At 35.3% G+C, this 135,569-nt stretch overlaps 3 protein-coding genes and 1 non-coding gene across 4 annotated transcripts; all 4 read right to left on the bottom strand.

The window, feature by feature from the left end:
- Positions 1-326: 326 nt before the first annotated feature.
- Positions 327-10,291, bottom strand: LOC128986682 (ras-related protein Rab-38-like). Its single transcript, XM_054407169.1, has 7 exons — positions 10,136-10,291; positions 9,609-9,641; positions 4,610-4,706; positions 3,309-3,365; positions 3,124-3,184; positions 1,500-1,680; positions 327-552 (listed from the first exon to the last, which is right to left on the bottom strand). Exons 1-7 carry the CDS (start codon positions 10,251-10,253, stop codon positions 413-415), a joined length of 687 nt encoding a protein of 228 aa, XP_054263144.1. The 5' UTR covers positions 10,254-10,291; the 3' UTR covers positions 327-412.
- A 4,058-nt stretch (positions 10,292-14,349) lies between these two features.
- LOC128987489 (actin-histidine N-methyltransferase-like) lies at positions 14,350-75,852 on the bottom strand. Its single transcript, XM_054408357.1, has 12 exons — positions 75,568-75,852; positions 74,211-74,315; positions 72,840-73,061; positions 68,617-68,814; positions 67,650-67,714; positions 65,880-65,938; positions 20,567-20,681; positions 19,356-19,430; positions 17,826-17,935; positions 17,051-17,193; positions 16,146-16,294; positions 14,350-14,900 (listed from the first exon to the last, which is right to left on the bottom strand). Exons 1-12 carry the CDS (start codon positions 75,719-75,721, stop codon positions 14,775-14,777), a joined length of 1,521 nt encoding a protein of 506 aa, XP_054264332.1. The 5' UTR covers positions 75,722-75,852; the 3' UTR covers positions 14,350-14,774.
- Trnaf-gaa (transfer RNA phenylalanine (anticodon GAA)) lies at positions 44,078-44,150 on the bottom strand. The gene has a single exon. It is a non-coding gene; the product is annotated as a tRNA-Phe (tRNA).
- Positions 75,853-122,829: 46,977 nt separating the features above from the next.
- LOC128988167 (LHFPL tetraspan subfamily member 6 protein-like) lies at positions 122,830-134,837 on the bottom strand. Its single transcript, XM_054409402.1, has 6 exons — positions 134,792-134,837; positions 127,505-127,610; positions 125,948-126,063; positions 125,278-125,444; positions 123,293-123,391; positions 122,830-123,026 (listed from the first exon to the last, which is right to left on the bottom strand). The coding sequence occupies exons 2-6, from the start codon at positions 127,601-127,603 to the stop codon at positions 122,905-122,907; spliced, it is 603 nt and encodes a 200-aa protein (XP_054265377.1). The 5' UTR covers positions 127,604-127,610; positions 134,792-134,837; the 3' UTR covers positions 122,830-122,904.
- Positions 134,838-135,569: the final 732 nt, after the last annotated feature.

Consider the following 135,569-nt stretch of genomic DNA (forward strand, 5'->3'; position numbering starts at 1 on the left):
TCATTAACGTAAACGATTAAATTAACACATCAGATTATAATTTTATTAATGTTATTATTGAACTATGGCGTTCTGGCGTTCACGGAAGTGTTGCTAATAAGATTGTAAATGGGTCGAGTGGGATCAGCCGATAACCCTGCAGGTTACTTTGGGCTGCCTCAAGTTAGGGTGGCGAGGACTATAAGCGGCGTGCCACGTTTTTAAAGGTGTACTCGCCAACTGCAGTGCTATTGAACGGCCCCTCGTACTTTTCAATCATTAACATGTAATATTTCTAAACTAATTCATACAGAATATGGATACAGATGTAAAAAATCATAAAAAAATAGTATTTGGTGGGTTCTTATAAAAAAAGTTATGACTAGAAGTGTATGTAGCCAGGGTGTTGAAATGTTGAACTGCATAACCCCAGTCAGTGGCAACAGCCTTGCTTTCTGATGTAGATCTTTTTATCAAAAATTGTTTTCTGATTTAAAATAATATTTTCCTTGTAGATTGGATCAGGCACTTTAGTCTGCAGCGCTCGAGTGATCAGGAAATCAAATGCTTTCCCTGAAAACACAAAGTACAGTATTACTTTTTACTAATAAATGTATTCAATAATTGTTAATGATGAGACTCACTTTAAACATAATCCTCTATCACAATTAAAGTAGGTATGTAAACAGTGTTGGAATAAAAGCAAATTCTTTGTAACACATTAATTGTACAACAATGCTTAATTCAATGTCAGAATTTTTAGTTTGTTCTACAACGTAAAACTTTATGTTTGGAGGATAAATGATAGGAAACCCTATTTTTATCCACATAAACTCCCCACAAGACCCCGTTCCCATAGTCTAATCATGCTGGTTACTTGTTTGAATAACTGTATGTTTACACTTTTGTACTAAACCTCATCAATATCAATTCATATTTACTTAAGTTGTCGCACCAAGGGCATATATGAATTTGAATGGATGGTACTTTTGGCTTCTGGGAACATCAAAACTAAAAAGAAAACCGGGCCCAGATCTTACCATGTGACCTATGGTAATAGCTCTCCCTATTTGGGAAATTCGCTAAAAGTATATTTAAAATAAAAATTGTATTATGTTCTATTTCAAATGTATTCATAGCTATTCTGTTAATACACTTTACAATGTATGGAGTATATACGACTGATTGATACAGTACAGATTCGCAGCTCCAGACTTGATCATTGAAATGGAAGCTGCGAAAATGAAATCCTAATACCCCTCATTTTCAACTTGTCACGAGATACATACATATGAGACCCTATGATCAAGGTGAGCTTGTCCCATATCAGCCTCAAACCTCAGTCGAATACTGTACCAGTCTATATTACATCCCTTGTTTGATCACAATTTTTCATTATTCTAGGTTGACTTGTCTTAGGCTTTCATAGCCAGTGCCATCAGAATCCATAGCGGTTTTCGGCTGATTGTCAATCTCGGAAGGACAGTGCCGAAAACCACCATGGATTCCAACAACTTTACCTATGTTGAAGTTCTCCTTGGCGGACGTGGGGAACCATCCATCGATATTGTACTCTCGACACATCCTTGTGATGAGGTCTATAGGTACACTGCTGGTCACATCACATTTGTTAGCCATCAACACCACAGGCACAGCAGTCCCGTCTGCTAGAGTCACTTTCTCTCTCAGGTCATGTAACCACTGTGTAAAAAACCACTGAGTTGAGTAAGAAATAAAAGCTACGATACTGAGTCACAAATATAAAAAACACTGTGTCACAAATAAAACCACTGAGTCACAACCACAAGAAGAAAGTGATGAATTGGAAGATTCGTAGATAACATAAATATGAATTTATACATATAATCACAGAATAAAGCCAACCCTAGATAAAATCACTAGTAACTTTGATTCAACTGAAGGAAACTCAATTGACAATTGACAGTTCCTTTCAGAGAGTACGGCAAAACTTTGTTCCATACATTGAGCCCACATTGTGATCCAAAATAATTATTAAGGAAATTCTGACAGATAGATTCTTAAGTTTGTTTTAGCGAATTTCCCTATAGGGAAGTAGCTATTACCGTTGGTCTCATGGTAAGACCTGGGCCTGGGACCAATTTACTTTTCATTTTGATGTCCCCAGAGACCAAAAACACTATTCGTTCAAACTTTTATATATGTATACAGAGTGTCCGACGTAAGGTGTCTCGAATTGATTACGGAAAAACGGCTTAACGTACAAGGATGAAATAAAATTATTACCTGCTAAATTTACCCCAAGGAATAACGTAAACATATTTCCGATACAGGGTGTGCCGAAAACTGAGGGTCAGTTCGAATCTTGGAATTTTCAAATTTAAAAATATGTGATGTTATAAATCATTTTCAAGGTATTTAATAGATAAACATTTTGGCGAAAACAGATATTAATTATCTTTTTCGGTTTCAAAATGGCAGCAGTTTATTTGGAAAAAACAATATGTTTTTAATACTCTGTGTTTCCTATACCAAATTCACTTAGCCCTTATCCGGTTGAATTTTCTTACTCGTTATGAAATTAGCTTTACTGTGATATTCTACAAGTAACGGGGTTCTTTTTTAATAATAAAAATTCCAAAAAATTAATTTTTGAACATTTGCAAATGCTTATTGCCCTGTAGCAGCAAACCTAGGTACTTGTTAATTATAATGTTATTTAAATATATTTAATTGAAAAACCAATCGGGAAAATGGAAATTCACTTAGTCTGCAAGTTTGCGGGGGTATTATTAACCTATAACATTACAATAATAGTTTTCAAGTGTTTTCAGGGGCTTTCTCCTGCAAAGCCACTAGTACATTTTATATGACAATCAAATACTTAACAGACAGATATATATTTAATGGAATTTTTATTTATATTTTCACTGAAATCTTTTTAAAGTTAGATCTGTCAATGGAAATTGAGACCAACAAGCTTGTTTGTTATGTTACCTAACAGTATAACTTTAGTTATTGTATTTACTAAATGATCAAAAAGCTGAACAGATTGTAAATAAAATTATAATACATACTACGATAGACCAACTTAGCTGTTTTTTCTATGTGAACTACTCAAATACAGTATGGTAAATAAAGGCTATTCAATGTAAAGTTGTATACCTTTGTAACAGATTGTATTGTAGCACTTCTTGTGAGGTCAAACACCACAACGGCCCCAACTCTGTGAACATAGTGTTCAAGGTTACTCCACTAGATTAAGTTATAAAATTATTATTTTTATCCAAATCAATGATCTGATGAAACTACTATCAGTTATCACAATTGGGTATCGAGTAGCTACTTACGCGGATTTGTAGTAGACTCTTGTCATATAGCCGAATCTTTCATGACCGGCTATATCCCTAGAAAATATTGACATTTAAGTTACAGGTATAAAGTTGATTATTGGACTGATAAATAATTGTTTTACAAAAAAATGTTTATGGTACAGTATTATACCATGTTCAGCTTTTCTCAGGTGTTATAGAGGCTTGTAAAGGTGATGTTTCACATAAAATACCTAAGGAAAACAATTCAACCTGATACATTTTGCTGGGGACACCTTGGACCTTCATAGAAGGCCAAGAAGCCATATATCTTATGAATCCTTGTACTCTTTATTAGTCATAAAATAATCTTGGCTTTTCATCCTCATCCTATGAAAACACCTACATACTCTACCAACAGCAACAACACTGGTTCTAAAAGGGTGTGTATTTTTATCTGAAAAGAACAAAAAGCACCTGAAGAAATAGAACAGATTTAATGCTGTATGTACTAGAAATGATACAAGCCAGTTTTACATTTTAGTGGGACAATCATGCCAGAAATATAAAGAACGTGCTTTGGCTGCAATAGGTCTATATACACCGAGCCATTTTTGTAGACATTTTCATTATTAAATATGAACCACACACACTCTCCTCTACTATACTCGTTCACACAGCCGTGGCACCTGACGGATTAGGACACCCCATGGCAACCCTTGGGGCCTCCTAATCCCTCAGGTGCCACGGCTGTGTGAACGCACTATAAACCCTCTCCCTCAAGCAAGGATGGTGGTTGGATAGCAGTTGGGGTTAGGTTAGTCAACATGGCTCTACACAGCTGTGTTGTTCCATAACCCCCCGGAATTAAGTAGGGTGTCCCCATCTATGTTAAATTGATAAAACTACCTATTTTTAATATTGTTTATATAAAGAAAACTGTAGTTGTATCAAGAAAGAAATTAATTTCTCAGTTATTCTTTGTTCAAACTAAGCTTATATAAGACATCGTTGAAATTTTCATAACATTTCCAAAATATTATTCATCTTGCAACCTTTTTGTTAAATAAACGGTTTTTGTGAAATTTGCCTTCAAATATATAAATTAATTATATTTTGCACAAAGGTATAGAGTAATCAGAAAAATACAATTTTTTGAAGAATTTTACTCTAAGGAATAACAACGCCACATAAAGTTAGACTGAGTAAAACCACACAAATTGTGGGCGTATGTGAACATTTCTATCATGTAATAACTTATAAAAATGTATTCAGTGTCATAAGGAAATAAAAATTGATGAAAAATGTTAAACGTTTTTGTGTGCATTAATTTTACTTACCAAAGTTGTACATTAATTCTTGTTTCGCCATTCCAAAGGACAGTCTTCAAAGTAAAATCTGCACCTATAGTAATTTTATAGTTTGAAGAAAATCTTCCTGCAACAAAATGTTCCAAAAATAACAATGTTATGAAGGAAAAATAATTTGACAATACGGTATGTTGGTTTTGAACTTTTAATACAGGGTGTCCCAAAAAACTGAACAGCTTTGTTGCAGTGTACATATTTTAATAACAGGCTTATAAAAAATTGTATAAATAATGTAAAGTAACACATTTGTTTTTAAGTTTTACTGAAAAGGTTTAATTAAAAAATTTTAACATGGCCCTGTAACTTGGCCTGTTAACTTACTGGACACCCTGAATACAGTTGAACCTCTATAAGACGAATTTCAAGGGGTACGGGAAATATTCGTACAATAGAGGTATTCTTAATAAAGAGGGTCGTTTTATCGAGGTTTAATGCTGCTGTTATTCTTCTTATAGAGGTTTCTCCTTGCTCCAAGGTTTTTCCAAACAATGATTGAGGAAGGAGGAGGGATGGGTGGGGGTTTCATGTTGGGACAAGCTTCTGTTTGTTTTGAAAACTACGTACTATGGAGGTTAAGATTATGATAAATTCGTCTTATAGAGGTCACGTTCGTCTTGTAGAGGTTTTGTGCTAAGAATATTCGTTGTATAGAGGTTAATCAGTCCTAGCCCATGTCACAAACAAATTCGTCTTATGGAGGTTTTTAACTTAATTACTACGTTGTATAGAGGTGTTTTTAGCATTGACCTATATGAAAGTGTCAAGGGGATTAAAAAAAATTCGTCTTATCGAGGAATTCGTTTTAACGAGGTTCGTACAAACGAGGTTCAACTGTATCCCTTATATCAGTGCGGATACTATGCAATTCCTAGTTATAAGGCTTATTATGCAAAACCACACTTTGTAAGCAGATCAAGTGACCAGTCAACCTAACTGGTCGGGGCGAGTTTTTGTAAAGCTTACGTTTTTCTGTGGTCCAGAGCAAGATCACAACCACATCATGTGTTACCACGGTTACCACAGACACCTTGGTTCTCACAATGTGTGCTATAGATACCACAAGTAATCCCGTCCTATTATAAATTTTGAAGATTTATTCATCTGAGTTTCATTAAAAGGCCTCTTTGGCCGCCTATACATCAAACATTGAAATTGCTGTGTCATGGACCTTAATAAATATTACAATTTAGTAATGGGAATACTCAACTATTATTTATATTTCAAAATGTCAGTTACAAATATAAACTGCTTCGTCACGGCAGTATTTTTTACACCGCGACCTTTGGTCTAGATAGAGGTCAAAAAGGGTTTTATGAATCAATTTTAAGTTGTTTGGCACCATAATAATTCCTATCGCCAAGATTTGGAAATCAGTTTTATTTTGAGTCAAAAGTAAATATTTGTTAACATATTGTTTCTAATTCCCTAGCAATTCAAAACAGTTCTAGTGGACGTGGACTATTCAATAAATATTGATTTGTGCAGTTACATCACTGTGTACATTGATCTATATTTGGTCAGGTTGTTCTCTAGTGATAGATAAGAGAACCACTGTTATAGTTCTGAGTCGGATACAGGGAAATCACGATTATAATTGACTATTAGACATTACCTAATTGTGGTAGAATGTGTCATTGCATGGCTTATATGAGGGAGAAGTTTTCCAACACGAAGAGTTTTCCTCGACTGTGAGTCATATTTTTTCTAGGAAGGTTCAAGGAGTGAATCGACATTTCCATAAGGAAGAAATCCATTGGTAATGAGCGGTATTGCAAGATCTCCATGAAAGAAAGCATTGTGTTCTGACCACTACGTAGACCGAGCCACTTTATTATATTATCATAGCAATTAATAATTAAAGATAATGTCTTGAAATGCAGCTACATTCAGAGTGCATGCACCAGCACCATTTCAGAGTGGATTTTCAAGATAGGCCAATCTGCCAGCCAAATTATTTCACTCATTCTCTAAAGTAACTGTGTACAAATAAAAATATTACTCGATACTGAAAAACTCTCCAAGGTCCACTAAAACTGTTTAACTACCAGCACTTATTTTTCAACAATACACTAAAATTATAGGCTTAACTAAAAGGATTAACAACTGTGGAATATAAGCCTAATTAAAACTATTGTACGGAAATGTCGTTCCAAGCCGCTATAAAACAGCAGTCAGCTCATATTACCAATGTTTATAACGTATTAGATATTTCGTAAAATAGACGGTTTCATAAGAAATAAACTTTACGATTGTTTTACAAAATATTCTATTTGATTAGTCTGTCTGTTATTATTGTTAGGAACTGTAAAATGTAAACAATGTAGCTTTCTCTTACTATTTCCATGAAAAATCAAGAAAATAAACGTTTATAAGTTTATTATGATTACTTTTGAAACTAAATGAGTGAATTAAGTTTTTGTTTGGGGGAAATTCCTTCCGAGGAATTTGTCATATAGAAACAGTTACTGGAAGTTTCACAGAGATCAGTGTTAGACGGTTCGGTAAACTAAAACACAGGACACACAAGTTAAGATTTTATGAAGAATTGTATGGGTCCAATTATTGGTACTTCATATAATTATTAGGAGAAAACAGTGTCACAAACCCGACATCAAAAGGTCCATCCTAGCCAAAACGGCGGCGGTTTAAAATTTTGATCTTGAACTTATCGAACAAAGCTAACTAAGTCTGCTTAAACTTCCACGATTTAGGCTTGGATGGACCTAAAATTTGTTGTATTAGAGACCAATAATTCGATATACTACTCGCCTTTTCTGATTTCGTTGCGTCTGCAATGGTTTAAAAATAAAATCACGGACTTTTTGAAGGATTCCGGATAAGTAAATTGTAATTTTGCGTCTAAACGATTTCTCAAAGTTTCCGGAACTTGTACACTCAGCACAGCACCCCTGAGAGTGGGAATGATCCGCTACAGAGGTCGATATATCGTTGGGTTGATGATTCACGCGGACGGAATTTACCGATCCACGCAGTCAGGTCCAAACTAAAGAGTCCACCTCAACTCTGCATTGAATGCAGTGCCGAATCGTAACCGATCATCATTGAATCGACCAATGCAATGAATGATCACTCAATGCAGTGCATTTGGGTCGGAATTACACGCACAATTGAGAAAAAAAGTCATGCAAAATCTCAACATTTGTTGTAATACATTTTAACCTGTGTTGTAGCAGTAATTTTTCCATTGTCGAATAAAACACTTTGGTCGCTTGATTAAAATTTAGATTTTAGATTTTTTTTAGTAATTTGAGTTTATATATTTACTCTTATGCAATGATTAAAAAAAATCACGATATTAATTCAAATTAATTTAATTTTTATCGTACGACCTTCGGGGAGTTTTCTTCAATTGGTATGCTAGATTTTATTTCACTGTCTGAGTACGAAAACATATTTTTTTGTTTGAAACTCGTCTAGTCAAGTGTTGGTATGTTTAAAACCATAAAATATTTTTGCTAAATTAAAGTTTTACGTTATCATGTACCTACGTTGTTAGTAATTATAATATATTCAAAATAACGAATTGATGTTGCTGAAATAATAAGCATAGAGTTTTAATATTTCACGGACCAAATAAAAAAAACTGATGAGAAACGATCACGTAACCCTGTAACAAATTCGTTAATCCTAAGTATACCATATTAGTCATAAAACAGTAGACTAATGTTGATAATTGCCATAACAATAGTTAAAGTGCAATAAGCAAAAGGCATAAACAGGAATTTCTAAGACTAAGTTATAACTTGAAATCCACTCCTGATTTATTTTCCAAACCTTCATCTAAATTATTTGAACAAATTTCTTCATAAACGTAAAAACTTTAACATTACAAAATAACATTGTGACACATGTCACTACTGTTGTAAGCATTGGGACAAACAATAAGCCTCTGTACAAACAAACCTAATCTGGGACAGGCGTTATCTGAGATTTGAACCTCGGCGAGAGTAAACTTTTTGTTTGTTGACGTGAATAAGCTCTGGGTCGACCCGGTCGCATTCAGTCTGTTGCACATGCTCAATCGTAGCAATGAGAGAAATTAGGTAAACAGGCTAAATAAACTAGATAAACTGGATGAACTGGATACACAAGCGACTCATACATTAACTAATAGAGAAATGTAGAGAACGTTTCAAAGTATACAGTGAAATTTCTGTCGTTCCAAAAGTTTGTTGGTACAAATTTAACTATTTACACGGGTTTCATTGTGTTTAAACTGACAATTCTTGTTTTAAGTTTGACAATTTATTTTTTTACAAAATGACTATTCGGAGCCTGTATAAATGTTTTGTTAAGTCAAGTATTTACTGGACCTCACCGTTGAAAAATGAGCTTAAAGTACCGAGTCGAGAAATTAAAATCCGCTCATAAAATCTATATTGTTGACATAACACTTTCCTGTTATACATTTTATAATTCAATTGTTATGATAATTATGTTTCTAAATTTTTGTTAGCAAAATATTGATTGAAATTTTATACAAAATAGTGTATTTATACGTTTTTTAAAAGGCTTGTTCCAACCCTGGACTAGAATATTGGATTAAATAAACACAATTCCGAAACATATTTTGATAGGGTACATGACATAGGTAAGGTTTTATTTAATACGATAAATACATACTTGTAAATCAACATATTTAAACAATCGTTATTAAATTACTTCTTGTTTAACGCATCCGTAAACATTTTACCGGCATCACAGACGTGCCGGTACACACTATAACATATATCCCAGTACAGTACGGGTTTTCTTTTTCTGTTATTGTAAATGCGAATTGAGAAATAATCAGTTTTAGTACGTTTCTAACACATACATAGACTTGGTTTACTATACAATATTGATAACATTAAACAAGCTTGTTGAACAATACTTAATTTAGTTAATTACAATATAATGTTTATTCTGAACAATAAAGGCAAAATAAAATAATTTTTATAGTACTTACCATCAACATATCTGCGGACTATAGCTGTTTTACCTGAAATAAACCTTAGTGAATATATTATCGTATATACCGTATAGAATTTAAACTCGTTATACAATGTAGGTCAATTGTACTTTTTCCTGGATTATTTGTCATGCACGTCACTTTTGTTTAGTGACATATATAATATAACTCGAGATAAACTATAAATAAAGAAGTTAATCGCATTACCTACCACAGTAAAATATAGAGTACATCACGTAAATCTTAGTGATTGCAGATACTTAATATTTGCTTCATTATTGGTAGTTTCAGAAACACTGGCGAATGGTTAGTGTCCTAATCATAGAGGTTTTTACTGCTATCCAACATTTTAACAACACAAACCATTTATGCTGTCATTAACTGTTATTACGTCGCAGTAATAAATAAAAATATTTAACAATTTATATTCATAGTGTTACTACACAATCATAATCAGTGATAGTAAAAGCTAAAAAACAACCTTTGACACCAATCTAGATAACACAAACAAAGTATTCACTCACCAACACCAAAATCTCCAATTATCAGAAATTTCAGCTGTTCATCTCTCAAATGTGTCCGTCCATTCGGTAGTTCATCTCTTCTTATCTCTCTGTCACTTCTGTTCCTATTTAAATCCATTCTGTAATTAAATCACACGTGCATTTCAATAACACTGATTCAACTGAGCGCGAAATGCGCGCGGTGCGACTGTACGACAGCTGATCATGACTTTGATCAGCTGATTCCGTGACTACTAGCGCTTGACCGTTGTAGTAGTAATAGTCAAAACTAAGACAAATTGTAGTTGTTATAGAACAATATATTTGCACTTCAACTATTTTAAGTAACATTTTAGTTTGTCATTTTTAGTTTATTCTAGGAAGTTGAATTACTTGATTGACATTTTACGATAAATAAGAAGTAAAATTGTAGTTGATCAAACAATGGTTTGCAGACTAAGTTTAAATTAAATTCTGAACTGCAGTAATTTGTGCATAGTTTAAAACTAATGTTTGGGATGGTTTTTTATTAGTTGTATCTTTGACTATTAATACGTATCCAATAGTCAATTGTTGTATATAGGCCAAAAACTACCAAGTTTGGTTTGGGACGTTTGTTAAATGTTTAAGTTTATATACATAGAATTGTATATCTTTAAAATACCGATATTTTATAATTTTTGATATTTTTTTAATAATTTTTACCCATAAACATAACTTTATGTTTATAATAATGATTTTATATTCTAAAATCATGCCAAGTTTTTTGACATTAAATAAATAAAATATTAGATTAAGTAGCATTCACGATATTTCAAGAATTTTGAAAGCTCACATTTTAATGCTTCACAAGTAAACTACCTACTGTATTGTTTTCAGCACAGTGCCTGCAAAGCTTATTCTTGTACATAATTCTTAATACGCGAAAACAATTAAGAGACAATTTTATGACACGATGAAGTTTTAAGTGTACTTCTTTTCAGTATTAAGGCCTTTCTTTAAATCTGACAAAAATCTTAAAAAAAAGATCCAAGGGTCAATATTGTCTTGCATGTAAACCTGGATTAAGAATCCCAAGTGCTTGAGGCTCGATTTTACAAGTCACTATTCAGCAAATAAAAAAACAGTCTTGTAGGCGAGTACAGCATACAACTCCCCTATTGCCCAATTCCTCCTACATCATCATGAATAATCCTAATTGTTGCTCATGCACAAGAAACTGTAAGTTCCTGTGGATAGTTTTACGATCTAGTAAGCTCAAAATCCAGGAAGTGGTGTGTTAGGTTTCCGGTAGTGTCAACTTTTCCAATAGCAGCTATCAAGCAAGTACAATGTACTTCTCATATGCCATTTACAAAAATTGGGCGGTTTTAGGGGAAGAAATTTATCCCCTCCACTTGATCCCATTTTTAAAACAATAGCTCAACAGCTGATGTTTGCCAAAACGTCATTCAACTGCAACATATACATTAAGTAAAATAGTAGTGCAGGAACTTCCTCTCGAACCGCCTAAATTTTGTGAACGGACTATAGTTTCTGACCTGCGTGTAAAAAGGTTGGCTAGTAGCTTCTAAACTCGCTTATGAAATAATTCTGGCTAACAGATCAGCTGATTTGAGTAAGTAATAAGTAATAATATCGTACAAACAATATTCATCTTTGCCTCAAACTATGTGTTCTAAAAATTAACGCTTGCACTGATTCGATTTAATCAGTTCAACACACGTGAAGTTGGAAAAAACATGTCTGAGAGGTTAAAAATAATTCCAAACTTCTTAAAATTTGCTCCTGCATCCTGCATCAGGGTAATATTTTTAAATTTCTGGAGAGCCTTAGTCCAGTACGTTTATTTATAGTCTTCTTTTTTTCAGAGCCCAATACTTGATAATCTTTTCCGCTCTTACAATAATCTCAGAGTAGGCCTAAATTTTATGTATCAATAGATGTTTTAAATTATTAATAATCACACCTCAGTAAAGAAGAACTTCATTGGTTACGATATTGCGAACGACACAACGTTGATGTCTACAGGTAGCTGAGCTACCAGGGCTTTGACCCACAGCTGACCACGAGTATATGCTCACCAAGGAGTAGGGACTCGAGAAGAAGTGGTGCAAGTCGCCACAGTCATATATCCTGAATGCCTGCCTACAGTGGCAGCGATAAAAACCCGCAGGCCCCCCTCTCCCAATAATCTTTAAAAACATTATCACAGGTATTTCCACCTTAACTTGCATCTTTGCTTGGCAACAGCATCTCCCATGGCACCGAGGTGTCATCATCGTTTTCCATTATTCCGGCAAAATCATGAATACCGTACTTCTGTTGTCGTCTTTGTACACAATTCACTTAATTGTGATATCACGGACAAAATAAAATTCAGGAATGACAAAATACAGGATTTAATTTAACACCAAAATAAGCTTGTGTTCTTTACAAATCCAAACAACAAACTAAACTTGTTTACATTATTGAAACAATTAAAACACATGACTAATAAATTAAAATAACTTATAAATCAAAATCAGTCTTATTGAAATCAATTAAAATCGGTATCTCAGCAGATGTTATTTTAAATATATATTGACGTTTTAACCAGTTACTTACTGGTTATATCACGTCACTTCCCGCAGTCATGGAAACAAAAGCTAGGGCATTATCAGATAACAACATCATCGTCTCCTGCGTTCGCAGCCCAATCCCTAATATCTGCCCGCAAACACGGAAACATTACCTTTTTCCCCAAATGCAGTCAAATTCTATGGACGATGATGAAGTTTATATCTCCCGCGGAAAAAAGAAACGTCACCATCTTCCATGACACTAACACTCGTAGGTTGGATTCCAAGTACTGTACTACTTGAGAGCCAGTGGGTTAGCAATACATCTATTTCGCGGAGGAATGCAGTGACGAGCACATGTAAATCGGTGTCAATAGCTAAGCTATCACAGTAGTCGGTTATTATAAGTATCACATCGATGTAAGATATGATAGGCGTAGTTAAAATTTGAATTTTTAAAATTATCAATTTGTGTTATGTGGTAAAAAAAAATTAGCTAGTTTGTTAAGAACTGTATACTGTAAATATTGTGTTTTATGAGTATGTCTTTTAAAATCCACATATAAGAGTATTCCATTCAGCTTCAATAATTAAGTTTGAGTAGAATCATATATCACTACATTTACATTATGTTCACAAACAGAAGCTTTTTAACATGAATCGCCAATCGGTAACTACAGGCGTGGACAAACAACCTTTTGACCAAAGGGTTGTGTCCCTGCATTGTTCACCAGTCCTTTATTCCTACTCTCATCCTTGGGTTAAAATACGCACATAGTGGCGTCCCCATCTTAAATAATTGATAATTGATATTACTGCCACTTGACTGAGTTCACACTAAATGGGAGTAGGAAATTCAATAGCAACAAATGATTTTCTTAACAATACAAATACACTTAAAACAATGTGATATATAGCATACTTGACTTAGTACAGGCCCAACCCTTTACCCCAGTGTTTCCTGTCCACAACTATAGTTGTTTTTTGAGAGTCAGTCAGTTGTACACAAATAAGTCCAAAGGTATAATTATTCACAAGTAAGACAAGTGTTTCTTTAATGCGGCCTTACACTTTATTAGGGTTAGGCAATTACTGAAGACACTTTGCAATAAAATATTTATTTACAGAATAGGTAAAGATAATTAATTTAAAAACAAACTTGTAAAGTCAGAGAGAAAATATTGCAAAAGCATAAAATAACTTTGTTTCTTTAAAACGGAAAAATAATAGTTTTACAGTATTGATAAAGAATTGTTACGAAATTGTGCACAAATATATTCTTAACTGCAGATTGACTTATAAAAAAACAATTTATTGTCCTAATGTCATGATAACAAAGGGTATGGTACCAAATATTACAACAATAAAAATAACAAAGCAAACAAAATAAGAATAAATTAAATTAAAACAACACCAACATAGTAATGATAATTAAAGCTAAAATAAATTTTAAACCTTAAACTTAAGTAGTGCAAAAGAAAAAATGTATATAGTAATCTTAATGGTAAAGAAATAATTTTTCTTGACTTTAAACGTAGAATTTAAAAATGTTGCCTGAAAGTAATCAATTTTTTTTTTCAAAATTAAAAGAACAGAATATTGTTTGTATAAAATGAGCTATATAAATAGGTGGTACAGAATAGACTAGAATTCAGTTTGATCTGTAAGTTTTAAAAGACTAACAAAAATATCTTTTAAGTTGATAAATACAAAAAATTGAATTTACAAAATGTAATTTTATAAATCAGTTGATATAGGGCTACAAATTAGTTCTAAAGAATCTTGTTATTCAGTTGATACTTATGATCAGCCTTTTATTGATGAATAAAATCACAAAATAAGTAAGCCTATGTAATTAAAAAAATTTCAGTTGAAATAATTATCGATTTCCTTGTCTAAGTTAGCTACAGTATATAGAACCATCATCAAACTGATCAAAATTCAACAAAGGGAAATATTTAACTAGTTGAAGTAGATAAAGCTAGTGTTCGTGGTTTTCATCCAGGTAAGAAAACTTTACACGATAACAGATTGTAAAATAAAAAAAATTTCCAAAGCTTAAAAATGCATTCAAAGATGTCTAAATTCTGAGCAATGACTTAAGGCTTGTCTCTTTGTTGTATATACTCCATTGCGGATTGTAAAATTTTCTTTTCAGCGATTCGTAGTTGAATTGAGAGCTTTCGACATTCTGTCATTTTCTCTTCCAGTATCTTCAAATCATCCTGCAACAAAAACTCACTTTAATATCATTATGGTTTAAATACTATAATTTATACTTGAAGTATAAGAGAAAATATAATTGTGACAGCACGATTTGGAAGAAGTTTCTCTAAGGTTTATCAAGCAGAGTGTAGAAAGAAGGTGGTTAAAATGGTTTCTAGGAAAATAAAATTTTCTAGGATTCTAGAAATAGAGAAGATTCGTACCCCGTACCAATGTAAATTTGTACATTCATAACTATCCCAGTAGCAACGTAATATTCAGAACTTTGGACACTGAGCAAGGAATCAGAAAAATCGTTTGATAGTAGAATACAGAGAAAAATATTTTGACCAGTTCAAGGTAACAGAGGTTGAAATACAAAAGAATATAAATCTAAGAGAAATATATAAACACCCAGACATATGGGTACTTCCCAAAAGTAAAAGGCTCGGGTGTGCAGGCTATGCGTGGTGGAGAGAAGATACGACTTCCTCTGGAACAAAATTTGATGTCCTTACAGCCTGATAAAAGTTCCCATCGGGAAGAAACTGCAGTAGCCTATATAGACTACAAAGGATAACTTTAGCAGTATAAGGTATTTAAACCAATATTTATCAAACAATTGAGGTATGTTAATTGGCAAAGCTATAAACCTCTTAAGATTTTGATGGCTACGGAGGTGAGATAAGGTTAGTGATGGTAGGGTATTCAATTGAAAGTGGTATGTGGTACCATGTACTACTGTGGGAATTAGCCCCCAGTTTCACTTCAAGGATTTCACATCGACAAAGTTGCTGTTTTACTATAAAATCATTGGATTTTAAATGCATTTTTCACATTGGTTTTAAGCAAGTTATGTTTTTGTCTGCAGCTCTTGACAAAAATTGTACACTATGTTGAGTCTTCATTCACCATCATCGACGAAAGTTAGTGAATGTCTGAGATCGTGCTGAATATGGTGTGAAAATACGAGTGTGCGTGAAAATATTCAATTTTTTAAAACACTATTTCATAGTTTTCCAGGGCGATCCACAATATTCTACGGTGTTTTTTACTTTCAAAATAAAATATGAAAATGAGTTATAGTATAGGCCTTACTTGCTCTATAATGTTTTAACATAGAGAATGAATATTTTACATATTTGTAGCATACCAATAAAACAGAGCAAACTATTTCTATAACCACTATTGTACATTGTATTTTTACCTGGGCAAAGCCGGGTTTTGCTGCTAGTCTATTTAAATTTTGAGTCTATTGATCTTACCTCAAGAGTAGTTGGGTAGAGACTCTGCAGCAGTTTGATCCTAGCCAATAGGAAGTTCCAAGCCTTAGCTTCTACCTGGGTATCCAATGCACAGTCCGGGTAGGTCAGATCCAACACTCTCTCACTGTCCACCCACTGGTCCAAGTGTTCTGGGGATCACAAAAATGACAAATTAACACTTTAGTACATATAGATAACCTCTACCAGATGCGGCTAGTGATCAGAGGTGGTGGGATGACTGTGTATAGTTTAACATGAAAATTAAACTCTGGGGCTATCACAAAAATACTACATGACTTTAATTTAAATTAACACACTCCTTCATACTTTATGTACTAACCTCACTCCTAACTCTGTTGCATTTAAAACCTTTTTTATTCTAAAGGAACAAGTTGATGACAACAAATTTATGGCCTTGTTTCTGCCAATATACAATGTCCTAAGCAGTGCTAGATTTAGCGCACATGGGCACTAGGCCGAATTAAGCCTGAGCGGCCCCGTCCCTTAGGTGGAACTTTCCTGCAATCACATTGAAATGGTGAACATTACCGCAATCAAAGGTACATTATCAGCACCATATTATAGCATACCATAGGCATGGCAAATTAAAATTTTTTAAATAACAATGTCAAAAAATAAATTTTGCTGTACCAAATCCTGCAACCCCCTTTTAATGCGGCCTTCGGTCATCGCCTGGTGATAAATCCGGCACTGGTCTTGCGTTAAAAATTAGAAACCTTATATAATCTACAATCCAAAACAAATGGGATTGTTTAGTTGTAGTCCAGCAGAAATACAGACGGTCCTAATTTTGTTTTTGTGAGTAAAGTTTACATTTGTATGAGTAAACCTTCCATAAGCATTCTCTAAAGCTCAAAGTACAACTCCTAGCTTTGTTTACTGACCCTGGTTCATGCTGAAGACTCTGAGGAAAGCCAGCAGTTGACCTTCCACCGGCTGAGCTCCCCGGAGTAGTACAAAGTCAGCAGCTGTGGGCAGTCCTAGCCTACCTAGCACCTTGGCTCTCTGGGCTGACAAGGGGTCAGACCTGCAGGGGAGAAGCAAATAAGTAACAACAGTTGTGAACCTAACAGTACATTTTTAAGACAAAAAAATAAACTGTTAGGCTCGAAACTGTGAATGTTTAGCCGAAAAATAGCATCATTGCCATTACAAAAGGCAAATTTATTAGTATACAAGAGGCTAAAAATGATAAATATTGATGCTGGGCAAGTTTTGATTGAAATACTTATATGGCTTTATAATATACTGAGATCACCTAAGTCTTTTGTCAGGACCCTTAATGCCCAATGATAAAGGCCAGATGGGTTTAGTTTCAATCAAAAAAAAAAAAAAAAAAAAAAAAAAAAAAAACCCACTTTATCAGGATCAAACTGGCAAATATAAATCAAGGTTATGATCCCATAACTTTAAATGATGGCTTGGATTCACCAGAAAACTCTAAATATCAGTGTCAACATTGGAATCATTTTTGAATCAACCAGTTGCTCTGAATCAAAAACACCCTCTTAAGAGGCTATTTACATGTTATTTCAACAATTATGTGTGACAAATTCAATTCAGCTAAAAGGTTTAAGTTATTTTTCTTTAGCTGCTAGAAATCTTGTACGAGATAGCAAATAGATAATGAACACAAGTTTATTATTTTAAATTATTTACTTAGCAACACCCAGTCTGATACGGAAACTGTCGTGGATGTTGTCTGGATACACAAAGCCGTTGTGGACGAGAAGGTCTGCATTGCTACGAGCTCCGTAGAAGATAAACACCTGAACAATAAAAAATAATGGCTCATAGGGATATTAAAAGTGTATTTTTGTACAAGTCTTGATGGCTTTTATTAAAAAGATACTAAATATTTAAACATTTTTGTAAAGCATTTAATGAACTGGAATCTCCAAGGGACAAATAAACAGTATTCTTTGCCTTAGAGACAATTAAAGTTTGCCCTTACTTGATAGGTTACCTACGGTTTAAAGTGGGCTCCAAGTCACTCCACTAATTATCACAAAGCTAAGAGCTATTGTCATTTGACAGGATTTGAAACCAGACTTCTAGAGCAGAACTATTTCATTCCAACCACTACATAAAACATTTTTTGACACACCAAAGCATAATGAAATTATACAGTCAATCAGTTATATTTTATTAGTCTAATTGTGAATGGTTGTATTAATCTTTTAAAAGGTTAGTTAATATTACATTAGATGTAGATTAAAGTCTTGGTAAAATAAATACACAACTGACCATAGAAGTAACAGAACTGAAAAACATTGCAATCAAAACCATGAATATAATAGTTTTGAATTGAGGTAAACAAATAATTGAATTGAAGGTTTATTTTACCATTTCAGCCCAACGAGACGTCAAGGTTGAAGTTACTTCAGCTGTTTGTTTTAATTATTGACTACAAGTACAACATTAGATCCAAAAAGTCAAGTTCCGTGTCCCTCTAAATCAAAGTCGTAAGAAGCGTTATGGTTAGTCAAAGTACTCGGAAGGGTTTGGATACGAGAAATAAATATACACACATGGAGACTACACAAAAACATCTTACGCTATTTTTCATGTTGGTTCCTTCTATTTATTTATATATCATATCTAAAACCTTATGAAGACAATATCTTATCTTTAAGTTACAATATCACTTTTTTGACCTGACTATCAGTGGCGGATCCAAGAGGGGGCGAGCTGGGCGACCCCCCTTCCCCTCCGTCTTATATAAATTTTTTTACTGCTTGTTATGTCAACATTTTGCCTTAATTGGCAAAGACGATGGTGATGTTCCGTTACCGGGGGGATTATTCCGGGTTTTGCTGTGACCGCATCAGACAATGACAATGTCTAAACGGCCGCTGGAAATGATCAGAACTGTGCCACGATCATGGAAGACGATGATGACGTTTCCGCGAACGTGTGGGAGACAATGACGATGTGAAGGGGGGGGCTTTACCTCTAATCTCGCCCTCCCTCTTTCTATAGCTGCATTCGCCACTGCTGACGATGTATATAAGAATACCATAATTTTTTGTAGTGATACTACTCAGTATTACTGAATAGTTTGCCTAAAGCACGGATAAAATGAACCTTTAGTTTTCATCTAGAGTGTATTTCATCATGAAAAATATTAATTAGAAACAAAAATTATTGTTTCCGCAATAACAGTAGAGAGGTGAACAGTTAATTTACCTGCTCTCCTGCATTGAAATCTCTCCAGGCCAGACACTCACTGCGATCAGATCCTAAGCTGTAGTCTGTGGAGATCTGATATAGGAAAAGAGAATGCATCAACAGATTAGACTCAGACTTTACAAAAGGGTGAGTAGCTTTACCTCTGCTTCTCATGAGAGTGAGAACGCTAAAGGAAAGAACGAGGTGGTAAATCTAATTAAAACTGTTAAACTACTTCACAATTTCTTCTTTGTTTGATTCAATCAGCTGTCTGGTAGGGTAATAGTAGTTTACGTAACGATTGCGTATAGATAGTCTTTAAGACAAGAGTAGAACATTTTTACGGGAGTTGCGTACACTACTTTACCTACAACAGTTTAAACAAAAATTAATTATTAAAAATCACTATTAATGACTTGTAAGAGAGATTATGTTTTTATTATGTTTTTTGACTTATTGTCCCTACCACTCATTCATTGTTTAATCAATTAAATTGGTCTTAACAGCTGATTAGTTGACGTTCGAAGCATTACAATATTCATATTACTTCTTTTCTCTCAATCCTTGAACCTCATTGGTCTGTTACTAGTTTGTAAAGTGAAACAATAATGCTGTTAAGTATGTAAACAATGCTGTTAAAGTGTTAAGTGAATCTTTTCAGTTCTAAGAACTGAACTGAAGAAGCTAGTTTAAAACACGATCGTTAGGTAAACTTAATAACAACAGTGGAACATCAATAACAAGACCTAACAACACCCAGGACAACAACAACCTTGTTGGGACTTGTTGGGCAACAAGTCACCCAGGATAACAGAAGAGGGGGGGGTAATTTTTAAATCCCCTTGAATTTATTTTACCCCTAATCACGTGTTACTGCAAACCTCGATAAGAACCTTGATAACTAGTCATATTTAAAATCCCTATTAGAGTCTAGTTATCGAGGTTCTATGGTATTCAAATGTAACGGAGCAAATGTAAAAATTACAATAAAAATTTTGTTGTTGCCAAGACTAATCAATATTTACTTGTAAGCCCATGTGTAAAATCATTCCAAGTAATTTTGGATTTTCTATATCTCTTGTACATTTAGGAGAGTAAGTTGTGACCTCAGAGACTGTGTGACTATATTTTACCAGATAGGCCTAATGATATGAAAAACATATCTAAAAAACATTTACCCAATTTAATAAATAACGTAATATTGAAGAACTGGTGGATTTGACTCATACCTTTCCATTGGAGTGGTTGGCCATGTCCCATAGAGGGATGAGAGCGTTGACCATGGATGAACCATCAGCTGAAGGGATGAAGTTCTGTCTGGTCATGACAGTAGATACAGCCCATCTGTAAACAAAAATGGTCAAAATAGAGAACAGACAAGTACTCTTTATGCAGATGGCTTCCATAGGAAGCATACAGCTGCTTCATTGCGGGGGGATACACGATCAAATTGATTTATGATGGGTTAGCCTCTGGATCAAGCTATAGCAATATTAAAATGGTTTAGAATACCTGTTGCATCGATTGATCCTGTTGTGTTATAAATAACGGCAGCTGTTTTGTGATTTTAAGAGCACATCTTCAGGTTAAACGTTAAACAATATTTCTCATTTATGTATGAGGTCATCAGCATTAACATAAACTCTTCTTGGACACTACAGACTTGGAACTCTTCTTGCATTACAGACTAATCATCAACCGGTAATGCACCTCATATTCGGACTACTTGGCCAAGTTGTTTGTGTTTTCGTGTCCTAGAAGAGTTTATATTAATGCTGACGACTTCATACATCAATGAGAAATAGTGTGTAACGATTAACCTGAAGATGTGCTCTTAGCAGCACGAAATAGCTGGACACAACAGGATCAATTGACGCAACAGGTATTCTAAACCTTTTTAAAATTGTTTTAGACAAAAAAGAAAGCTCATTGCTGAGATTTGGATCCACCCGTGTCGTCTTCCTTTATACTGTTAGGTACCATATGCAAGGGAGCGGTAATAAAATGCCAAAATTATCAATGACTTCATCAGTTTAAGTTGTGAAGCCTCGGTAGGCATACCTCTAAACTTCTGCAGACCTATTATTGAGTTCAGGGACATGTGTGACATGATTTTAAACATTCAAACATCTATCTTTAAGAACATCAAGTGTCTTACGTAAGTCGCACAAGGGATTGACATACAGTTCATTATCTCCCAGGGAATGCACCAGGTTCAAATGTGCAATGTGCAATATAGGGCACTTATCTTAGTTCAGTTTGTGCCCATAGATCAATGACCATTTATAGATTTCCTCCAGGTCTGCATTGAGCTTTTTCAAAGCTTTTTTCAAAGGCTTTTGTAAGTAGGTCAGGCTCAAATGAGAGTGCAGCTAAGAATCATCTGCAGACCTGTGTGCTGTAGAATTTTCAACAACAGCTGGGAAAATAAGCAGCGAAAAGTGTGTAAAAAACTTGCCCCAAGCAACTGCCCTGGGGAATCCCTTGAGATTTAGGAGGTTCAGTTATCTCACATCCAGTCTAACTTGGAGTTGGTTGATAGGCTAAAATCCCATCCATGTGATTAATTTTTTTCTAAAACCATATTAATCCATTTTTGTAACCATTGAGTCAAAGCTTTAGAACCATAATAATTGTGCACTATTTGGCTCTTCTTAGCTTTGATCATTTCACCAAATAGATTTCAAGATTTGTTGAAATAGTACCAAGTGTCCTGATTACTCCTAAAGCCTGACTGAAGGTCATGCAGCAACTTATCACTATCCATAAACGGAGGTATCTGGTGAATGACTTCTAAAATGTTTGGTATTGATGATGGAAGACATGCACTGGCCAAAAATCTTCTAACAGTAAGTTTAATTTATGTAGCAATTTTGGTATGACAACACTTTTCTTCCACTATTTTTTCAAATAGGAATGTTTCCTTTGCAAGACACATTATTGTTCCAATAGTAAAGAGAATCACTAATTGTTTCAAGTCAATTGACATTCCATCGCTGCCAACATCTTGAGATATTAATGTATCATAAGAACATTTCATAAATAGAAATGTTTTGTCGTCAAACCACAGACATTACAACCAAGAATGTTTGTATTCCTCTTTAGCTTGAAAAGGTAAGGATGCCCTTGATGAGGTATTTGCAATATACAAAAGTTAGCCAGGTTTGTAGATCACATCTAGATCGTTCCTTTCAGTGGCGGTTCCAGGATTTCATTTAGGGGGGGGGGGGTGACCACCGAGGGTCTGGGGGTATGGTATATCCTATAAAAAATTTGGAATTTAAAGCCTAAAAACATATTTTTATACGTATTTGAGCTCTACAATATGCTCTACCTAATAAAAGTAAGTGCTAGTAAAAAGTATGCAAGTATTATTTATGTTAGCTAATAAAATATAAAATATTTCGGGGAGGGGATATATCCCTCCCATCCCCCTCCCTGGGATCGCCACTGGTTCCTTTGTACTTTAACAACATAGGTTGCAATTTAATTTCACCATCATGAGCGGTTCGGAAGGAAGATGAAGAGATACAGGAATACAGCAACATAGCTAAACATACAATACTATATCAAAATCACCAATATTGGAGAGGAACAATTTTAACAACTTGCCGTAGACAATTTTAAGACGGCAACCACAACACTGAGAAATGCGAGTTGAAAATTGAAATGCAGAAGAAAGCAGAGAGTGACAAGTTAATTCACAGTTCCAACGGAGAGAGTGTTCAGCCGCGAGGCGAGGGTCACCTTGAACTTGGACTTGGCAGCCTCGAGAGGGAAAGTGGCCCAGAGATCTGCCAAGGCCAATGTCACCGCCACAGCCTACAACTGATAACAATGTTACGGATACTGACACTAGCGTTCTACCTCCAACATTGGCGTTTGAACAGCTTGTCATTGTCAGTCAAGGATTTACAACCAAACCTTCCGAGAAAGTAACAAAAATTGCAAAGGCGTTTTTTCAAGACGCAATTAACACAGTAGTATATTTCGTACTTAGTGCACACAGGCTACCTTCTTGTCTAATAGCCTGAAAAAAGATTTTAAAGAAACATGATTGCCTATTAATATATAAAGCCCAAAGTACCCATGAAAATTTTGAGAAATCTACTAGTCACGCCCCCATAAACCACATACTTAAAAAGTTGGTCATAACAAGAAACCTTGCGCAAAACTATCCATTATTTCATAAATCGCCCTTTAAGGTTGTAATTCCTTTCTAAAGGGAACTTTCCATATACATAATGTTATTTGTATGCTATTCTTTCAGTTCATTACCTTAAAAATTAGGTGTGATTATTTGTTTGTATTAGGCTGCAACCACACGGGCGTTTTTCACGCACAAACGCAGCGTGAAAACACGCATGGCGAATGCCATACATGATGTGTTTTCCCGCAGTAGCGAGCGCCTCTTTGTTTCAATGCTACTGTAATTTTCGCGTGTTTTCACACTGCGTTTGTGCGTGAAAAAAAAACGCCCTTGTGGCCGCACCCTTAATGATATCGATTACGGTGAACAGGAGATCATCTATAAAGTTGTTCAATTATGGATTAATGGTATCTTTGTGTGTATAAGTTACACACACTTGTCTTGACCAAAGCTTTCAATCTATTACTATGCAATGAGGTTTGTTTCGACCAAGATTTTGGGCGAACAAACAGCATTGACCACGATGCTACAGCGTGTCAGACGATTGTCTTTGGCGATCATAACTTTCAAGAAATGTAATCCCATAGCAGCCGATTTGAAGATAACTCATGGAAATCAAGCTTGAAACTAAAAAGTACGTTTGGTATAGAGCTTTACTTGTGATTCGGATAGAAAATGGTCAAGAGATCTTTAAAACCACAAAGAATCCACTGAATCCATTGAACTTCACTATGAACGCGGTGCGTAACTTGTCTGTTGTACGTAAAGGTCTTCCGCGTTACTTCTGAGCTTCTTTAATCCAATCTCACGCACGCGCGCACACACACACAAACACATCCTCATCTGGGTCTCCGAGAGCAGAAAGTGACACACATCTGGTCATGTTTTCCCTTTCCTCTAGTAATAGATTCTCGGCGCTGAGCAAGCATTCCAATCTCGCTCGGAATATGCGTAACAGGGGAAAATATGGCAAAAAGTAATCCATATTTGGCACCCGTTTGACGATCCTTCCTAGTATTTGGCGAGGATTAGATGTCGGGAGATTTCGTCGAGGCCCTATGTTCCACCTAGGAACTCACGGAAATAAGTCAAGTCAGATGTCGGGCATAAATAGGTTATTGGATATGAAAGAAACTATCTTCCTTTCCATACTTAACATAATGCGGTAAACTATTGGACCCTCACGTGTTTAGCAGACTCCAGTTATGGAGAAGTATTAGGACAACGATCATTGAATGGCATGTTATGTACGTCATATGAAAAAAAAACTAGCATACTTCCTCTCATGCATTTTCTCTTCAAGGAAAACACCAGTGTTAACAATTTTAGCATCTATATTATTAAAAGAATGTTTTGGATTTTTGTGCGCAGCAAATCGGCCACTAAATATTTATTTTCATAATCATATTGGGTATCAACTTAAAGCTCTTATCCTCTAGATGTACATTTTGCGAGTTTGGACGATATCTCGTAAACGTAATTTCAGAAGTTGTCATTTTTTGTTAATTTATTATCAAAGGTGTCATCAAATAAACTCCAAGAATGAATGTTTCAGATTTTGAGGAAATGCAATTCAAGTGATTTTTCTTATATCAGTGAATTTCTCACATATGGGAGAGGTAAATCTGGTACCTAATTGGTATCATTAACACTTCAACTCGCATGTCTAATCACTATAAGCAACATCATACATGCACAACGGCCTGTAATTAAAATTGTACAATGTTATCACATGTTTTATAGTACAATTGACAATGTAATTGATTTAAACCAACCATTTAACTAAATAACAATCTATTTGTAAACTATTAACCAAGAGTAAATCGCAAGCTGTAAACATTTACCCTAAAATGGTGGAAAAGGTTTAGTTGAACATCAACAAACCAAAACTAACACACTTTACAAAAAAAGCTAGAATAACAATCGCTACCCAATTTGCAATAAATGACCTCAAATGAGAAAGGGAATATAATGAGAAGCTGGTTTATAATATCTAAAGTGATAATCACTAGCATTGTTCAGTAAGATCACAAGGTGGATCGAAAATCAACAAAAACATTTTACTTATTTGAAATTGCTACGGTAATTAATTCTCTCGCAGTCACAACTCCTCAGCAATTCCACAGACAAATCACCTGTTTCCCTCTTATTAGCCGTAACCAGGAGGTATGCGGCGATGGTTAGCGAGGCGAGGTAGATGGACATCACTTTCGCTGCATCGCTCATCGTTCAACGTTCAACGCTCATCGCTCGTCGCTCATTGTCCGGAAACATGGAAAGCGCCAGTGGCCAATGGTCAAGACTGGAGTAATGGTATTCCGCCTCTAGTTTATAACAGGTCCCCTACACAAATATATAGAACCTCGATAAAAAGATCGAGGTTTGCAATAACATGTGAATAACGGTAAAATAACATCTATGGGATTTGAAAATAAAACTTGTTACCAATAGTGACTTGTTATCGAGGCTCTATTACTCTATGGCATTCGGTGGAAGTTTTCTAACAGGGAGACGACAGTCCTACTCGTCCGAGAGGCCTATCATTTCTGAAATGGAATTAAAATTGTTTATTTACACAGGCAAAGTTAGGGCCGCATGGCCCTTTCTTACACTTAACCTGTACTTTAATATTATATAAATATTTTAACAAAATCAGTTTACAATAAAACAAAACCGAAATCATAGATATGCAGAAACTTTTTTTCGGATGAATAAATTTATAAGGTATGTAAAACTAAACGGTATCAGCAATCTGACACAGGCCTACATCTTTATTATGGGAAATGTTACTTATAATGAAAAATCGCGGAAAATGAATGGGCTGTAACAAACTTAAATAAAACCTGGTGACACGTTTATATAATCTCATCTCGTACATACATTTTAAACAATAATCGCGAGCATAATCACCACCATCTTAGTGGCTTAATGGATTATTTTAGCAGTAGTCTAATGTGAATCCCACTTTACGTTTACAATTTACATTGCTATGAATCGCCGCAGTCAATGATGGCCACTCGATAATTATTATTCTATCAACCATAATATTTCTCTTACAAATTTCTTTTCCTACATATACTTATGTTTATTTATATTTTTTGACGTTAACATTGCTGATTTGATTGCTTAAAAATGCAAGCCACTGAAAAAAATTAACTTAATCCTAATAGTAGTGTAATGCGAAGAAAAAATTTCATAGATGAAAATGTGCTTAAAAAAGCTAAATTCAAGTCAATAAGCCAGTGGATATTATGGACCACGAATATAAACGAAAGACAACGTTTATTCAACTTTAAAAATAATGCATTATAATTACGTGTACAATAAACTAAATGAGGCATAAGATTCTAAAGACAATGGCAAATTTTATTACAAGGGACTGGGACTGCAGTTCAAGTTTACCACATCAGCAAATAACAATACCAAAATACAACAATAACAATAAACAAAACCACTCACGGCCCCAATTCAATCACTTTAACCTCCAACTTCAAATTTAAACACTTTACAACTCCGTGACCCTCTCTAACTATTCCACTACTTCCCACTGACCAAACGCCCGCTTATCATTTCCTACTATTCTGAATAAGAGAGAGACAGTCGAAACGAAAGTAAAACGTCCAATTATAATTGCGCAAGGCACCTCCGATGGTCCATGGGTATCGGTTTCTCTGCAGCTGGGGGGAGTACGGGAGAGAGTGGACGTACCATCGTCAGTCAGTGTCGGGACGTCAAGAAGTGCGAGTGTGAACAAGTCTCCTGGAAGACTGCAGCCTAGGAGTCGAGGTAAGAATTGTTACTGTCGTTTAGTTGAATAAGTTATTTAGTAGGATTTGAGTAATTTGAATTGTCATAGCCTATAACATTTGTGATAGCTAATAATTTTTAATATTATGTATGGATAGGAAAAAGGCATTTCCTTCACAGAAGTCAAAGTCATATCCAACACCAAATTTAAAAAGATAAACCTTCCTCGTTAACATATTATATTATTTAGGTTTCAAATGTGACAGGTATTAGATCAATACATTTTTGGGGTAATACCTAGCCTATATGTTTTAATGTTTACTTTAATTATCACAGTGTGCATTTTACTACTGTACTGTGCACCTCCGACAAAGCTGTACACTTTATACTAAGATAATCATAGGACCAATAACAAAAGCCGAATAATAATTTAAGTAGACAATAACATGTTAAAACAGACATTTTATTTGAGCTTTACTTAAATTTTAGTACTATATTGAACGGTAAATATTTTAATTTAAGAAAATGGCAGTTTGATTTTGTTTAATTGTCTGTGTTTAAAATAATATTGTATTATGTAACGAAATGTTAGCTCAGGTTCATAGTGATTAATAATACTACAGTAAATGGGTTTACACTCTTAAAAATATTTGTGAAATAATTACATTAAAACTTTAGCAAACCTTATATTTTAATTGCATTGGCTACCTATGACGTTACACGTCATAGACTATCCTTCGGCATTTAACATATTTTTTGTTACTGTTTAGGGATAAGATGATTCTGGGAATCACTTACTCACGTTGAAATAAAAATATCAATAATGCTAAATTCATATACTTTTATTAAAAAACTTTATTAAAAACTCACTCTTCGTGTGATAAAAAATATTTTGTAAAAATTAGGTATATCAAGAATTACTTTAATTTTTGTTTATCTTACTCTAAATGTTAAGTAGGCCTATACCGCCTAGTTTCTCAATACAGTATTTGGATAATATGTGAGATCGTTTACATCATATACCCATGTAATAAATATTTTTGGGGTTTTGTTTACACACAACAAATACATAATGAGGTGCAAATAAATATGCTGTAGTAAATACAAGTTTCTAATACTTTTTGCTGTGCACTTCTACGTGATATTTTAAAATGTATGCAAGGTTTATTATTATCAATTAAAGAACCGTTAAGTGTTATCGCTGTAATATTTGGTAGCGTTCCTACCAAAGTATAACTCCCAAGTTTCGTTAAGTTGTGTACTTACTTACTTACTAGTTAAGAAAGATGAATAAACTTTAGGACATCAGAAAACGTAATAGACCAAGTACAAAAATACTTCGTTCAGGAAACATTCTAGGCATCGCTGAAAAATCCACATTCATTTTCAGTAAAAGGTACAATATTTTACTTACAGGAAAATAAAGTATATGAAACTGTTGTGTCTTTTCAATGTTAAATTTTCTCAACTGTTGTCCAATGTCCATCCGCACAACACAGCCGCAAACCGGACCTCAAATGCTCGATCGGGTTAAAAATAACAGCTGTTTAAATTTAAACCCTGTACTGTATGTATACATTTTCTTCTTAAACTCAAAAATCCATTTGTTCATTTCCAAAAGCTGTTTTCTCCCTAATATTTGACACACTCCCGTCTTCCCCACGTGGAGTGACAAGGTCGCACAGCGCATGCGTAGTTCCTGGTCAGTAGTGGAAAGGGGGAGGGGGAGTGGCCAGGGACGCGGAGCATCCTCCATGACAACTGTCGGCACATTTACATTGATAAACAGGGCACCGTCCGCGCCAGCCTCTATCGGCGAGAAAATTGCTAAAGAATACCTAAAATCTAAAATGTCGAGATGTAGCTACCTATTTAGTCTATTATTTAGATATTTTTTATAGTTGGAAACACCGGAAACACGTATAGGCCTATGGCATGACATACTTCGCAAAAGTATGGAAACAAATTTACTTTTATGAATTCAACACATGTCAATGGCATTTCTTCACTCATTGCTCGACTGACGTACTTTTTTGTGAGTTTACTGAATAGGATGGATGGCGAGGGTAGGAAGGAGTGTATTGCCAACTGTTAAGATCAGAGATTTCTCTAACTGCGGTCATTTATCCAGCTGGGTACAGTTTTGAACCAACAAAAGCTAATTTTCTCAGTATATAAACTGAAATCAAAATCGTAAGGAATCAATTCATGCGTGTACACGTATTTATTTGTGTGAATCTCACAGACAATGCAAATTTGTTAGTTACATCTTGCATATATATCCCCCAAGTTAAGCATTTAAGACGCGTTTTAAAGAAAGAGGATGTCAATTGCAATACCTACAAAACCATTAACATTGAAGTTTAACACATTGAATAATAATCCAATAAAAAACTATGAGGCCACTTTCGGAGCATTGACCAAGCGTGAAACCGCAATAGAAGTAACGAACCAACCAACCAACACTACTAGGCTAGATAAACTATCCGTAAAAATAACTCTATTCTACCATAAATTATATCGTGCGTAATATTTTCAACATCCTTCAGTCGTTAAAATGTACATATTATACAGTTTCACCAATGTTTAACTCAGACCTCTAAACTTAACCTATGATCTCGATTTCACACTGAATGTTTCACTATTACTACCTACCACAAATGACAAAATACCCCCGCCGCAGCAAACCTGCCGACTAAGCGAATTTCCATTTGTCTGAATTGATTTTCAGTTAAATATATTTTAATAACATTAGGTTTAACGAGTACCTAGGTTTGCTGCTACAAGGAAACTAATAAAGTGTGTTTTTGAGTAAAATATTGATAGCTTAGTACAAAATAAATAAATTTGCCAAGTTTGATCAAAATATATCCATAAACAAGCAAACTACAACATTTGACAATATTCTCCATAAGAATAACATGTAAATTTAAAAATTTAAAACTTTTTAAATTTTCTCCGTTACTAATAATCGAACAAAAATACTTTTATATACTAAATTATTTGTTTTTTTAAGCTCTTTAAAAAGGTCTAAAGAGAAATCGGGAAATTTTGTGTTTTGAGGGTCAAAAGTGAGAAAAACCAATTTTTACCCCATAAAACCCCCCGTAAAGCCCCGTTCCCATGGTCCGATCGTGCTGGTTCGCGAACTCATTCAAGTTTATCCTGCTTTACACCTTTAAACCAAATTTCATCAAAATCGGACAAAAATTACTCAAGTTATCGCGTTCACGGACGTATATATATATATAAGTCTATATATATATATATATATATATGTATATATATATATATATATATAAAAAAATTTGAACGAATGGTGTTTTTGGCCTCTGGGGACATCGAAATGAAAAAGTAAATCGGTCCCGGGTCTAGGTCTTACCGTGCCACCTACGGTAATAGCTACTTCCCTATAGGGAAATTCGCTAAAAGTGGAAGAGTGCAAGTGAGCGGAAAGTGAAGCTCAATTCAATTAAGACAAACATGCAAACGCAAAAGAAAGTGACCGAAACAGAATTACGTAAACCACAGCCGGAAACCGTGACTGAAACCACTGACAGTCAAATATTTGACTCCAGATGAACCGTGCCGCTCTGTGAAACAAGCGATAGCGATGTTGACGTGAGATATGGATGTTTCAAGAGAGACTGAGATTTACAACATTGTCATCGTTCAAACAATAAGCTTCACCAACTACGGAAGTTACTGTTTGCGATCAAAATCGTCCAATCCATCACGGGTTTGCTTGCTGAAACCTCCCCTGTGGCGAAACTTTTTATCAATCATTGTTTACTAGAGAAATTACGAGAAATTGTAAATCCAATAAAATTGTATATTTTGGCCGTGCATCAAAGTTCATAATATTGCACCACGTCATACCATAATAGTCCAGGAGCTGAGGGGGGTTGAGCATGCATGAAAGTAGTACGCAATGTTATTGCTGATTATTGTAATATGGACTGTGGTGATCAAAATTATGTATGTCGCCTATTTCAAAAGTGGTCGATAAGGTGGGGGGGAGGGGGCAAACATGGCGGTTTGCGCTATGCGTTAAAACGCTGATAGTTCGAAAACGATAAAAGATAGAACATCGGTTAAAACGTCGTTGTAATCCTAAAAATATGGACAACAATAATGGTCATTGGGTCCGAGGTCGTATCTCTATAAATAAACAAGTTATTGTATAAAATATGTAAAAATGGACTTTTCGTGTAGATTTTTTACCGAAAGTAGAATTAATTTGTGAGTGTCGCAAAGAAGTAATATCAAATATCTTTGCTGATAGTTGTAATATGGACTGTGGTGATACAAAATACGCATGTCGCCTACTTTTCAGGCGGTCGAGAACTTGGGGGGAGGGGGGCAAAGAAGGCGGAACGCGCTATACATCGAAATGACTGTAGCTCGAGAACGGTACGAGATAGGACATCGGTTAAAACGTAGTTTTAATCCAAAAAGTATTACCAATAGAAAAGGTCATTGGGTAAAAAGTCGTATCTTAACTAATAAAAAAGTTATAACAATAATAAGTTTAACAAAATCTACATCGTACAGCTATTTTTTTTCGAAAATCGTATGGATTGTTGATAAATAATAGTGTAATTACTTAATTACTCGGCTAAATATTAACTAGATGCATTTTCTTATAAGAAAAAAATATATTATTACGAATACATTTGGTTCAAAATGTAAAACACGGCCTCCAAACTACATATAATACTTGGGGTTTCGCCGCAATCAAATGCATAATACAGACTACCACTACAAATCTAATTTTAATTATTATAATGTTGTAGGTTATTACAATATGATTATGTAACAGATTCTTATTTAATACAGTTATATGAAATAAAAACCTTAACTACAAAAGTAAATACCTTATAATAAAAAATACGGCAAATCTCTTCATTCTATCCATAACAATTACACTGGTTGTTCATATTATTTGTTGAATTTAAATAGGTACCTTTTTAATTTCTCTTAGCACCTGTAATACAAATAAAAAATTGTAAATATTTTCTTTGATACAAATGTATATACATCTATATATAATTAATGCATGAGAGCGGTCAAGAAATTAAAGTTTATGGTGTTTATATTTACAATGGAATTAAACTACTATATATTATATTTCATATTTAATTATTATCTTATTTGTTTGATTATTTATTTATCATTATTTCATTTATATACTCAGTGTATAATGAAATACAAAATACAAGCAATCATTATTTTAAAAACAGCAGCAATTATAACGCAACCTAACGGACGAACCCCAAGGCGTTTGGAGGCCGTGTTTTACATTTTAAACCATATGTATTCGTAATAATATATTTTTTTCTTATAAGAAAATGCATCTAGTTAATATTTAGCCGAGTAATTAAGTAATTACACTATTATTTATCAACAATCCATACGATTTTCGAAAAAAATAGCTGTACGATGTAGATTTTGTTAAACTTATTATTGTTATAACTTTTTTATTAGTTAAGATACGACTTTTTACCCAATGACCTTTTCTATTGGTAATATTTTTTGGATTAAAACTACGTTTTAACCGATGTCCTATCTCGTACCGTTCTCGAGCTACAGTCATTTCGATGTATAGCGCGTTCCGCCATCTTTGCCCCCCTCCCCCCAAGTTCTCGACCGCCTGAAAAGTAGGCGACATGCGTATTTTGTATCACCACAGTCCATATTACAACTATCAGCAAAGATATTTGATATTACTTCTTTGCGACACTCACAAATTAATTCTACTTTCGGTAAAAAATCTACACGAAAAGTCCATTTTTACATATTTTATACAATAACTTGTTTATTTATAGAGATACGACCTCGGACCCAATGACCATTATTGTTGTCCATATTTTTAGGATTACAACGACGTTTTAACCAATGTTCTATCTTTTACCGTTTTCGAACTATCAGCGTTTTAACGCATAGCGCAAACCGCCATGTTTGCCCCCTCCCCCCCACCTTATCGACCACTTTTGAAATAGGCGACATACGTAATTTTGATCACCACAGTCCATATTACAATAATCAGCAATAACATTGCGTACTACTTTCATGCATGCTCAACCCCCCTCAGCTCCTGGACTATAACATAAAATATCGTAACTGTCGAATTGTAGGTTTTATCAAAAGAATTCAGTTACGATCAGAAGATTTGAAATGTCGCGGTTATGCGTTTCCACACTTAGCAGTTTCCTCAGTATTTTGTAAACAAACGCAATTTAAAGAAAGAATTGTTGTGATTGCAATCCTATGGAAGAGTTTGCTTTGACACCAAAGTGGTTTTGGTTTTCAACGTAATAGTAAACAATGGCGAGAGAACCGACAACATCGACGACGACGACCATGATTTACGTCGATGAAGCACAAATAGATTCACTTAATAACTACTATTAACTTCCCATACTATTGAAAAATTTGAAGCAGATTTTGACCAGGTAATTTGGTCTATACTGATTGACGTTCACTTGTATTCGGTTACTTAATGCTACTTTTTAAAGTTATTCTAGAAGGGAAGCAATCGTTTGTTTAAGAAGTGGTTGAAGTACAAGATATGAACATGTAACGTAAAAATAATTTTCTATTGACTCGTGTACAAGACAGAATATGTCGCAAAATTGTTGTCTAAAGTTGTTCAATAAAGATGGGACATATTTAAGGGGGTGAAATAAATAATTATTGATCCGGAACCTTTCTTCACTTGATTTTCCAGCTTTTGTACTTACTTTAGTCGATAAACAACGGATAAAAAAGCAAACTCCTAGAGCTGACTGCCACCTACTGTTTTGATTCTACCAATGAAATAACACAGTCTTAAGTTCCAGTCCTGCTGTTCAACGAATGTTCCAAGACAGGTGTTCAATTAAATTACCAGAAGTTCCATAATTTCTAAAACGATACCGCTTTCTGACTCTAACCTCATAATTACCACGCAGCACCCCAAAACCCTTCCTTTACCCAACTCTTAAATCACCCAATAAGCGTCGTTTGCGAGGCTACAAACCGTGAACCCGCTAATAGAATAACGACCCTACGATAAGACCTGTTAATACAGCGGTAAACCAAGATAATATCGCTTTCCTCCCAGTACCCGAGGAGAAGGCAATTAATTAAGTTGCATCACAGCTGACACCGGCAACTACCGACCCGTGTCACTTCTACTGCTGTTTCCAAACTGCTAGACAAGCGAGATGTATGGCCCTCTGTTCGTATCTGCATCCCGGTCGTTGAATGGAACCGACATGTGCAAAGGTAGATTTTAACTTAATCGTAATTTTCAACGGCTATAATTTTAATATTCTACAGTTATACCCTGTAGAGAGTACCTATTGCGGGTTATGTCTTCGGACTTTGGATGGTAAAGACTCGACAATGAATAGTTATTACTGTAAATATTTTCGGGCGAGGATCGTGGGCCCGGTCACAAGTAATTGAGTTACCATCTATACATTGAAATAATGACTTTACAATGTATTTAGCTAAAGTGGTAGACGATTTTAGGATTTCAAGAGAAACTGAGGTCACCCCCTTGTCTACGTTCCTGTAAACCCCTAAACCAAAATCTTGTATTTGGCATAAAAACAATTGACACCAATGATAATTTTATTGTTTCAATCCAAAGGTTGGTGCTGAATTTCATGGGAGAAATTGACGAATGCCTTTGAGGGAAAGAGTATTCCTAGATTCCAATACAGGCAAGGTACTCCTGTTCTGAAAGCCTTGCTCTTTTTTGTTTTCCAGATAAGTTACGATAAACCACCTGACTACGGTATCATCACATAGCCAAAGACTTTGGTGTTTTAAGGGATTTAACACCGGGCGTTTAAAACAGAGAGGTTTTAGATTAGATTAGATTTGTACAACCCCGACACATCAGGGTACGTGTTTTGGCGAAGATGAGTTTACGATGAATGTTGATATCTTGTTGGTATATGTAACATCAGCGTTATTACTCTGGTTATTACTGACTAAGATTAGCTGGTTACGTATGCCAGGAAATTTCAACGATCAAGCTGGCCCAGTTTCGAACCATTCATTAAAAATATTTTTATTTTACTCAGGATCGGACCAGCAACCTTCTGATTGCCAGGCGAGCACTAAAACCACTCAGCTACCTATGGTTTCACCTTAACCCATTACATGAACAGTACAACACCTCTTCACCTCTTTCTAGAGTCAACAATCAACTTTTTGCCAAACACCCAGGATGGAGTGGGGCGGATCCCCGGCTGGGTGTTTTCCGGCGATTAGCTGAAGAAGAGTAATCCGCTGACCTATAGAGCGGCGATGAGCTTTCTACTGCAGACGCTGACTTGACAGCTTTCCCTCCAGATTGCATGATAATTGTCGCTCATCTCACAGATGTCATAGATAACATGGCTCATCCATCAACAAATCAGGATAGACACGGCGATAGGCCTACGGTATCTGCTTGCTAGCTGTTCCGTGGAACAGTCGACATACTTGTGTACTATGTAACAGGCCAGGAGTATACCGTTTCCAAAGAGCTCCTACTGAATGTTACTAGTTGTATACTCATACTACGCCACAAGTCATACGAGAAAGTAGCCTAATGAACTCTTGTCATAAACACATCCCATCGTTCAAATAAGGTTGAGTCATCCAAACAAAATGAGTGATAACAAATAATTATTGTAATTTTAGCTACGCATTTAGATTTCGCCGTGTACGATCCTTGTTTGTTTATGTCGTTTGTGTAGTTGTTTAGTATTGGTAGTCAGAATCAAGTAAAGAGGTAACTCGGCATCAATTGATTTAGGAAACCCACCTAGATTTGATAGCTGTTGCATTAACCACCACCTTTAATTGAGACGCAAGCATGAGTGATGAGTGCAATACATAATTGTTTCTTGCTATGGCATATAAGGTATAAGGGCCATTCACAATTTGTCATCACGTTTAACAGCCACTATTGAAATTAAATTTGTATCGCGTAGGCGTAGGCCTAATCTTCATGCGTGGGTTTTTGGCATCCACATTGGCAACAACCTCGTCAGATATTCACCAATCAGCATTCCTCAGGTTCAGCACGATCGCTGAGGACGACACTTCGCAACGAAGACGAAACATGGCAGTGAGCATCGACCAGCGACGCTGAATAATCTATGGATTGTAAGAGCACAGCTTTACGTATAGTAATCATGTTGTTTAAGCCACAACTAAATCTGTTGTTTCATCTGAACAAGAACGTTAGCGCATCAAATTTCCACGCGTAATTTCACTACAATCAATTAAAACTATCACCATATCCGATCCGGCGCGGCGGTGCGGAGCGTGTTCAATTTGGAGGTAAACAACACCGCCGAATCAACAAACGTGACGCGGTGGAGAGGTTAGGTTAGGGAAAGTGGCGGCAAGGTCGGGAGAAATGCGATAATGGCGGCTCCGGTGACATTGGCGGGAACTATCGCGGGATATCCGCGACTCCTATCTACTTCAACAGCTCATTACGGCTTTCTTCGTCAAGTGCTAAAACAAGGTTAATTGAAGTTGCGTTCCAGGCGTGCCGAGGAATCGAGGTTGATTTGACTTTGAGATCAATGAGTTTCTAAACTAGACACAGAATACATCACGCGGTAACCTACCATATTCTACTGAAGGGGTTATGTAAGACAAATTAGTCGAGAAAATATAATATACGACATACTAGTTCCTTCTCCTTGTCAGGGATGGGTAGAGGTAGGCCCGGGTATGCCTGCGACAGGACCAACGTTTCTGATTTCTAGGAAGGCCAGATTAAATAGTTGCGCTAATACACGCACCTTGGTCTATTGGACAAAAGTTCATATATATAGAAAGAGTGTCGTCCGAAAAGGTTCCATAAGGAAAATGGCTGGTAGGCTAAGTCCGAAGTCCATCAAGTTAATATCCCACCACAAAACGACAGGGGCACCAACCAGGGGGAAGATCAACCACGAGAAAAGGAATTATCTTTTTTTTAATGTTCCAAATGGGACATAGCTCCTTATGTAGGGATTACAAACTCAGACGGCCAAGCAAGTTGGGTTATGTCCTTAAATTTTAGCCTAAACTGCTAAATTAGGCTTTCAAAGCACTTTGTCCAGTGCGTATTCAATGACTAGTTATAGTGGCCAAAGTTAACAGTGCGTCTCTTTCAGTCACCTATCCCGTCATTATTGATTGCAAAAGCTCATATTTCTCCAACAAAATGTCTCAACTTTATCTTTAGATATCTTTAAAAATATTCAATGAGCAGAATATCCTGTTTACATTCACTTCCAAATGTTACAATATGATTTCACTATTACAAGCGGACGAGAGTAAGAAGAGACGAGTTGAAAGTCAAGGGTCATTGGCGGAATAGGCAAAAGCAGTACCTCCATATCGAGAGGTGTATTGCCTTTCACATGAGGCGGCATTGGGCGGCATGCAGGTTGCAACTATTCTGTACTTTCACCGTAGATAAATGTATTCACCGATACAGACCTCAGTTCCCGCGATATTACGCGATCGCGGTAACACGAATATATGCGATATCATCTTGTAATCGTCCAAGTCATGCGGGTCACCTTCCGGGCCAACCGGGAAAATATGCAATTGGTCCACGGGTTGTCGATAGAGAGGGCCCAGGGGCCAATTTAAATTACCAAAACGATCCAAAAATGAATTTGTACATAGTTTGTACTTTGTTCACTAACTGAAGATTAACCGGATTACTTCTCACAAATTATCTACAAGAGGTTAAGTTTTAGCAGTGACTATTGGATATTGAAGTAGACTTCCCATCTATATGGACCAGCTGCAGCCATTTTTATTTAAAAAGAACGTAGCTGTGTGAGCCAGTCATAGAATGTGCTAGTGACTAAAACTCTATTTTATACCTTATTTTTTGTTGGTGACCAGGTTGATGGGTCACAGTTACTATAACTCATCATAATTCATACCCTAAATTTGACTTGTGTATTTGACAGATTTAGATCAGCTCAATCTGTAGGTGGCTCATATCAACTATGACGATTTTGATAAAAAATCTGGCAACAAGTTTAACATGGGGATGGAATGTCTAAAGGTTTTAAGTCACCCCTGTCTGCACAAGTAAACCACGAGTCGTCAATATGACGAACAGTTTGGATTTTAATTCCATAAATTCATAATTAATTTATAACTTGTAGATAAAAGTATAGTTTTTAGTTCATGATTACGATACCTAAGTATTTCGGAATGATACAAACTATATTTCTTTATTAGGTTGTACCAAATCTCACTACATTTTCCCATTCTACGTACATTTGTTTTATGTTTATAAACATTAACCCGTTCTCTATTGCGTACGAATATGCAGATTGAAAATATAAAAACAATATGTAATATAATGAAAGTGACTCCATAGACAGCTATGTTCACTTATCACAATATAAATACAACGTAAGCACGAAAAAAGGAAAATAGCAATATAATAATCCTATATACAAGATTAAAATGATTTGGCACAATATGTTCTAATGAGAAAGGGATTTTACAGTACAGTATCCGAAAACATTACCTCCACAAATATAACTAACTTAACAATCAATTTGGGATTGGATATAACAAATAAACGTGGGAACCAATTTACTCATTAGGCAGTTAATAAATTAAATGGTCAATTAATAAGACTCCCAGAGTCCCAGACTCCTGTCCTCACAGCGTTATTGCATTATATCATGGGAAATAATTTGGGCGATTAAAGTTTTGGTGGTTCATTTGAATTGCATTACGTAAGTTTTTTATTGAGTTTTATTCCCGGTAGCTTTGCCCTTTCTTCGAATGGAATAAGATGCCACAAAATAGAATAGGGTAGTTCTTTGGAGCTACTGCAGAACAGTTATAGCATCAACACTGATTAGGTACTTTCTATATTCAATGGTTTCTTCGGAGTGTAGACATGGACGAGTAGCCTACCTACATAACATACGGATTCAATATTCTTAAACGGCTGTTAAAAGTGTAAAAGTGTGAAGCATTTGAGGAACGTTAACAGATAAAATTACCTTGCATTTTTTTATCAAGGAAACAAATTATTATTCCTTCACAAAGCCCACACTTCAGAATTTTGAAAACATGGAAGGCAAAGCCCCTAAGTCATTATCGAAACGGAAACGTGTATGTAATAATTCTGGGTGCGTATAAGCCATCTTTGTAGCTTAAGCTAATTTGTTCCAAAGTTATTTGCGTCATTGCGTGATGAAATGGTCATATTTTTATGATAATGCCGATAGTTGTATTAAAGTTGTTCACGTTAATAATGTTTACTATGATGATTAAAACCATAAACCCTATAGAGCCAATAGAACAAGCGCACGCACTTTGAGATATTTCATTTGTACAACCTCAGAGTAATAATACATAATGCCAAAACAACTAATAACGACTAATCTCAATGTTGTGTAAGTATTATTATGAATTATTACTCTGAGGTACAACGCAGAAAGAAAAGTTTTTCGAGACTACTGTCATCCTTCCTTGGCAACCATTTGAGCTCTGTGGCAACCCAAGTATGAAATATTCAACATCCTAGCATTATCCTAGGAAAGACCGTCATACAGGAATCTTTCAATATAGGACGACTTAATAACAGCTTTTCCCACAAACCGTTAAGCCTTGCAGATCTCCTCACTTGCATTACATAAGAACCCATCGTGACATGTCATTGGGTGGATCACTGTTCAATGTTCTGTTCTAGTGGTTTGATCCTCTTTAGAATCCAAAAGTAAACGTCAATAGAGTTGGAAAGTCCACAATTTTCCTTTGTATTCTAAGTTGGGGTAGTTTAGTTGTTCAATGTTCAATGTTGTTGATGGTTCTCTGGTTCGTTGTTTTGTGATACGGATTGTGGAATGAACAATCATTAGAGTACAAAAAGAAGCGGTCGTAGGACCATGGACTTTTTACTTAGTTTATCCTAAAATCTTTTGGAGTATTAGACCTTCTGAACTGTTCTCGAGGTCTTGTCTTAGCCTAAGACGATCTGGTAGATTCTTCAAGTTGGTTTGGTCGCAAAACTCAAGCAAGGAACAGAATAAACTGAGGTTGACATTTTTCTTCAGTGACGGGGGATATTGACAATTCCTTCCTTTCATACCACAATGAATCCAAATATGATTTGTTCCTGGTTCTATAATGTAAGGAAGACTTCAAAACTTCGGAGTCTTAGAATATGACTAAAGAATCTGACTCCCTTGTTCAAACTTAATATACAAAATTATGACATATCTAAGTAGTATGTAAAAGGCAGGGAAGGTTGAGCTAGTAGAAGTTTTCTCAAACATCTTCAGATAAGAATTATGCCTCTGATTATGTAGACATTGATCTTATTGCTGGAAGTCTTAGAATACCAGTGTGAAGTCGAAAGTAAACATCTTCCCATCTATGGATAATCGAAAGGAAAACGATCGAAGAAACCATCAGACTCGCTGATGCTGACAGAAATGGCTCACGCACACACACACACTCAGGACCAGATTCACACACCACACGCACACACGAGTCCCACGACAGGCTCCACCCACAGGGAAAGTTTTATTGGTGAAAACAACCGGAATGGACCAATTTATAGTTCCTCCCATAAAATTTATCTCGCCTTGTTTCTAGTTTGCGACTAACCTTGCATCCAAAGTGGTCCATCGGAAGACTTCCATTTGCGACGGTTTGACTCGTCTTTGTTTCGTCGTGTTTCACGTTTGAAAGGCCAGGTATTTTAGAAAATAATTTATAGTAAATCACCGGCCCAAAATAATGAGATATGACCTAGAGGAGAAGTTGTTTGCACAGTTGCAATTCCATTTCCAGTTAAAACTTAAAAAAAGTAGGCCTAGGCCTAATTAATTAAAACAAGAAAAACTCTGACCTTGGCCAAAATTTTGAAAAATCACAGTGGAATTATAAAGTTACTATTAACGTGACCATTTGGTTTGGACGAGTCGTGCGCAATTAATCGTAGGATTTTCCGCAGATGCACTGCACAATTAGGTAATTACAATTAGTTTATCTATAGCTATCAATTCAATTCAATCTACTATTAGTCTTCAATAAGAATAGTCATTTTTCTGTTGTGTCAGTCTATGCCAGTGGCATTTATTAAAGTTTTTTGTAAGGGAACGGTCCAAACCCCGGTCTCGTTACTATCTACGTCGACCTATTGTTAGAAAGCATCATTAACTGATAACCAAATGACAAATAATAGCATCTGGGTGGAATCGAACCAGCGACCTTCAGACTCGGCTACAAAGACATGACTTGTAAAGGTATCTAGTATCCAAGCTAAATAACAACTTCATCTGTAAGTTTTAATAGGGTTACCTCTGACAAAATATTCTGAACATCGGTTTAGCATTTGCCTTACAACTCGTCAAATCATGTTATCACGGTCTCGTGATTTTCATGATCCACAGAAAGATTCGTCAAAATCTCGACACACAGTGCCTAAGGTCCTCATAAACATTTCACTAAAAAAAGTGAATATCGACGCCTATTTTAAGCTGGATATGAATTTCTATGAGTGCAGATTGGAGTGAGACGTTCTGTATATGAAAAGAAATATGCTATTGACCCTATCCTGAGACTAGCTGTACAGCTTTTTCACTGACTACATAAAATGTGTTTTTAGCCAAGACCATTTATTAAATCCCATTGATTAAGGACAGATGGCTCCGTTGCAAACACTCAAAATATCTGACTATTCCCACTTAGGAACGAATTGGCATGCCTCTTGGTTGTTATGACATAATGCCTCCTTTGCAGCTCTTATCCAAGGAATTGGAGGTATTTCATATGGTTTGTCAAATTCTGGGATGTGCGTAACTTGCTGCACGTTGTCCTACGAGTTTCGACTCTGGGACAACCCGACAACCTCGCTCGGTTTCACTTTCATCTCTCATTAGTCCCACACCGGAGTGACCGGCTGGCCTGCTGTTGCTGTTGCTTTCCCTCACTTTCACAGATCACAGGTTCCGTTGTTGTCGATGGAACACATTCGGACGTCACTGCGATCAAAAGGAACAAGGACAACTCATTGCTAGGATACAGCCAAACTGGTGAATTTTGAAAGAGAGTCGGCGTGTGATGCGGGTACCAGCAGAAAACGTCTGTTAGAGAAGCGATAACAAGGTGGTACCTTCCTAGTCAGTCCTTAGAGAAACAGAAAAATTATATTCTCGGATTTGGGAGGAACGGAGCACCTGAAAAGAGCCCGAAATTTTAATCTTCGAAAAGGTTTACTAATCCTATGCCTGAAAAAAGTCCGGGTCTCCACAGGTAACATGTTGAGGAGGACACTGACTCATGGGACTCAGGAAATGTCTTCATCGGCGTCCAGCATGAAGCAGGCATGTATGTACTGTGGAGATTAAATATGTCTTTACCACCAGAGTAAACCACCAAATTTCTTTAAAGTTTACCATAAACTCGAGGTTCAAAACTTAGCATATTGTAGGAAGATTTAATTACAGTATATATACTAAATTAATTGTTTTTTTAAGCTCTTTAAAAGGTCTAAAGAGAAATTGGGAAATTTTGTGTTTTGAGGGTCAAAAGTGAGAAAAACCAATTTTTACCCCATAAAACCCCCCGTAAAGCCCCGTTCCCATGGTCCGATCATGCTGGTTCGCGAACTCATTCAAGTTTATCCCGCTTTACACCTTTAAACCAAATTTCATCAAAATCGGACAAAAATTACTCAAGTTATCGCGTTCACGGACGTATATATATATCTATATATACATATATAAAAATTTGAACGAATGGTGTTTTTGGCCTCTGGGGACATCAAAATGAAAAAGTAAATTGGTCTCGGGTCTATGTCTTACCGTGCCACCTACGGTAATAGCTACTTCCCTATAGGGAAATTCGCTAAAAAACATCTGATCTTAGTCAGCAAAAAGCTATACAATGCTCCATACTCCATTCTACACAATATTATGGACCAAAATTAGAATAAAAGGTAAAAAATCCGTTTCGTACCCACAACCCAATTTTTTTCCAATTACACTTCTATAACGTATTAAATCTTTTATAGTTAATAAATAATGAAAAATAAAATATTTAGAGAAAGCTTTTGATCACACATTCACACGCAATATCAATTTGGAGGAAACCCACAAAATAGTAGAATAACTACTGCAAATTTTAAGCCGTTCGAGAAGTTTAATTGGTTAGGTTAGGTAGATGACACTGTTATAACCTAAACTAACCCAACCAAACTTCTATAACAGCTTAACATTAGTTTTTTGACTAATAAATTGAACTCAAATTAATCGGTATCTCATTGTTGGTCATTGTTGAACTGTTTTCTCTCCCAGACAGATAAGACCGACAACAATACCGTCGTAAATACCTGGAAATGATTCCAATTGTCTGACTGTCTGTGATTCTATTAAACAAAGTACTGTACTCTGTAATTGAAAAACTACGTTTTGTACACTTTAATGTTAATATTAATAAGTTATGGAGTTGTGGCCACGTAATAGATTTTGACCGAATAAAATAATAATTAGGGCAACTTATTTTTAAAAGACAAAAATGAATATACAACAACTATGAAAATAACGTATTGGGTATTGAACTTAAAATTGCATTTGCAATAAACATATTATTCTGGTTGAAATGTAAATTGCATCAAGTAATTACCCTAATAGGCTATATTCCGCTAGGTTGTACATGATGAAATTTTTTACAGCACGGAAGAAATGGAGTCGAAAAATATTAAAATTTTTCGCCCAATTTAAAATTAAATGAATTTTAGTGATCAAATTTGTGTGGAATGGTATCTGCATCTACTTGGACAAAGTTAAATGTAACAAAATGTTTCTGCCGAAACCCGGGATCGAACCAGGGACCTTTAGATCTTCAGTCTAACGCTCTCCCAACTGAGCTATTTCGGCACATGTTAAAAGTTACACCACAGATCGGTCAGTACAAACAGGAAACTATTTACACGTAAAGTGCAATTATATTGAGCTCGGTAAAATAAAATGTCCACATCCTTAAAACCTTAAATATGGTCCATCAATTTACATTGACGAAAAAACAGTAACGTTCTCAATTTTGTTGTACATCGTAAAAAAACATGCATGTACAGTATGTGTACACTACTAGTTGCAACAGTATAAGGCATAATGTACAGTTTTAGCATTACCATAATAAATATGTAACGTAACAATCCAACAAAGCTCACTTTTGCATCCATACAAGGTATAAATCTATGTACTTGATACAATAAGGAGGTTCTATGTTACATCCCTTTTTCAGCTGTCATACTAAAAAGATTTTCACTATTAGGGTGTAATTTTAAACCTTATGACCCAGCGCACCTGCGAATGGTAACTTACTATTTCCTTAGAGGCCTCGCCCCCCTTGTGTTTCAATTATTTCCAGAGTTCACTTTCAAAGATCTAGTGTTAATGAAAACCTTCATTATAGCAGGTTTACCTATATAGGAATTGCAATATTGCTGATCCGTCAGTTGAATGTTTAACCACAGTCTGATGAACAAGAGACAAACGAACCAGTTTACGGAAATTGATTTTAAATAGTCTACTACAGTACTGTATATTATTAATTGCAACCTGATTGATGTAGGTAAACCACGCTTTAGTCTTAATGGTGTAGATCAAAATATTTGAAATCTAAAAGGGTATTTCCTTGGAACTAATTTTTCAACCCTATCAAAATGCCCAATTCTCGCACGGGTCCCCTCGTATTATTCTTAAAACCACACTACTCACTATAATCTGATGGAAAAAGTGATGTAAAGACTTATTTAACAATCACCAATATACATTTTAATGGCGAAAAAATATAGGCGGCCAAACGTGTTCAAACCAAAGACCACAGAATTGTTCAAACCTGCTGAATTCAGATTCAGTGCATACTCGACCCTTTTGACCTGCTAGGAAACATTGTGCCAACTACGTTATCGGAAATCGGAAAATGCAAACGCCGGTTTCAAATTCGCTTTTCAAAAAAGGAAAACAGAAATATCGAGCGAAAGTGAGGATCGAACCACTCTCTCTTCAATATATCGGATCCAGGCCAGGAGATTACAGATGACGCGGTCATAATTACTGGGGTGGTAAATCCTGAGCATAGCTTGCGAAACATCAGGATTGGGGCTTCACCGGATTTGTGAAAGATCCAAAATAGTCTTCGGCAGAGTCGAATTGGAAGAGTACAGTTACTTGTGAAATGTGCAAGAGATTGTGCTATTACCGTAGGAGAGTAACTAAACGATTATAAAACGTTAGAGCTTTAACGATTTCTGGTCAAACCTCCGAAGGGATTGAAGTGAGTAGGCAATTGGTTTGATTAGACTTTTTAGCACCACTTTAAGCGCCACGACTAAATTTGGGCATAGCGTTCTCGACTTCTCATACGTTTGCTCAGTTACAATATTTTACCGACTTATTGCCGTATGTAAACAAACACGGCACAAATAAGACTTTCAAATTTATTTTTTTACCTAAAAAGGCCAAATAACAAAAGATCAATAAAATCGCCTTGTTCTCCTATGTCTAGATAGCGCACGATTCCGCGCTAGTTTAAATAAAGATACCAAGCCTTTGATACAAATTCCCCATAGAAGTAAATTATTTACTTCGATGAAATTTCCCTGTAGTTTATCATTCTTATGGATCAGTTGAAAACCTATTTGAAAGTTACTCACTGCTAAAAATCGCACCACATTACCCTTGTAGTACTCTTTAACCAAATTATATTTATATAGGAAATGGATGTAAATGGATAAGTAAAAATCCAATCGGACAGACATTCTTAGTCTGCAAGTTTGCTGCGACGGGGATATTTTATATTTTTTTCAAGCCATTTCACTTATTTAATAACCATTTTAACCAAATAAAACAATCTAGCAATAAGCAATAGATTTTCCTCTGGGTTTATTAATAAAAAATAAAGCTCGTACCGTAAAATATACACTAAAAATAAAGCAGAAACATTAATCGATATTGACGCACTGAACATTGACATAGAGGGAGTATGTCTGTGACGTTACCAACACGAAACGCATAAAACTTGTTTCACAGTAGAATAAAAATATTACTTGCACTAATTAAAGTCAACCATTTAATTGAAGAAATTGTTTAATTTAAAAATACAATAGAATTCCTCTTATCCGGACTGGCTGACTGGCTTCGGCCCCGAGCAGTCCAGGTGGGCGGGTTTCCGGATAAACCGTTGCCCGGTTAAAAGGGAGTCTTAGTAAGATTGCTAAACAAATTCCATTCCAACCACTTAACTGTTACAACCCCGACAAAGTTCCGTGTATTGTTCTGGAATTATATCATCACTCGATCAAGGAAGCGTACAACAATGAACGAAACAATTCGGAAGTGGAGGCGAGTACTGCTTCAATCAATTAGTGCACGTAGTGACCGTCGAGTCTGGTAGATAGCACCACTAGTGACGCGCCGTCGCTTCGTTTGAAAGTGGTTACGTATTGAAATGTGTTCGTTAATTAAGTCGCTCTCCGTGACAAACTGTTGCATCCTTGGTTTACCGACGTGTGGTTTACTTTCGGTAGGAAACGGTTTCCGTGAGTTAAGAACGTGGAAAGTTACGTCAATAGTTGGTTTGCCACAGAGAAATGCGTGAATAAAATGTGTGCGTCGGCAAAATAAAAATTAGTAGGTAGACCTACGCTTTCCTCTATTTCACAAGAAAAAAATCTAAAGTTAGAATTTTTGACAATTTTTAGGCGTTCTCTAAATCGGGAGATCATGAAAATGTTGCTTGGATACTGCCATATAATTTAATAACCTTATCACGTGAATGTAATTCTTTTACTAAACTCAGCTTCAAAATGGGATAGCTTAAAACATAATTAAACTGTGTAGTGTCTTAACAACACATAATCATTGCTAATGCATTACTAGTGTTTGTAGTGGCTTTAACTTATTTTCATAAGCTTATCCTTAAGTTCAAGCAATGTAAATAAAAATAAAATGTTGCTGCTGGTAGTAAATAAAAAACAATATTTTATCTTTATCTCTAAATTACCTAAAACATAATTATGGTAATCACAAGGGATATGCACTTTTAATACGACAACAATTATTTATGTTATCAAGACAAACTCATCACCGCTGACTAAATCTGCAAGAAGCGCCATTTAAATAATCGTCCTCTTCCTGCCTTTATGACGCGCGGTGACTGGGGTCAGAGGTCGCGCCGGAAGCGCTTCTGGACACCGGAAGTCAGTAGCTGGCGAAAGTAACAACTAATATTTCACAGCTGATTCCGGCGACAATCTCGTGATCACCGGAAGTCCCAATGCTATCGGTTGCGCGCGTCTTCTCCGATTTACTTCAATATACGACTATTTCGATACGATTACGTGGCTGAAATAAACTCTAAAAGGCACTGTCAAGTCAATACACACAGTTACTGAACGTTTGACATTGACTTTGGATACTACCGTGGACTTGGTTTAAGCATAGATTAAACATACTCACGTGGTAGATTTGTCATCCTTATCGATCAGCTGAAGAGAATTAATTTTAGTAGTTCTGTCCGGTGCCTAGGATAGTGTTTTTACAATTTTCTTGTTATTTCAGTTATTTAAATCCTTGTTTAACCAGAACAATGACATTATAAAATTAATCCTAAAATAATAGGAATAAGATTACTTCTTCTTCGACATTAAAGATCAGTGTCATTAACATGAACTAGACAAACTAGAAAAATAGCTTCATATTTACAATAGAATGAGAAGTCTGACACTGAACTGTGTTGTTATGGTTTACATGGCATCCCTACGTAACATAGACCAGCTGTAACCATTTTTGGGAACATTGTTACTGAGCTTCTCAATACTATCCACAAATTCCATTTTCTTCTTAAGAGTTTTGTTACTGAGATGGTTGATTTGAAAAGATGGGTTTACCAAAAGTTGTCCTTTCCTGGTTTGGTTACAATAAGCCGGCTTTACACTATGTAGCAAAACCTAAACCTGCTATATAACTTTTGCTATATATATAAAAAATTGTTATATAACTTTTGCTATATAACATTGCTATATAACTTTTGCTGTACAAACAAAGACAATTTTAGTGATTCTGGTGCTCGTGCTATATAGCACTGGCACAACCTCATTCGCATTCCGTATCAAAATGTCGCGCTGAAAAGATATTTTTCGTGGCAGCTATCACGGTGATCTTAGGAAGTCAGAGAGGCGTAAGCGAAGGTTTTAGCAAGTTTTAGGTTCGACCGCTTCTTGCTTCGAGAAATAAGTACAGTGTAGCAGATTTATTACGGGACCTTAATGATGACGATCTATAATTAAAATGCAAAATAAGGCAATGGTAGGTTCAAAAACGTTTTACGTATAACGACAACGCCGGTTGTCCACGGAACAGTTCAATTAAGTTTATAATTGCATCCCCAATCCTAAGCACTGTCACTTTCCGGGTTGAGTAGTATTTGCGCCGAGTAGTATTTGCGCCGCGTAGCACCAGCGCCGCGCCAGCTAATTAAATGAGGGTTAGCAGTTTTGACAGGTTAACAATGGCGGAACCAATCAACTGCACTAATAGGGTTATTGAGAACTTATGTTCCTACCACATTTTACTTTCAGCGTAAAGTGGTTGCACGCAGTCACCTCGTGACCCATGCTAATGGTTACACATAATTTTAAATCTAATAACTGCAAATTGATGCCACCAAAAATATCGTTCACTGGTTGACAACAATACACAGTACACTCCGCCGTTTCAGTATAAGGGCTACCTAAAACCAATTAATTACCAATAACTCAACAGAGAGGAAATTACGAAAAAAAATTTGTTTGTTACTGTACCAGGTTTGGTTGTAATACATCGCGCTTCGTGAACCCTGGGAGTTGAGACAGGCCTTATATCAATTTAAGTTCATCTTAAGTCTAGAAATACAAGTACATATTAAGTTTACAAATTAACTCTCTAAAAAGTGCAGTGGCAATACCACAAAGATACCTCACTTTAGGCGTTTTTCCCCATAAGAATAACATGGGGATCATTTTTCAGCCACTAATTCCAAAAATCCTGATATTTGCCTACATATCCCTACATATAATCCTCATATACTATATTCAAAATCAAGCTAAAAAAGCTAATTCTTTAATTTATTTACCAATTAAATGTAAAGTAGGTATAACATAGTAATATGACCTCACTTTAGGCACTTTTTCTCCATAAGAATAACATGGATGAGTTGTTTTTAGCCATTTTCTAAAGACCCTGCTTTCGGCCTATACAAGCCCATATAAATGTTCAATACTATTGTACAACTCAATAAACATTACAAATCCCCATGCATTCCCACGAATATTAAAAAAAATCATTAACTTGACGGTGCGAGGTTTGTACGTGAACTCGGGCGCGCTCCCGGCTTATGCTTATCGCTTCTCGTGCGATTTTGATTAAATTTGGCATGAATGTGTAAGGTTGAATCACCTTGATTAAGTTTACGAACCACCAATATCGGAATGAAGCCTGTTGTTATTTACCTACACATATAGGTCCAATATAAATAAATTAACGATACTTACGTATTCTGTACCAAAATGTCAAATTCGCAAAAAAAAATGGATGTTTTTAGCGAATTCCCTATAGGGAAGTAGCTATTACCGTAGGTGGCACCGCACCGTAAGACCTAGGTCCGTGACCAATTTACTTTTTCATTTTGTATAGATTTATATACGTCCGTGAACGCGATAACATTAGTAATTTTAGTTTGCTTGTTTATGGATATATTTTGATCAAACTTGGCAAATTTAATTATTTTATACTAAGCTATTCATATTTTACTAAAACTCCACTTTAATAGTTTCCTTGTAGCAGCTAACCTAGGTACTCGTTAAACCTAATTTTATTTATATACATTCAATTAAAAATCAATTCAGACAAATGGAAATTCACTTAGTCGGCAGGTTAGCTGCGGCGGGGGTATTGTCTGTTTAGTTTAGCTAAGTGTTATCATACAATGAAACTGTGTACCTGATACTGTACCATACGGTTTTTTGTGAAATAACTTGTCACCCGTTTTGATTAACCAATGTTTTCGATGTAGGTGTCCTTGTACATCTTATGATATAGCAGAGGGACGAATGGTAGTTAAAAGTGTTATTTTGGGCTTGCCTCACCCTCAAGTTATTGATTTATTTACATGGTTACCTTTTTTAGAACCTGTAATTATGACAAACCTTTTTATAATGGGGTTTTATGTATGAACCCGCGATCCTTCACTTCGATGTATAACCTCTAGATAGCAAATAAAAGACGAAACCATATGGGTCTAAACTATATAACGTTTTTAATAATTAATAATTAATATTTTTAACGGTTTTTTAAGTAGTAAAAAGCCTTTTTAGTCCCTAAGGAGTACAAGTAAACTTTTGTGAACAGTTGTAAATGTCGATTGTAAGCAATTGCATGGTTCGAACATGGCCCCCACAAGGGTGGGGCTGGCGCAACTCTGGTCACAGGGCCCGGGCCCTCAGGGGGCCCGGGCCTACCCATTTTTCCCTTTTTTTCTTTTTTACCCATTGAAGATCACTTTACAGCAGATCATAAATTGAAGATAAAAAATAATATATATATATATATATTACAAAAAACTAAGTTAAATAATTTAAAATGTATTAATTCTTGATTCTAAGGAAGTTCATATTTAAATACTATATGTGCGTAGGTGCGTATGTACTATACAACAGCAACAGCCAGCTCGGGCCCCAGTGGCCTGCCCCACAAACTCCCTCTACCCCTTCCTCCCGCCAGGTGCCTAGCCACTCCTACCTCATTCCCCCCATAATAAACAAAGTTTGGTTTTATAATTGAACTGATAGTTTCAAGAATGAATTCTTATAGTTATAAGTTAAAATAAAATTTGTAAAGCATTGAAAAATTGACATGTACTATGTCACCATTAAGTATGTACCATTAAGGTGACCAGACGTCCCGTTTTAGGTCCATCCCGACAAATCCTCTCGGGACGCTTATTTGTCCCGTTTTATCAACATTTGGTTCCGGTTGCACTTTTATGTATGGAATATTTCAATTAATAATTGCAATCTAGGTTATATTTGACACAAACTTAAAAATTCTTTACTTTTGGAGTTTTAAAAATATGAAAGATTGTAGGCCTAATAATTTTGACATAAGTTTTCTTCCCAATTCGCTCGGTATAATACTGTACTAAAGCATGGATTGGATAGCATCGGCATCGACAGCATCGGTCACTCTCGGCATTACTCGTGCACATTCGTTTTTCTCCGTGACTACTCGGCAGCTCAGGCATCCACTCCCAAAAAATGTAGTAGGTATTGTTAAAATTCTTGATGAAAATTGTCACTGAATAAAATATGATTTCATTGGTGTAAGCTATTAAACTCAATTTATGTAAGTTTTGTTCCTACTCCATATTACAAAGTACAATTATGGCAGTTAAGATAGCCAAACCCTTTTACAGGGAAATAAAAAGGACAAAATATTAATAGGCATGGAGCTTTTGTGTATTGATATAATAGTTTTAATTGCTGAATTCCTGTAATTTTAAGTCTTATAAAACTCATTGAAAAACTCTTTTCTTCCTTAAAAAAGGCTGCAAAAGTGCCATTTACCACTCACAAATTTAATCCTAGATTGCATTAAAAACTGCCTAAAATACATGACATTTTCAAAATTTTCCCGGGGGAGAACCCCCGGACCCCCCCCCCCTACGCTGGGGGGTATTCCATACCCCCCCACCCCCCGGTTGGTAGGGGGGCCCGAGCCAGATCCTGGTAACAGGGCCCACAGTTAAATGTGGGGGCCATGGGTTCGAAATTATTTATCGATTCATTTATTCGGTTAGAGGTTTCAGAAAGGTTTTATTGTAGCTTATTGCTGCATTCTTATTAATTGTGCGACATATCGATGATAATGTACAGTAGGTCAATTAATTGTAGTAGACGAAATGATTGAACATTGAGCCCTTCTTTGTGGATTCTACGATGTTCATTCTGCTAAATTCTACTCGAAACTGACAATGACAACACCATTGAGTGACCAAAGGTAACATAAGGGAGTGGGTTACTCCGAAAGGTATGGGGATATATACCCCTAGCAAATCCCCCTAATACCAATATGCGGAGCTGTTTGCATTCCACATAGCACCGCAGACTATCCTGGTGCAACTATTTTCTAAAAACTTCGTAGGAAAACAAAAGTCCCCCTTTCTCCTAAATTAGTAATGTGATAAGTAGAAATTGTCTACTGGTTATAATAATTATAGTTCAGGAAAAATATCTATACTAACTCAATACTGCATGTGGTGGTATACAAGTGTTTGATCATTTTTATGTGCAATAGTGCATACTAGTACAAGTTAATTAGGAGTATGGAAAACGACACTATTTACAAGCAACTCAGTCAAGTAATGTGTAAGTAATTATGACCCTCGTCACTTCTGCATCATTGAACTAATCAAACTCCGCGGCGCTGGAAGCACGATTTAATCCGCGGCGCAAATGCTACTCGGCGCAACTGCTACTACACGCACTTTCCGTTTCCAGTCCCTCCATTGTAAACAAAGATCGCTGAGCAAAAACTTCCGCACCCAGGAGGCTACAACTGTGAACTGATGACACTAAATGCTAAATATAGCAGATGCTAGACAAAAAATATATGTATAGGCCTAACAATAACATTGCTACATATAGCTATGTATAGTTTGATCTTTACCGACTCCCGATGGATAGCACAATTTTTATTTTTGCTATATTAGGATCTGCTACATTATAGCAGTGTTAAACCCGGCTTTACAAATACAAGGTTGACTATTCCACAATAATCAGTGACTTAATTGAGAACAGCAAACTCTGTTGATAGCTTAATTCAACTAAGTTTGGATTTATTATAAAACTTCCATTTCAACACGAGAATACAATGTATATTGCTGTTGCTGTCAATATTTAAGTACCAATTGTACAGAGGTTGTATTGTGTAGTATGTATGTGAATGTGTGTACACCGACATACCGAGTTACTCCCACAACGAAAAAGTGTAGTTTTTTAATAAGCACTGCAAAGCAATCAAGATCATGTAATAAGTCCTACTTCATTGGCAAAATTTTCCAGGAAAACCCACAGAAACATAAAATGTATATATAAATAACTTATGACCGAAAAAAAAAACATTTTTAACTATTATTTAGAAATAATCTTATACAACTATTTTATAGAAACGATTCTCTTGACAGTGCACAGTTTTAAGTCCATTTCAGATTGATTAGAGCGTTAAATGTATTTTATAAAAAAATATATTGAATGGCTTTTATTTGCTAAATGTAGGTCTATTATCTGTTCGACTCATAGTATTTTAATGTAATTTTCCCTGCCACGTTTTAGTTACCAATCAGCAAACAGCGTACAGTTTTGAACATGTTTTATATAAGTTTCATGGCGTAACACTAGCATACGCTACACAATAAGAAGGATGAGTGGTAAAAAAATCTTGTAAACAATTAATAATACAAGCAATTTACAGGATAATTAATGTCTCTTGTGTCTACACTTTCTTCGACTTTCATCCCTGTGTTGGAAAGGAGTATGACTACGTTGCGATAGAAGTGTACACGTATGTGATTGACAATTATGACAAACAGGTAGTTCTGTTTCCAAAAAGCTTTGCAACCGCTCGAAGAAAACGTCGAAACTCTCAATGTTGTCATGACGACCACCTTCAATCCACAAGGGTTCTACGGCAGTTCTACAATTATAGTAGAGTTCAAAACCATGTGAAATATTCACTATTTGGTCTTCCTTCCCGTGAATCAGAAGGGTTGGGGCTGAGACGCGGGCAATCTTGTCAATGTTCCTAAACTGGTCCCATCTTTTAACTTTCAATTTGGGAAAAGGAACGCCGATGGCGGAAGTGAACCCCGATTGAACCACAACGCCACGGACGTTCATCCGTGATGCTAAGTCGAGAGTCGGAGCACAACCTAGACTTTGTCCGTAGAGAACAATATCTTTGAGACACAGTCCATAGTGATGAGTTAAATATAATGCAGCTGCTTCAATATCGGCGTATACTTGTCTTTCGGATGGACGACCTGAACTACAACCATACCCAGAGTAATCGTAGGAGAAGACGTTGCAATTGAACGTTCTAGCGAGATAAACACAGTGAAACGTCACACTTCCTAAATCACACGAGTTGCCGTGAGAGTACAAAATGGTAGTTTTCGCACCACTACTGGGACAGTTAACACAAGCAATATTACTGTGATATTTCGTCTTCACAAAACAAAAGTCTAATTCTTTATTGATGCGACTTGTGTTAAAATATTCTGAAGGTTTTTCAAAAATACACTGATATTTGGACAATTCATCATTGTAGACTAAGCGATAAGTAGGAGAAGGTGGAGTAAATGCAAAGTAGTTAATTATGTTTTCTGTACAAGGAGGAATACACAACATTTTCTGTGGTAAACTAAACACTTTTTGTAGTTGACTTATAATGGAAGACATGACTGTTGGAAAATGTTGTTCAGGTTTTGTGTGAAGTATAAAATGTATATTTTGATGTTAATTTAATGATTTCATAGAAATGTTTGGTTATGAATAACAGAATACATGTGGTATTTCAAACACATGTTAAAACTACAGTGAAGTTGAAAACTACTTAGATATTTATATTGATATTATTAATATATGTATATAATTATTTTAAAATCATAAGGCATACAGTAGTAAGCAGTTTAAATACAACAACTAATAATACACTTATAAAATTTGCATACTACTGTTGTACTCAAATATAGTGGAAAATGTCAGATCTCAGGCATAAAAGTTTTAATTTATCCAGAATAAAAATATATTATCAAACTTATTTTTGAAGTGAGTTTCATTCAAGTATAGGTCGACAAAACAAAATACTTTTTTCCGTAAAACTACAGTATAGTAAAACCATGCGCTAGAAGGCATATTTTTTATTCCATCCCAGTTATCATTGAGCCAGTGCATTATTGTTATATTATCTTGCTAGGAGGAAGGAAAGCAGTACTGGATTGGACGGATAATAACTGTAGTCATCTGTGAAATACTATACTTTGGACTCGTAACTTTCCCTGATCCTGAAACAATCTCTTTGTTCAATACTCTTGTAAAATATTGACAGACTAGCTTATAATTGATTGCCAGCAGGAAGACAAATTAATTTAAAAGATTTTTCCTTTTGTGGTTCAAAATGTATCCACAATTTTTGGATATGTTATTAGTTTTACGTTTTTTGAAGATCCACAAATTTAGGTCAGGAATTGTGCAGAGAGAGGTTTTGTCCTAAGTGTTATAATTCTCCTGCTGGCCTACTAGAGGTAATTTGAAATCGAATTAGGTTGTTAGTCAATCAAAATTATTAAAAAATTGCCTAAAGGAGTATCACTTGGAATATACACCAATCATAAGGGTAAAGGGGAGGCCTCAGATAATAGGCACCACATTTTTGGAAAAATATTTTTAAGTAAACAAATTACATAAATTGTAATCATAATTAATTAGATTGTAGGCCTACTATTGATTAATTTTGTAGATAGTTCAAAAATAAGGTAAAACTAGTAAAATATGGTCAACTAAACGACAAATGTACTATTCATATCTTACCTACGCTGTAATACATCAATTACATCATAAATAATAAATTTGTTTAAAAACCTAGTAGGCTATATTTAGTTTTCCTGAATATGCATGTATATATTTATTTATTGTTTGTTGCTAGCCTAGGTCTAGCTGCCATGACACAAGGCCACACTAAAAGGTTTTTTTAGTGTGGCCTTGCATGACATCAAAGGCGTTTTTAAAGTTTTTCTATGAAAATTGTCAAACTCAAGTTTTTTTTTTACTAGCTCGTAGCCTATTGTTAAAAGCACAATCAAAAAATAGCCCCCCAAAACAAGTAATTGCTATCTGATTTATGATATTTTCAGTAAACTTGCTAAAACAACTTTCAAATTCACTTTCACAATTTTTTCCACCACTATAATTTTAATTTTTAATCAAAAATAAAAAGCCTTAGAGTCCAAAAACCATTTTAACTCAATACTTTGATGCTACTTACTTAGTACTCAATACTATAGAGATTGATGATGGCCCAAAGCTTGGCGAGACACATTAACACAATAGACCATAACATCTCATACATCTCACACTGTTTTACGATGCCCATAACACACGGAGTGAACTTTCTTTTCCCTAAAGTGTCCTGGGAAAGGACATTCACTGTCAACGTCAAGTGATAAAACCAGGAGCGACTTCAAGCTTTACGGCCGAGCTTCTAATGGCCACTTTTACTTTTAACAGGTTTCTTGTGCACTATAGATTTGACTTTGGATACTGCATGTAAAATTCTTAAGCTATTGTAAAATCTGCAGCTTGTTTGAGTTTCTAATCCAGTAACCTTTTTGTTTTTATAGAAGTTTTTCTCATTTGAGGATATACAGTGAGTGAGAGATTTAATCTTTAGCAATTAATTGATGGTGGTAAAAATACACCATAAACTTGGATGGCAAACCAAAAGTTTAAAAGAACATTCTGTATACTTCTTACATTACATTGAACAAAATGCAGTAACCGTAAGCATTAGGCTATCAGTTTGGCAGCTTCAGTCTCCTCTAGGGTATAACATATTTCTATGTAAAGCTCCTCTTCATCCACTTGCTGTTTGATGTTTTTCTTTAGGCATTGGGTTATCTTTTGTGATATATTGACATTGACGAGTTCCCAATCCTCTTTTCATCGATTTATCATTTTTAGGCCAAAATTTACCCACACTTCCTTAATTCATCTCTTTTACAATACCAAACTAGTGTAATACCGTATGAACTACTATGAAGATAAGTTAAAGGCATATTTAAGGTGTATAGTTTAATTCAAGAATTGCTTACTATACTAAACATGTACTTTCATCATGAGTTTAAAATTCCTAAGAGGGTTTCTTTACATTTTCCAGATGAGACTGATGGTTGCAGCATGTGTGCTGATGATGATATTGGTGCTATCTACTGTCCATGCTGAGGAAAATGCTGAGGATACTCCTGACAAAGAACAGGTAAACTTATATGTAGCTATCACACATATACTTAATAAACATCCTGCAACAATAGCTTTTGAAAGAATCTTCTGATTGTTTGTAAATTAAACAACGATTCCAAGAAATATAAAATCATAAGGTCATCAATCATCACACCGGCCTACCCCTCTTGGAATCTTTGCTTGGAAGCAGAAAGCCACAACAGGAATGCAGAGAAGACGCCATTCATTTGTCAAGCTAGACTGCTAATTGCGCTGTTGTACGCCAATCAGGCCTTTCACTGCAGCACTGACCAACGGCGCAAAGTTATACAACTACAACCTCTTCACCTCTTACATCATTGCTGTTTGGAATACATCGTACAACCCTACAACTAGGAACTGGTGTCTTTAATGTGTCACAAATATTTTTCACATTCAAAATCATTGTGATTCAAAAATTGAATGAGCATTGATTTTGTAAAAAGTTAGTCAAAGCTACAAGATTTTTTGAGTTTTTTTGTGATATTGAGCCTTTTAGTGACTGTATTGTATGACAGCAACATTATATGATAGCACATATTTTGAGCTAAGTATAAACATGAATTAGTATGTAAGGAACCGATTAAGATGATCTGTGTAGTTACAAATCACTGATTAAGATCAGCTGTTTCATTAGCCAATTAGTGATGAAAGACAGCTGAGTCCAGTTTTAAACCAACAAAAAACTAATGAGTTTTCTCAGGCACAACCAGTGACCTTCTGATTATTAGTTGAGCATCATTATTCAGCCATTGATTATACAGTATTTGTTGTATACGTGTATGCTCAATGATTCAACTACTAAAGCTAATTGGATTCATGTAAAATGACATATCTTTCTCACATTGATCATGAGGAAAAAACAAGTTACTGAAATAAAAAGCACTACAAAAAATCCTTAAGAGAGCTACATTCAGAAATCATAGAGATTGCAGTTGGATAAGCACAGGGTCTTGATGTACCAGAGGTGCTGATACAAAATGTGAGTTTAATTACAATGAACCTCTGCAATAGTCAACCTTCAAGTGTATGTCAGGTCAGCAACGTTGACTGCAAAGATTCCCTTCTACACTCAATTTGCACTCCTATTCAGTTTTGAAAAATGCACCTAGGTGTGTGCCCCAGTCTAAAATGAAAATGATAGTTTTTAAGAGCACCCTTCAGAAAGTACAGAAAGTAGCCTCTGTTTGGTCACTTTGCAAGAAGAAGAAAGGATAGCACACCAATCTTGTATGGATTTGTGCTGTGCAGGAAGTCAATCTGCATCTAGCCTTAGTGGTGTGAAGGTCGAGTTATCACTTATTTTGATTCTGAGCGTAAGTTAGCCACCATACCAAATTTTTGTCTAATTTCCACTCATACATTTTAAACACAATTCAAATCCAAATCAAATTCTCAAATCCTTTTTTAGTACGTTTCTATTTCAAATGTACTCTTGACAATTAGTTTTAAGTTTATGAATATACATATTTTTTGTAGCTGTTTGTTTGAATTTATTGGATCTTTCAATTTAAACAGGTTTTACCCATGTTAAATAGTTTTAAGTCAGTGTATATAAAGACATTTTGTTACTGTTTAAGAAGTAGGAAAGTTAGCATTTTGCATTTGCACAATCATGAGTTCTACTACTGACTCAGATAATGGAAGAAGAAGACAATAGTAAAATAACAAATACTGCAGACAAGCCTTTTCATACTCTTATGCAGCTAATTGTTTGAGGTAGAATATGATCTCGTAAAACGTAAATAAAAAAATATATTTATAAGATAATACTTCGTGTGCAGAGGACAGAAAAAACTCAAACAAGATTGAACATCGATTTATCCTGAACAAAGCTCCACCACCGAGTACCATTTATTAGCTACTGTAAAGAAATAACTAAGCGTTATTAAGCTCTACAATAGAACCAGTGCTATTAGCCACAGTGACAACAGATTGGCCAGATGAAAGGAATGTGAAAGCTGTCACAAGTGAGATGAGACGATGATACTGTGCGACACGAGACATTTACGTAATCTCATGGTTGGGCAACTAATCACCGAGCAATCCTGCGTGTTGGATAATGCTCGCTTCATGTCCACCGTTTAGCGTTTGTAATGCTGAGTGTGTCTGTGGTATCCCTGTGTGGGGCAAGACTAACGTAACTTTGTGAGAAAAATAGTGAATTTGTAACTTCTTGATTAGTGTTAAATGTGATGGAGCTGTTATACAGACAATATCTAATATATCAAACACTACTAGATATATAACTTGTACTTGTACTGTTATTATTTCCAAACTATAAAGCTGTTAGAATGGCTATCAATTTGTACCTTCAAACACCATTTGGACTCTAAATTGTCTCGTTCTATTTATGTTTACTGTCTTATAGTTAATTATTATATAAAAATACCGTAATCAAGTAAAGTATTTTAGTATAGTAGGCGTACAGTAGGGTAGTATTGGAAGATAAAATTGATTATAAATGGATAAATTGGTTCATTAAAAATATGCGCCCAATATTAATTTCTTCTAGCTTGTGAACTAGGTTTCATACCCTATTTATCAGACAAACAGCGCATATTTACCATGTATATTTGCATGTTTTGGCTAGTATCCACCATTGTCAAAATATTGCAGTTGTAGGACACTACAACTAGACACATTTTAACCAAGAACCCAAATTAATTGCAAACAAATATCAAATAAGGAATTATATATATGAAGTTAGGAATTGAATATCTAACCAAGTTTAATATGTAGGCCTAACTTACAGCAGTATTGGAAAATATGGTTGTTTATAAATTGATTCGTTCATTTAAAATTTGTAAACTCTAACACTTTTTAACGAAACTTGCATGAATAGTTTAGTATCAAAATGATGGTTGGCATTTTGTTTGGCAAGTTAATTAATTTTTTAAATTAATTAAAAATATAAAATTTACAAAACCAAAACATCAAGTTACATATATTGTGAAATTATAAATAATTTTGTTTAGGTTAATTTACTATTTTGAATAAATATAACAGACTTCTTTGGGGGAATGAAAATAAATTAGATTTATTAACTAATACAAAGATTAGTAAAAATTATATTTTGTATTTACAGGAGGATGAGGAGTATGAGGACATTGCAGTGGCAGAATCCCAAGACATTGGCCACGCTCGTCTACACCCAAACAGCGACAATGATCCTGTGGACCGGCCACGGGCTCGTCCTAGAGGGCGAAAACGAAGGCGACGCCTGAGGAAGCGACCAAGATCAACCACACCTTCCTTCATCGAGGAATACAATCCAGAGGGGACAGTGAAGGAAGAAGAGGCTTCTCCAACTGAGGAAGAGGTTGTCTACCAGCGAAGAAGGCCTTCTAAGAGAAGAAGACGACCCATCAGGAGAAAACCAGAGTTTGACGGCGAAAATCCAGAACTTACAGTTCCAAGAGAAAGGCCACCTGAAGAACCTTACCGAGAACCTTACAAAGAAGAAGGTGAATACCAACCGAGAAATCCGCCGAGGAGAAGAAGGAAAGGTGGACGGAAAAGAATGAGAGTATCAACAGAACCGACTGATTCTGTGGATGAAGTAGCTACAACCCAGCCATCTGAGGTTGTGGTGCAGTCGAACAACTTCTCATCTGAGCCACCAGGTCCAAGCGAGTTTTCATCTGAGCTTGTACAAGAAATGACACCGTCGTCAGTATTTAACTCAGCATTCACGCCCAAAGAAATTACTGAAATAAACCATAAGTTGGCACCTTTCACAGAGTTCCCCCACCCAGAGGAGGAAACATCAATCAGTGTTGATTTGACTTCACATAATATTGAAGAAAATCACATTATCAATCCTTCCACTACAACAAAGGACTATGCCTGGATAAATAGATTTAATCCAAAAGGACCGACGAGAACGACTACAGAAGAAACCACTACTCCGATAGCAACAACAGTAAAATTTGGTCTGAAAGAGGAAAAGCAAAAGAGAAAAGTTGAGTCGACAAGTGAACCCAAACAAAATATAAAAAATATAGAAAAAATAATAGAGAACAGGAATAACTTATTCTCAAAAACAAGAAGGTTACCTACAACATCAGCTGTGATTCGAAGAAGACTGCGGCCTAGAAAGTTCAAAAATTCAACAACCACACAGGATTCTACCATTGACAACACCATACCGACGATAAACCCTACACAAGCAAACAATGCTGATAAACCATGTGAAGGTGACAAGTGTGAACCTAACCTAACTTCTCTATTAACCAATATAGTACCAAGCGCTCTTCTACCATCTGGCTTCCCAACTATGCCTGAAATTCTATCAACAGCTGAGCTTATTCAAAAGATCTCCCAAACTCCTGGTAAAGGACAAGAAGGTTTAAAGGAAGCACCAGAGTTTTCTGATTCAGATAGTGTTAACCAAACCGATGACAATCTTATAGTAATAACGCCATCAAATCTAGTGAGGTCACCTGAGTTTAGCGAAAATGGACTACCAGATACTACAGAAAGCAAACAAACAGCTGATGCTATTGAAAGTAGTGAGACAAAAGAAGATTTGCAGACATATATCTCTACCTTATCAAATACAGAAGCCAAATCAGAAGAATTTACAACTGCATTTCAAACAGAAGCAACTTCGACAACCACAACTACTACTACAACAGAAGCTACAACTTTGTCTTCCTCAACAGAAACACTGCTCCCGTCTACTGCAAGCAGCTTGGAGATGACAACAGAATCAGAAAATTTAAAATTAGATGGAGTTAATGTAACGAATATCAACGACGAGATATTAGAGCTGATCATGGATGAAATGGGTAAAGCTAGAGTGAAAAGAATTTTAGAATTGAGAAACATGACACTAAGTGAACTAATAGCTCACAGAGAAAGAGGAGCTGGACATTTTTCAGCTTTTGTTCATCTAAATAAGAACTCCACAGGAGAACGAAGTTTGAAAAATCCAACAGATTCCGATTTTATCTCAGGGGAAACTGATTTTTCAACACAGGAAACAAATGATGAAGAAAAGACGGAAACAATGATTGTAGAAAAAGCTAAGTATCTAATGAGTGAATTACGTGAAATAAAGTCCAGTCGAAAGGAAAGCAATAAATCGGGGAAAATGTTAAAAGTAGAGGGGACTGTAATACCTGTTTCCATACTCCAACCAACTCATACATCGATTCAATTCCCAGATGACGGTATTCTTGGTGCATTCCCTAAGTACATGCGTGATATTACAGGTAAGAAAAATACAGCAAGTCAACCGATCGAAAAAGTACCTATATTTAGAGAGTCAATCAACACACCGCGAGAACTAACTGAAATCGACAAAAGAGAGCCGAGAGTTTTTGAAAGTATGCCAAAATTCAACTCGGAAACATCAAACAAAGACGATTTAGAGATGTCACCATACCCAGACTGGAGGATCGCAGTTAGTAAATCAAAAGAAAAAAGCAAAGGGTTCCCAGGAATAAGTGAGGAAATTCTCCTGGTTGCCAAATCCTCACCAAAACCAACCGATTTAGAAGATGTAATTCTGTTGGACGAGGGCGAGGAAGTTCATCACCTCAGAAATCACATTCTAGGAGGAAAACATAATGTAGAGAGCGGAGATATAACAGATGAGGACTACCCAGAGACGAAAAAAGTTCCTCAAAGTGTGAAATCCGCCATCGCTGCTAGCGGAGCGCTTCTCGGCTTGGCAATATTTGGGTTCCTCGCAGTCCTGGTGTCTTGTAAGATCCGACAGAGGCGAGCTAGGCTACGCGCCAGACAAGATATCCTGTGTGAACATCTGGCAGAAGACCTCCGCGGCAGTCAGCGTAGTTTGACCCCTGTTCTGCGCAAGTCTCCGTTCAACCACACCATCCAGTCAAACACTGCATCCAACAGACACTACTACTTGTGGAGGACACTGAGGAAAACGTTTCAGTACGAGTAGTCAAACACCTTACATGACTGAGACAATTGACTAATGATAGAAGTAGACATTCCATTTATCAAGTTGAACCTGTAGCCAGTTTTAGTTTTAAAATGAACTTATTTGAATGAAACCTCCTACAGAGTGTGGAGATGTCAATAACTGATGTCTATGTAAATTTTTAACTAAGGCAAACTGAAAGTACAACTTATTACAACTAGTTTATAGATGGGATGCCTACTTCAGTACCTAAAGGTCTATACTGTGACTGACCCTGGCTCCTTGCCTTATGAACACATTGATGAAAAAGGGAAAAGGTATTTTTAATTCAAAAACATAAAAGTTAATTTTTTGTAGTGTAAATGGTAAATATCCCCAGCTTAATTTGTTACAAAATTACCTGGTCTAAAATGTTTTCATGAGTAATTTCAAAAAAAGAAAATTTGTTGGCTGGAATATAATGATGAGTAATCTTATATTAATAAGCTATGGTGGCCAGCTATTTATTGTAGCTTGTCATTTTAGTTTTGCACCCTTTAAATACGATTTTGATACAGTTTTAGGCTACAGTACGAGAGAACACAATTTTATTTATTAATTAGAGTAAAAGTTATTTGGGCTATAATGCTGTTTTGCTAACATATATGATTGCAGAGATTAACTATAGATGGTTTCATATTTCGGGGACAATTTCAACTAATTTAGTGACAAGTGTAAGTCTAAATCTGGTTAAAAAAACCATGTTACCTTCAATAATTTAATATTTTTATTTTTCATAAAAAAATATTGTCTCCATACTGGAATAATAACATTTTTAGAACTAATTGCATTATTAAACGACACCAAAATATTTTTGGAATAAAATTACCCTCGAACCTAGATGTATGGATTTGAAAATGACCCTTGAACCAAGATGTATAGATTTAAAAATTACCCTAGACCCTAGATGTATAGATTTAAAAATTGATCCTCCAACAGTCTGATCTGTTAAGTGCAATACTTAAGATAAGCTTTAGTTTTAAGTTATCGTAACTGAATCCTACACAAGATGTTTATTTCCAAAAATTAAAGAATAAGAATCATTTCACACTATTGGGCTCTTACTATTTCGCATAATTTTTTTGAACAAGACTTTGTTACATGTATGATAAATGGATATGAAGCATTTAAATGACTTGAAATCTGCCAAATGTTAAACATAAGCACTCTGTATTCTATCTTATTTATTCTATTATATATTTCCTTTAAATGTAACTAGTATAAGAAATGTAAATTTGTATTATTGTTGAATTTTTTGTATTAAAATAAGTTTTGTTAAAATTGTTTGTTTTTCTTACCATACATTTCATGTTTTAAAGAACCCTAACAAAAACCTAAATACTTAGCAAAAATTAGTGAGTTTTTGTATATGCATTTTGTCACTTAGACCGAAAGTTCGACCCATGCTCAAGCTAAACAACAATATAGATTTTTAAAAAAATTGGAGGTTATGTGATAAAACATATCTTGTCTTACTGCTCAATGTATTAAGCTAAATACTTCACAAAATTAAAGGTTAGTTTGGAGGAAAAGATATGTGGCCTTTTTTGGGTGTTGATAGTCAAGATTTCTCTTAAGCCTGTCTACGAGGTTTTTTTTTTTTAAATCTTTAAACAAAAAACTGTTGGTAATTTAAAAGTTTTTTCATAAACTTACTAAAAAATTGAATACCACATCATCTTAGCAAGAATAACTCTTTGGAATTTCACTTTAAGCTTAGTAATTTTTCAATAAGTGCAAAATGAGTTGGCAACTATAAAACATCAAACATTAATAAGCCTTAAAAATTCTTATATTCATTAAACGCAGGTATCTGCAAGTTTACACGTCTTATTAACCTATTTTAAATTTTCGTTGTAAGCAAAAAAATTGGTCAACAGCAGCTGATATCCTCAATATCAGCTGATTATCTTTCGTTCTCACTCAGTGGTGTAGAGGGACAGGAATGCGGGGCGGGGGGGGGGGGGGGGGGAAGAGTTCCCACTCTGGTTTTTCCAAAACTCCAATAAATTTGTCGACCCATGTTTTACCCAAGAGATGGTGAGATTTCCTATAATGGAAGAATTACGACTACACCAAAGTTCACACTAAAGGCAGGTCAGCCATGAAGTATTCGATGAGTGCCGAATATTTATCTACTGGCAAACTATTTTTGTAGGTATCTGCCAATTTCTGAGTAGAGGTGCTTAAGCAGTCTGTTCTTAGCGGTTATAGTGAGTATTTTCATAAACTACAAGCACTGACGAGTAGACAAACACCCATTTACACTAGTCTTGAATAGACTTGCTCTGCAAAAGATGGGAATCTCCCTGATGTCACTTTAGAAAAGCAATTGAGAGCTAACTGTGGATTTACAGCAGTAGAACAGAAAAAAATAATTTGAATACTAGGTATATTAAAACCCCTGTTATAGAATTGTTGTTTCTTTAACAACAGATGTCCAAATTACGAGAGCAGGCCTAATTGTTAATTATGAGATAAAGAAGATGTATTTTTGTGCAGGAATTATGCTTGATTTTGATCAAAATCTATTGTAAATGATCATTGACCCTCTAAAGTAAAATAAAAATATAGAACATTATGTGCTCAACTTACCGATACTGCTCGTAGGTGAAAACCTCCCTCAATATTTCACTGGCAGGGTCTGACATGTTCTGAAAACCATCATTAGCCCTTCATTAATTGGGGAATTTCCTTAGAGTCCAAACTAACAAACATATGGTTTCAAGTTAATCATTTCATCAAGGAATTAAGTCAAAATAAAACAAACCTTATGTTCGGTCTGCTGACTGAACCCCATTACGTTTAGCTAAACGTGCTAAATTATATATTTCAGTCTTTCCAAACCTTGTTTGCATACCACCATTGATTTTTGTGCAGTAAAGAAGACATCGCACATATATGGACCAACTATAGCAATTTTCTTTATTAAAAAAGTACATTGTTAAAAGAGCCACTCATAGCCTTTGATCCTATTTTTTTTCCTATATGTCTAGGATCCTATTTTCTTTCTTAGTTTTAAGTGAATTTCCCATAAAGGGAATAAGCTATTACCGTAGGTCTCATGGTAAGACCTATACACGGGATCAATTTACTTTTTCCTTATGATGATTTTACGTTTATTGGGAAAATTAGAATTTTCTCATTTTTTACCCTAGAAAAAAGAACTTCCCAATTATTTATCTTCAAGCCTTTTTGAAGAGCTTAAAAAACAAAATATTTTGAATCTTGGGGAATGTTTGTACGGTTATTAGCTATAGGGAAAGCTCAATACAATTTTAATTTAATTTACACACACAAAAATTTAATTTAAAATTTCAATGTTATTCTAATGGGGAATAAAGGAATACATTGTAGTTTGCTTGTTTACAGATATATTTTGATCAATTTTATTTATTTTATACTTAGCTATCTGTATATCGCTAAAAACTAACTGTATTACCCTCCCTGTAGCAGCAAACCTAGGTACTTGTTACAACTAACTAATGTTATTTCAATAGATTTGTAAAAATCAAATCAGTCCAATGGAAATTTGCTTAGTCTGCATGTTTGCTGCGGCCGGGTATTTGTGACTGTGATAGTTGACAAAACATGAAGATGCTATAGTTTTCAATAAGTTGACTTTTCCGTTTGGCTTGGTTAAAAAAAGCTTGTGGATTTGATAAAAAGTTACATCAGCACACTCTGTCGCTGGTTAAATTCAACTGTGTGTTCAGTTTTCTTCAAATACCGATTAGCAGTCAAAAGTACAACTTAGTCACGTTGATCCAACTAAGGGTGGAATATCTTTATTATTTAATATTTTGCAAACCGACTAACTGAGTTTCCACCTATGAGCTTCCACCTTTCCCTGGAATACTGTCAACAATTGATGAATTCCTAAATAAATCACCCAATGGGGACGCCAAAAAAAAGTAAAAAGCGACTGTAAAAAGTAACCGATAAGCTGACGCACCAGCACAAAGCACAAAACATCCTGATGTATAATACTTAAACATCACCAAGTTTCACACTGTGTACAGTACCACAGGTTGTGAAACACTGCTTTATGTTTTGTTTTGGTAAAAGTATAACTGAGGGGTTGAGAGGCCAAGGGAGATATGTGACTTTTTAAAAAATGTTGTCATGGTAACGGGTTTTGTTAAAAAAGGGTGGAATTTCAACAAATAATTCATTTATATCCCTTGGCCTCCAAACTAAACACCTAAGAGTTGGAAGCCAAGGGGTATAAGTGAATTTATTTTTATTTTTATTTTATTTTTTATGACTCTGAAAAAAATACAATGACATTTTTTAAAAAGTCACTTATCTCCCTTGGCCTCTCAACCCCTCAACTAAGAGTAAACATTTTCAATGACAACACACCTGAAACAGTCTGTAGAAGTATGCATATTGCCGGGCAATGTTTCTACACTGTTTTAAAGCACCCTCTGAAACATACGTGAACAATATTAGTTGTCCCAGAGCTTCATCATATCAACGTTACAAGAATTTCCCATTTTTGATATTCATTATTTTGTTAGATGTGAAACAAAAGATAACAAAATAGAAGAGAAAGAGAAATTATTTTAACTTGACTAGACTTTTAGGGCTTAACCCTTTGCGGTCGAATGGCGAGTATAGGTCGCCGCCCACCATTTTCCCGACTACTCAAAAATGGCGACCTATAATAATAATAAAAAAAGGTTTTTTTTTGCAGTTGAATATGCGAGTATAGGTCGCCGGTCGCCATTTTGCCGACTGATCTTATGGAAAACTATACTCGGAGAAAAATTCTACCTCAAAGGGTTAATAATCAAGATACTTTGCAGAGGGTGACTATTGAATAGTATAAAGTATAAAGTATATATTTATCTTATGTAAAAATTCATTATTGTAAGCATCAAAATCAAAGACTAACAAATTGTTACAGACTCAAACAAGAATGATAGCGCATCATGCATTGGTTGTATGGAATAGAGTTTTGGGGCAAAAGTAAAAAAGCAAAAAGCTATATTCAAAGTTAAAAAAGACCAACATCTTACAATTTTCTTGTCCTATACAACAATCTTGATCTATTTAAAAAACTGAATCCACTAACTATACCATGTACATTTTACAAACCATGCTTTTCATTTTTTAAATCTTAATTTCTAGTTGAATGAATACCATCATGAATACTTAGTATCGACAAAACCTCCCAATTCACGGACTTGCTTAATTTGTAAATCTGCCACATTACTAAGTAAGACAAATAAAATATGCAAGAAAATTGCAAAAATCAAATAAATTAAACAATTTATAAAGGAAGTCAATTAAAACCTCTCCGAACGGAGGCAGTATTTCTCAATACCTAGAGTAGGGGATCCCTTGAGCTCCTGAAGTTCTTGAGCAGTGAAGTACAGGACCGTAGTGTAAGCGGACGGTAACATGTTCAAGTACGGGGCCCAAAACGAAGGCCCTTCACTGCTGAATCTTTCCAAGAGAAGAAATAATGCAAGAGCGACATTAGGCATGTGCTTAAGCATTGTTTCATTTGCGAGTAAATATCCTGGAAATAAAAAAGCATTACATTTTGTTTGTCAATTTTCTAGGTTACTGAAATCAAATTTTTTGACCTTACATTTGTCCGTCTGCATGGGCTTCTTTTAATGGATAAAGCAAAGCAAGAAATGTGCCGCTACAGTACCAGATTGAATTGCACTAATTAATTTTAGGTGGCGTTATTGGGATTAGGTCAGCAATCTAAAAACCCATTTGTTTTGGGAACAAATAAATTTAATGCTGTAATTTTTTAAATGTTAAAAAATGCTGTAAAAATTTTGTAATTTGTAAACTCTTTCTATACACTTGACATAGTCCCTCAGGGGACAAAAAAGTGTGTGCACAATGTATTTTCTACATGTTCTATGGCCTACACATACTTTTAAGGTAAGCTAGCTGCTATCCTCATTTTTCTCTTTCCCATTCTAGTAACACTGCTATCCTCACAAAAAAGCCAAGACTTTAAATTACTAGGCAAAGTTAGAATTTCACTTTATCTGATGGGTACTCTTATAGTATTTTCAACTAAAGGCTGTTTGAGTTGGGAAAAGAGATGTCTTTGCATAAAGGAATATATTTTTGTATTTCTTAATCCTGAGTGAGCCCACTTATGTAGGCCAGCTATCCTAAAAAAAGTCTTTATAGTTTACAGGTAAACCTTTCTGCTTGGCTTGATTATGTACAGGTTGGTATTGGCCTATAGCCATGTTTACACAAGACCAGTAAAGCAAGCAGGTTACTTGCCTCTAATGCATTTCAAGTTACGTGAGGCAAGTTGCCTGCACGCCAACTGGCCACAAGTAATCATGGCTTAAGACATAAATCAGCAATTGGCATCAGTACAATCTGTTGAAGGCTCAATTGAAATATATTTGTTTTCATTGTAAATTCAACTGTATATAGAAATGGAAAGTCTCAATCCATCCAAATTGTAAAAGGTCTATGGTTCTTGAACAATGGCATGCTGACTTGAAATATGTTTCCATAGAAACCATTTATTTTATTCATTCAATGACAGTAAAAGAAGGCAAGATGAAATTTTTCCTCGTCAAAATTATTTTGAGGAAGAATACAGATTCAAGAAAGTTAAGTATATTTGCGCCACATTCCAGAAGGTAAAAAGAAGAGCAGTTCTGGAAAATGAAAAATCAGAGAAAAATTGGCAGAATTTATTCCGTTCTTGCCACTATTGCTACGTAAGAACTATCAGAGTATCATTACAGTAAGTAACCAAGTAGCAACTCCTGAGGAAAATGGTAGGTTATAGAACTACACGTACGGTAGGCCTAATGTTGTATTACTTCAGTAAAACAAAAAGGATCCACAAAGTTAAAAGGATTGTTTAGAGTAGTACCAAAGGATTTTCATGGAAAAATGTTTGAGAAACATGATGAAAGAAGGAGATGAATTCAACTATGGATGAGGAGATCGCATTTCTGAGAAACTTAAAGAGGATTAAACTGAAGAGTTCTGCAACAACACTGTGAGCTGATTGTAGACAAGTGGGGCTGAAAACAAGCACAAGTCCTGAAGAACATTACAAAAGTATAAGTTACAACCAACTTTTTAGTATTAAGTATGCTCTGTATCTAGTATTAAGTATCTTTTGTACCTAGTGTTAGAACTGTATGTATCTTGTAATAAAGTATCCGTGCGCTTTCCTACTTCAGCGTACACGGAGCGTCCCCTGGGTGGCGGATAGGGGGAAGGTCGGTGGATCTGCTTGTCAGTCCTCCCGGCTAGGTCCGATGGACCCGCTGACCAGAAGTAGGTGAGGTCCTCCATTCATATTGGGGGTTGAGGCGATGGGCTAACCACCCTCCCTTGTAAAAAAACTCTGGTTATGTACCACCTAGGGAATGCCTCGGACAGAATGGATAACATTGGACAACGACCTTATAGCTGTGTCATAAGAACTTGAGATTTGAAGCTGGAACGTTTGCTCACTGGCAACGATACTGTGGACATTGTTAGGAGGGAGCTAGAAAAGTACAAAATGGATGTAGTAGCCCTGCAAGAAATTAGGTGGCCAAAGGAATCATTAATGCAGGAGACTTTACCTTATAGTGGTAGATATGATGGTAAACATCAAGCAGGAGTGGGATTTGCCATCAATAGAAGTATCGTAGATACTCTAGTCAAATTTGTCTTGTGGTTGAAAGACTGTGTTATGTAAGATTAAAAGGATAATTTAAAAACCTATCTGTGATAAGATTTATGATGAGAAAGATGATTTTAATAATCAATTAGAACAGTTAGTTAGTCAAACTCCTAACTATAATGTAAAAAATAGGAGATGCTAACGCCAAAGTTGGCTGCGAATATATGGAAGGACTATTGCGGAAAGAGAGTTTGCATGGTACAGCTCGTGACATAAAAGCTGGCACTTGGCCGATCGCTACAAGTACCTATTTAAAAAACATGTCCTGTAATGCGGGTTGCATCAACTGTCCTCGCGACCCATATGAAGGCCCTCAAGTACATAATGCAAGGGGTGTCAACCCCGTGAGGCAGCGGAAATGTTTGCAGTCCGGTCTTTTCCCTACCTCCACCCTCCTCCCGCCTACACTGCCCGCGCTAGGCCAAGTGCCAGCTTAGATGTCACGAGCTGTAACTGTAACGACAATGAAACTAGGCCACAAATTTTACAATTAATTTCAAGCACCTTATTCTCTAGGAAAAATTAAAAACATCTATAAAGAAACATGGGTATCACCAGATGGAAAGACTAAAAATCAAATGGATCACATTTTGATTGATAAAAGACACAGAAGTATTAATAGACATATAAGAGATTAAGAGGAATGTGCTTCAGACAATTTTCTATTGCTTACAAAAATAAGGCAAAAAAGCTATGCGAAGAAAAAAGAAAAATTAACAAAGTGGAAAATAAATTAGGCCTAGATGTTAGCAAACTAAAAAAAAAGATTTTGTACAAAATTTGAAATTGAAATTAAGATATAGATATGAGTAATTAATATAAGAAAAAAAACCATGTCCCAAAATGTTGATTATTATTGGGATAAACCGAAAGATATTTTAGTGGATGTCTTAAAAAAACTTAAAACTTTTAGTTCACACGTTCGGTACCGACATGTTAAAAAATTCCTTCACCGCAGACACAGAACTAGTGACGCGTGGTCTGAACTCACTGGAGCGACGTCAACTATCATTGACACCAACATTCATACACTTTATGGCTAGTTACAAATATTCGGTTTATTATCGACTTAGTTGTTAGTTGTAGGTCTAATGGGATAGCCCAAGGCCACGCTAAAAAAAACAGGCCATAATGCTGGTCAAGCATGACGTCACAATAGAAGACGGCAATGACGTAGGTATTTATTTATTTATTTTCCAAGGAGAGATTAAAACAAGCAGCTGATCACAAACGGCAAACATTACGTCACTGTCGTCTTCTATCATGACATCATGCTTGATGAGCATTACGGCCTGTTTTTTTTAGTGTGGCCTTCGATAGCCCCTAATATGCTGTTGCTGTGGTTTCCATATGGGTGATTTTTTTTCAGCACAACTGACAGCATTTTTTTTACATAAATCTGTACATGTCTCAATTTGTTTCTTAACCTAGTTGCCTTCAAGTGAGTTGGTGTGTGTTTATCATAATTTATTTGTAATGAACAGTAGCCTATCTCCTTTTTTATTCATTCTTAACTTATTTATTTTTTCACTCCTCTACATTTTAGTGCGACGTTTTCCACATTACTTCAGGTCTATAGAGGGTCACAGCATTATCACTCAAATAAAATCAATTGGTGATAGGCCTTCTCCATATTAGAAAACCTCTCAATCACAATCTACTAGCATTAGGAGTAAGCTGATCTAGTGGTCGCTGGTCTGGTTCAAATACTGCCAATCACCAATGGATTTTATTTAAGTGATATGTCGCAACCTCTAAGCCTAGCCTAAGGTAATGTAAAAACAATCCAGGGCTGAAGCCTGGTTTAATAATAAGACAAGTTCCCCCAAACAAACTCAAAGGACAATGCAACTACTACTGCAGCAACCTACCTAGTTTCGAGGCTTGTACAGACTCTGCAGTTATCATCAGTTTCCGAGGTACAGCAACAATAACTTCCCCCTCTGATACATCTCGCAGTGCGACCAACCCGAGACCGTGGCCAGGAAACTCAGTGATGCCAACACCTTGAACTTCAGCATCGTGGTTTTCCAACCAAGTCAAAAGACCTTCCTGGTTCTGGACTGTGCGATTAGGTAAAGGGAGTTTCAGCTCTGGAGAGAAATCACACAAGTATATTATAAATTTTATCATCTCTACTCAACATAGTGTTATAGTCTGTTCACAACATTTAGGCGGTTTGAGGTATATATTGCAGCTGATTGGCGTTTTGGCAAACCTCAGCTGTTAAAAAAACTCTTGTTTTAAAGGAAGTGATCAATTGGAGGGGATAGATTTCTTCCCCTAAAACCGCCTACATTTTGTGAACCCAGTACAGTATCAGATCTCTAAATAACATGATTAACATTCTCTGGGTCAAATAAAACAGCGGGCTGAATGAAGAAAATGTAGTTATATGGGGCAGATAAGTGGTTAACGTAGTATTCACCTGGTAGTAGTTACCTAGTGTTCAGGTTTTCAGGTAGTTCTCTGGAAAAAGTCAGTGAATTTTTAATTATTTTAAGCTAAGCCCAGCTGTGCTTTATAATTGGGCTTAAATATTAATAGGTCCTGACAATAGATGCAGCTGATTATACACAATTGTAACTTACATCATCACACTCTATTCTAAACTCATTCTGCATTCATATTTAGCTTCAGATTTAAACCATTTAGTAATATTATACTCCGTTCACAAAATTTTGGCGGTTTTAGCGGAAGAAATAAATTCCTTCAACGTCTTGATCCTACCATTAAAACATAGCTCAACAGCTGAGATTTGTCAAAACGTAAATCAGCTGCAACATACATTAAGCGGAACAAAATATTGGGGAGCTTGTAACCTTCAAACTGCCTATTGTGAACACAGTAGCCTATAGCACATCTATATACTGTTTCCCATTGTTGAAATCCTCAATACTACCAAATAAATGGTTTTTGAACATGTTTTGGCTATCTCATCTAAAGACATAGATTTCCAAGAATAGTGTGGAACTGACTCACTGTATTTTGTTGTTAGCGACAGCAGTTTTGTATAACGTAAATATGAGATTAATTAAAGGGTTAATGTAGGCAGGTACCTTTATTATTGGTACAAGTTATTCTGTAGATTTCTTTGTAAAATTAGTTTTCAGTTAACATAAAAAAATGCCTTAAGTTCTATTAGTGTCCAGCAAGACACTGATCAGAAGTTTTAAAATAAGCTTAAAAAGAACAGGCCTACTGTCATTCACAAAAACAAAATAGTCTATAGGCTTACTTACCACTTTCTATTGTATTGATTTTATTTAAAATCTTTTCAATTTCTAAATGAACTTCCAAATCTTTGGCAATGTTTGTTGCTGTGGTTGGTTGAACTGTAGTTGACACTGAAACACATTTAACAAATTTAAAACAGCAACATTTATTTTTTTACAAACTAAAATGTGTAAGCTCGGGCTACGATACACAGGAAAGGACTTGGAGAGGACAAGAAAAGGAAAAGGGCAGGCTGCAACAGGAAACGACTCGAGGCAAAACAACTCGCCATGCCAAGATACGCGCAGATTTTTGTGAATCCTCAAAAGATCACTCAACTGACAGATTTTGTTGTGTAATTTGTTTTGCCGCATGTTCTGTCCTTTCCCTCTGGGCTACACCAAGCCAAAACATAGCTTATGTAGGTAGTAAATTTCAAAACTAGCCTACATGTTAAGAATTGTCTGACGATGTACGTTTGGCCATTAAGTTATTCGCCATAAAACGCCAGCCTGGGGCTATCAAAATGAATTGTAAGTAGGGCTAAGTATTTGTTTTTTCACATAAGTTAGGCCTTAGCCTGTGTTAAGAATAAAGAATATTTATTTGCCATTAAATAACAGAACGTTACAATAGGCATTGTCACTGCAAAAATACATCACAGTCAGTCTATAATACAATCAATCTTAGCGTCTTAAAATTCTTCTACAGTGTAGAAAATTCTTGAACAGTGTGTTGTGGTTTTGGAACATCCAACCTCAACAATAATTGGTTGGTTCCTCATATAAATGTGCTAATTATTTTCGATTGTTATGTCATTTATTTGGCCATACGAGACATGTAAATTAATTGGCTTTAGTTCTTGCAATAAAGGGCGGGTTATATAGCCCATAGAGGATACGCGTCCGGTAACCGGACGTGGATAAGGCGTACGGCAATGACGTCATGGGGTTGCGGGAGCCTGGAACGCCTTTATTACAACAATACCATCACCAGCTATCGGTGGTCGTAGTGTAGTGGATAAGGTGCTCGGCAGATATGCAAGAGGTCCAGGGTTCGAGTCCCATTGGTGACATTAACTTTTTGTCGAAGATTTTGCATTGAATACCATTTATTCTTAACTGTACATCTTTAATTAGAATTTTTGGCATTTATAATTTTTTAATAGAGAAAGAATTTAACCTTAATACGATTTTTTCATTATCAGCAAGTTTGGTTGGTTAGGTTAGGTTATGACAGTAATTGCCGGACGTCTAATCCACGTCTGGTTACCGGACGTGTATCCTCTGCCTATATAGCCACCAACCTGCCTTGATATGCCAATAGGCCACTAATAAGTTCTGAAGGAGCTTAGGCCTAATGTTGACAGCAAATTAAACTTACCTTTCAGGAGTTTGTCTACTAACTGATTAACTTCATTCCTTTTTTGAGGGGAAAGTTTAAAATTAATTTTCTTTTTATCCTGTCCTTGAATTTCCTTAACTGGGTTATGTACTGAAACCTTAGAACTAAGTTTGTTCTGATGTTTTTTACCCATTTCAGATTTTAAGTATGATTCCTGATTTATAGAAATGTGTTACTGAAAAACAATACAAGATTTTTACTAGGTTATTAGATTATTAAACAATAGTAAGAGCAATTAAATAAATGTTTACTCCTGACATATTTACTAACAGCAAAACATAACCTTAAAAGGTAAAATCAACAAAATGTAATAATCAGCTGTGTTGTCAGGCAATGTGAATGTTTATGTTGAAAATATCAAATCACAAATAAACTGCACTTAGAGCGTCGATTATATACACACACGCGTGAATGTATAGTCATAGTCAATGGCTATGATTTGGACATACTCAAGTAGAATAGAATAGATTTATTGGTCATTCAGTAATTACACTATAGTTACAATAGACTTCGTCAAGTTAAAATCAATAATATTTACCCTATTCATATAAATAGCACATAAAAACACAGCTTATCTTTTGTCATTCTAACTTAACAAAGTCATTATTCCATTTCTTGAAAACAAAATACCTACTTTAAGTGACGTCCTTGTCCTTGACATTCCTTTCCAGTCACTTGCAAATGCCATTGAATACTCCTTCTAATATTTCTCCAGGAATCACTTTAGTTTCTTGGAAATTCAAGAAAATCTCTAGGGCAACTTCGAAAAACCTTATATATCAAGTAGCTTATAAGGAAAACCCCCAAAGAAAGCAAATAGCCAACGTAAAGCTTCCAACAACGAAAGCATTCTGGCAAACTTCTTTGGACTTTGAGTTATTGCGACTCACACTCTTTCAACATTTGCTGGTGTACAAAGAATTTTGCGGCACCCACAGATTATTTTTATGGTTTAAGCTGTTATAAGTAATTTTACCCAGTTCCATATAGTTTTCCAATCTGGAACAGTGCCATATTGACCAAGTATGGAATGTGGTCCAAACAATCTCTGGGTGTTTGCACAAGAATCACTATTTTAAAAATAGGTTCCTACATCAAAATCCCAGTTTGTTACAAGCCTCAGGCATAATGTTTACTAAAATGGCATAGTTTGATTATTGTTATAAGCACAGCTGTTCATTCATTGTTGCTTTACTTATAATGTGAGAAACAGACAGTATTTGCTTTTTGGAAATGCAGCATCGCTTTGTCATTTGCATTATTTGTTGCAAGTGAAGCCGCACGAACATATAAACGAGGCCCCTAACAGTTCAAGAACAAAAGCCAGGTTCACTAAAATTATATTCCTCTATACCTAACATTCCGAAGAGATCATATTAAAAACTTTATGTAATTGATAAGATTGAGGCAACTGACATCCGTATGTCATGCAATTCAGATTTAACAGTAACCCAGCGACCAATTTATTAAAATTATGCTAGAGGGTTATTCATTTGCACAGAAGTACGCACCAATATGACGAAGGAAAAAAAACTTACACAGCTTTAGGTGGGCCTCCGTTTGAAGTAAGAACGTGCCTTCTCAACAGATATATATATAAACATAGATTTAATCTGCTTAACACTGATGAAATCGTGGATGTATTTACCACAAAAGATCCACTAATACGATTTTAATACTATTTAAAGGTTCCTCCAAACGCATTCTTCATATATTCCTCCAAAATAAGAGAAACCAGTTAACATAGTAACAATAACTCTTATGACGTGATGTATAAGAAGTATGTTATTCATTGAATGATCAACCATATTTTGTAACTAACGCAATAGACATTATTGCTTTTCCTACTGTTAAAATAATGCTAAATGCTCAATTATTTTATTGAGCGGAGCGAGCGAAGCGAGCGAAGCGAGCGAAGCTCTTATACGTCGACTTTTATGCATTTCGTAATACGCAAACTCCTCCTAGACGGCTGAATCAATCGTTTTCAAATTTTGCATGGTGATAAAGACCATATCGGTGAGTGCCAACATCTATATGGCGTTAAAAAAGTCTCTCAGGAATCCGTAGAAAAATGAAACTGAAAATCACATTTTTTTAACATTAGTCTTATGGGTTGCTAGGTAACCATGTTGGCTGAATTAAATAACAAGTAAAAAGTAAACAAAAGATTTGAAGTTTTAGCATGTGCTCATAATAAGCCAACTACCCACAGTATACTAGGAAATTACAAATACAGTACAAAAGGAAAAACATCACTTATTGAGCAAAGATTATACTTAAGATTACTCGATACATTGTAGTCAAGGGTAGCAGTGCGAAGTCTAGGATCTGTTTATGACGAATACATTAAGGTATCTGCAATCCTAAAATGCTATGGGAAGGGAAGGAAACAGGTCCGTGACGTAGGAAGTAGTGAAGGAAGTAGTATAGGCAATCATAAAATGCTATGGGAATAGAGGGAAACAGGTCCGTGACGTAGGAAGTGATGAAGGAAGTAGTAAATGCGAGCAGTCCGGAGTGTGGGGACTGTTTATGACGATAAGATTAGGGTATCTGCAATCCTAAAATGCTATGGGAAGGGAGGGAAACAGGTCCGTGACGTAAGAAGTGGTGAAGGAAGTAGTCAAGGCGAGCTGTCTGGAGCGTGGGAACTGTTTATGATGATTAGATTAAGGTATTTGCAATCCTAAAATGCTATGGAAAGGGAGGAAAATAGGTCCGCGACGTAGGAAGTGGTGAAGGAAGTAGTCTAGGCGAGTTGTCCGGAGTGTTGGAAATGTTTATGACAATTAGATTAAGGTATCAGCAAACCTAAAATGCTACGGGAAGGGAGGAAAACAGGTCCGCGACGTAGGAAGTGATGAAGGAAGTAGTCAAGGTGAGCTGTCCGGAGTGTGGGGACTGTTTATGACGATTAGATTAAGGTATTTGCAATTCTAAAATGCTATGGAAAGGGAGGAAAATAGGTCCGCGACGTAGGAAGTGGTGAAGGAAGTAGTCTAGGCGAGTTGTCCGGAGTGTTTGAAATGTTTATGACAATTAGATTATGGTATCAGCAAACCTAAAATGCTACGGGAAGGGAGGAAAACAGGTCCGCAACGTAGGAAGTGATGAAGGAAGTAGTCAAGGTGAGCTGTCCGGAGTGTGGGAACTGTTTATGACGATTAGATTAAGGTATTTGTAATCCTAAAATGCTATGGGAAGGGAGGAAAACAGGTCCGCGACGTAGGAAGTGGTGAAGGAAGTAGTCAAGGCGAGTAGTCCGGAGTGCGGGAACTGTTTATGACGATTAGAATAAGGTATCTGCAATCTTTAAGTGCAATAGGAAGGGAGGGAAACAGGTCCGCGACGTAGGAAGTGGTGAAGGAAGTAGTCAAGGCGAGCTGTCAGGAGTGAGGGAACTGTTTATGGCGATTAGATAAGGGTATGGGCAATCCTAAAATGCTATGGGAAGGGAGGGAAACAGGTCCGTGACGTAAGAAATGGTGAAGGAAGTAGTCAAGGCGAGCTGTCTGGAGCGTGGGAACTGTTTATGATGATTAGATTAAGGTATTTGCAATCCTAAAATGCTATGGAAAGGGAGGAAATAGGTCCGCGACGTAGGAAGTGGTGAAGGAAGTAGTCTAGGCGAGTTGTCCGGAGTGTTGGAAATGTTTATGACAATTAGATTAAGGTATCAGCAAACCTAAAATGCTACGGGAAGGGAGGAAAACAGGTCCGCGACGTAGGAAGTGATGAAGGAAGTAGTCAAGGTGAGCTGTCCGGAGTGTGGGGACTGTTTATGACGATTAGATTAAGGTATTTGCAATTCTAAAATGCTATGGAAAGGGAGGAAAATAGGTCCGCGACGTAGGAAGTGGTGAAGGAAGTAGTCTAGGCGAGTTGTCCGGAGTGTTTGAAATGTTTATGACAATTAGATTATGGTATCAGCAAACCTAAAATGCTACGGGAAGGGAGGAAAACAGGTCCGCAACGTAGGAAGTGATGAAGGAAGTAGTCAAGGTGAGCTGTCCGGAGTGTGGGAACTGTTTATGACGATTAGATTAAGGTATTTGCAATCCTAAAATGCTATGGGAAGGGAGGAAAACAGGTCCGCGACGTAGGAAGTGGTGAAGGAAGTAGTCAAGGCGAGTAGTCCGGAGTGTGGGAACTGTTTATGACGATTAGATTAAGGTATCTGCAATCTTTAAATGCAATGGAATGGAGGGAAACAGATCCATGACGTAGGAAATTGTGTAGGATGTAGATGTGTGGATTTATGCATCTCCAATACTACGGTGCTTTCAGAGTGAACTAATGATTTTCCCCGAGCAAAGCTTGGTCCCCAGGTACTATAATCAAATGACGACACTAGCTTGAGGTTCGTGACGTATGAAGAGGTTAAGGAAGTAGTAAAGGTGAACAGTCTGGAGTATGGAAACTGTTTATGACGATTAGATTAAGGTCACAACGTTCCTAAAATGCTACGGAAAGGGAGGGAAACAGGTCCGCGATGTGGGAAGTGGCGAAGGAAATAGTAAAGGCGAGCTGTTCGGAGTGTGGGATCTGTTTATGACGATTAGATTCAGGTATCTGCAATCTTAAAATGCTATGGGAAGAGAGGGAAACAGATCCGCGACGTAGGAACAGGTGAAAGAAGTAGTAAGGTGAGCAGTGTGGAGTGTGGGAACTGGAAACCGTTTGTAGCAGTTTTAATGTATCTGCAATGCTGAAATGCTATGAGAAGGGATGGAAGCATGCCCAAGACATAGGAAATTGTGAAGGAAGTAGTAAGGTGAGCAGTGTGGAGTGTGGGAACTGGAAACCGTTTGTAGCAGTTTTAATGTATCTGCAATGCTGAAATGCTATGAGAAGGGATGGAAGCATGCCCAAGACATAGGAAATTGTGAAAGAAGTAGTAAAGTCTAGCAGTACGGACAGTGGGGATGTTTGTTGCAATTAGATTAACGTATCTAAAATACTAAAATGCTATGGAAAGCGATGAATACAGGTCCACGACGTAAGTGGTGAAGGAAGTAGTAAAGGCTGGCAGTGCAGAGTGGGGGAACCGTTTGAGCAGATGGATAAATGAATTTGTAATACTTAAATGCTATGAGAAAGGAAGGAAACAGGCCAATGACGTAGTAAATGGTGAAGGAAGTAGTAAGGCTAACAGCGCAGAGTGTGGGAACTGTCTTTGGCAATTAAATTAATGTATCTGCAATCCTAAAATGCTATGGGAAGAGAGGGAAACAGGTCCACGACGTAGGGTGGGGTGAAGGAAGTAGTAAAGGTGAGCAGTGTTGAGTTTGGGAATGGATTAATGTATCTGCAATGCTAAAATACTACGGGAAGAGACTGTAGACTGTAATATGTTAAAATGATTACGAAGCACAAATCGATACATATTTTCGATACATGCAATCGTTTACAATCGAAATTTACAACTGAGTTGACAACAGCTGATTTTTACTCCATAGAGGCTAAAAACGATTTTTACTCCCTAAATATTAAAAATGCTACTTTAGACCCGCAGCGCATGCATGAAAAAATACTGTTTTTACTGCAGTAAGACAAAAACAATATAATATGAACCCTTGATGACTCCGCTCAATTTTGTGGATGCCTCTGCGAACGCCACCTAGTATAATTTCACCCTATTTATCGCAGTTAGATGAATTAGCGTAAGCCTTTAAAGCAACCGTCGATTTCGACGGGGTTCACATAGTGTTTACTAAAATGGCATAATTAATGTTATAAGCACAGCGGTTCATTCATTGTTATCGGAAGGCTCTTCTCAGGGTGAGAATTAATCTATTGTGTGACAAATAGAAACTTTTTGCAAATAGATAGTTAAATTTTTTCCAACACGTTTTTAAGTTATCTAAACATAAAAACTGAGTGGTATTGATGCTTACTATATGTTTATTAATGTAAAACCAGTCTACATGCGTAACAGCATAAATGGATGTAAAAATTATCTAAGTTAACTTCAAAGTATGGTAAATGTAAAAGGAGGTACAGTATGAACGAAAGAATTATTGTTTCAGTTAATAACAAAATTCAAACAACCCAAAAACAAAAAAGCTCACTAAGATACAAGAGAAGCTTAATGTTGTTTGAAACAGAAGGGGGGGGGGGTTACTAAAGCCAGTTTACGATTGTTTTAAGCAGCTTTCACATAGTAAGGCACTTTTCAAGGTAATTTTGTTTATAGCTTGTTCAAGTAGTTTTACACTAATGCAAACTTAGAGGTCTATATTCATTTATTCTTTTTCGATGAATGTTGTCTTCGGAAAATTAGAACAGAAACTGTATTGATCAAAAACAAAAGAATGAAATCACTGGATGGAATCTTATACCTACTAATAATATCTACATCTGTTTTTAGCGAATTTCCCATATAGGGAATAAGCTATTACCGTAGTACTCATGGTAAGACCTGGACGCGGGACCGATTTTTTTTTCGTTTTGAGGTCCCTAGAGGCCAAAAACACCATCCGTTCAAATTCACACATATATATATATATATATATATATATATTAGATATATGTGTCCGTAAGCACGATAACTCGAGCAAAAATGATCCGATTTTGATGAAATTTGGTCCAAACCTGTAAACCTACGTTTATTTGAACGAGTTCGCGATCCAGCATGATCGGACCATGGGAACGGGGGTTTACGGGGGGTTTTATGGGGTAAAAATAGGTTTTTCCCATTTTTGACCCAAAAAACATAAAATTTAGCAATTTCTTTCCAAACCATTTTGTAGAGCTTAAAAAAACAAATAATTTAGTATATTGAAGCGTTATTATGCGCCTAATGGTTACGGAGAAAATTCCAAAAAAATTTAAATTTAAAATTCCCATGTTATTCTTATGGAGGATAAGTAAATTGTTGTAGTTTGCTTGTTTATAAACATATTTTGATCAAATTTGGAAAATGTTTTTATTTCTTACTAACTATTAACATTTTACAAAAAAAAACAAAAAAAAAACAGTTTTACCCTGTTTGCAGTGCTCCCTGATGCAGCAATCCTAAGTACTTGGTAAACTAATTCTATTTAAATAGGGAATAAATGTTATATTTTTAAGTAGTCATTTCAGTGTAAATCCAATCAGTCAAATGGAAATTCGCTTAGTCTGCAGGTTTGCTGCGGCGGGGGTATTTTATTTTTTGACAGTTGCCCTTAAATAATAAGAGCACTATGTTTTCATGCAAAAAAATCTTTCTCAATCACTCAATAAAAAAAAACTTAATTTTCGCATGTTAACATGTTAAAAACTATGCTGCATCTGCAAGATCCCCACGATGTTTTAAGCCTTTCTACACAATATATTTTCTTAAGTTGAATAATAATAGCAAGGGATGTTCTAAAACATTAAACAACCTGGAGATAGATGACATCAAAGACCAAAGGACGAAGGGGCAAAGCTAGAGTAAGAATAACAAAGCATTCAGTAAACGTGACTACTGGATACGGATAATGAATTCTCTTTGGGCCTAACTCATGTTAAAGTTAGTTCCGCCATGCAATGATGTTTATTATTGTCAAAACCTGAATCGGGTTACATAATTTAGTAAACAATAAAAGGGATGGCAATACCTATTAGTATTTTTATCTTTTGTTCTATACCCACACAATCTAACATAAATTATTAAGTGAATAATAATCGTGCGTGCTATCTTAGGTATTCAAATGCCTCTCAATTTGTCATTAACCCACCACATTACTGTCATTAAAAGAAGGAACTCCAATAATACTAATCCACCAACTGAATAGTAAATATAAGTAGATGACTTCAATAGAGTCCGGTAATTCACTGGTTAGGACGAAGAAAATTAATTATAATTTTACAATTGAATTTAAGCAACTACAATTTCCTTTGTGTCTTGCTTTCGCAATCGCCATTATAAGGCACTAGGCACTAGGGCAATCCCTGACTATTTCGTCGGTTTAAATTTATAAAATGCATGCTTTTCACATGAACAGCTGTGCGTGCTCACGTGGTGGTATGTACGCCTAAAAACTTATATATTTATACACCTAATGAAAAAACCAAAAACATTGTTAATTTTCAAATGAGTTGTGTAGCGAAATACGAACTTTCCCGAGGTAGTGGCTGTCACCAATTACTTTTTTATGACTATACTAAGTCCCTCTATATTAAGTCCCTATATTAAGGACTATATTAAGGACTATATTATATAAGGGACTATATTAAGGGGGTACTATATAAGGGGGGGACTATATAAGGGACTATATTAAGTCCCTCATTCCAAAATTCTGTTCATCTCCTTCCTCCAGCGGATATTATATATTACAGACAGACAGACATATAGACAGAAATACATACAAACAGACAGACAGGCAGACAAACACACATAGCTCATTTAGGATACTCTTACAAGTACATCATTTGACGTATAGAATTCATTTAAGGATTAAGTAATTATACGTTATCATTATTTCATTGGTTCGATTTTAGATAAACCTCGTAAATTATCTGTAAATTTAAGAAAGTATTATTTGACAATTCAACTTAAAGAAGAAGAATAAGTTAACATTTTAGGATAGTGAATTTTTGGGCAACCGGCAACAAGACTTTAACAAGTTAATTATTAGGCCTACAATATGTGTTATTTGTTTGACGATACTGTCGATATTAGGCCTATAGCTAATTTTAAAGTACTGTATTTTTAAATGATACAGTAGTTATGATTTGAGCAAATATTTAATAACGTCTTATGTCCTGTCTCAACATGTGTTTAATCTGAAACCTACATAAGACTGGAATGTTACTAACAGAGGTTATTGGACAGTATCAAATAAATGTTTTCGTGCTTCAACTTGTTTCATTTAAAATGACAAGGAAAACATTAAATTACAAAACATATTGTTGCCAAATAATTTAATGTCTAGAATGATCATATATATCATTGTACCAAAAGCAATTTTTTATCTTGTTAATAAATTAGTGCGGTTCATTCCCATTCCGATCACTATAATTTAGCATAACCATTGCTAACTCGTAATGACATAATCTATGCATTAAATGTGATTTAATTTGTTTTACAACAACAATTTTATGAAACGTTGAAAAGGTCGACATAAGACCAGATTAAGGTTTGGACCGTTCCCCAAACGCGTTATAAAATACTATTGGTGTAGAAACATTCCAAGTAAAAATAAATAAAAGACTGTTTAAACAGTTTCCATTAATTTATATTTGTAAACATTCTTCTATTAGAAATTCATAAGCTACAATAATGAACGTTTCAATAACCTTTTTAATTGAAAAATTCCGTCGCAAACTGCAGCATCACATTGCAAATATTAATTTTTAGATTTCAATATAATGTGTATTCTTAAAGAAAGGTTTATCTTTTCTTAAATAAACCTTAGGTGAGTAAATATCACTGTAGTTGAATCAAATATGTGAAGTCCGATTCGAAATTAAGTTTATTATTTACTTAACACATATCGTGTCTGGTAAAGAGTAACATAAATTGTTGCACCTCGCCCTTTTTGTAGAATATTCTTTGTACAGCAAACAAACAAGCAAGTCCATACAGCTTGGCACAGAACAAACATACTCAGTTGTTGCTGTTACTGGATTAATTACGTTGCACAGAAAAGTGTTAAAACCAACAAAGATCTCATTCAAAGAGTGCTTTAACAATTTAGTTAGAGACAAAGTAATTAGGCAAAACGTGTTTTCACCTGTTTGAATATTTTATGAGCTATATAAGTTTAATTATTGAAACTTTGATCCTAAAAGTGTTTATAATCGTTTTGACAACTGCTTGTTGAGTCAATCATTTTGTATTATTGTAAATGTTATTCTTGTTATGTTGTTGTTGTTGTATGTTACATTTTTAGCGGGAGTTATTGAAGAATTCCAATATGAATTCAATATTGCGTTTGACGGATGTAAATTAAATTTGTCAACTAAAAATAAAAATTGGGAATTAATTATTACTAGCTGTTACCCACGGGCTTCAACCAAGGCCCCACTAGAAAAAACAGGCCATGCTGCAGCACGGGCAGCGCAACACTACGTCACAGTGGTAGTTGTACTAAACTCTTACCATTAAAATCTTATAAACAGCCAGCATGTTTATTTACTTAAAACATAAATGGGAATGGTGATGGCAATGAATTTATCAATATGAAATCCATCCACCAACCCGTTTGACTTCATTAGTATTAATAAAACTATTGATTGGTTAAGTTAAGCTGAAATAAACAAAACTGAATACAGTAATACAAACAAATTATCACACATATTTTTTTATAAGGTAATAAATTGAAAGAATAGCATACAAATAAGTACAGCTGGAGTATTTTTAACATTAGGTATATGAAAAGTTCCTTAAATAAATTTGATAGTATGATTATTTTATTGAAATTGTTAAAAGTGTTGCCATTTACAGTTTTGATGCATTCCCTTGATACAGTTGATTAAGTCTGCCACATAGATTAAGTATGTCACGTGACAAGTGATGACATTGCATGCACGACAGGTGACGAAATGACGAATACAAAACTTAACTAGTTTTATGCAAATCCATCTGAAGATACGTCACTGTCAGAGTACAATGTACGTGTTCATTCGCGACCAGTCTGCCTCACTGTTTTGTGTCTGTCGGGTTTTATGTTGTTTAAGTTATATTTACATACAAACTACATTACACACTAAACCTTAAACTGTTTTACATCGTAAGGAGCGACTGATTGTTTATTCTCATTATATTGTATTGTATGCCAGTTTGATAATGTAACACCATTGGCTTGGGGAAACCGAAGTGGATCTAGCATCTTTATTAACAGCTTTTATTACAACATAAACATAGCTGGGTCGCGTATATGGAGTGCTGCTGTCAATATTCCAGTTTCTCTTTTTTCATGCTATAGTTGATGTGGCATAACCGATGGTAGAAAACTAGTAGTTTTTGAAGGTTGAATCTGTTTAAAAAAATCACGTATTCAGCAAATTTCAGCAATTGATTTCAGCGCAACTGTTGGAAGCTCAATTCAACAATTACCAATTTTAATCTGAAACAGATCAAATGGAAATAGGATATCTACTTCTATAAATGGTCATGCTATATCAAACCTGTTATCCAATCCCTTTGAAATATTTGAAAATTATTATTTAGGATCTATACCTGGTAAGGATTGTGTTTATTCCCGATCGTTATTCCCTTCGGGCTCAACTCTTGGTATTTTAAATCTATCAAGTTATGTTTACTCGAACTATTTTACTGATATTTAACAAAAGGATATTTATATTTGCTTTGTTTAGAACGTTTTTTATCCTACGCTGATTAAAACAAATCGAATAGAACATTCTTATATATAATACGTGAAGGCGATTTATACGAAACACTACTCCTCCGTTAATAATGGACGGATATTTACAAATGATGTGTCAAAATTAAGTATTTTTTGTCTAGACACCCCCTATCACCAATTCCTGTAATAAAAGTCCTCGGGCTTTGCCCCACAGGCCATCAAAATCCCAATGTATTTCTTATGAATAAAAGATTTTGTTTATTTAAACAGAAGAATAATTTGTATTATTTACAATTACAGCTGTTCATAATAACACACATGACACATACACGATCATTCGTTTTTAGAGTTCGTTTTCAGTTTCGATAACTGGAGTGGAGTGAGCGTTTGTTTTCAGAGTGAGTTCGTTTCCAGTTTCGATAACTGCATACTGGAGTGGAGTGATTTTTTACATCATCTTTAGTTGACTCTTTAAGTCATCGGAAATTATGACTGTTATTATTTTTTATACAACGCCTGTAATACTTTGCAATTGCTTGAATTCGAGCAACAGGTGCACAGTCCTTTAAACTAAATCTAACAAAAAACCACTAAGTGGTAACACTTTCCCCGCCAAGTCAGCAATCCAAAAAAGATAATAAATCATTACTTTTTCCGCCAAGAAAAACAATGTAATGTATGTAAGTTTGGCAACTTGCCGGCAGACTTTTGCTCGATCACTTTAAAAATACCATAAAACTAGTTTCATTGAGCAAGTATCTCTCCCATTAGTACATTGCTAGGTGAGAGCTTATTTTACAAAACTTGACCTTATTTGTGCCACATTTCATAAAATCATAATAGTGATGGTTTTATATTTACTGATTACCTCGAAATTATTATACTTAGTTGGACTAATTAATTAGAGAAGTTGATTTGTGAAATTATCCACGAACGTAACTTAAATGAAAAAAAACCAAGCAAAAGTCTGCCGCCAAGTTGCCAAACTTACATACATTACATTGTTTTTCTTGGCGGAAAAAGTAATGATTTATTATCTTTTTTGGATTGCTGACTTGGCGGGGAAAGTGTTACCACTTAGTGGTTTTTTGTTAGATTTTATTTATTTTTGTAGAAAATTAACCGTTCAAATAAAAATACTCTTTTCTCTGAAAAAAAAAATAAATTTTAATGCTAAAGTTGACTGAACTCTCGATCTTCCGGTAGTCTTTGCAGAGGGTACCGGTTTTGTACTCTCATCCTGCACTTTTTTGACATTTTTGGTCTGGCACCACTTCCTGTCTCTCACATAAGGAGCCGAAGAGGAGTCACAACTTGTGTTGTAAAGTGGAAGGTCAGACCTGTACTTCTGCCTTAGTCTGTTGTATTCGAGAATGGCGGATTTCTGAGGCTTCACATCTCTTGGGTTAAAGTTAATAAGATGAAGCCCTTCTAATGAAGTCACTCGTGACAAGGCAACATATGATTGGCCACATGTAAATATGGACTCCCCAATATCAATTATTACGCTATTTAAGCTGAGGCCCTGGCATTTGTGAATTGTAACCGCGTAGGACATCGATATCGGGAATTGCTCTCGATACACAAATGCGTTATCCATAACTTGAAACTTGACGTTTACTCGCTGTAGGTGATGGGTAATGCCACAATCAAAGTTAATTGTCACTGAGTCTACGTCATCAGAATTGTCTGTATTAAACCTCAACCCCGTTACTGTTCCAATGGCGGAGTTAACTAGCCCCACAGTGACGTCAATGTTTCTAAGCAACATAACTTTAGCACCAACCTTAATAGGAATAATTTTCTCCATACCAGCCGTTCTGCTGCAGTCAGAGTTGTAAGAGGACAGTATCTTTTTAACTTTGTTTTGTTGACGAGGTAGACAGTCAACTGAGTCTTTTGCAACCAAGTTAACGACAGGACCACTTATTCTATTGACCATTTCATCATTTATTATGGAGCATTGGTAACCAGTTGAACAAAGACACACAGAATTGTTGGGTAAAGCAGACAAGTAATCTCCTAATAGAGAAAGGTTTTCACAAGCAGTTTTTCCATTAAGATGTATTTTCTTGCTTTCAATTAGACGGATGTCCTCAACGGTCATATTGCCTACTCTGACTTTGCTTAACACATCAGCAAACTTAGAATCTTGAGCTTGTCGCATGTTTGTAGTAAGTTCATCATAAGAGAACTGTTCAGACCAGATGTTAACACAAGACAGAGAGCCAACAAAAGAACTAAGTTTGCTACTGTCAAGTTCAATGAATGGGGAGTCTTCGTGTACTGGTGGAAGTTGTAAAAGGTCTCCAAAGAGCAGTATATGTTTTTTACCAAACCAGCCGTTACTTTGGTCTGAGGTGTTGAATATTTCACACAATCTGAGATTTATGTACATCAATGTTAGATTGGAGACCATGGACACTTCGTCTATTATGAAGAGCACCACATCTTTCAGGTTGGATCTCAACATTTTTAAAACATCATCAGTAAGAGCTTTGTACTTTGGAGTTTTTCCATGCTCAACTGGCAGCTGAAACACTTTGTAGATCGTAGAACCATTGATGTTGTAAGCACTTAGTCCTGTGGGAGCTGATATTGATGTAGAGGCTTGAAGACATTTTTTAGTCCAAGAGCTGATAGTTTTTATGAGAAAACTCTTACCAGTACCTCCCACACCACTTACAAAATGTCTGAGAAATTTATCTGTCCCATCAGAGTTTGCAACAACTCGTTTGACATAATCAAACACTCTCTTTTGGTCGTCATTGAGTTTTTGGTATTTTTTCTCAAACGGCTCGTCATTCGGCGACCAATTGCTGTCCCTGACAGGCTGGGATGCGGGGACAGGTTCATTAAAGGGCTGAAAGGCTATATTGGATGGATCAGCAACCTCTCCTTCTTCTGCATTGATCTCTTCAACTCGGTTTTGAATTTTGTCTCTTGCATTCTCCGATGCCGCAATAATGTCTTTTAAACGTTTGTCATAGTTGAAGGCTTGAGTGAGAAGTGTCCGCTTGGCCATAAAAGCATCTGTGTATGTTTCATGAGACTCTTTCAGCTCATCAGTAGATCTCCAACAAAGAAACATAAGAAGTAATGCATGGTAGTATTTTTCAGGATCCTGAGTGGGGCTGTACTTATAGTGATTCAGTAAGCATGGTCTGACTCTTTTAGTGAGGAATTTGCCTGAATTCAACTTATGCACTTCACGGTCGCCTTTAGGTGGTTGAGCAGCTATATCGTACCATCTCACAAAGTCGTATAAGTTCATATCTTCTAGTTCGTCTGGTCTAGTTAGGTAGTGGTCATCAACCCACGACTCGTAGAATATGTTCGATATCTTTTACTGTTGTAACAAAGTAATAACTGCTGCTTCTACTGTTCTGTTAATAACAGCATGTACAAATTCTTTGAACCAATGGGCCATCTTTGATTTGATATTTGTTCATCATTGGCTGTTGTCCAACCTGAAGATGTCTTTATGGTACAAGTGTAATGCCCTCGTGATATTGCATCTCCGTGATGAAAAATTGCTGCTGTAGGTCTATATGTTTTATTACCTATAGTCACTTGAGCACTTGGGACTCCTACTATGTTTGTTGCGGTTATCTTTTGTAGGTTGTTGTCAAAGATTAAAAATTGTAAGATAACACAGCGGTTTGACTTTGTAACGTGTACCTTGCCCAGGCTCGATCCTCGTTGGCCGCATTCATCATTACTGCACACATAATCTAACAAGGGCTCCCAGTTGTTTATCGTAAGGCTTAAAAGATTTTTTAGCGTTACCTTACCAGCCACCACGGGGATTCTGATTATATTGTCTGTCTCTTCTTGCCCTGTGAATGTGTAATGACAGTGCTGGCATTTTGTGGTTTTCACCGTGCTGTATGAGATGGCTTCTATAATGCCCTTGTTTGTCTCCAATAAGTCCAGCAAGAACAAAGCACAGTCTTGCTGCTCTGTCAGGGTATATGTATTGTTGTTAGGGAGATTTCTTATAACCACTGTATCTAAAACAACCTCCGAGGGAGAAACTTCGTAATCATGAAGATGTTGTTTTAACTCAGGACAAATTAGTTCAGAGTTCTTTATTATCTCTCTGATGTACGGAACAGAATACAGTATCTGAACTGCAACATTCGCATAACAAGACACACGATCATTGTTCTCAAACCCTCTTAATGCTAAAGTTGACTGAACTCTCGATCTTCCGGTAGTCTTTGCAGAGGGTACCGGTTTTGTACTCTCATCCTGCACTTTTTCGACATTTTTGGTCTGGCACCACTTCCTGTCTCTCACATAAGGAGCCGAAGAGGAGTCACAACTTGTGTTGTAAAGTGGAAGGTCAGACCTGTACTTCTGCCTTAGTCTGTTGTATTCGAGAATGGCGGATTTCTGAGGCTTCACATCTCTTGGGTTAAAGTTAATAAGATGAAGCCCTTCTAATGAAGTCACTCGTGACAAGGCAACATATGATTGGCCACATGTAAATATGGACTCCCCAATATCAATTATTACGCTATTTAAGCTGAGGCCCTGGCATTTGTGAATTGTAACCGCGTAGGACATCGATATCGGGAATTGCTCTCGATACACAAATGCGTTATCCATAACTTGAAACTTGACGTTTACTCGCTGTAGGTGATGGGTAATGCCACAATCAAAGTTAATTGTCACTGAGTCTACGTCATCAGAATTGTCTGTATTAAACCTCAACCCCGTTACTGTTCCAATGGCGGAGTTAACTAGCCCCACAGTGACGTCAATGTTTCTAAGCAACATAACTTTAGCACCAACCTTAATAGGAATAATTTTCTCCATACCAGCCGTTCTGCTGCAGTCAGAGTTGTAAGAGGACAGTATCTTTTTAACTTTGTTTTGTTGACGAGGTAGACAGTCAACTGAGTCTTTTGCAACCAAGTTAACGACAGGACCACTTATTCTATTGACCATTTCATCATTTATTATGGAGCATTGGTAACCAGTTGAACAAAGACACACAGAATTGTTGGGTAAAGCAGACAAGTAATCTCCTAATAGAGAAAGGTTTTCACAAGCAGTTTTTCCATTAAGATGTATTTTCTTGCTTTCAATTAGACGGATGTCCTCAACGGTCATATTGCCTACTCTGACTTTGCTTAACACATCAGCAAACTTAGAATCTTGAGCTTGTCGCATGTTTGTAGTAAGTTCATCATAAGAGAACTGTTCAGACCAGATGTTAACACAAGACAGAGAGCCAACAAAAGAACTAAGTTTGCTACTGTCAAGTTCAATGAATGGGGAGTCTTCGTGTACTGGTGGAAGTTGTAAAAGGTCTCCAAAGAGCAGTATATGTTTTTTACCAAACCAGCCGTTACTTTGGTCTGAGGTGTTGAATATTTCACACAATCTGAGATTTATGTACATCAATGTTAGATTGGAGACCATGGACACTTCGTCTATTATGAAGAGCACCACATCTTTCAGGTTGGATCTCAACATTTTTAAAACATCATCAGTAAGAGCTTTGTACTTTGGAGTTTTTCCATGCTCAACTGGCAGCTGAAACACTTTGTAGATCGTAGAACCATTGATGTTGTAAGCACTTAGTCCTGTGGGAGCTGATATTGATGTAGAGGCTTGAAGACATTTTTTAGTCCAAGAGCTGATAGTTTTTATGAGAAAACTCTTACCAGTACCTCCCACACCACTTACAAAATGTCTGAGAAATTTATCTGTCCCATCAGAGTTTGCAACAACTCGTTTGACATAATCAAACACTCTCTTTTGGTCGTCATTGAGTTTTTGGTATTTTTTCTCAAACGGCTCGTCATTCGGCGACCAATTGCTGTCCCTGACAGGCTGGGATGCGGGGACAGGTTCATTAAAGGGCTGAAAGGCTATATTGGATGGATCAGCAACCTCTCCTTCTTCTGCATTGATCTCTTCAACTCGGTTTTGAATTTTGTCTCTTGCATTCTCCGATGCCGCAATAATGTCTTTTAAACGTTTGTCATAGTTGAAGGCTTGAGTGAGAAGTGTCCGCTTGGCCATAAAAGCATCTGTGTATGTTTCATGAGACTCTTTCAGCTCATCAGTAGATCTCCAACAAAGAAACATAAGAAGTAATGCATGGTAGTATTTTTCAGGATCCTGAGTGGGGCTGTACTTATAGTGATTCAGTAAGCATGGTCTGACTCTTTTAGTGAGGAATTTGCCTGAATTCAACTTATGCACTTCACGGTCGCCTTTAGGTGGTTGAGCAGCTATATCGTACCATCTCACAAAGTCGTATAAGTTCATATCTTCTAGTTCGTCTGGTCTAGTTGGGTAGTGGTCATCAACCCACGACTCGTAGAATATGTTCGTTGAACTTGGGTCCATACTTCGTATCTTGTCGATTTTTTGTAGTCTTTTGCGTCTGGTCATGCCTACATCCAACCATCTTATTGTTGTCTCCGGGTCCGTGCCGTACAATGGAATGCCCAACAGTGTGTCACTAGCTTCTAAAGAACCACACTCACGGTTGTTTAAAGCTCTAAGGCCAACGTTAAACAGTCTACTAGCTAATGATTTTGTAGAATTAATCTCTGTAAAAACTTGGCCAGCATGACTTTGTTCACTTTTGGTAGTGTACTTTGTGACATACCAATGTAGGATAGAAGTGCTTTCGCCTACATACTGGATGTCCACGTTTCCATTCCAAGCTAGCAACACGGCCGGGTTGTAGTCATTGACAAAGCTCTCGCTTGGTGTTCTGGGTAGGTCATAAAGACGTGACTTAGACTTGAGAGCTTTTCTGCCAGCTACAGACTCGACAACGTCACGCAGAACAAGATTCCCTGTGATTGGCCGGGGGAACCCGAAACGACAAGCCTTACGAAACCCGGTTTTGGTTTTCTTTGTCCGCATACAGTACGAGTTGTGGTGATGCATTTGGTAACTTGTAACTCTGTTGTTGAGAGTAGGTGAAACGGATGCATTTGGAACCTTGCAAGTAATGTACTTAAGGATAAAGTCGGCTACTTCTGCGTTGCTGGACGTCCCCATTACAGGAGCATTTTCTACCCACAGAAGAAGATGGAAATGTTGGAGACCTCTGCTTTGGTATTCTCGCCTGTAGAAGTAGTGACTTACTTTTCCTAAAGGAGCAGCATCAGAGACAATAAAATCCAACATTGCCTTGAACTTTATATGGATAAACCGTGACGCACTGATAGGATCCATAGCCACGGACGGTGGGTTCACTAGTTTGTTTTTTTTCTGCGCCTGGAACACTCCGGTTAACTTCCCTAATGAACAATGCCATGTCATCCCAGTTCCAATCGCTTGGGCTTATGGTTAAAAACCATGTAGCTGGTCCATAATGCTGAGCCATGCAATTGACATCATTTCTAGGCTGTATCCAGTACTGGCTAGTGTTCCTGAGTTTGGAGAATACTGATGTCAGGTTCCCCTCTAATTCTCCCGATGCAAGGTTGTTCAAACAGTCTCTAGCACTAAGAGAGCCACTGAATCCAGTGACGTTGAGCTTGTGGAATACTCCTTGTCTTAACTGCCGAAGGTTTGCATCGTGCAGCAAATAAAAAAGGTACTGCTGATTCAGTCTGAACTGAGAATGCTTTGAAAGCAACCGACATTTGATAAATTGGGAATGTTGCTGAAAGTCAACAGTCCCGGAAGATCAAATAATTTATACCTGTGCCGCTAGGTCAAAAACTACAATTTTTGCAGTGTCTGTAGATCAAAAATCCCAGAAAGTCAAATAGTACAGTCCGGGCTAAAAGTTTAGTCTATGTTAAAGCAATTGACTTATTGGGAATTTGACCTAATGCAACAGCAGGTTTAATATAACGAAATACGTTAAAATACAAGTTCAGTTTCGCTGAGTCAAAAGTGCCGGAAGATCAAAAGCAATAAAAGTGAACGTCGATTCAGTGTAAAGTAGACCTCCTGCAACGCTTACTACACCAACAAAACTCGCTTTTAGTTACTTCGAGTTTTGTCATAATTAGAATAGAGCTAAAATTATCATATTTGGTACATAGCTTATTTATTAATGCTTCTTGCCAACTGTTTGGTCAACACTGTAAATAGGTATAGTTTATGTAATGAAAAGCCTTTCGTCAAAATTTGTGGCATAAAATACACGCAAGGACGATCTGAACATTTCTGGTTATTATATACGTTTGTAAAAGGAGATCCGTTTAATTGTAGAACTATTTTATGAGTTATAATGTAGTCTACATATAAACTGTGTAATGTATTACGCCACGGAAGGGTTGAAACCTGTCCAAACTATCATATATATTATTATAACGTAAATGGGGTTTTTTTCACGATTCTGAATCAACCAGTCGATGGATTTTCATTAGTTTTGTGTTGAAAGAAAGACAATTTTGAGAACTAGATAATTTCAAAGCCATAATTTAAAATTAATGTCCCAGTTTTTTATAAATTAAGTTTTAGTTTTTAAAAAGTCTAGCAGCCGATGCTAACCTTCTCCAATAAGTCAATGCTTCTAGCTAGCTTTTAGTACAATATAATTTGCTTAACATAACAGCTGTAACATTCAGTATTTGTGACACAAATTCAGCATTTGGAAGAAAATTCAAATACATACTTATGGTTGACTTATTTATACTATGTATGTGTAATGCTGACCATTGCTACATTTAATTCTTCGGTACGAGGATGGCAGTTTAATTAAATGTGCATAGTAAATTAGGTACAGTAGTAGGATGTTCAAATTATTTTTTAAAGTATTCTTTGTAATCATCGATTTGTTTTAGTCCAATATAATTTGTTTTAACTAACAACTAGTTGAATGTGCTATGTATACTTATAAAAGGCAAAGCCCTCACTGACACACTCACTCTCACTCACGCATCATCACTAATTCTCCCACTTCCCATTTACCTAGGAGGTTGAAATTCGATTCACCGATTCTTTGGTCATTAAATAGGAAAACTAAGTAGTTTTTATTATGATCGGGCATTCGGGCTCCGCCCCAGTGGCTCTGGAGTTTCCCATCTGAACCTTATGATTTTTCATATTTAAAAGGAATTAATGAATCATAACAGCTGTGTCAATTTAACAATTTATGACAACAGCTAATTTGCAACCAAAAGCTGAGTGAGCGTTTCGAACGAACTTCAACCTGGAGGTGAGTTAACCCCAAGGCAAGTGAGCTCAGCGAACGAGCTCCAACCTAAAGGTGAGAGAGCGTAGCGAACGAACTTCAACCAGGACTTGATTGAGCCATGCGAACGAGCTAATCTTGAAAATTAATTAGTTTAACGGGGCAAAGCCAGCGGGTACAGCTTGTTATTCTATAGAATTATTAGGTTTTTAGCGAATTTCGCATATAGGGAATAAGCTATTACCGTATAACTCATGGGAACACCTGGACCCGGGACCGATGTAATTTTTCGTTTTGAGTCCCTAGAGGCCAAAAACACCATCCGTTCAAATTCATATATATGTAAGTGTATAAAACATTTTGGGGACTTGACTTTTTCGGGACTCGAGAATTTAGTACTTTTCGAGGACCTGTGCAATTTATTCCATTCCAAATGCAGCGCGTTATCGATCTTCACCCTTGTGTGGGCCTCCCATTCACTGACGGAATGTCTCGTGGCGTATGACGACCGGACATAAATAGTCACTTTAACACTCACTTATCTCGTTATTTTTTTCAGCATATTCGTTGACCCGTCTGCAGGTCTTATGTTGATGGGCTGTCAGAGCGTCTGTTGTAATAACTGGAATTCCTTATGTATGTTTGCTGCTGATTACGGTGAAGTATTGTTAGAAATTCCACCTAATCTTTTAAAGTTACCCATTAAATTCATAGAAATAATAATATTTAACTGTTTGACGAGTACCCCTATTGTATTCAAAATACTCAACGGCCCAATCCAATGTCACGTTTCGTATTTTGTATACTACCGTTAATTACTAGACTTAATTACTAGCTTCATTCCCACTGTTCTTGTAAACTTAAATCTAGATCAGACTGTTGCTTCATCCGCTTCTTCATCAGTTAATTTTTCATCTTAAAATCAAAAAAATATCTTTTTGGTATCTATGTTATCACCCACGGGATCTTTGAATAATTTTAGGCTTAACTGAATCTGAAGTATGTGTTTTGGTGGTTGATCATTGTAATGAATTATATAAGATTAACCTGCATTACACTATCGACAAATTAACTATCAAATATTTATTAAAACACTGAAGCATACTGCAAACGCTGAGTCATACTGCAGCAAAAACAGCCGTATTTAGTGAGCTTAAAGTAGGTATTTTCACTATTTTCTCCCTAGGAAGTGAAAGTCAGCTGATTTAAACTCAGTTGTGAGCTTCGATTGTATGCAATCGCATGTATCGAAAGTATGTATAATTTTTTTCACCACACTATGATGTTTTAGTGGTTTTACATACGTTAATTGGTGGCTGAAAGTTACGTTTTGCTGGCCATGCCAGGTGTCATCGTTATTCGGGGACCGAGCAGGTCCCTATAATAGCAGCGACCACAGAATTAAAATTTTAATTTTAATTCTGTGGTCGCTGGTCCCTAGGGCCGCAAAATTAGCTGCCCGCTTACTTACTTAAGACATGAATGCATATTAAATACACAATCAGTATCCATAGAATTATTTTATTGTCACCGTTGCCTAGCAACTATTTATTTTTATTTTTGCTGATTCCTCGAATTATTTCTTCACATAACCTTAAAGTCGTAGTTGTGTTGACCATCAGTGTGCATTATTATAGAGGTGAATAGTGGCAATAGGGTATAGTGTGGTGCAAAATAGCGTTCGTACCACGGACCGAAATGGTTTTGCAGCTCTCGATCGAGACGAAGTCGAGAACTTAAAAACTATCTCGAGCCGGCAAAACCTTATTTTTGGCCCTAGGTACGAAATATATGGGTTGTAGCTGAATCGGGTTTCAACTTTATTTAATTTACAGTCTGTTTCAAAAGTAGAAAAATAAGCAAATACATTAACAATAATACAACGTTAAAAGTATAGTGATTTACCACTCTCAACACTAGCTAACAAAGATAATTTTGATAACACAGCCGAATCTGAATGGGAGGTTTAATGTCGTCACAAATGGTGTTGTGATTGTCCAATAAATTTAGTGCAAGATGAGAGCTCGCCTTGTGGTCGGAAACTTGACCAAAAGTATGTATTTTTCCAACTTATCTATATTTACCCTATGCTATAAATAAGACATGTAAATGGAATTTCTTCTATTTGGTTTTATTTTCTGTTTACATTTAGTTGTTATTTCGTTACCTACATGGCAACCCATACGGCCCAAGTTATTTTTTTAATTTTAAATTCGTTTCTTGTGTTTATTTTTGAGCCTATTTTAATTTATAAAGGGATTCATCACATCTACAGGAAAATATCTTTCATTTGGTACCAACCGCGTGTAATTCGTTCCAGTAGTATGGTCAGGCTAGCTGTCATAAGTTTTGCAAAAGTTGTTTTGTATAAGACGATTTTGAATGATTTTCCAATTTGATTATCTTTTTTCACTAGATTTTGTAATTTCTTCTTTGACTTTTCAAATTCTAAGATTATTATGAAGTGTTCTGTTAGTAACAAACCAAGGTGCGTTGACAATTTTACGTAGCAATTTTGATTGGTATCGTTGAAAAATTTCAATGTTTGATGTACTTGATGATCCCCAAAGTTGGATCCCATAAGTCCAAATTGGTTTTATAACTTTTCTGCAAAGTAACATTATTTTGTGTACTAAGTTTTGATTTAGATCCAAGAAGACAATTAAGCTTAGTTATTTTAAAATTTAGATATTGTCTTTTAGTCCAGATATGTGCCTTCCAATTAAGCTTTGCATCTAAGTGCATGCCCAAGTATTTTATTTCTGTTACTTTAGGGTGGTGAATATTTTTCATGGATACTGGAGGACATGTAGCCAGATTTAGGGTAAAAGTAATGTTTTCTGATTTATTTTCACTAATTTTGAACCTCCATGTTTTAAACCAATGTAAAATTTCATCCAAGTTTAACTGTAAATTTGCTGTAGTTTGAACCGGTTTGTCGTGGACAGATAAAATAGTCATATCATCCGCAAATGTGGCAACCATAGTGTTTACAATTTCTGGTAGGTCCGATGTATAGGGAATATACAAGTATGGTTCAAGTACGCTTCCTTGGGGGATTCCTGATTCTATAGGGTAAAGGTCAGTTAAATAATTTTGATGTTTAATTTGGAAAGTTCTGTTTGTAAGATATGATCTTTAAATTTGAAAAACTGAATGGGGTAGCTAAATGTGGCATTCTTGTCAATAGTTCGATATATCGATAGTAATATACACTAACACAATCGTAATAAACGAAATAATTTTATTATATTTACTAAACAGATGCTTGTTTGCATTAGCAAAATAAATAACAATTTAGAAGTCATTTTGAGAAGTTATCTTAGTATTTCTGTTAAAGAAATTACATTTCTTCATAATCTTAACATCTCAAATTACTTTAATACTTTCTTCTGAAATGGCTACCATACTAAATTCAAACTCACATAACAAGAAATTAAATAACATCTAAACATAAATTAAAAAGTTTTACACCACAATTAAAAAAACAAATGTACGATTGCTCTTGCTCATTCTTCGTCAGATTAGGCATAGGCACGAGACCCTCCTTCATTGCGCAGTCTGTAGTCTTGGAGATAAGAGAGATATGCGGTAAAGATAAGGGAGAACTGGAAAGGTCCGTTGTGGGTTTGCAATATTTATCTCAAAATCCAGCGCAAGGTTAACTAAATTTTGGAATTAAGGTCTGAATACGTGATTGGTGAAATCCAGGAGGCAATACTGAACTTGCACTACTTATGTTTTATCGCATTTTTTACCTTATCTACCAAAATTATGCTATTTTCCTTTGGCACTTTAGGGGGAAACGACTATTTCACCCTGAAAATCACGTTTGGAAATCGAGAAAAGCTTTAGAAATCGGCGATTATAAGCGCTCGAAAATTTTTTTTTTCTTTTAATGGAAGCCTATTTTTTATTATTCGAGTCATTTCAAACTTCTTTTCCTCTTGCACTTTTTCAGCAAACACATATATTTCACCACGAAAAACACGTTTGAAAATCGTTAAAAGCGTTATAAATCATTAATATCGCCACATTTGACTGGTAAGTGTCAATAAAAGAGTGTAAAAGAGTCCTTGGAGCCTAGACGTTCTAACTCATAAAACAATGAAAGAACTACAAAGACAATTTATAATTTAACAATATACTAGATATTTAAATTACAATCACTCTGATGTTTGAAAAAATATTTTTGGACTGTAAATAAATCTCCAGCTGCTGTCTGAAATTAACGTAATTAACATCGCTCTTATGGGGGACAAATCCAAGATGGCTGTTAGCTTTCATTGACTCCACTGGAGAACAATAAAAAACTACAAAGAACATTTCTAATCTCACACTATACTCGATGTTAAATTATAATCACTTTGGTGTTTGAAAAAATATTTTTGGACGATAAATCGCTCTTCAGCAGCTGTTTGAAACTATCCAAAATGGCCACTAGCCTCCAAGGACTCCCTAAAATAACCTTTAGCTGAGCTCCTCAGCCCTAACCTAAGCTGGGTTTACCCAAAATCGGTAATTTTCGGCACTTTGCTATTTTTTAATAAGTACGGTAAAATGTTACTGTGGACAAGGTAGCTGAAACATTTGCAAATAGGTGTAATAAATTTAAGAATATTGTATTAGTAAAAGTATCATATACATTTGTCATTGATATCACTGTATTAAATAATGTATTACCTAATTATTTGTAGGGAGTAAATTAGTTAGTAGACTATCTATTAATCGATTTGCAAGGTACATTATGAATATTTCATAATGTAGCTTGTAAATCGATTAATGTATTTAAACCAGACGCTCGTCAAATAATGCAGTTCAAGGCGGAAATGTAGTGAGGGATACATCAGGATTAGAATGTGTGTTACAGAACGAGAAACTGATGACAATAGTTGGAATAACTAGTCAATGTCAACGCACTCGATAAAAGCGCGGGATTAAAAAAGGCGCGAATATGTGCAAGTACTACTGCATAACCAGCGACAACACCTATGTAAAACCAGACATAAGCTATATTACAACCAGGCCTACGAAAAAGTCAAACTATGTAAAGAATGAATCACTGAATATGATTAGACGAAATCACAGAGGTACAAACTATGTTAGATATTTACGTGGTAAAGGAGTGTAGTTTCCTGATAGGTCTAAAAACAACGTCATCAGTTACCAAATCAATTATTTTTACTAGTTTTAGTCATACAATTGTTCTCATTTAAACTTGTGCTATTATGCTAATTCAACCTAGTTCAGATGTAGTTCCCACAATATATCTATACTTACACGAGGAGAGCGTGGTTTCGGTGATTTTGTAAAGTAAGAAATAATAGATGTAGAAAGAAATGTGTAGATTTTGAACTTTTTTCTGTTTTCATTGATTTACTGTGTTGATTATGCACCACAGTGTTTTGTACTGTAATTATTTTCTGCCATTATGAAAAATTCATTGCCAATATTTCTTTCAAGGACCCTTGCATTATTTTGCGTGTACTAATATGTACTAGGTGTACAATGCAGTTGTCTGCTTGCAATATTGCATTACAATGTATACATTTTTGGAATAATTTTTATATGGTACCTTTTTGTTTACGAATTTGAACTGATAAACAAATGTTTGGATCAGGATTTTAATAGGTTTTAAAAACCAAGAGATGCCGTATATGTACTGTGCAGTTTATAAAATTTAACTGACTCAACGTTTACAATTTTTGTATTAATTAAATTTACAAACTAAATTTCAACTACACCTACTTTTATTCAGTCCAGAGGTAGCTATTACTTAGGTAGCTATACTTTCTTCTATCATCTAATTCACATTCACGTTTTTACATTTACTGAAACCTCCTTAGTATAGTTCGGCCGCTTAGAAAGCGACCTCCTCCAGCATTAGTTTAGCATTTGCGCGCAGGTCGTTTTCTAAGCGGCCGAACTATAGATGTGTTCTTACAACCCTGCTTTAATTTGACTAAGGAGAATAATATCACAAAACTAAGCTGCACGCAATTCACTTTTGTTTCTAAAATCAATTCAATATCTATAACATAACTATTTTTCATTGTCAATGTTTTAAACGATGATGTAATTACAAATACATACACGTTTCGAACTATGGAACGAGTTAAAATAATAACTAATTTGTATTATGTTGTTGAGTTATACTTAAATTGATGAAATTTGTGCCTGATTAAGAGTAATAGTGGTTGGCTTTCTAACAAAAGGTAATACAAGTTTTCCATTAGTTTGTCTTTTCTTGTTATCGTGATATATACACACTGATCTGCAGGTAAAGATTTAACTTGGAAAAAAGCTCAGTTGCTACGGTAAAACATATCAATTATATATAAAATCATTAAAAACGGTTTTTCCTTTACTACAGTGCTTTAAGTTATATACGATTTTTCCCCTTAGTTACTTTAAATGTACGTTTATCAACGAAATAAATAAGTAAGCTTATCATTTGAAAATTGAATCATAAGGGTATATTATTTCCATCAGCGCCTCATATCATTCCTAGCCTTATAAACTTATAGAAAAAAACATCTTTCTAACTAGCCTAGCCTTAAAGAAAGATATTTTTTCAAACTGAGTTTCAATTGAGTTATGTTCCAGAAAACAACGGGGAACGTGTAACTATTTCATACAACAGAGTTCAAGATCAAATTTTTCGCTTTAGTGTCCTCTCCGTTGCGAAGCGCGGTTACAAGCTAGTTGAAAATAATTGTATTTATTACAAGCCATAGGTGTCTTATAGATTCCGAGTAAATTATTATAAACTATCAAATGGAGCATGTAAAGTGCATTATAAATAATCAACAAACCATAACATAATTGACTATTGATTCAGTTACTGATTCGGGAATTACAATTAATTGCTGATGATAACTGAATGCTCTGACATGAAGCAGTGTTCTTCTTTACCTATAAAACAAGGTTGACACCTTTCTTCACTGATCACGTAATGCGTGATTTTCTATAAAGTCTTGGAAAAATAAAAGGAGAAATAGATAGACTACAGGTGTACTGTATGTGGTTTACACACAAATATTCATCAAACTGTGTGATAGTTTGTTATAGCAATTAACAGTTTGAGAGTATCGTATTGTTTAAGTCGATGGAAAATCTCTGTTGATCCTGTTTTACAAGCAAACCAAAAAGATACAGTAGTCACCACTCTATGCGACATATTCTAGCCAGAAAATTGTAATCGTATGATTCTATAAGCATTGGTAGGATTTCAAAGTACTACACAAACATTATTTCAAGGGTAATAACAGTCACAATTTCCGCTGACTTTAAAAGAGTCAACTAAACTATTATACTAATGGACACACAACTAAATGGAACAACTAATGGAAATTCTCACGATGTACATTCGTTCGATATAAGCATTGAGTATACACGTCAGTACATACGTGTATACCCAATGATATAAGCAACGGTTCTTGCAATTTATTGCTTATTGTTTTTTAGAGTTGTTTTCGGACTTACTCACACTCGTATAAGGTTTTCCACGTTTGTCATTGATAATGTAGCCATGTTGCTTTGAAATGGCGACCATACAAAATGTATGCATTTTAAGCCAAGTATGAATGGAGATGAGTGTGGGATGAGTGGAGCGATCTTGTTGTCCTGTTTGTGACTAAGGCCGACATAATCCTTAGACACAGCTGTTAATTAATAGTGCATACAGTCAATTAATAGCAGCAGAGGTCAAGTTTGGTATCAAATTAAAGGTTTTATTCATAAAAATACATTGCTGCAAACCCAAACTCAAACGAGGATGATGATAATAACGTTAATGATGTCGCTAAAACGTATCGTTTGAAATTTAACAGCTGAAAATAAGTGAAATAGAAAAGGTTTTGGTTAAATCCATCAAATTGTAATTGGACACTAGTAAATACTAGTGCACTTGTTGCTACCTCCCCCCTTCGGTTTCATGTATTCCTCTCAATCAGTTCAAACCTAGGAGGATTAAACATTAATGTTAATTAATGTTAAATCCTCCTAGATTCAAACCTGAAACACCCAGATCGAAACTCGCCTGTCGTTATTTTACCATCGCCTGTTTTTTAAATATATTTTTCAAAAAAGAAATATTATATTGATTTACTTTAGTTTTTAAAAATGTTAACGTTTTATTTTGTTAAAGATTTATGGTGATACGTAAATATTGTGGTGTAGTAGAGTATATTATATTGTAGTTAAGTGTTAAATTTTGAAATTTTAGGGTGAATCGAGATGAATCTTTGTTTATAACATGGGTCTCTCCTACCTTAACATACATACCAAGTTTGATAAATATCGGTTGGAAAAGTGCAAAGATAAATATTTGTATGTAAAAAATACAAAATGGCGGATATCTGGTTAACGAAATTATTTTGGAAAAAATGTTATCCTTGATTTTCTGTTTATTTTGACCCAAGGAATTACTAGGTAAAGTATCTCCCCGCTTATTTTAACACCCTGTTTATGATGTATTCTTATAAGTGAAAAATGTTAGCTGGTAATAAAGAAAGATGTTTTATAAATAATATGAATGTACTGGTGATCTGTATATTCACCTTTTTCTTGTCCTTAGATAAATTAAATTAGATAAATTAAAAGTCCACTCAGCAGTCGCATCGTACGATGTAGTTCTTTCCATGCGTTGCGAAATGCTACATTTGCCGTCCTCTTCAACCCAAGTTATCTACTGAACCACTGATTGTAAAAAATTCCAAAAAAATATATTTTACGCATTACACTTTTGGCTACAACTTTGCCACAAACAAAACCTCTCTAACCCAAAAACAAAAAAAAATCTCGCATGCTAACTTTTTCATGTTAGAAATCACGATTTAAAACTATTTCACCATACAAATCATTTTTTATTAATTAGATCGGTAAATAGTTTAAAGTTCCAACAAAATAGTCATCGAGTAGGACTAACCAAGAAGCTCTGTGCCAAATTTCAAAATTTTAGCACAACTTTAAGAACACCAAAACACGAAATTATTGAAGACATGCGTCGAGAGGACTATCGTTGTTTTTAACAGATTATACTTTTGACCTTCCGGCACTGTTGACTCAGCGAAACTGAACTTATATTTTATCTTATTTCGTTATATTAAAACTGCTGTTGCATTAAGTCAAATTCCCAATAAGTCAATTGCTTTAAAATAGACTAAACTTTTAGCCCGGACTGTACTATTTGACTTTCTGGGATTTTTGATCTACAGACACTGCAAAAATTGTAGTTTTTGACCTAGCGGCACAGGTATAAATTATTTGACCTTCCGGGACTGTTGACTTTCTGCAACGCGTCCGATAAATTCAGCAGAAGAGAGTTTAGTTTCTCTGGAATGAAACTGGCCAAATTTACCTTCGGGATACAAATCAGGGAAACAAAGCACGTCAATCTCTTTGTTTTCATGACTAATCGGAGGTTCATTCACTTTCAGCATCTTATAGAGCTCGGTGTCATCACTATAACATTTTGACTCATGAAGAGCGTGGATTGTATAGTGAGACTCTTCTGAATCCCATTCCTCGTGAGTTACCTGAGTTAATATAGCACGTCTATGTAGTATTTCCTGAGGTGGCAGTTCGTTTTGATGGGTAGATTGAAACAAATTTGTGTCATCATTAAGGTTGAAGAGTCCTTCTGGATCTGTAGGTAGTACGATGCTACCATAATGAGCGTTGTTTTTCTTTAAGAAAATTAAGGCTGCGTGTACCTTATCCACACTAACCAACATTTGCCAAACTTTCTTTGCTTTGGTCGGTACCCCTCTGACCAAAACGTACAGCTCGTGGTTTGGATTCAGAGGGTCACTTGGTTTGGGCAATTTTTGCAGGGCTTCTTGAAGGGGTAGTGGCAAATGAAAACTTCTTCCAACGACTTTAGAAATTTGTTGCTGAGCTCGACTTGTTCTTTTCCCAACTGTGTTCATTTTTGTAACAACCTGAAATGCTTTGGCTCTCTGAATTAAAACTTTTTCATAACTGTTAAGGCAAGTTAGCTCTTTCGGCTGCGCACAAACATAGAGATCGTTAAGAATGCAAGTAGGAGGCATCTGACCTTTCCTTAGTTTTTCGAGGCAGCCCCGACAAATCCATCCTGTTTTGCACTCTTCTTTCTTTATGTCTTTTATTCTTTTCCATATGTGTCCTACAATTTGATTTTTTAGGTTTTTCAAAAGGCTTACTTGCTGCTTACTAAACAACTTATCGCATGAGACACAGGGAAACACTGGGGTTTCAGAAGAACGCTTCTCCAATGCCTCAAATGCTTTTTGATATTTTTCGAACAACTGAGACTCAGATTCAGGGACCTTGCTTTCACTTGTGTCATCTGTAAGAAAGGCTTTTGTTTGCTCTTTAAATTCCCTTTCTATCGAAAACAACACGTTCACCTGCACGTTAAGAATACCATTTTTAATTAGCATAATCTTCTTAGTTATTTTCAACAGTCGGTAAATTTTGGAGACAAGACTACGAATTGCAGGAAAGTGAGGATAGATTGTTCTCAGAAAAGGAAGTTTCGAAACACATGCTCCTGAGTAACAGTCCAAAGAGTGAGGATGAACACCTACACGAGATGATACACCACTTTGACATGAGTGCTCTCCCATGCTGACAATAAGCTTAGAACCTTTAGTGAGAGAGCTGGCAACTATTTCATTGTAAAGAGATTTAAGTTGCTCTAAGTGGTCAGGCTCAATGAAGCACATATCTGAGTTGCATTTCCACTGTTTCTTTGGAGAACTATGAGCTGTGCTGGGCTCATTACCAACAGTTATTTGTTTACCAGGAAACACTCTATACGTAAACTCCCACAAATAAGGCTCCGACGTGGAAACATGAAGACTGTGCCCACACAACGCCTCAACATTGTCTTCAAACGTGCTTGTTGCAGATAGCTTAGCAAGAGACTCTTTAGCACGATTTTGCAGGCTAACAAATAGCTTAAGGAAATTGTTTTTGTAATTTTTATAAGCATGCAACACCCATTTCAAGAGCTCTTTAGCCCTTAGCAACCTTTTGGTATAACCTTGCTCAAGTATTTTCTTTGCTATAAGTCTGGCTATTTTCTCACAATTTATTTTCCCCAAGAAAATATGTGAAGCTGCAACAGTTTTTTTAATTTTCCTTTTTGCATTTTGTAATGATTTTCTTTTCCCATCAGATCTATTTCTAAAAAAAAAGCGTCTGCTTTGATAGGCTGCACACTTTCGCACCCTTTCGTGAAAAACCTTAAGTTTATATCGCAAGCGAAAGTGGCCAGGGTGTTTTGCACAAAGTACTTTGTAACGTCTCCTGCGATTAGATTGTTTCATTTCTTGTTTTGCACCGTAGTTTAAACGTTGTTTAGCTTTATAATATTCTGGATCAGTAGAGTATTTCTGACGCACTCTAGCCTTGTGTGGCTCAGGATCAGTAGAATACTGCTGACGCTTCCTAGTCTTGTGTGGCTCAGGATCAGTAGAATACTGCTGACGCTTCCTAGCCTTGTGTGGCTCAGGATCAGTAGAATACTGCTGACGCACTCTAGTCTTGTGTGGCTCAGGATCAGTAGAATACTGCTGACGCTTCCTAGCCTTGTGTGGCTCAGGATTAGCAGAATATTGCTGCCGCAACCTAGCTCTGTGAGGTTCAGGATTAGCACTGTACTGCACACTTTTTCTTAACCTCTCAGTTTCAATATTAGCTAGATAACGTTTTCTGGCTTTGGATTTTTCTCCTTTAACATGTTCAAGGTACCAAGCTTTAGAAGTAGAACTCTTATTAGTGGATTGTATGCTAGCTTCTTCTGTTTTTCTTTTTTTTATAGCAGGGGCGTTTTCTAAATACCATTCTTGTTTTCTTTTTCTTGCCAGTCTTTCTTTAGAAGGCATACTGATGTTAGATTAGAAAGAAAGTAAATGCAATTAAAACATGGACGTGGTATCTTACCAAATGATCCTAAGAAATGTTCTCAATCATCTCAATGTTCTTGAACTAGATCTCTTCACTAAACATAAACAATGCTGCTCTTTTTGTAAAAATAAACAAGACATCAAATTTTTTTTATTTACAGCTGGTAATTAAAAATGGTTATAAATAGTTTGGGTGAAATATATAGACCACGGCACAACTACATCTCATTTCATTTCAATAATATTGTTTGTGTAGAACTAAATTCTACATTTTTTGGTCTTATCTGCTATAAACCAATTAAAAACTTTTTGACACACCTACCAAAATTACTATTTAACAAAAATTGCTACGTTGGAAGTTTTTGAAAACATGTGTTAAACGTATAGTCAACAGGGTGGTTGTTTCTATTTATGATTTTGTCAAGAATATGTTTATTTTAAACTAAACACACACTTTGAAACTGTATAATCTAGTCATCATCCATTAATATAGGTTCTGTGTCTGGGGCTGTAAATTCAGCAATGTTCATCTTGAACAACATAAAATGCGTTGGTGTTACATAAGTGTTCTGATAATTAAACCCGTATATCTAAAGACTAGTGTAAATTGAGCCCTTATTATAGAAGTAAAAATGTAATCAAACAGTTTAGGTTTGTTGGAAATAGCATAAGGCAAAACGAATATTGAAAAACTAATTAATCCTATATTTACATTTTAATTGCTGGTTTAACATACGTAAAGTGACTTTCCCGATTCTTTTATTTGTTTTAGTGTATCAAAACATAAAACAAACCTTAGTACTAGTACTAAGTTTCAAGTTACTAGGTTTCATATGTTTTGATAAGTAGTATTAAACTGTTAAAAATGACGAACTGCTGTACCAGTGTACCATCGGTACACTGCATTTTTCAATGGAAAGTATCGGGGAATATCACTGCTCTAAGTAATTTTATATAGTAAGTAGTTCAAATCATTCGGTATACCTAAAAAAATACTTTATGAAAGTTTTAAAATAATTTTTCAGCTGTTCCTATGAATTTCTCTAACATTTAAATTAATTGAGATTTAATCGCAGCTGGTCCTTCTTTTGTTTTGATTTTAATCCCATGTTATTTAAATGGGCCAAAATCGTACTTTGAGGGCTTGCCAAGGGTTTATGGTTCAACTCACCGACTTGAGACCCTCAAAAGGCACATCTACACGTTAAGGGCTTTCAAACAACATAAAGAACATTAAAATTGAGCCAGTGGTTTGGGCTGTAGGTCCGTCAACATTCAAGGAGAAGGAGAAGGAGGAGAAGGAGAACACGGAAAATTTGTGAATTTTCAAACTAGTTTTTCTTGGCTCAAACACAACAGTTTTTTAAATTCTTTTTTTTATTTTGTTGAGGATGAGTGCCCCTATCCAATAGATGAACAATTATTTTAATAGCTTTTGTTTCTTCAGAGCTATAGACGAGTGAAAAAGCCACTTTGTCACGTCAAGTATATATACACTGCAGCAGCTGTGTACCGCTGGGGGACTTGGCGGTGCGGAACGCTGCCGCGTTCCTTAATGATACGTTAATATAATCCATAGTGATGTAGAAAAAATGCAAAATTTTTCAACGCTCAGTGTACTGCAGAAAAATAAGATTGCATTACAGGTTAATTAAAAATTGTTGTCTGTCCCCTTGAAATACTTTACAAGCTAAATTGAAAGTACTTACGATTTTTTAAATTAAATGAGATTGTTTTGTGCTATCTATTTTATTTCATTATAATATTCGGTCTCCCAAATTCTCAGTGGTAAATATGGAAACCAACGAATACGGCCAGATTGTCAATAACGAGACAGGATTAAACTTGTCAAACCTTCAGTGTGGTTGAGGTAGAAGATAAACTTGTTTGTAAACGCTAATGCAAAGCGACAGCCGAGGCGGGGATTGAATGAAAATCATGCTTGTCTTAAAAAACACTAACATTAGCTCAGAGTTTGTATTTCAATGAATTCACTATATAACGATGTACTACTCTACAAAATAAATTTGTGGATTGGGTACAACCATAGACTAACCAACGTTTTAAAATAAACAAGGGTATATGTTTTGGTTTATTTTTAAAACATGTGATAAATAAATTTCATCTATATATTAATAGGAAAGCATGTTTCTTTAAAACCTTTTTTCTCAGCTCATGTGCATCGCAGGGAAAATCTAACATACTGTTTGAAAGATATTTTCCTCTATATGTGCAGAATCCTTTTCTAAATTGAAATAGGCTAAAAAATAAGCACAAAGAATGAATTTTAAATTTGAATAAAATTAACATGGGCCTTATGGGTTGCCATGCTGGTGACTAAATAACAACGAGATATAAACAGAAAATCAAAACAAATGAAAGTAATTTCAATCACATGTTTTATTTACAGCCTGGCGTGAAAATAAAGAAGTCTGTACATTACATATTTTTGGTCGAGTTTTCGACCACTGGACTTTCGACCACTAGTACTATCTACTAGTGTTATTTAATGCGCAAACAGGTTTTTTGTGACAGTTACTCCTCCGAAACTACTGAAAAGATTGACTTGTTTTTGGTGTAATTGGAAATAGCGTAACGTGAAGTTGTGCAGGAAACTTTCTTTTTAGATAAATAATTAGAGAGTGAGGCCCTGGGGCCGTTTAAAGTTTCATATTTCTCCATAAGACCAACATGGGAAAAAACATTGTTATGAAACTGAAGACGTTTTCAGAAATTAAAAGTGAGAAGAAGAACACATGTTAATTGTAAACAGTCAAAGTGCAAAAAGCAAAGAGAGAGACCTTTTTACACAAAGAAAAGGATGTACAGGGATGTCTATCTCGACAAATAAATAATTTGAGTCGTAGTTTGTTCAATTATAGTACAATAAGTTGTTTTACATTTTGAGCTTTTTAGGGACATATGTCCGTACATGCCACTAGTCTATATATTATTAGGCAAGCATGTGTCTTTAAAACTTTTTTTCTCAGCTCGTGTGCATCGTTGGAAAAAATCTACGCATACCGTTAGAATATTTTCCTGTAGGTGTGCAGAATCCCTTTATAAATTAAAATAGGCTAAAAATAGGCACAGAAATGAATTAACTTTTTTTTATTAACATGGGTCTTATGGGTTGCCACGCTGGTGGCGAAATAACAACGAGATAGAAATAGAAAATCAAAAGAAAATGAATAAATTCCAATCATCGCATGTTTTATTTACAGCGTGGGGTGAAAATAGACATGTTTTTAGTTGAGTTTTCGGCCATTGGACAATCTCTAGTGTATATAAATGTTTATTTGTTATGCACTATCAATGGTCAATGGCACTATTCAAAATCAGGGTATGATAGTTCTTCAAAGGTACTACGGAACGGTAACAAATTCTAATTAGTTTTTAACCAGTACAAGGGAGCAAAGTGATATTCGATGTAGGTAGGGAATTTAGGGCAGAATAGTTATACGAGATTTGTCATCACATCATTCGTTCAGTAAAGTGGGCTCTAGGCGCAAAACATGTCATTACTATAGCTCGATATATCGAAGGACAAAGCTTAATGAACGGTGTGTCGGTTTAAACATTTAGATTTTAATTTTGACTATCATGTACCTTATTAAAAAACATGCATCAAATATATATATATACAAAAATTTTTTTAAACTTTGTGTACCTAAATGAAAAGTTTAAATATACCTAAAATATCAACACATTTAATTTTTTTGACCACTGTTTTGTTCATTGGGTTATGCATTAATGATGCTAAGATATAACAACAAGGTCGACGTTAGATTAACAAGACCAGGGTTTGGACCGTTCCCTTTCAAAACGTAAAAAATGCCACTGGCGTAGAAACACACAAATAAAAATATAATCTATTGGTAGATCACCGGGCTTGGTTCCAGAGGTTTCGGGTTCAAATCCCTCAAATCACCAATGCAGCTATGTCCTAAAGCCGCGATTGTCTACGCAAAACCAATTATTGTGTAAAAACTATCTGAGCCGGAGCCTAGCGTCCTATGGTTCTGAAATAAGGACATAAACAACGCGTAAAATGTTAACTCAGTTTGTAAAGTAGTTTTTACTATTCAGATCAAGCAGACACATACAAAACCACGTCTATTTTACAATATTAAGCTGTGAATTGATTAAAAAATAAAACAAGTATCACAATAACATATAACGTAAGAGAGGGATTTCTGCAAATAAATAAAAAATATTGTATGGATGAACGGGAAAACGTCCACTGATATAAACAAATACAAAACCCACTTTCCTCGAAATACTGTACAACCTTTGTATCATAACGAGTTCACCAATAACCCAAACCTGAACTTTCCTGTCAGTTTGACAAGTTAAATCTTGCCTGTTCCGTTTGTTATTGACGTGCTCGCGTTTTATTTATTGATTGTGACATTCTGTGATATTGTTCTAAACGTTTGAATAAAACCTTTGAAAAGTAAAAAATAAGGTTCATACTGTAAAACTTGTATGATACTTGAAATTTCCAGCTTTGGTTTTTATATTGCATTAATTTACGTTTGTTTATCAATCAATTCAATCAATTATTTAGGATGGGGACACCAATATGTGCGTAGTTTAACCCAAATCTTTACCGTAGATGAACATAACCTCCTTGATTCGACATTTTCCCCCGGTTGCGCTTGAGGGCGGTAGTTGCTGTTTATTATTGTATAGGTAAAACATGCCATACTTGTAACAATATATTGCAGTTAACATTTAAAGCTACACAACTTCTATCTTATCTGACTATCGAATGTATTTTCAATGTCCTTAAGACTTTTCTAGCAAAATAATTTTTATTAGACCATCAAGGTCTGATACTAAATACTGTATTCTATATCCTTCAGTCCTTCATCTGCCATTTAGAGAATAAGAGTGAATATTTATTTATTTGAAGTCCCTAAAACTCTCCTTGCTAATTAAAATTAAAATAAATATTCGAAGTCCCTGGGAACTCCCCCCTGATGCATCATTTATGAAGAATATTTTCCAAATTGCAAACTCAATGTAAAAATACTCGTACATGGTGTCACCATTGTTCGGTATAGACAGATATTGTATTTATGTTCTGACTATTCATCTAGCAAGTATTGTGGGAACATTACTAATTAGAGCATAATTCGAGTCATTCCATTGTGTTACAATCAGGTGCGATTGGCTGTTTATTGTTCAACTCTGTATCGCACATTGAATGTTCATGAGCTGAATCAGTCCCATCCTGATTGGAATTGATGAATTAGACAAATCTGTAGTATTGATCAACCATTGAAGGAAAGAAAACATACTTGTATCCCTTTGAAAGTACTATTTTAGTTAGTTCAATTCCTCCTAATATCATACATTATGTTGGCAACATCTTAGGCGTTATTTTATAAAATCACTAGCTGTACCCGCGGGCTTTGTCCCGTTTAACTTCTTAATTTTCAAGATGAGCTCGTTCGCATGGCTCAATCACGTCCTGGTTGAAGTGCTTTCGCTACGCTCACTCACCTTTAGGTTGGAGCTCATTCGCTGCGCGCACTTGCCTTCAGGTTAGTTCGTTCGCTACGCTAACTCGCCCCCAGGTTGAAGTTCGTTCGCTACGCTCACTCACATTTTGGTTGCAAATTAGCTGTTGTCTTAAATTAAAAAAATAATAATAGTGCTGCACCCTGTTGGCAATCCTTGTAACTTTAAAGCTATTGGACATCATAGAACAGAACCAACTTGTTCAATTGAAACAGCTGATAAGATTCATTAATTCCTTTTAAATATGAAAAATCATAAGGTTAACATTGGAAACTCCAGAGCCACTGGGGCGGAGCCCGAGAGTCCGATCAGAATAAAAACAACTTAGTTTTCCTATTGAATGCCTAAAGAATCGGTGTACCAAATTTCAGCCTCCTAGGTAAATAGGAAGTGGGAGAATTAGTGATGAGTGAGTGAGTGAGTGAGTGAGTGAGTGTGTCAGTGAGGGCTTTGCCTTTTATATATTTAGATTTTAAAATATGAAGAACGTGCACTATATTTACATAATAAGGGGATCTTATTAAAGTTGGTTATCAAAAAACCCGTGACCTTCAAGATTTGAAACTCGTATTGGATTAAGCGAAATGTTTATTATTATATTGGTGTGGTTTCTAGAAGTTATACCAAATTAGGTAAACAAATTATCTAATTTAGGAGTCAACATGCTTACATATCTTTTTGTTGAAAAAACAATGATTACTGTGCTTTGTACATTAACTTCAACAGATAAAAAACGACGTTTTAAAAGCTTAAATGAGGTTGCAGCATTTTAATAGAAAATGTAAATATTATGTCACACTATACAAAAATAAAATTAATATTTCTAATGATTATTATGATTTTATCAAAATTTGATTGAAAGTATTGATAAATCGCAGTGATCATTGGTCAGAAATGATAAACTGTACACCAATGCTCATGATATTAAAACAATAGGATAAACATCTAAAAGTATATCTAATATGGTTCCACAGTGTATAAGATTTGCAGTATTTGTCAATAGTTAATATCAAACTTCAATGTTTGACATACAAGTCTATCTGTCAATACCAAATAATCTCTGACAGCTCATTGTTGAGGTAATCTTAGATAATGACGCAGCAAATGGCAATGACCATTCATAAATGCCATATCAACTCATATTGCAAGAATAAATTTGAAATATAGACACACATTTGCATTATTTATAACCAGCAAATATTATAAAATTAATTCGCATAGTATTTTGGTTATGCACGATTGTTTGTTGTATGCAATAGTAAAAAAATCACATTTTTTTTTATTTCATATAGATTTGTGAAAATAAAATAAAACTAGTGTTTAGAATACAATATTTCCTTGGTTTATATTTTGGTATTTAAGTACCTTTTTGTAAGCTTAACTAATGGAATACTAGAAAGTTTGGTAATGAATAGCGGAAAATCTCTAAATGGTTGTTGAACATGTACATTTTGGAATCAGTTTTTCTTTATTGTATGTATTAAAAAAAAGTTGACAGGGGGTCTCCAGACTTTTTATTACCCCTTATTTCCTCGCAGTGAATTAATTCCAGTTCCCAATGTCAAGTTTACCTCTGCATTCCCCGTGTCAAGTTTGACATTCTGTATCCAGCAAGTTTGACATATTCCGTTACATGTCGACAGCTTATCCGTACATGACATTCAATGGCTTTGTGTCTTGTAAACAGTTTATCGTACAACCCCGAGCTGTCAATTTGACAAGCCTAAACACGTTAAACGTCCGTTATTGACAGCGGTGAAGAGTTTACGCGCGAAATTGAAAATACGTTTACACAAGTGACATTGTATTGAACGTTAAATTTACTTAAATTAGCGTTAGTTTATGTACACTTTGTGTTGCCAATTTGCAAATTTAAAATAATCTTGAATCATCAATGTATGATTGCTAGAATTCCATTTCGGTATTCAAATATAAAATGGAATTATTCAAACTTTTTTCTAAATTCTTTATGCAAATAAAAAGTTAATTCAAAGTTTTTTTATATTTACACGGTTAACAATTTTGTTGAATGTGTGACTGATGTCGTTTAAGTAGAATATCCAAGGATAAGAGGATATTGGCCCTTGAGAAGTTAACATTAGTCCAATATAGCTTCTGTCACTCGGAATTCCATTCTTGACTTTCTACGAGCTGAGAAAACAAACGAGATATAATATGGTGTTTGACCACTACTTTGATGGTAAATTGTGGGAGGAAGAGATTTCAAGTATTTGATTATGTGCCTGATAAATGGGTGCAATAAACTAAACTTCAGTTGCTGCAGATCAACTATTCTATACTATTTCAAACCTTATCATCGTTGTTGAAGGCTATTTAGAATTGAATGGACCTTTTGTAATTGGACAAAAATACCAAAACATTGCATAATAACTTACACCCTCTTGCGTTTTAAAATATGATTGATAGGATATTTGCAGCACGCAGTTAATATTTAGAAGACCTTATACATCATTGTCATCTCGTGTAACCAGACTAATTATGACACAGCGTGACACACTTCTCCACCTGAATCACTAATTAGGTTAATCACCCTTTGCTGTTCTGAATATTGAGTCGTATGAATTGATTATTGAACAATACATTGCACGGGAAACACTACAATCAATCAATTGTGGTTCGTGATAGTCTTTAGCATCTCGGTTACTTTGTTAAAATTGAAGCATGCACACCCACACATATTACCTTTTATTTTACAAATGAAAAATTATGATCTGCTGATTTTGTTAGAGAAAACCCCACGAATTATTTTTCATCACACTGAAGCAAAAATGTTTTTTTTTCAATACACGCGTTGCAAGCTAGGTTCTTTTAATCACTAGAATAAAACAAAATTAGCTGGAATAGAGGACATTAACTGCACATTTGTCAATTGAAGTCTTCGATTGTATCAAAACAAAAAAGCAGTTATTGATCAGCATTATGCATTGTAGTCAGCTTCTGAAAAAAACCCTCTATTTCCTCCACTAGTTCATGATAACCAATCAATACTGTGATCGATTTAATAAGGGAGTTGCTATAGTTGACAATACTTTAATACTTGAATACTTTTCAATGAAATGGCGACCATACAAAGTAGGTATTTTAAGCCAAGTATGAATGGAGATGAGTGTAGGATGAGTGGCACGATCTTGTAGTCCTGTTAGTGACTAAGAACGACATATTCCTTAGACACAGCTTTTAATTAATAGCCCATACAGCTAATGGCACCTAAAAGATGACTTTTCAGTTTGAGTAGGTTAGCATCTTAGAATTTTGAAAGAAATTGGCATGAACGCACTCTGTAGGAGGCCTAACTCAACTCCATTTTTTCATTCTGTTTATATAATTGCTACAAATTTGACACGGTGATGGGATTTCTACTTCTATTAACATCGAGCTTATAATCTCCGTACTTTTAGAAAAATTAAATCTTAACAGACTAGCAAGTTGAATAACACGGTAACAGCTATACATTTCAAATTTAAAATATGATGAAAGCCACTTTTCCAAAATGTAAACAATTGTTATCTTACAAATGGAAAATATCTAAAATTTTTCTTTTGTGAATGAGTTGTTTTGAAAATCATTTTAAACGTAATTCACTGGGGAGTCATTTTTATAAATCAATTATAAAAAATAAGGACGAATATCAAACAGTATGAAACTAGTGTAACACTCAAATAATTATAAAAGCTAATGATAAGTCCTTATTGTTTAGTAAACCTAGAATAATTATGTCATGGAAGAGTGTACAGGCATCAGAACCAAACGGTTCCTCGTCAACTCTGTGAAGTAAGTGGCCATAATAGTTCTCTGATCACCTTACCCTAATGTTCCTGTGTTTACAGGTGATTGACAGCTTGTGGTGTTTGTCAATAATGTCTATCACAGGGTTGTTCTTGTCAATAACAGGTGATCGCACTGACAAGCCGCTTGTATGAGGTAATCACATGACGTAAATACTTGGTAGACTTTGACGGTCGTATGGGAATATATATTTGATTTTTAACATTGAAAAATCTGATTTTGAATTATAAGAAAATTCAGGTAACCCAATAAAAATGTAACAAAACATCTTCGGATAACACCTCCTAATGTCTTTTAAGGCGTACTTTGAATTTCATTTGTGTGACTAAGCCTAGATTTGTGCCATGGCGAAGCATTGAAGTCAACTTTTTTTTATATATTTAAATGTAGCTGTCGAAATACAATAACTATAGTGGGGGTTCTAAAATATTCAGCTTTATATATACGCCGTATACTGCAACCATTTATTTACTTGCTCAATTTAACTATAAGAAATTGAATAATATGTTGCGTTTGAAAACAGTATTTTTTAACAACAAGAAAACAATATACTATTGTATTTTTAATAATTAATTTCAACAGAAACCAAGAAGTTTGAAGTTTGAAAAGAAGAAAGTTTGAGTTTCAGCCGAAATAAAGAGAAATTTTTATTAATTTGTTATAGTCCAAAGCCACTAGAGAGTTGTAGGGAAAAGTAAAACAATAACTGCCTGCTAGTGTCAATGTTTTTATATTGCGGGTCTGGGCTGTAACATGTTCTCTTGTCATGTCATTAGTTGCAGTTTGTAACTTATTACATTCATAGAACCTTTTAGTAAATAGCTTTCTATAGGAAAAAAATTGGAACAAAAACGAAAGTTGTTGTATTAATAGTCAAAGGTAACAGCTAGTATTTATTTTTTATTGTTTATTTAATGTTATTTATGATTTTTTATTCATTATTATTTATTTATTGTTATTATGGTTATGTTATTGTGTAATGCCCATTTTGGTTTAGGTATAATTGGTAGGTTTAGATATTATAAAATTAGGTAAAAGTCTCCCATCAACTATTTGGTTGGTAATAAATAAGAATCCAAATTTTAGGCGATGGTAATTTATCTTGTGGATAGACTTAATGCAATGTATTTAACAGTTTATTGGCAATATATTTTACAAAACAGAAGCTTTGCTACCGCAAATAATCAAATGATTCTTCTTTGAAGCGTGATCCTGATTTTAGTTGATAGTGTGTTGATATATTGAAAGCTAGGTGACGCAGTATTATTTGCAAGATTACTATCCTACACGATTACTATCGTGTGTAGGAAAACGTGAAGCAAAAGAAATGAAAAAAGGTTTACGTCTTAATTTTCTTTTGATTTTTAACATCTTTAGGTTTAAGCCGGTGACGTATGGTAAAGGTACACACGTCCTTAACTACTTACTACGCTACTAAGAGCTATTACTTATTACTAACAACTACCAACTAACTATTAGCTCGTAGTTTCCCACTACTTCAAAACAAAATGATGTTTTTCAACGATATCTTTTTCAGTAATGGAATGTAGTTAAGTCTGCCACAAAGAATTGATGTAGGAATCCAATGGTGTATTTAATTTACCAACGAAAGATGCTGATATAATTTCTAGCCCAAGATAGTACCCTGCTCCTATAAAATATGGATACTTTTGATGGAATTCGATTTTTTTAATAGATTCAAATAACTAATTTTAGACATAAATAAAAATCAAACAAAAAGTTAAGAGTAGTTAAGGGTGTTATTACAAACTTCACCAACTATAACGCAACCCCGTTTTGGAAAGCCATACATTTGTTATAACGTTGAGGCATTAGCATAAAACTCGTTTCCTCACTCGTCATCTGTCACCTGTCATACGCCTTGCTCGATGGTTCAGAGATTGGCTAATATGATTTCAAAACGGATATATCCCGGAACCATACAGCTAAAAATTGAGTAAACAATTTTTACCTACGACCGTTTTTAAAGTAGCCATTTCAGTTCAGTTCTTAGAATTGAAAAGTTTCACTTAACAGCTGTTTACTTTCATATCAGCATAGTTTCATTTCATATCAACATAGTTTTTCTCATATCAACACAGGTAACGGACCAATGAGGTTCAAGTATTGAGAGAAAAGAATTAAAATTGTAATGCTTCGAACGTCAACTAATCAGCTGATCAGCTGATCAGTTGACAATTTTAATTGTTGATCTTACTTGTTCCTGTTGATACTCGCGTATTCTTAACCTAAGTTGGTGGAAGTTAAAGGAAGGTAGACTAAACTGTTTAAAAAAATGTCATTTAGTGAAAGTGAAGTGAGAGCACAAACTGCTTATAATATTCTATAATATTCGATGCTGAGATCTAACTGTAAATTTACTCTTTCACTATAATCATTCATTAGTAATTAAAAAACTGTCGTAGGTAAAGTAGTGTACGCAACTCGCGTTAATAGTCACCAAGGCTCGTGCCTTAAATTTTCTACTCGTGTCTTAAAGACCAACTTAACGCAATCGTTGCGTAAACTACTATTTTTCAACACTATGTATACTACTACATTTTACCATATCCCAACAATCGTTTTTGAAAGGTTTACTGCAAGTAGCTTGTATGTAAAACTCCTAAGTATTTAAAAATATTTACCATTCATGTTAGGCATTAGGTTCATTATTGATGACAATAAAAATTTAATTCGTTGTTCTGTTTTTATTACAAGTCGTGAGTATGATATTAAATGTAAAATTAAAAAATGCTATTTTTATATTTAGACCCCCCTTTTTTTATCCCCATTATGAAAAAAGGTCCAATACAAAGACACAAAAATATACTGTAGTTACATTTAATATGATTCCATAATAAATTACTGTCATTTTTACAAAAATACTATCGTAGTTTTTACATTTCATACACAGTTTTAACAAAGTTTAAATTCTTGAAAAGTATTTCTTCAGTAAATTCAGGTCCACATTATATTCTATCTTTGACTATTAATACAACTTCTGGATTCTACCCATCGATGTATAATACTACCCTGACCTGTATGCACTATACACACTATACATATTTTACAGATTTGACTTTGACGTAAGGTTAATAAGCATTTCATTCGGTAAACTAAAATATACAAAAACTTGTATTTTGTATAAAAACTATGATGCCTTTTTAAGTTTGGTAGAAAGTTTACAATAATGTGATCTATGATTTACCTAACTAGTCTAATATTTATAGGATATCTACACATTTTCATGGTGAAAAGGTTCCCTGAAAACCTGCACCATGATGTTAGTCGACTGGCTCGACCTTGTATGTGAGTAGGTCTAGGTAAACTTGTAGGGTGTTGCTCTTCATACTGCGACGTCCAATAAGGCTGAGTTTAGGTCTTCGGCTACCTCTTGGAAGGAGGGCCCAAAACAGTGGCACACTCTTGAATAGTAGCAGTTATTGTTCTTTGATATATGTTTCCATTGAAATACGTCCAGTAATTGATATTGGAAACAAAACATTTCGATGAATACGGTTTAGTTGATCTTGTGTAGTGTAATTTTAAGAGGTCTACTCATATATTAAACATTGTATGAAAACAACTCCGAAACAATTCAGCTGCTCAGTGACAGAGAGCTCTTTGGTTTGCAAAACCATTCGAGAGGTTTCCAAGCTGGAGGGAAGATCCATCATGATTCGTTGGTGGTTAGAATGACATTAGAGGCAGCAATACAGTAATTAATTGCTGCTAAAGTGTGATGCCAAAAATATCAAGAAAATTTACTGGAGCTGTGTGGAAGCCCTCAAAGACCTCTTAGAAGGAAGGCCCAATGGTTGGTAACAGGAGCTTGGATAGCATGAAGAATTACTCTTGGAGTATGATGTTAACATCGATATTATAGACGTCCTTGTACGAGTAAATCGTAGATTATTAGCACAAAATTAAATATGTAATAAAGTCATATAAACATTTTCTAGATTAAAGAATCCTTGCCAGAGTGCAAAGATATTCCACAACAATTAGTGGCTTGATCTTGAAAAGTTTAAAGTAAAAATCTTAAAGCAATTTACTGAGTTTGGCCTTATCATTCATGTTATACACCCATCTGCAGGTAGCTGTGCACAGAATTTTATTTGCTCCTTTGAAGGATGTTCACAAATTGTCAGTAGCACTCTTTAGGGTAAGAACAGTTTTTGATTTGGAATGTATGACTGAGTGTGATGATGTCATAAACGTTCACTAAATTTGTTTGGAAGCCTCCAGGTACCTCTTGGAAGGAAGATCGACCAACGGTCAGTAGCACCTCTTAGGGTAAAAGCAATAATGATCTTGAGTAGATGGCTGAGTTTAATGCTGTCATTGATGTCATAGACATCCACTAAAGCTGTGTGGAAGTCTCCAGGTACCTCTTGGAAGGAGGGTCCACCAAAGGTCAGTAACACCTCTTAGAGTAAAAGCAATAATGATCTTGAGTAGATGTCTGAGTTTAATGCTGTCATTGATGTCATAGACGTCCACTAAAGCTGTGTGGAAGTCTCCAGGTACCTCTTGGAAGGAGGGTCCACCAAAGGTCAGTAACACCTCTTAGAGTAAAAGCAATAATGATCTTGAGTAGATGGCTGAGTTTAATGCTGTCATTGATGTCATAGACATCCACTAAAGCTGTGTGGAAGTCTCCAGGTAACTCTTGGAAGGAGGGTCCACCAAAGGTCAGTAACACCTCTTAGAGTAAAAGCAATAATGATCTTGAGTAGATGTCTGAGTTTAATGCTGTCATTGATGTCATAGACATCCACTAAAGCTGTGTGGAAGTCTCCAGGTAACTCTTGGAAGGAGGGTCCACCAAAGGTCAGTAACACCTCTTAGAGTAAAAGCAATAATGATCTTGAGTAGATGTCTGAGTTTAATGCTGTCATTGATGTCATAGACATCCACTAAAGCTGTGTGGAAGTCTCCAGGTAACTCTTGGAAGGAGGGTCCACCAAAGGTCAGTAACACCTCTTAGAGTAAAAGCAATAATGATCTTGAGTAGATGTCTGAGTTTAATGCTGTCATTGATGTCATAGACATCCACTAAAGCTGTGTGGAAGTCTCCAGGTAACTCTTGGAAGGAGGGTCCACCAAAGGTCAGTAACACCTCTTAGAGTAAAAGCAATAATGATCTTGAGTAGATGTCTGAGTTTAATGCTGTCATTGATGTCATAGACATCCACTAAAGCTGTGTGGAAGTCTCCAGGTAACTCTTGGAAGGAGGGTCCACCAAAGGTCAGTAACACCTCTTAGAGTAAAAGCAATAATGATCTTGAGTAGATGTCTGAGTTTAATGCTGTCATTGATGTCATAGACATCCACTAAAGCTGTGTGGAAGTCTCCAGGTACCTCTTGGAAGGAGGGTCCACCAAAGGTCAGTAACACCTCTTAGAGTAAAAGCAATAATGATCTTGAGTAGATGTCTGAGTTTAATGCTGTCATTGATGTCATAGACATCCACTAAAGCTGTGTGGAAGTCTCCAGGTACCTCTTGGAAGGAAGATCAACCAATTGTCAGTAGCACCTCTTAGGGTAAAAGCAATAATGATCTTGAGTAGATGTCTGAGTTTAATGCTGTCATTGATGTCATAGACGTCCACTAAAGCTGTGTGGAAGTCTCCAGGTACCTCTTGGAGGGAGGGTCCACCAACAGTCAGTGTCACGACCTTGGATAACAGCAGTAGTTGACCTTGGAGATAAATGGACTCATGGCGAAGCAGGCGAACAAGAGAAGAACGGCGAGCACTAGGAGATACAGTGACCAGGACAGCTTGCAGTTCCCTGAGAAAACATGTTTAAATTTTAATGAACAGTCTTGAAAATGGCTATTTATGTAATGATATGTGATGCTTAAGAATGAGTTTTATTTTTATACAATGCTGTGAGATTTTGAGGATTTGTAATGTAAATCAGAGGTAGAATTAGGAGAAGCCAGATTTTGAATATTACATTAATTATAATAAGTTTAATTGTTATACATAGTAAAACCTCTTCTACCGAACTTCGATATAGATGTGACGGCAATGAAAGTACGGAACGCTGCTTACCTAAGCTGTACATTTGTGAGAAGGGTCCACAACAGTCCATTACTTCTCTGTTGTCCCAGCCTAGAGGATAGACGAGCAGTCCACCACTCAAGAGTATACCTGTTAACATCAAACATTCACGGATACTGTAAAGCCATTAATATATACTACATAGTCTATAGCAAAAAGCTGTCGATTTCGTAGTCAGGCGACCTCTGCAGAGATAGTATTCCTTGCCTAAGACATACATTATTTATATTACTTAGTCTTATATGATTAGAATACCTCCGATTCCCCACCCCTGTATCGCCCTCAAGTTACCCAGCTCATGGTTTTAATCTACACTATCAAACATTTTCGGCTATTTAACACAATAAATGGGACAGAACTACTGCATTGACTGGGATAACTCCCGTCTTCATAAGGATAGCTATCAAGTAATTTAAATAGGTTATGTGAATCAGGTCCTTGAAGGTCAGCCTACATTTATTTATTCATATGTACTTTACCCAGTCAAATTACCGAGACGTAGTGAACCCCAACTTAATTTTCATGATACATATATATAAAGTTTCTTAACGTAAACCTGTTAGTATACGCACAAGTTAGTAGGGAACAATAGCACAATGTAAGTGATAAAATATATATATGTTTAAGCAAACAATATTTCAATTTAGTTTCGTACTCATGATCATGTAAAATTTATTAAACGAAAGCCTTTATAATCACAAGTGATACAATCCCGTTTTAAACATGGGAAATTTAAAATTTACTTTTCTATTAACCTTCTATATGTTATTGTCACATCATATTATTTTTTATTCGTAAAAAATGTGAAAATAAATTTTCATCAAGGAGGTTATTTTATTTGTTTAACTCGGTCTGCAATGCTATGCAAAAATAAATAAGAACTCATGATAAATCATTCCATATTTTTTTGCTTCTTTACAGAACTATTAAATTAAACGATTGTTGGTTTGAATGTACGGTTGTTATGTACAGTTTTTTTCTAAAATCTTCACAAAAGGTACAGTAGTTGAATTTTATTATTAATAACAATAATATTCCGATAGCAATTTTTAAAATAATTACATAACTAATACAAGAATATTTTACACTTTTACTCTGATACAAACACTTTGAATGGGTTGAGCTGTCTCACCAAGCGAGCTGGGACAATTTTGAAAATTAACTTAGATTGTATGAAAATCCCCAGTCACTCTAGAGAATTGGTTTTATTTAACTAACACAATTCCTCAGAATGGAAGCTTTTAAGCCGTACAAGTACATGAGCTATTTGGTATTATATTGTATCAATGATAACCGTTTGGGTAATTCTCTATGGATCAACTATTGTTTTAAATAATACAAACAGGTTTACTTTTGCGTCAGTGACGACAATTTGCTATGTTTATGATCCATACAGTTGCCGTTCTAATATCCATGGCTCTACCTTATTAATTTTAATCACCAAATACATACGTACACATGATCTATTAGTTAGGCCAGTCAGTGTTAGCTTACCACCACCTGATAAATTAGTAATCAACTGAATAACAAGCAAACAAGCTAGCCTAGCCTAACAATCGAAAGGTTGCCTGAGAAAGGTAAGCTTTTTGACGGCTCGAAACTAGACCCAGCTGTCCCTGATCATAGGGCTGTAAATGATCCTGGTGGATGACAGCTGATATTAGTCTTTAACAAAGCTACAGATATAATCTCAATCCGTTCTACACTCATCCTTCACTCATAAATACGCACCTAGGTAATCCCCATCTCAATTGGTAATGACAAAAATTATGAATAATTATATTTTAACCTGTTAACATCAAACACCTGCTCACCTACTCTAGTTCATTGTACGTAAGTGGTCGGGCGCTAACGCTAATTTCCTGATTCCAAAATCGGTATTACTCAGGTTCTATTGAAAATATAAATCACTAATCCTTCAAGAATAATATAGTAAACATTTTCTCCGCTATACCCGTGTTTCTCGCCATCAGTACCTGCTATAAGTTGAAGTCCACCAGCCAGTCGAGCAGTGGCGGCGTGTACTATGTATTCCACGAAACACGCTGACAAGGCGACGACCCCTAACATGAGGGCGAGGGCGGAGCCCACCCCTACGAGGACTGTAGAGGCTTGCCACCAACCACTGGGGATATCTCTCCACCTAGGGACCATTCACATTGCAAAATCACTGTTATACTCATTTTGTAATGTACATTAGTCATGGTTGTACAATTATGGAATATTATAATATTGAGAAGAATGGAAATCTCATCACAGCCCGGCATCGTTTTCACATTACTTCAGGCTAGACCTATAGGGTAGCGGCATTATCACTTACTTGGATAAAACCCATTGGTGATTTAGTGGGATTTGAATCCAGGACCTTAGAGACCTTAGTCCCCCGCTCTACTGGTAAGCTCGTTCCTCAACAAGGTGGTATGGAAGTAAATTTTATCAAGTTGTAAAAATACCTTGTTTTCATTATCACACGTTTTCAACTCTAGTTATGAAAACAACAATATGTTTAATATTCTTGTCTTACGAAAGTGAAACTAGTACCACAACAAACCATCCAGTCTTTAACGAGTCTTCTTTGTTCATGCAAAATCATTTGAAATAGAGAAATGGCTGTTCAATAATTTTGCCACGTACATCTAGAATTACCTGGAGTATCTAGCGCACTGCGTCACGATCTCAACGATCCCCTGAGGCCCGAGACGGGGGTAGTTGCAGCGACGGAAGCTGTTAAAGTATGCATCCACCCTCCCTAGAATACGGCCCTGCACATACAATCATGTAACGTCAACATATGTGAGTCTGACGAGAGATCATAACTCCTCAGCGTACGATTTAGTGCATGATTGTGGATAAGGGTGAAATTTTTATATTTTGCTTTATTAATTCCCAGAATCTTCCTGGGTTGTATCATGATAAAACAAAAATGAGAATGAGATGTAACATTTAGTGGATATGGTATCTGTGGATTAGTGAGGGTAGCCTGTAATTTGTTTAGATGTTCAAAAATAACTTATTGCCCTTTTAGAGTAGGAAAATATTTGTCCATCACGTTATCTAAGAGTATGTTGTCTACCCTGTTATGTTGATATTAATTTTAAGAACGTCTCTTGTTTGTTTCCTTCCCATGTCAAGGAGTGAAGAAATATAATAAGTCTAGTAAAATGTCTTACACAGCTAATCACCGTACCTCCCAACACTTTGTTCTCAGTAACAATATTTGTTTTAAAATTTAACTTTCTGGAAGATTTTATCTTCACAATTTATTATTTGATTATGTCAGGATCATAAGTCTAGAAAATTGAGCCTAAAACATAATAGAGATAGTCTATTTGTGGATGAGTAAGGGTACAGTTTTAATATTTCTAATTAGATTTACATAAATATTTTGTGATTACATGTTGCTAACTGTTGATCACTTGTACCATCCAGTGCTAATACAATTTCTGGGACCTTCCTAGTTAGTTTCAAATTCAGTAGAACAAAAAGGAATCTGGATAACTAGTCAATAACTGACACAGATCCAGGGAGTGAATAAAGCTAATGAGTTTAGTTAAATATCATGTCAAACTAACCGCTGTCTCTGCCGAAATTTTGTTATCGGTCACTTAATTTTTTATTTTTTTTTTCGTTTTTTATTTGGTTTTATTTGGGATAATTTTTATTGAATGTATTATCTGCTATTGACTGGGATTATAACTCTAGAAACACAACCTAAGATTTTGTGGAGATATTATATTGTTAATAAGTAAGAGTCCGTTTGTTTCAAATAGAACAAAAATGATTTTAGAGAAAATGTCTTAATATAGTTAATAACTGACACTGTCAAAAAGTGAAGGGATCTAATTATTCTTGTGAAATATCACGTTCCGTTACCCGTCGTCCTTTCCGAAATGTACATGGTGTATTCTTGGTTTTGTATTTAATCTATTGAATAAAGATTATTTCCACCGAATCAATTTTAACACTAAATTCTTATTTATTAAAACTCAGTTTAAACCTTACAAAATTTCAATTTAAATTGTTTAGACTCAAGTAATAGATAATTAATAAATTATATGACAGGGCTTGCATCATTTTGCTAGATTACCGATGACTATTTGTTGCGTATGTTTTAGTAATAATAGATCATTTTTAAACCAACGACAATAAAACACGTTACAATAGTTGTGAAACTAAATTGGCCTTTAGTATTAAAATTATTACCTGTATCCAAAATGGTAAGTAAAAACCAGAACATGCCAAAAGCGCCGCCGCCACAGACAGAAGAGCCCAGATATAGCCTGGACCTGTCAGCGTCCCCATCCGCCTTCTGAAACATGGGGGAAAGTAAACTTTCAAAAATAAACAATTAGTATATGTATGAACAATAATTTATGAGTTTGGAACCGATCCAATGTCATACAATAATGTTCAAATTTACATTGTTATTAAGATTATGAGTATTAATCCTTATCCTTTTTGATTACTAGCACTCTTTATGGGAGGATTTTTATGAAATATTTCTTTGGATTTTATCTATCAGTTTATTATGATGAACTACTGTGACGTTGATTTGCTTAAAGATGTCCATCTTAATAATAAATGCAAAATAGTTGTTCTAACTTCAATGAAAGGAGATAACTTGAAGATTCAATTGTAGATTTTTACTTTTTCAATATTTACTGTGGATATTTATAGGCATACACTGTGGATGCGATACTCCCTTGTGTGGATTAACGCCCGCACTAGTGAGTACTACGACTATCCGCAGTACTATCCTGATAATTAGACCAATTTGTTAATTACAAGGCAAAAATGCGGTTTAGATTCCACTATAAACTGTAGGTACCTTAGTTGCCATTAGCTGTATGGGCTATTAATTAACAGCTGTGTCTAAGGAATATATTGGCATTAGTCACTAACAAGACTACAAGATCTCGCCACTCATCCTACACTCATACTTGGTGTTCTGTATTTAATTAATTATTACTATATTTATCATCATAATTATTGTTCAATTAGTGATAGCTTATTTCCAAACCAAATCTGTATTTTTAAATCTCATTTCAATTTCATTAAGTATTGTTGTATCGAATGTTAGAGTCTCACTCACACAAGCCTACATAAAACACACACACTATCTCGGCTGTGTTGCCCGATGCAGGACGAATCCTATTGGTTAAAAAATGTGGCGTGATATGGACATGGATAAATTTGCGGTACCCCTCTAAGAAACATTGAGGTAGCGTCCCTTCCCCCTCCAAAAATAATGTTCAGTTGAAATGTAACTCTCCTCGGCTGAATACGTGCATTGCGCCGTATTTCGTTAGTCTTTCTCTATTTATAAACTTTTACCTCTAAAACCGTTTCTCGGACTCTCTAACGCTCTTCTATCGTTTGTCACGAACAATTAATAAAACTTTCTCGACGTCAAACTCTGTAAAAGGTGTTTTTTTCTTAAATAAGTTATTTAGTACGTTATCACTGTCGCCGCTAAGTAGTTACGTCCGCCGCGTCTTCGTCGCGAGTGCCTGTGTCAAGTGCCAACTTTAGTGGATTAGGATTACTGGATTCCCCACAAGTGTTCCCCAAAAGTGTGCACACTTCCCTCATCTCTACTCAACCTACAAGTTGGCTACCCTCTTCCCAAGACGTCGTCTTCTGCCATCCACTCACGGCTTCCGCCCATGTGCCACCTCTACTCTCTAGTGTTTCTTGTTACTCTTCACCCTTGGATTATTGGTGAGTCATATATTACCCTATTTACGCCCCACTTGGCTTAAAATACCTACATTCGTATTTTCGCCATTTCAAAGTAAAATATTTAAGTATATACGTATGCAGATTGTAAATTATCGTTTGGTGAAATTCATAAAGATGCAACGGTTGAATACGTCGAAAGAATTAAATGCATTACATTGAGACTAGGAACTCGGTGGAAATATTTAAAGGTAGCCTAATTTTGTTTTCTCTACATAAGGAGAATTCGCGCACTTTGAGCCTACCTAGGTTACTATATCGTTCATTTTCTTTTTCTTTTCATAAATCCTAAATAACTGAAGAATTTTAAATATTAAAATGATTTAAATATTCATCATGATCATGAATATTGTTGAGGTTAGAGTTCTTCTTCTTTAGTTGGTTATTTGTTGAAAATAATATTTTGCTCCAATAATTAAGAAATCTGTACAATATATTGATTTGTATAATATTGTTCTATGGAATACTGTCATTAATGACACAGTAAAGCTTAAATCCCATATATTGAGATTAAAACTAAATTGTAGGACTCTATATAACTTTGCTTATATTTCTTTACTATAAATTGCGATTAATCTTGGTCCCTTAAAAAGAGATAGTCAAAATGTAAATCACTCATTATTTACACAATGAATTTTATCATTATAATATGAACGTATAACTTCAAAATCAAACTTGAACTTGCTACAAAAGAGAACCGCCCAAAGTATCGTTTTGGCTTGCAAAGCAGCTTACAGCCATGTCTGTAGTTAATTATCAACATAACCTGGGCTAAGTTGCCCTCTTCTACTTCAACAATGCTTGTTTTTCAGTCTTTTATGCAAAGTGTATCTAAGAGATTCAGCGCATTTTTAAAATTCATTAGATCCACTTAAATGTTTATAAATATTACTTGTGTTCTTGGAAAACGATTGGATGGTAATGTTTTAATAAACTGTTGTTTTATAACAACGGTGCAAAAATGCAATTCATAAGTGTGTGGTTTATTATTAATGAATAATAATTGTGTGGCTTGTATTGTATAGACTTCAATTATTCCTAAAATCGTAAAAACATCTATTAAATATGGGTGTAATCTCAACCCCTTACATCTTTATTGCAGGTTCTCAGACATTAGTACAGAAAAATCTTAAGATGCTACTATTTACTAATAACTAAATGTTCAACGAAATGTCTACTGATGTTATACAGTATGATAACTGTTATAAAATGTTACTGATACTGTTGAATTTTATTGATAATAGTAAGCTGTTAACATACAGGGTGTCCCGGAACTCTCTACCAATATTTTAGGGCATTGCTCCTGGGTAAGAAACATACCTAAATATCATAATTAAATTATCCGGAAGTCCTTAGTTACTCACACAGCCGCCATTTTGTTTTTTTCAGTTATTAATTTTTTTCTAAAGAATGGTTAAACATACGAAATGGAAACTTTGCACAAAGATTATAGACAACTAGACAAAGCTACAAAAAAATTATGACGATTTTTCAAATTCATAAAACAAAATGGTGGCAATTTAAAATTTTGTTTCTTTATTAACTCAAAAACCGTTGATTTTATAAAAATTTTAAATGGCCGGCATTTTGTTTTGTGAATTTGAAAAATCGTCACAATTTTTTTGTAACTTTGTCTAGTTGTCATAAATGTTTGTGAAAAGTTTCCATTTCGTATGTTTAACCTTTCTTTAGAAAAAAATTAATAACTGAAAAAACAAAATGGCGGCTGTGTGAGTAACTAAGGGCTTCCTGACAATTTAAATATGATATTTAGGTATGTTTCTTACCCAGGAGCAATGCCCTAAAATATTGGTAGAGAGTTCCGGGACACCCTGTATTTCAAGTTAGATATAGCACATTTTCAATTGCAAAATGTCTGTCTAATATAAGCAGCATTTTGGGTTACGTAGTAGAGGACTTACTAGTCCTAACTATGCTTCTTAGATAAAGAAATTTCCCAAATAATTTCACTTAAAATATTCAGCACGATTTCATTGCTCAGTGTTTGACGACACTATGTAAACAAAACTTAACAAAAGCTAAGCGTATGTTTTAGAATACTCATTGTACAATTGTTTTTATTAGCCCAAAACAACGAGTTTAATAAATGTAGATTAATTTTTGGATTACATCATTATCTCACTAACGCTCGGCTGAACTCGACGTGTCTATCTGTCTGTGTTTATGTATTGTAAACTCAGTCATTATCATTTACACGTCGCTTAACTTTGTCATTAACGTCTTCATGTTAACGCAAAGCAACTCTTAAGATCGTCAAACGTTTGAAACTGTATGTGATGTTAGTATGAATCTTGTTGTATAATTCCATACCTACAGTTTACCTTTGAAAGGAGGCACAGTTAAAAATGGAAATTTGATGATGAATAAACTTTTCCAATAATTGTGACATTTAACAATTGATCGTAAAATGTTTGAAACTGTATGTGATGATAGTATGAATCTTGTCGTATAATTTCGTGCCGTCTTTAAAGGTGAGACATCTCAACGTGTTTAAATTTAAAGATTGCTGAACTATTTAAATTGTTATTTTTTCAAATTCATATACAGGAATTAGTTTGGAGAGGAGAATTGATTACTTTTTCAACCTTGAAATAAGAATAAGACTACACAATATACCATAAGACTAAAATAAGTTAAGGTACGACTACAGGTATATTTTAAAATCAAGCAAAACAATATCAGTTCTCTGTATGGATATATAAATAATATTGATAAGTTCTCTGTACGGATATATAAAGATAGATAAGTTCTCTGTTAGCTCGTTCGCTACGCTACCTCGCCTCCGGGTTGAAGTTCGTTCGCTACGCTCACTCACCTTTTGGTTTCAAATTAGCTGTTTTCAAATATTAAAAAAAAATAATAGTGCTGCACTCTTTTGGTAATCCTTGTAACTTTAATGCTATTGAACATCATAGAACAGAACCAACTTGTTTAATTGAAACAGCTGTTATGATTCATTAATTCCATTTAAATATGAGTACTCATTAGGTTAACATGGGAAACTCCAGAGCCACTGGGGCGGAGCCCGAGAGTCCGATCAGAATAAAAACCACTTAGTTTTCCTATTTAATGCTTAAAGAATCAGTGTACCAAATTTCAGCCTCCTAGGTAAGTGGGAAGTAGGAGAATTAGTGATGAGCGAGTGAGTGAGTCAGTCAGTCAGTCAGTGAGGGCTTTGCCTATATATATAGATAGACAATATCTCTGTTCGAATATATAAAGATAGAGAATTTCTCCGTACAGATATATAAAGATAGACAATTTCTCTGTACGGATATATAAAGATAAACAATTTCTCTGTACGGATATATAAAGATACGCAATTTCTCTGTACGGATATGTAAAGATAGACAATTTCTCTGTACAGATATATAAAGATAGACAAGTTCTCTGTACGGATATACAAACATAATATATGTTATCTAAGGTTGTAGTTTCAGAGGAGTAGGGAGAACTTTCTGACATGTCATTTATCAAAAGCAATTTAATGGGTGAGGTGAATAAAAGGTAGTATTTGGTAGTACGTACTTCTTTTTGAAGTATTTACTCGGTTTTCGGTGAATAAACATGCTAGTTCATACTAGCCTCTAGTACAAACTACATCTTGCAGGTGAATAAAATGCTAGTTCGTACTACCCCTAGTACATACTTCGTCATTTAGGGAACGTAGTATCTACTAGGCTTTTTCGGTGAATAAAAACCGGCCCGCATAGTAGTTACTTCATTTTTATGTAGTACGCTCATGGGCATGCTTCAGTTTGGTCGTTTGCGAAGATGGCGATGTTTCTCCAAGTCCATAACAGAAAAAGGTACCTTGAAATAAGAAATATTGTTAACTGTAAGCAATTACAGTACTATGATTTGAGAATGATATTGTTGATTTGTTTACCAACAAGTTTTTTTCCTTCTCATTTTCTCCTATCAGATCTCAATTCCTTCTCTAAGCTTAGTCGGTTTATTTCCCTTAACATTCCTCTTCGTTTTTTTCTTCATCGCATTTTTCATGTTATCTGTTAAAATCCTTACCAAGAGTTTTTTTTTTTTGTATCATCTAACATTTTCAACACACTGTTTTCCCCTTTACTACACCCGGAAATTTAGATTTATCAAAGTAATAGAAATGTTTTTTTCGCAGCTCACTAATCAATATTAAAGCCCTATCACCCTCTTGCAATACCTAGCCAACGCCATAAAAATTGTCGTCAAGCGCAGTTACTAGGGCTATTTGATCAACACGACTGAGAAAACTGCAGGTGCAGACAGAAATGGCAAACAGATTATCGCCGCGCGCCAGTTCTGTCTTGATTATGAGTACGTACTAAGAGGGTAGTACATACTACATCATTTAGGGAACCCCTAGTACTTACTACCTAGTTCTAGCTAATTCTTATTCACCTAGATTTGAGCAAGTGCTAGAACTACGTAGTACGAACTACGTAGTATGTACTACTTTTTATTCACTTCACCCAATATATTCGGGAAGGATTCACCTAGGTTACACTTACAAGATTAAGTCTTTACTAGTCTTTAACGGGGTAATAGGTTATGGTGGTGGTAAAATCTGTATGCTGAAGCTGTACTATATATTTAACAGTGGGTTATTTTTTTATAAAATGTAGTGCTGATTTATTGCGTTTGTCTAATTTAGCCTGTGCACCTTTTTACCTTTGTATTAAGGAACGGTGCAAAGCCAGGAATACATACTATATCTGTCATAGCCCTGATGTTATAACAATCAATAATAACCTGTACACTAATTATTACGAAAGTTCATAAAAGGCGCTGGTTAGCCAAATGTCAGCTTTAAATAGTAACAAGACCAAGAGAAAAACATCCAGTCATATCGAGAACATCAGAACATCATGAGCTCTTAAAGCCCCCGACATCAAATACAAATTAAAATACTGACTGCATCTTTTGTTATTACTTGCATACATTTTGAATTTGATGAAAATGTATTATTTATTTGTAAATTAATTCATACGTAGACTAAGTTAAGCAAACTGTTAGAACAATACTAATCAATTTTGATTGTAGTTAGTCCTTTATATTTTATCAAAACGTATAGGCATACAGTATGATTATGTTACACTTAGGTGTATGAGTTAAAGGAGTGGCTTGATCTAAACTTTGCTACTTTGAAGTGATTGGAAGCCTAACTTTGTATAAAACTCTCTACTTTACATCAAAGAAGCTGGTTATGGTTTTTGATTTAAGCTGGTTGAAAAAAACCAAAAACTTTGTAAAAGTATCATCTAGCAAAAACGATGGTGGTTTAAAGATTCTCTAGAAACATTCAGCATGGTCATTAATTTTAAAACCTAATTGTGGTTTCTGCAATCGTTGGTTTAAGAGAAAACATGTACACGTGTTTTATATGAAAATTTTCTTACTTTCACAATATTAATTTAGTTTAATAAGACTCAATAAAATAGATTTTCGCATTATGAGTTTAATTTTGTTTTACAGTCAAAACTCTTTACAAGTAATTTGGAAACAGGCCGATAGTCAGGACCTTTAGTGGATATCGTGAAAGGGAATATCCTGTAATAACCCTGTACCCTCTTAGACCTCATCATCGTATTCTCAATTTATGGATACACAGTAAACTTATACTACAGTAAATTAATTTATCAGTTAAATATGGTTTAAATAAGGATAAAAAAAATTATAAGAACGTAGTTAAGAATATTATCTCAAGATTTATTCATAGAAAAAAAACATATTCACCCTCTCGTGTTATCCAAGGGCGAAGTTCCACTAGACGAGTCGGTGCATCCACTACTGCACGTGACGGGAGACAAACTGGCGGGAGTCTGTCGCAGAACGGCGGGAATGATCAGCTGATCGCCACCCACCCCCACCTGGTGTCTTAGTTTGACATTAGAGGGGGTTTTATTCAGTGACTTAAACAGACTCCCTTGCAGTGCTAATTTCTTATGGATCAGCTGATGCACATTATATGGGTGTTTTTTCGTAACTCCTGGAGGGCATTTCAAGTTGCCGTACTCTAATTATTATTGAAATACAGCCGGAATGCTCCCTTTTAATCAGAAGATCGCAGGTTCAATTTTCAAATAGCAGAAGCTTTTTTCACAGTTTGAAACGGGAACCAGCTGTCTTTGATCATTGAGCTATATGGTCATGGATAAGAACCAGCTGATATTTGAGACAAAACTGTCGGCTTATTACTTTAAATCGTCACCTAAAAATGACTTAAGTACCCTGTCGTCTCGACACTACAATCTGATTACGTATTTATTTTGAAATCGTTTCAACCTAATAGAACGATCAATTTTGTTCCATTGTTTGGTATTCTGACCATCGCATAAATCACTCGCTGAAAAATCACCATCAAATAATATAGGTTAAGTTTATGCAAAATACGCACTCATATGGATCACACACCAACCAGATTTAAAATTTTCAAAAGGTATACTAAAAAATATACAAATATACAAAAATTATACTAGGAGTGTCTGAAATCCATAGGCTAAAAACGTCGAAG

The sequence above is a fragment of the Macrosteles quadrilineatus genome, unplaced genomic scaffold (assembly GCF_028750875.1).
Source record: "Macrosteles quadrilineatus isolate MER2022 unplaced genomic scaffold, UCM_ALF_1.0 Scaffold_2__2_contigs__length_208266976, whole genome shotgun sequence".
NCBI lineage: Eukaryota > Metazoa > Arthropoda > Insecta > Hemiptera > Cicadellidae > Macrosteles > Macrosteles quadrilineatus.

Excerpts from the sequence above, each read along its gene's own strand:
- LOC128986682 (XM_054407169.1), bottom strand. The coding sequence starts at position 10,253 with ATGGATTTAAATAGGAACAGAAGTGACAGAGAGATAAGAAGAGATGAA. Across the intron at positions 3,185-3,308 it reads AGAGTCTACTACAAATCCGC|AGTTGGGGCCGTTGTGGTGT; the intron begins GTAAGTAGCTAC and ends CTATGTTCACAG. Across the intron at positions 1,681-3,123 it reads CAATACAATCTGTTACAAAG|TGGTTACATGACCTGAGAGA; the intron begins GTATACAACTTT and ends TTTTTTACACAG.
- LOC128988167 (XM_054409402.1), bottom strand. The coding sequence starts at position 127,603 with ATGGGGACGCTGACAGGTCCAGGCTATATCTGGGCTCTTCTGTCTGTG. Across the intron at positions 123,392-125,277 it reads TGGACTTCAACTTATAGCAG|GTATACTCTTGAGTGGTGGA; the intron begins GTACTGATGGCG and ends TGATGTTAACAG. Across the intron at positions 123,027-123,292 it reads CTCACAAATGTACAGCTTAG|GGAACTGCAAGCTGTCCTGG; the intron begins GTAAGCAGCGTT and ends ATGTTTTCTCAG.
- LOC128987489 (XM_054408357.1), bottom strand. The coding sequence starts at position 75,721 with ATGGGTAAAAAACATCAGAACAAACTTAGTTCTAAGGTTTCAGTACAT. Across the intron at positions 73,062-74,210 it reads AATCAATACAATAGAAAGTG|AGCTGAAACTCCCTTTACCT; the intron begins GTAAGTAAGCCT and ends ATTTCTCTCCAG. Across the intron at positions 68,815-72,839 it reads TGTACAAGCCTCGAAACTAG|GATATTTACTCGCAAATGAA; the intron begins GTAGGTTGCTGC and ends TTTTATTTCCAG.